The sequence below is a fragment of the Apium graveolens genome, chromosome 1 (assembly GCF_009905375.1).
Source record: "Apium graveolens cultivar Ventura chromosome 1, ASM990537v1, whole genome shotgun sequence".
Lineage (NCBI taxonomy): Eukaryota > Viridiplantae > Streptophyta > Magnoliopsida > Apiales > Apiaceae > Apium > Apium graveolens.
Window position 1 is genome coordinate 187073305 of NC_133647.1, and position 144179 is coordinate 187217483.

At 35.4% G+C, this 144179-nt stretch overlaps 7 protein-coding genes, 1 non-coding gene and 1 pseudogene across 9 annotated transcripts; 7 read left to right on the top strand and 2 right to left on the bottom strand.

Annotated features, from left to right (window-relative positions):
- Positions 1–49340: 49340 nt before the first annotated feature.
- LOC141673396 (primase homolog protein) lies at positions 49341–56499 on the top strand. Of its 2 annotated transcripts, XM_074480140.1 has the most exons (13): positions 49341–49602; positions 50469–50590; positions 51245–51300; positions 51384–51435; positions 51520–51609; positions 52681–52761; positions 52965–53048; positions 53293–53358; positions 53448–53564; positions 53956–54003; positions 54135–54220; positions 54972–55032; positions 56191–56499. In XM_074480140.1, exons 1-13 carry the CDS (start codon positions 49482–49484, stop codon positions 56284–56286), a joined length of 1080 nt encoding a protein of 359 aa, XP_074336241.1. In that variant the 5' UTR covers positions 49341–49481; the 3' UTR covers positions 56287–56499. The 2 variants fall into 2 exon arrangements, with proteins under 2 accessions (XP_074336241.1, XP_074336243.1); XM_074480142.1 differs by lacking the exon at positions 53293–53358.
- Positions 56500–57271: 772 nt separating this feature from the next.
- LOC141673389 (twinkle homolog protein, chloroplastic/mitochondrial-like) lies at positions 57272–73567 on the top strand. Its single transcript, XM_074480137.1, has 21 exons — positions 57272–57601; positions 57730–57863; positions 59240–59295; positions 59379–59436; positions 59521–59631; positions 60367–60450; positions 62367–62447; positions 63221–63286; positions 63405–63521; positions 65765–65812; positions 65930–66015; positions 66112–66175; positions 68054–68236; positions 68330–68461; positions 70348–70409; positions 70827–70910; positions 71127–71258; positions 72294–72390; positions 72463–72597; positions 72682–72749; positions 73039–73567. The coding sequence occupies exons 1-21, from the start codon at positions 57376–57378 to the stop codon at positions 73073–73075; spliced, it is 2061 nt and encodes a 686-aa protein (XP_074336238.1). The 5' UTR covers positions 57272–57375; the 3' UTR covers positions 73076–73567.
- Positions 73568–81105: 7538 nt separating this feature from the next.
- On the top strand, positions 81106–82985 carry LOC141673402 (berberine bridge enzyme-like 8). The gene has a single exon (XM_074480148.1). It carries the CDS (start codon positions 81131–81133, stop codon positions 82718–82720), a length of 1590 nt encoding a protein of 529 aa, XP_074336249.1. The 5' UTR covers positions 81106–81130; the 3' UTR covers positions 82721–82985.
- Positions 82986–83302: 317 nt separating this feature from the next.
- Positions 83303–84797, bottom strand: LOC141713346 (tyrosine decarboxylase 1-like; annotated as a pseudogene).
- A 2427-nt stretch (positions 84798–87224) lies between these two features.
- LOC141713355 (protein FAR1-RELATED SEQUENCE 5-like) lies at positions 87225–87764 on the top strand. The gene has a single exon (XM_074516727.1). The coding sequence runs from the start codon at positions 87225–87227 to the stop codon at positions 87762–87764; it is 540 nt and encodes a 179-aa protein (XP_074372828.1).
- An 8-nt stretch (positions 87765–87772) lies between these two features.
- Positions 87773–88363, top strand: LOC141713363 (protein FAR1-RELATED SEQUENCE 5-like). The gene has a single exon (XM_074516740.1). It carries the CDS (start codon positions 87773–87775, stop codon positions 88361–88363), a length of 591 nt encoding a protein of 196 aa, XP_074372841.1.
- Positions 88364–88387: 24 nt separating this feature from the next.
- On the top strand, positions 88388–89068 carry LOC141713367 (protein FAR1-RELATED SEQUENCE 5-like). Its single transcript, XM_074516753.1, has one exon. The coding sequence runs from the start codon at positions 88388–88390 to the stop codon at positions 89066–89068; it is 681 nt and encodes a 226-aa protein (XP_074372854.1).
- Positions 89069–122999: 33931 nt separating this feature from the next.
- Positions 123000–123106, top strand: LOC141682487 (small nucleolar RNA R71). Its single transcript, XR_012559795.1, has one exon. It is a non-coding gene; the product is annotated as a small nucleolar RNA R71 (small nucleolar RNA).
- Positions 123107–134558: 11452 nt separating this feature from the next.
- Positions 134559–135218, bottom strand: LOC141713384 (uncharacterized). The gene has a single exon (XM_074516776.1). The coding sequence runs from the start codon at positions 135216–135218 to the stop codon at positions 134559–134561; it is 660 nt and encodes a 219-aa protein (XP_074372877.1).
- Between the last annotated feature and the right edge of the window lie 8961 nt (positions 135219–144179).

Sequence of the window (144179 nt, forward strand, 5' to 3'; positions counted from 1 at the left end):
ATCCTCATACTTATAACCAATGAGATGTGGTTATCTTGTCAAACAACATACTAGTCTATCTATTTATTATTATTGTCCTATATAATAATACTCGACTAGGGACCTTTAAGAATATGATATATTATATAATCTCAAGTTCAAGTCATGTACTTAAACTATACAATGTGTATCATGATTCTAAGGACATTTATTATGCTAACAAAATATCGCAGTAATTAAGGTCATAATAAATACATTTATTGAATGATCAACTGACATAAAGATTTAAAAGAATAATATATTGCCTCTAGGGCACCTACACTAACAGGTTGATCGGAGCACCATTCGATGCTTTAACTGCAATGAGTTGGGACACTTTGCCACAGAATGCAGGAAGCCAAAGCAAGTAAGGAAGAACTCTTATGATTCAAATCAGAAGAGTAAATTTGAAAGGGATTACCTGGAAAAGGGAAGAAGCTGGGATGATACTGATAGTGAAGATGAAGAAGTTGGGAATCTTGCTCTTATGGCTATTGATGGAAATACTTCATCGTCAAGAAAAGAGGTAAAATTTACTGATGCTGAATTAGTTTATCATCTAGAAGGTTCCTTAGATTGTGCTCGTCGTGATAATGAAATGTTAATTGAACAGATCAAAGACCTTGAGAAAGAGGTCAATGAATTAAAACTTGTGCACATTAATCAAGACAATTTAAAAGAACAAGTATCTTTTCTAGAGAATAGAGTTAACTGTTATAGACAACTCGAAACTATTCTCAAAGACAAGATCACCGGCCTTGAGACTAAGGTTAAAGCTTACTTTAATTCTTGTTCGAAGGTTAAAGAGTTCTACAATAAGTAAGCTATTAATCAAATATCTGGAATAGGCTTTGATTACAATGTTGCTATTGGAGAATTAGGCATAAACTCCCCTCCTCATGTATGTGCTAAAGGTAGGGAAGTACCACATGTGCTTAAGGGTGTTGATAAACCCCTCTATAAAGAATCAATTGCTGAGCCATTTGATGAGACCTCCTTTATTATTCAAGAAGAAATACGTGCTGAAGATCTTGCTAATGAGAAGGTTGTTTCCAAGCCAAGTGTGTCAAAAGTTCCAGTCAAAGTTGTGAAAGCAACTGAGACTAACTCAGACACACATGAGTTGGATAACAAAAATGCCATGTCTACCATGCATAATTTGCCTATTGTCAATCCCTCTCATAAAGTATGCGGTGTTCCTAATTGTATGTCTTGTGCTTTTAGTTTGATGTATGTTTATTTTAATGGTAAGCATGTTTCTAGTGATAAGACTACTCCTCGTCAGCATATGAATAATAGGAAGCATGATAGGTCTAAGACTGCTAGTCCTCCTAAGGCTAGGAAGGAGACATTTGTGCCTAAGCCTAAACAGAAATTTGTTAAGGCTGTTTACAAGGTCAAATGTCCAGTTGTTGAGAAAGTTAAGAACATAAAAGTTAAGAATGTTGTTTTGCCTGATAAAGGCCAATTCTACAAGTATGTCGGACCCAACCAAGTTTGGGTTCCGAAGAATGTCTAATCCATTTGTATTGCAGGGCATTAAACAGGTGGAACCGGTAGTGTGGATTCTTGACAGCGGATCGTCAAGACATATGACCGGAGATAGAGCCCTGCTATCAAATGTGGTTGAGAAAGCTGGCTCAGTGGTTACCTTTAGAGATAACAGCAAAGGTTTAACTGAGGGATATGGCTGTTTGCAAGTTGGAAATGTATTCATTGATAATATGTATATTGTGCAAGGACTTGAACATAATCTGCTTAGTATCGGTCAGTTCTGTGATAAGGGCTACTATGTTTTATTCGACAAGCTGAAGTGTCAAATCCTGCATAAGAAAAGTGAACAACCCTCCTTGATGGGAATTCGGAAAGGAAATTTGTTCATAGCTGACATGAACTCTGGAAGCAATCCTGAAGTCAATTGTTTCTATGCAAAGGCATCATCAAACGAGAGTTGGCTATGACACAAGAGACTTTCCCATCTCAATTTCAAAACAATGAATTCTCTTGTCAAGAGAGAATTGGTCAGAGGTCTGCCTCAATTGGAATTCTCCCCAGAAGGATTATGTGAGGCATGCCATAAAGGAAAGTCAAAGAAAGCAAGTCACAAAGGCACTGACACATCCTCCATAACTGGTGTTCTTCAGTTATTGCACATGGATTTATTTGGACCAGTTAATGTTCTTTCGATGTCAAAGAAGTGTTACTGTCTTGTGATAGTTGATGACTATTCCAAGTATACGTGGGTTTTATTCCTTCACTCTAAGGATGAGACTCCACAAGCTGTGATTGATCATATCAAGTTGATCGAGGTAGATTTTAATGTCCCTGTTAGAGCGATAAGGTCAGATAATGGAACATAATTCAAGAATTCACTTCTCAATGGATTCTGTACAGACAAAGGGATTACCAGACAATATTCAGCTCCTAGAACCCTCAGCAGAATGGAGTGGTAGAAAGGAAGAATCGTACATTGATTGAAGCTGCAAGAACTATGTTAAGTGAATCAGGTCTTCCAATGTACTTTTGGGCTGAAGCTGTCAATACTGCATATTATTCTCAGAATTGAACTCTAATCAACAAGGACTTCATGAAGACTCATTATGAGATTATGAATGAACAGAAACCTTCTATCAAATACTTTCATGTATTTGGTGCCAGATGTTTCGTGCTCACGGATGGAGATGATCGTCGTGGCAAGTTCGAGGCAAAGGCATATGAGGGTATTTTTGTTGGTTATGGAAGAAGATCATACAAGGTGTATATCATTGATCAACACAGAGTAACTGAAAGTATCAATGTTTCATTTGATGACACTAAACTCCCAAGTATCCAAACTGAAGATCCTTCTAAGAAACTGAAGTTTGATGATATGTCAGATTCAGAATCAGATAATGATCAAGAACCTGAGTTTGTTGCTGGTGAAGAACCTGTTAAGTATGATGATACCCAAGGTAATGGCGATGGAAACACTGGCAACAATGGAGATACCACTGCTACTGACGGAGAATCATCAAGTCAACCTGGCAACAACTCAGGGGGAGATGTTGAAGGATCAACTAGTAGGACACAATAGCCCAATGTATTTCAAGGTGAATCATCAAGATCAAATCTTCCAAGACAGACTGTTTGGAATAAAGCTCATCATTTTGAGTTGATTATTGGTGATCCAGATGTTGGAGTCAAAACTAGACGTGCTACTCAAAATGAATGTCTGTTCTCAGGATTTCTTTCTGAGATGGAACCTAAAAAGATTGAGGAAGCACTGACTGATCCAGATTGGGTGATTGCTATGCAAGATGAACTCAATCAGTTTAAACATCAACAAGTCTGGAAACTGGTACCTAGACCTACACACAAGAAAGATGTTGGTACTTGGTGGGTATTCAGGAATAAACTAGATGAAGATGGTGTGGTTATAAGGAACAAAGCAAGACTGGTAGCTAAAGGGTATTCTCAAGCTGAAGGCATTGATTATGATGAAACCTATGCTCCAGTGGCTAGACTTGAGGCCATCAGGATATTTCCGGCATTCGCAACATTCTCGAACTTTAAAGTTTATTAAATGGATGTCAAGAGTGCCTTTCTGAATGAAAAAGTTGGATGAAGAGTTATATGTAGAGCAACCTCCCGGTTTTGAAGATCCAGATCATTTGGATTTTGTCTACTTTCTTTTCAAGGCTATCTATGGTCTCAAATAGTCTCTGAGAAAATGGTATGACACTCTTTCTGAATTTCTTATTAAAAATGACTTTATTAGAGGTGTCATAGACAAAACTCTATTTTCTAAAAAGCATAAGAATGAGACTATATTAGTCCAAGTCTATGTGGATGATATAATATTTGGGTCTACTAATGATAGTCTCTGTAAGAGATTTGCTAAGTTAATGCACAACAAATTTGAAATGAGCATGATGGGAGAGCTGAAGTTCTTTCTCGGATTACAAGTAAATCAAAGGTTAGATGGAATATTTATTTATCAATCCAAGTATCTCAAGGAACTCCTCAAAAAGTGCAATCTAGAGGATTCTGCATCAGCAAGGACTCCATCATCTACAGCTGTCAAGCTTGGACCATGTGAAAACTCCATTAAGGTAGATGTCACAAGCTACAGAGGTATGATTGGCTCATTACTCTATCTTACTGCAAGTAGACCAGATATTATGTATGCTACATGCTTATGTGCAAGGTTCTAAGTGGATCCTAGAGATATTCATCTCGTTGCTGTAAAACGAATCTTGAGATATTTTAAGGGAACACCAAATCTAGGTATTTGGTACCCTAAAGAATCTGGTTTTAACCTTGTTGGATTTACAGATTCAGATTACGCAGGAAGTGTTGTTGATAGGAAAAGCACCTCAAGGAGTTGTCAATTCCTAGGTAGCAGGCTAGTCTCATGGTACAGCAAAAAATAACAAACAGTTTCCAACTCAACGGTCGGGGCTGAATATATTACTGCTGGAAGCTGCTGTGCTCAGATCTTGTGGATTAGGAACCAGCTACGGGACTATGGCTCTGTTTTGAACAAAATTCCTATTCTATGTGATAATACAAGTGCAATAGCCATCACCAACAACCTTGTGCAGCACATGAGGACCAAGCACATCGACATCAGGTATCATTTTATTAGAGAGCACGTCATGAATGGTACTATTGAACTATTTTTTGTTCCAACAGAAGAACAAATAGCAGATATTTTTAATAAACCTCTTGATGAATCCACATTTACCAGATTAGTTGGTAAATTGGGTATGTTGAATAGTTTTAGTGATTAATCTAGTTAAAATCTGAGATCTATTCTTGAATAAATTTACAAATGAATTTTTTTCATGATTGAAAAATTCATTCACAAATTTATTTTATCATTTATACCATATTCCTTGCTTATTCTATGTAATTTTGTTATCTTATTTTTTATTTTATTTTATTTTATTTTTTCAACTTGTCAATTTTAATATCTCAAAATATTTTATTTTCTCTAAATATATTTTTCTATGAGTTTTATTTGCTAAAATTCAAAAGAAATCTATTTTTGGACTAAAATATAGTTATTTCTGAATATTTTTATTTGTAAATATTTTCTGTATTTTTGCTATATTAATATAAGTCTTTATTTGTATATTCTGTACTTGTAAATATTGTTTAAGTTTTTTTTACATTTCTATTTTTTTCTCTAGTGTTTTCTTTGTTTTTTTATATATATATAACTGCAATGAGAATCGGCAAGACTATTGAAATTGTCTTGCTGAAAGTCATTCCAGTTTAACTTTATTTATTATAATTCTCAGTATAGTTTTATACTGGCAAGACAATCGGTATGACAATCAATTGTCTTGCCAGTTATAAAACTTATATAATATATATTAACTATTTTCTATTTTTATTTTGTACTGGAATGACTATCGGTATGACTATCGGATTGTCATTCCAGCTTATTTTCTTTTTCGTTTTAAATTCCCGCTTTTTGCCAGGTATGACAATCGGTATGACAATTCAGGATTGTCATACCAGTTATAGTACTTAGACGTTTTTTTTTTGTTCTATCTCTTCTCTCTCCTTTTTCTTCCAAACCGACATCTGCTTCTTTTTATCAAAACCAACAAATCGCCATTTTTTTGCTGCTTTGCTCGAGTTCTTACTCAGCACACTTAATCTTTACTTCTGGGTATATACATACACGTGTATACATACAAGAGTGCTGCTAATTTTGTTTTAAAAAATATAAAATAGTTCTTTCATTTGAAATTGGGTGTGTTCTTCATTTTGTTCTTTTCTTCAAAAACCCCAATTCATTTTTGAACTTCCAACTGGTATTGTGTCGTGTGTTTGCAAAATCTGTTACTTCTTCTGAGTTTATGGGTTAAAAATCAACAAGATACATTTTTTTTCTAAATTTTTTGAATATAATTGAATTAATTCAAATTATTAATTATTTTTTAATTCGAATTTTCTTAATTTAATTCTTAAAATTCTGAAAGTGTGTGTCTTATTGAATTTTTTAAAATGGCTCTCAATTTCCATATTGTCTCGCATAATCATGTTGGGTTTTTTAATCCAGAAAATTGTAATGTTGAGAAATTTAAACCATGGATTCGATTTTTAAACGATCATTTGATTGTTAGCTCCGCTATTAAATCAAATGTTCTATTAAATGTCGACTTGCTTAGACTGATTTGCACAACCTCTACTGTGGCCGCTGATTCTAACTCTTTTTCATTCACTGTAGTAAAGACACAGTATGTAGTTGATGAAACAGTTATCAATAGAGCTTTAAATTTTCTAATGGACAATTTTGTTAATTTACCCACTGATAATGAGATTTCAAACTTTTTCAATGCTATTCACTATCAGGGGTGATTAATTTGACTAAGCTATCTTAGTCCAATTTGGTCTCTGAATGGGATATTTTCTTCGATACACTTTCAAAAGTGTTTGCCAACTGCACTAAATCCAATTTTCACAACATCACTTCCACTTTGCAGTATATTGGTCTTGCGGTTGTTTTCAATCAAAGGATCAATTTTGGCAAATTACTTTTACCCATTATTCTAAGACGTCTCACTGCAGCCAAACGCGATCATTCTACGAATCGTAGGGTTTCTTGCTACTACGCTCGATTTCTTATGCTTATAGCAAAACATCTTCTGACCCCTGCATAAGGCTCTTTTTGCAAACTCATCAGTAGCTGAACCACCTCCTGTAAATAAAAAGATCTACACACGACAAGACACAACCTTTAAATTCATGCAAGTTCCAGTACTTGTATCTGCTTTCATGGCCGACTTCATTCCTTTACCAGTTTTTGCTCTTCCCGGTCATGAACAACAACCTCAACCTCTAATGGTACAAGCCACACAGACACAGACTTCAGATGCTCTTCCACTGCAGGTAATACTTCCTGAATCTCAAACTATTCCTACTTCTGATGTAAGACCCCCAGTGGTTGATAGGGCTGACCATGAAGTTGTAGAATCACAGCTTCAATCCTAGGTCATAGAGCCAAACACAGAGTCACAACCTATCTCAAACTCTCCCCCACTGTCAAAAATGTTACCGAGAAGGTTAGTTGGAAGTAGTGTGTTTTTAGATGTGGATGAACCCTCAGCTCTGCCTCCTCCCAAGAAGAGAAAAACATATACTGAGGCATCTAAAAGCCCATCCTTGTCCTCCCAACAGGACATGGATTTTGAAATGGCCACTAAACAGTTACTAGAGACATCCTCTCAACATGATGAATCTATTGAAATTCATCATCGGGCCATGGCATCTTGTACTGAGTCAAGCACCCTTCCATTACTCACAATGAAAGTAAACATACCAATAGATGACACTCAGGACACAGAGAGAGGAGTGCACATTGAGTCTGTTACAGTGTCTGCCATAGTTGCGGCAGAAGAGCAGTCACATGCTTCAGAGGGAAAATCTGACTCTCAGCCACCTTTAATAGAGTCATTTTCTCCCCTCCCAGATCCAACACCTCTGCTCCCTCACGGGATTCTCCACTCACAGATTTATCTGGAGAAAGTGCAGGGCAACTCGGTTAGTTAATCCCTGAAGCAATTCAGACATCTATTTCCCATGAAAAGATATATTTGGCTGAGGATCGGGACTCGCGAATTTCCATTGCACCACCACTGACCTCTCTTGAAGAGGCTAGGGTGATTTCAATTGCAGGTACATAAGACCAGCAACAGGATGGCTCCTCACGAGAAATTATACTGAGAGAAACACAAGCACGTGAGTTGAGCGAACCAGAAATGAGAGATATTCAGGTGAGCGCACACACAGACACAAACACTGAAAACCTGTTAGCTCAGATTGCTACTCTGAAAGAACAACTTGCTAAAAGTCAGGCTGAGGCTCAGACATTCAAAGCACAAGTGGTTCAATGGTCTTCTTCTTCCACCTCTGTCAACAATCAACTGGCATTCATCAGGAATGATATCTCAGATTTGAAGACCACTGTGATACCAAAGCTTAACTCCTGTTCTATCCATACTAGAATGAATTCTCTTGAAGACCTGATTGAAATGAACCATTCACTGGACTCTTCCAGATTCTTGAAGATAGAAAAGGGCATGGAACATCTCAATGAAGGGATGAAGCACTTGTATTTCATGATAAAAAATTCTCATTGTCCTACTGAAGAGCAAATGACCTTCTTTGAAGGGCCGTCTGGTGGAGGCTCGGGCTCTGGAGGTAATGGAGGTGATGAAGGGTCTAAAGGGAAATCTGTAAAGGATTCCTCAACTAAGGGGGAGAAGCAAGGGAGAAGTGGAAAAGGAAAAGAAAAAGATTCTTCTGCTGGAGAGATAAGGAAGGCTGATGATATCTACTATAGTGGAGAGCAAGATGACTTCGATATTCTTGATGTTCCCACTAAACCAGTCTTGGAAGATAAAGCTGGTATCTTTGAAGCTGAAGAGGAAAGTAATTTTGAAGACTGGGAAGAGGAAGCTCCAGTGGATCCTGTTTTTGAGAAAGAGTTCCAGAAGTAGCAGTCAGAGTTGATGAGAAAAGAAGCTGAACTTAAAAAGATATCTCAGATCATTGACATGAAGAAAGAAATCCAAAGAACAGAAACTCTTGAAAAGCAACATCTTAATGACATTAAAGCTGAAGAAAGAAGAAGAGATGTCAATATGAAGATTGGTGTAAAATGGGATGAAGCAAGAAGAGTATTTGATATACCTCAGCTGAGCACAAACAATGATAGGGAGTTTCTACATCTTCTTGACAGGCTGGAAATTTCTAATCCAAACAATGACGTGTACATTAAAGCTATCAAGACTGAAATCTCAAGGATCTCAGCTGCTTTTGACAGAACATTAAATGAAATGAGCATCTTTGTATATTGTCAGAGTGAAGGATCTTTTAAGGTATCACTCTACCTATTTGAGAATCGTTCTTTATCTGAGATTTGGGTTCTTCTCAACAAAGTCAAAAGAAGCTCAGAATTAAATGAAGTCCTTCATGAAAGGCTAAAAGAGTTTGCTAATAGGGCTAGTCCTCAAGTGGTCAACTTCCCCTTTCAAGTAAGATTCTTTAAGTCTGACTGTCTTCAAATCTGCCATCTCGATTCACAATCTCTTAAAGACTACTCTGCTAAGCATCTTGTCTGGATGGAACATCATTTAAGAACTGCTGGATACTCATCTGAGTTGAAAACTCAAGCTGCTGATGTGATTCAAGCTTACTGTGAAAAGAACATCAAAAGGTACAATCAGTTTAAGAATAAGCTAAAGTCAGTTAGGGTTCAACAAGTTAGACCAGTCAGTTTCTCTTCAGAAAGGGATCGTGTCTATGACAAGGAGCTGCTGCAAGATTTGGAAGAAGGTGAATTCGGAAGTGAAGACAGCTGAATTCAAATAGCTCAAAACTTAATGTAATATGCTTAGAGCTTAATGAATAAAGATAGACAAATGTATCCATATGTTCAGTCTAGAGGATCATCTATCTTGTATTCACTTGTAAATTTCTTTTAGAATCTGGAAAATGTTAAATATAATCCAGAACTTTTCTGCTATTTACTTTGCATTTCTGTTTACATCTTTCTCTTATTTGTTAGTTGAGTTATCCTCTAGGTATTTGTTGTTATTGTCTAACAAACAAATAGGGGGAGATTGAAAGGCATATGTCATAACCTATTTGTTTATTCAAGTATTTAACTCAACTCAAATAAGAATGTAACAAGTAAATAGAGGATCTACCGTCAAAGAGATCTCACAAAGTAACATATGTCAAAGTTATCAAAGTCAAGACATGAAGAAATGTCACGAAAGTTAGTCACTCATGAACCAGACAGTACATCGAGTGTCAACATTGAAGTGGTGGAATTGATTCATAATTTTCAGAAGATTTTTAGAAGAATGGTTGTTGTTCAAGAGTAGTAATAATTCTCTATTAATTAATTAAGTCATATAATTTAATTAAAAAAATAAATTATATCTGCAAAGATTAATTTATTGATTAATTGAATTAATTGATTAATTAATTCTGAATTAATATTATGAATTTTCAGAATTGATTTTGAATTTATATTCAATATTAATTCAGCAAGACAATCATTTGAACTGGTATGACAATCAATTGTCATACCGAAATCATGCCAGTTCAATCAATTGTAATGCCGATTGTCTTGCCAGTTCAATCGATTGTCATGCCGATTGTCTTGCTAGTTCAACAGATTGTCATGCCGATTGTCTTGCTAGTTCAACAGATTGTCTCACCGAAAGTCATGCCAATTCTCAGATTGTCTTGTCAGTTCAATTAAGTTCTGTTGAATGAATTATAAAATACATGGAGCAGCAGACATTCAATTATTGATCAGAGAATTGAATACAACTAAAGAACATAGAAACAAAAGCAGCCGCAGAAGCATTTCATCTCTCAACTGCATTTCAAGTTCATTAATTTCTAGTAATTAAAGTTAAATCCAAACCACTAGAAATCATTCTCTTGTTCTTGTGTAACTATCTAGCATATCAAAATCCCTAGAACTTAATCTCAAATTGCTTCTAGCATTTAATCTTTTTATTGCAAAAATAGAAAAAGTTCATGTCGAATTTATTCTAGATTTGTTATAATTTATTTAAGATTAATCCCTTGTAAACGATACCGTTGTTGTAACATCTTTCAAGTTTAATAATAGTTTTATTTAACTTGAATTTTGTTTCACTCTTTTATTCCGCATTAAATTCGATTAAACGGTAAAGTTTGTATTCAACCCCCCTTCTACAAACATATTGGGACCTAACAATTATACAAATGATTTTAAAGATATTAAATTTTTATTTGTAAAAAATGAGAAAAATGATCATATAAATGATTTTAAAGACATGGACGAAAACTAAAATGATTTTAAAACATAATGAATTGGAGTACTCTCGTATTCCTCTACTGCATGAGTCTTTTTTGGGTTGTTGGCTCAACCACCTGTAGTTATGACCCTATATATATAACTAGTCTTATGACGCCCTCCAAACCCGGGTCAGAAGTTTGGGGTCCACAACACATACACAATATATAAACCCGTACATGAAATATTATTTACAATGACCCTTCTTTACACAACCATGGATCGCAACAGGTTAAAGTATGAAAATAAGCCACAACCTTAACTTATATTACAATGTACCAAATCCCAACTAATTTAACTTACAACCGATAAGGAAATTATTCTTACAACCTTACTATCTCACTACCATATAAAGCTCCTGCTAGCTCGATCCAACTCAATCTGGAATCCTAGCTCGTACTTTGGACTGAGGAACCTCGCTACCAACCATATCCTTTTTAACTGTAAAATAAATAAAAAGATTCGCAATAATGAGCTAACTAGCTCAGCAAGTCATAATAACAATAACTGAGGTTAAACAATGTTCAAATGGGATGATTCAGAGGAATCAAGTTTCTTGTTAAACAATCATTAGAATTGGATATTCATTTTAAATTTTCAAACCAAGGTTAGGCTGCTGATTGATAAGTGGCATTTTATACCACTTAGAGCGTCTCATAACGGCTTGAACTGGTGTCTTGAACTCGAGTATTTTGTGTATTTGACGCGTTTTCGAGTGTTTTTGCATTTCGGGGTATAACTTGCTTAGATAGGTGGATTTCATTAAAAAATAAGCTTAAGGAAGTGCTTGGGATCAGTCTAGGGATGATGAGCGAAGAAATCAGCAAAAACAGAAGCAAATCGAGGTTTTTTCCAGAAAGGTTGCAGGCGCCCGCCTGATGGGAGCAGGCGACCGTCTACTAGCAGGCGCCCGCTTGGAGGGAGCAGGCGGCCGCCTGTGTGTGGAAAATTAGAATCTGAATTTTATAATTCGAGTATGATTGGGCTTCTGTTGACGCTGGTTTATTTGGGTTATTATATAAACCTTATGGGAAGACGTTTTCTTTATCGAGAGCGAAGGCAAGAAGATCGAGAAGACCGTTTTAGCACGCAATAACGAAGAAGAGGAAGCATACGTTTACCTTGTGATTCTTTTAATTCATTATAACAGTGGATGCTAGTTTTCTTTATACTTTGAACCTTAATACTCTTGTGACGTGCTTCATTATTTATTAGGTATTTTTATTAGTTTATATCGTTGTGTTATTATCATGCTTTCATATGAACCCATGGTGACGATGAGTTCTATTATGGGTTAATCGTGATCATGGGATCCTAGCGGATTTACTATGGATTTCTTTAATTAATGTTTTAATACCTTGGTATGTGGTGATTGTATGATATCTAGCATAGGTTGTGCTTATTCATCTTATGTGCGTCGCGAACATGTAAGATAGCCTGTTAATCTCTTGTGAAGCGACAATAAATCTTGAGATTTAGAACTTGCCATGCTAGCATAGGTTCGTGTATTGTAAGCATGATTAGTGGGTAACTCTAACCGTTTTACTTGTCCTGTGTAATCATAATGAAAAACTTGCGCTTAAATCACTATGTTGTCAAATTATATAGACATATAGGGTCTCAACATAATTGATGCCTATTCAACTTCTATCTTAATTGTGGATGCTTGGTAGAATGATATTCGTACAACGAAAGTTGGCGTTTATCAGTTTCGTGTTATTCGATTAATATCATCACCATTACATGTTAAGGGTAATAATAATGACTATTGAATGAAGTAGTAATGAAGTCAGGATCTCATGTATGTTTAATATTATTAATTTAAGTGTTTAATTCTCGTAGTAATTATTAGTTAATCAATCTTAATTGTTATTGTCTTGACATTGAAGAATAATCATACATTGGTGAGTAAGTGTTAATTAGATATAATTAATCAGAGTCTCTGTGGGAACGAACTAGAAATCATTCTATATTAATTGCGAATGCGTATACTTGCGTGATTTATTTAGCGCACGCTTTCTGCCTAACAAGTTTTTGGCGCCACTGTCGGGGACTCGATGTTAATTTGTTTAGTTTATGTACTTGTCATCAGTGGTCATTAGGATTCATTGATTAAGACTTGTTACTTACTGCTTCCGGTTGTGTTTCAGGTACTCTAGAGAGCGTTTATGCAAACACGTTCTCGCACTCGCAAGAGAAATCTGGATAAAGCTGAGGACACAGATACAGCTCTTGACTTTCCGGAGAAGATAGTTTTTGAAGATTCGGATAAAGAGAGTGAAAAGAAAGAACCTAAAATAATGGGTGATCATGTAGTTCAAGCTGATCCAGCTCTTATGGACTTTTCTCGGCCTAAAATTGATGACATTCCGTCAAGCATCATTCATCTGGCTATTCAGGCCAATACTTTTGAAATCAAGCCGGGCACTATTCAGATGGTGCATAATTCTGTTTCTTTCGGAGGTGCTGCGACTGAAGATCCCAACATGCATATCAGGAATTTTGTCGAGATCTATAGTACTTTCAAATATAATGGTGTTACTGATGAGGCTATCAAGCTGAGGCTTTTCCATTCTCTCTGAGGGACAAAGCTACAGACTGGTTACATCTTTACCAGCTGGGTCCATCACTATTTGGCAAGATCTTGCATAAAAAATTCTGGTGAAGTTCTATCCAATGGCCAGAACTGCAGCTATGAGGAGTGCTCTTACTCAGTTTGCGCAGCAACAAGGAGAATCTATGTACGAGGCTTGGGAGCGCTACAAGGAGATGTTGAGAAAGTGTTCACATCATGGTATGCCTAACTGGATGGTGATCACTGGTTTCTACAATGGTTTGGGGGCCCAATCTCGGCCCATGCTCGATGCAGCTTCTGGAGACGTCTTGTGGGCCAAAAGCTATACTGAGGCCTATAATCTCATTGAAACTATGGCTACAAACGAGTATCAAAACCCAACTCAAAGGATGATGCCTGGGAAGGTAGCAGTTATTCTGGAAGTTGATGCAGCTACAGCTATTGCAGCGCAGCTACAGACGTTGTCTACGACGGTCGATTCTTTAGCCAACTATGGAGTAAATCAAATAACTAGTGTCTGTGAGCTTTGTGTAGGCTCTCATGCTACGGATCAGTGTTCTCTTGTTAATGAATCTGTTCAGTATATGAACAATTTTTAGCGACCGCAGCAGCCTGTGCCCGCTACTTATTCCTAATAACAGAAATCATCCCAATTTTAGCTGGAGCAATAATCAGAATGCTGTTCAGCAACCATATCAGCAAGCTGCAAGTAAACAGTTTAATCCACCTGGATTCCAGCAACCTCAGCAATTTGCTCAAAGGCAATCATATCCTCAACAAGGAGGTGCTGCTCCACCTTCTAGTGCTGATTTTGAGGAGTTAAAGCTGTTGTGCAAAAGTCAGGTTATTTCTATCAAGACCTTGGAAAATCAAATTGGACAAATAGCCAATGCCTTGCTCAATCGTCAACCTGGCACACTTCCCAGCAATACTGAAGTGCCAGGCAGGAAGGAAGCTAAAGAGCAAGTCAAAGTTGTCACCTTAAGGTCTGGAAAAGTTGTCGATGCTGAAAAAGTAAAAGATAGAGAAGTTGAAGTTGTAGATGAAGAAGGAATGCAAAAGGAGAAAGAGGGGGAATCAAGGAAGACTATTATTGAACACACTCTGTCTGAGGGTAATACAGGGGAGAAACAGCTCTATCATCCACCGCCTTTTCCTAAGCGATTGTAAAAACAAAAGCTGGACAAGCAATTTGGTAAGTTTCTGGAGGTGTTCAAGAAACTTCACATTAACATACCTTTCGCTGAGGCTCTAGAGCAAATGCCTAGTTATGCAAAATTCATGAAAGGTATTCGTTCAAGGAAGGTAAAACTGGATGATCTTGATACCGTTGCTATGACGGAAGAGTACAGTGCCGTGCTGCAATAAAAGCTACCTCCAAAGCTTAAGGATCCAGGTAGCTTCACCATTCCTTTCACCATTGGCAAGTTGTCATTTGACAAGTGCCTTTGCAATTTGGGAGCAAACATCAATCTGATGACGTTGTCTATCTTCAAAAAGCTGAATTTGCCTGATTCGAAGCCCACCTACATGTCTCTACAATTGGTTGATCGTTCGATTACATACCCACGAGGCATCGTGGAGGACGTGCTAGTAAAAGTGGACAAGCTCATCTTTCCTGCAGATTTTGTCATTCTAGATTTCGAGGAAGATAAGAAGATTCCCATAATCATGGGAAGACCTTTCTTGGCTACAGGCCGTACCTTGATAGATGTGCAAAAAGGTGAACTCACTATGAGTGTGCAAGATCAAGATGTGACATTCAATGTGTTCAATGCGATGAAATTTCCTACGGAAGATGAAGAGTGCTTTAAGGTGGATTTGATCGATTCTGCAGTTACTTCAGAACTTGATCATGTGCTAAGGTCTGATGCCTTAGAAAAAGCCTTATTGGGGGGATTTTGACAGTGAAGATGACGAAGGCAATGAGCAACTACAATACCTAAATGCTTCTCCTTGGAAAAGAAAGCTAGACATGCCATTTGAATCTCTGGGAAATACTGATCTCAAGAATGCTGAGGGAAAGCTCAAACCATCTATTGAGGAAGCACCTACTTTAGAGCTTAAACCATTTCCTGAACACTTGAGGTATGTTTTTTTAGGTGACACATCTACTTTGCCTGTTATTATTGCATCTGACCTTTCAGGTAGTGATGAGGACAAGCTCTTGAGGATTTTGAGAGAATTCAAATCGGCCATCGGATGGACTATAGCAGATATAAAAGGGATCAGCCCTTCGTACTGCATGCATAAAATTCTGCTAGAGGAAGGTAGCAAGCCAACTGTTGAGCAACAGCGAAGGCTTAATCCTATCATGAAAGAAGTGGTGAAGAAAGAAATTCTAAACTGGCTGGATGCAGGAATCATATATCCTATTTCTGACAGTTCTTGGGTGAGCCCCGTACAATATGTACCTAAGAAATAAGGTATTACTGTGGTAGCAAATGAGAAGGACGAGCTCATCCCCACTCAAACAGTCACAGGATGGAGGGTATGCATGGACTACAGAAAGTTGAATAAAGCCACAAGGAAGGATCACTTCCCTCTTCCAGTCATTGATCAGATGCTTGACAGGTTGGCTAGTTATGAGTATTATTGTCTTCTGGATGGCTATTCGGGCTACAATCAGATTTACATTCCACCAGAAGATCAAGAGAAGACCACCTTCACTTGTCCATTTGGCACATTTACTTTTCTCAGAGTTTCTTTTGGCTTATGTGGTGCACCTGCCACTTTTCAGAGATGCATGATGGCCATTTTCTCTGATATGATTGGAAATAATGTCGAAGTGTTCATGGACGACTTCTCTGTCTTTGGACATTCGCATGATGAATGCTTGAATAATCTCTGTTTGGTACTCAAAAGGTGTGTTGAAACCAATCTGGTGCTCAATTGGGAAAAGTGTCACTTCATGGTGCAACAAGGCATCATTCTTGGGCATAAGGTCTCCGGTAAAGGTCTTGAGGTGGATAAAGCCAAGGTGGGCGTCATTGAAAATCTTCCGCCACCTATTTTTGTGAAAGGAATCCGTAGCTTTCTTGGTCATGTGGGTTTTTATCGGCGTTTCATCAAGGACTTCTCTAAGATATCTAAGCCGTTGTGCAACTTGCTCGAGAAAGATGTGCCTTTCAAATTTGATGATGAATGTTTGGCAGCATTCGAGACTCTCAAGAAGAGTTTAATCACTGTACCAGTGATTACGGCGCCGGATTGGAGAGAACCTTTTGAGATGATGTGTGATGCAAGTGATTATGCAGTGGGAGCAGTTCTTGGGCAGTGAAAGACTAATATCTTTCATGTGGTCTACTATGCTAGTAAGACGCTAAATGGAGCCCAACTGAACTACACCACTACTGAGAAGGAGCTCTTGGCTATAGTTTTTGGTTTCGAAAAATTTCAATCTTATCTTCTTGGGACAAAGGTGACAGTGTTCACTGATCACGCTGCCATCCGCTATTTGGTCTCAAAGAAGGATTCGAAGCCTAGACTTATTCATTGGGTTCTCTTGCTACAGGAATTCGAGTTAGAGATCAAGGATCGAAAAGTTACTGAAAATCAAGTAGCTGACCATCTCTCTAGATTGGAGAATCCCGAGTCTACTTCACATGATAAGACATTGATCAACGAATCTTTTCCGGATGAGCAGTTGTTCGCAATTCAAGAGGAAGAGCCATGGTTCGCAGATATTATGAACTATCTTGTTAGCAATATAATGCCTCCTAATATGAATGCGGCTCAAAAGAAGAAGTTTTTGTATGAGGTGAAGTGGTACATGTGGGATGAACCATATTTGTTTAGACAAGGAGAGGACCAGATCATCAGGAGATGTATCCCATTCTGTGAGACGGAGGGGATATTACGAGACTGTCGTTCCACAGTTTATGGTGGATATTATGGTGATGAAAAGACAGCAGCTCGTATTCTTCAAGCAGGTTTTTTCTGGCCTACGTTGTTTAAGGATGCACATCAGTTCCTTTTAAGGTGTGATCGTTTCCAAAGAGTTGGGAATCTTACCAGAGAGGACGAGATGCCTTTAAATGTGATGCTTGAAGTTGAGGTCTTCGATGTATGGGGAATCGATTTCAATGGACCATTTATCTCACCCTGCAATAATTAGTAAATCTTGCTGGCAGTCGATTATATCTCGAAATGGGAAGAAGTCAAGGCTCTACCGACTAATGATGCAAAGGTAGTGTTGAATTTTCTTTATAAGCAGATATTCACGAGGTTTGGAACGCCACGAGTTATCATAAGTGATGAAGGGTCGTATTTCTGCAATCGTAAGTTCACTTCTATGATGCAACGCTACAATGTGAATCATCACATTGCTACTGCCTATCATCCGCAAACTAATGGTCAAGCTAAAGTGTCTAATAGAGAGATCAAGCACATTCTAGAGAAAGTCATTTGTCCGTCAAGGAAAGATTGGTCTTTGAAGCTCGATGAAGCTGTTTGGGCTTATAGAACAGCATACAAGACTCCACTTGGGATGTCCCCATTTTAACTTGTCTATGGTAAGGGATGTCATTTACCTGCGGAGCTTGAGCATAAGGCTTATTGGGTATTGAAGAAGTTAAACCTTGATCTAGATGCGGCTAGGAAAAAGCGAATGCTTCAGTTAAATGAACTTGATGAATTTCGACTTCAAGCGTACAAAAACAACAAAATGTACAAGGAAAAGGTAAAAAGGTGGCATGACAGGAAGCTATCGCCTAAGTCATTCGTGCTGGGGAAACAAGTACTTCTATTCAACTCTCGTCTCCGACTTCTTCCTGGAAAGTTAAAATCAAGGTGGTCTGGACCATTTATCGTCAAAACTGTGTTTCCACATGGAGCGGTGGAGATTTTTGAGAACGATCTGGGCCAAGCATTCAAAGTAAATTGTCAGAGATTGAAGCACTATTATGGGGATACGACAAACCGTGAAGTAGTTAGTGCCGTTTTATTATCAACTTGATCGAATTACTCTATGTCAAGCTACTAACGTAAAAGAAGCGCTTCTTGGGAGGCAACCCAAGATATGAGACCATAGGACACCTTAGAATTTAGTACTTTATCCAAAAACCCAAAAAAAATCAGAAAAATGTTGGCAGAAAAATATTTTTCCAGAAGCCTTGCAGGCGCCCGCCTGCTAGAATCAGGTGGTCGCGCGCTAGCAGGAGCCCGCCTGCTGGTGCCAGGCAACCGCCTGCACCCCTGAATTTTGAAAAATCATTTTCAGCCTATATAAAAAAAACAAAAACTAAAAACAAAAAACCACAGCACCCATTACCCCCATTAACCCACGATTTCTTCCCCAATATTAGCCACAATCCCCACTCCTAATCAAATTCAACCCCTAATCTTGCTATATATATACATACAACCTCTCCATACACATCCCATATACTTTCAACTCTACAAAATCTCTCCTACACACCAACACAAACTCTCCAACTCTTATTCTCAGTTTTCATGGCCCCAAAGAGATCACGAACTGTGGGTAGCAGCAGCACCAACCCGACTACTACTGATTCTTCGAGGAATATTGTTGCGAGGCCCCGATTGTTGGATGGGGCTGCTGAAGAAGAGTACACCAAGCTTCTGACTAAGCCTATTATGAGGGAGAGGGGGTTCTTGTCATCAGGGAGGGATGGTGATTTCCTACCGATGATTGTTAAGAAGGGATGGATTACTTTTTGTGAGTCACCTGAGGCGGTTATGATGAGTATCGTTCACGAGTTCTATGCGAACGCCAAGGCCGACAGGAATGGGTTTTCTGTTGTTCGTGGGCTTACTGTTGATTATCAGCCCGAGGCGATTCACCGGGTAATTAGATAGCGACAAAGGAAACCACAAGAGGAGTATTGGAATGAAAAGTCCCCTAAGGACTTTGATATAAATTTAATTATTGCTACTCTCTGTCGGCTGGGCACAGTGTGGAAGTTCAAAAGAGGAACCAACGAGTATCGTAATTTCCCTGCTGTCGCGATGAAAAGGTATGCTCGTGCTTGGAATGCATTTATGTGTGCTAATATTCTTCCTTCTCTGCATGCACATGAGGTTATAGTGGAGAGGGCGAGATTGTTATGGGGAATTCTGAATGATGAATATTATGTGGACCTTCGTGAGTACATCCACCAAGGAATTTTGAAGTTTTTGAGGGGGAAATCGCAGTACTCTATCCCGTATGCCTCTATTGTCATAAAGCTTTGCAAGGCATATGGAGTCCAGTGGCCTTCTTATGAGCAGCTGCAGATGTCGGCCACTCCTATTAATTCATCTACTTTGAATGTGATGTAGGAGTGGACGGGTGGAGAGCCTGAGTCACATGGTTTGGGATATCACCTCCCAAGAGGAGTTCCAGCAGCTGGTGCTACCATGGCTAGGTCAAGTCAGGCTCAGGGAGAGGCAGGTTCTTCGAGAGACGAGGGAGGAGATGGTTCGGGATTGGCTGATGTCCAATACAGGAGGCTTTCCAGGAGGATGGATGCGATGTATGAGTCGAAGAGTCGGTTTGCGCAGGAGCTCACCCAAGCACTTGGGACTGCATTTAGAGGCCTTGGAGCTGACATCCAGTGGCCCATTTTTGGTGAGGATTCTGTTTATCCACCCCCTGACACCCCACCCTCTGAGGGTGATGATGATGATTCGTCTGAGTAGGTATACCCTGTGTTCCTTTCTATTACCTTCACTGGGGACAGTGAAGATTTTAAGTTTGGGGGTGGTAGTTAAGGAACATATTTGTGTGTGTCATGTAGGTGCATTTTCATGATTATTTTAGCTCATTTAGTTGCATATTTTTTCCATATATATTTTTTTTAATTTTTTAGCTTTAATTATCATGTCATATAGCTCATGCATATACCATGATCCCTTTGTATTGCTTTACCAATTAATATGTGATATTGATACGAGTGTAGTGATAGCGTTAGAGTGATGTTGAATCTTGTTAGGTTAAAATGCATGCTAGAAACACTTGTAATTTCACTAAGTCTTAGAGTATGCTTAAGGACTAGATTGTTGTCATGGTTTGATGGTTTTTAAGGTTAATCTATTGCTTATGCTTAGAATGCATGATAGGCTCTTAATGATAAAAGACATAAAAAGATAAAAATTGGAAAAAATTGGAATTCATTGCTAGTTATGGCTAGGCGTCAAATGGCTAGTAGTCGGCTCGTATTGTATACGAGTAGTCTAGGGTTGAGCAAGATGGAGCGAAACGCACTTGCTTAGAAATTGAAAAAAAAAAGGAAGAAGAAGAAATATGGTTTAATGCACAATTGATCACGAGTGGGCTTTTTGGTATTCGAGTTATTAAGTTCTTAGGGGACTTTGTGCCTAGTGACCTAAGGCTTTTATAGTCTGGGATCCGCTAACCTAACGCTCGCTAAATGGTTACCATTGCATAAGTCTTTTGTGGACCTCACTCATTGCACGATCAAATAAGGATTTGTTTTATGTATTGAATAAAAGCATGATTCTTTAATAAACTCCAATAATCTTGTAGTGTTATAAGTCATTTTGTGTCTAGAATATATTCTTCGTATAAGCTTGTGATTGCCTTGAGGATAATTAAGTTATGGTGATTGATCTAGTTTCGAAGTATATCTGTTAAGCATTTGCACACACCACGTTTCTAGTTGTATGTTAGCTTGCGTGATTTAATTGATCTTTAGTCGCCTAATTGCATTTATTGATACGTCATGTGTTGGTTGGTTTAGTCATCGCGTTGGGGATCGCTGCATTCATATAGTTTGTATTCATGCATGTTTTATTCTGAGTTTAAGTCTGTGACGCTTGAGGACAAGCATCGATTTAAGTTTGGGGGTGTGATAAGTGGCATTTTGTACCACTTAGAGCGTCTCATAACGGCTTGAATTGGTGTCTTAAACTCGAGTATTTTGTGTATTTGACGTGTTTTCGAGTGTTTTTGCATTTCAGGGTATAACTTGCTTAGATAGGTGGACTTCATCAAAATAAGCTTAAAAAAAATGCTTGGGATCAGTCTAGGGATGATGAGCGAAGAAATCAGCAAAAATAGAAGCAAACCGAGGTTTTTTCCAGAAAGGTTGCAGGCGCCCGCCTGATGGGAGCAAGCGACCCCCTGCTAGCAGGCGCCCGCGTGGAGGGAGCAGGCGGCCGCCTGTGTGCGGAAAATTAGAATCTGGATTTTATAATTCGAGTACGATTGGGCTTCTGTTGATGCTGGTTCTTTTGGGTTATTATATAAACCTTATGGGAAGACGTTTTCTTTATCGAGAGCGAAGGCAAGAAGATCGAGAAGACCGTTTTAGCACGCAACAATGAAGAAGAGGAAGCATACGTTTACCTTGTGATTCTTTTAATTCGTTGCAATAGTGGATGCTAGTTTTCTTTATGCTTTGAACCTTAATACTCTTGTGACGTACTTCATTATTTATTAAGTATTTTTATTAGTTTATATCATTGTGTTATTATCATGTTTTCATATGAACCCATGGTGACGATGAGTTCTATTATGGGCTAATCGTGATCATGGGATCCTAGCGGATTTACTACGGATTTCTTTAATTAATTGTTTAATACCTTGGTATGTGGTGATTGTATTATATCTAGCATAGGTTGTGCTTATTCGTCTTATGTGTGTTGCGAATGTGTAAGATAGCCTGTTAATCTCTTGTGAAGCGGCAGTAAATCTTGAGATTTAGAACTTGCCATTCTAGCATAGGTTCGTGTATTGTAAGCATGATTAGTGGGTAACTTTAACCGTTTTACTTGCCATGTGTAATCATAGTGAATGACTTGCGCTTAAATCACTATGTTGTCAAATTCTGTAGACATATAGGGTCTCAACATAATTGATGCCTATTCAACTTCTATATTAATTGTGGATGCTTGGTAGAATGATATTCGTACAATGAAAGTTGTCGTTTATCAGTTTCGTGTTGTTCGATTAATATCATCACCATTACATGTTAAGGGTAATAATAATGACTATTGAATGAAGTAGTAATGAAGTCAGGATCTCATGTGTGTTTAATATTGTTACTTTAAGTGTTTAATTCTCATAGTAATTATTACTTATTCAATCTTAATTGTTATTGTCTTGACATTGAAGAATAATCATACATTGGTGAGTAAGTGTTAATTAGATATAATTAATCAGAGTCTTTGTGGAAACGAACTAGAAATCATTCTATATTACTTGCGAACGCGTATACTTATGTGATTCATTTAGCACATGCTTTGTGCCTAACACTGATCAGTCACGCACTAACCCCGAGCAAGGCACACATTGGCCTAATTCGACCACGAATCTGGGATGACCACGAATCTGGTCCACATAAAGAAAACTATCCAATTCTAAAGTAGTTCAGTATGATAAATAATATAAGTCAGTAAAACAGAATCATAATCAACAATGATAAACATTTGTATAAAAGCATGATGCAATTCCTGAGTATCACGAGGGTATATCAAGGTATGTATAAGAAATGGCCTCCAGCCTGTAGGAGAATCAGGTATTAGATGAGGAATGATTTTTCAAGGTTTAGTTCTTTGATGTTACAAAGAATGGTTGGGGAATAAAAGTTTATGTATGTTCAAACAATTTTGTTCCAGTATTTGGTGTTGGGTGGTTATATATTTGTGAAGTAGTATCATATTTGTGTGGTTTAGTATCTGGAAATCAACAAGGGATGGTTTACAAGAAATAAGGCATACGGCTCAAAGATCAGATGATGTGATATGGGTTCAAGGCTGAATGGTTCAAAGTACTCACAATATAAAACAGAGCTATTTTAAATATTAACAATATGTCACGAGAAAATTTAGAAATATTTACAATATATCTCGAAAAAGGTTTAGAAGTACTTGCCTTGCAGAGCTTTACAATTATTATTGATCGACTCTGAGCCGACTCGGACGCTCAGCCTTTAACGTCCAACCACTAGATCACCTTGGATTCGACTTCGACACTCAGGTTTTTCGGTTGAAACCCTACTGAGCTCGTCGACTGACCACTAGGTTATCATTAGTCCAACGTCCACTTTCGGTTACCCGACTAGAACCTACAGGGTCGAAATACTCTATGTTAGACACCCAGTTATGCTTGACATATCCTCGATACCAATCCTACCCAAACGATAATAATCCCGACTCGTACTTATATACATTACTATAATACACGTAACATACAGGATTCAAATACTCAAATCTCGATTCAATATTCATTTTCGGAAAACACATATACTCGTCATTTTAGGAAACAAATTGTCCGTTATATTTTACAAAATATTTATTTATAATTATATAACTATTTACATTCGAGTGGTAGTTCCGATATTTCACAGGATATGCTCCCGAAAATCGGGCAGCGTCTCCTCTATTTATCGGACTACCCGCCGAATACAATCGACGTCCACAATCACAATTCACAACAACAGATCATCATTCACAATCTCAACTCAACAATTAATTCCACTAATATCACAATCGAAATCCATTTCCTAAATCCCAATCACCGATCCAAACTAAATTATTATTATTCGCATTTTTTGTTTACATTTATTTATTTTAAAATATTAGGACTCAGAATAAATATCACAGTCCACCGTCGGCTCGCCGAGGCTCATCGCCGATGGCTGGAAAATTCGTCGGTACCCGACAAATTTCGGGTTTCCACACGAAATTTCACCAATTAGCATAATAATTATTTCCGTATGAATTTAGTATTTATTTCACGAAAGACATCAAAATTCGATCCCGCAGAAAATAAATAAATAAATAATTCAGCTTAGCAAAAATTACAACAGAACTACCGCACACTCAAGTGCACACACGAGCTGCGCGTGCACGCCCACGGAACCACCACCATCTCGCCGCCGGAATACGGCGAGAGGCGGCAGCAACGAGCAGAAACACCACACAAAGAACACACACAATCAGAAATACACACATACATATAATTATATGTATATACATCTTAACTCGGACGAAAATGAAATAGAAAGGCTTGCCGGCAAGAAACCCGGTAGGACTTACCGGGAACAGCGATGAAACTAGGAGGGAGAAGAAGAGATTGAAATATAAAGATGGAACACAGAGATATTAGCAAAAGAGCGAATTCCAGAAAAAAAGAATTGGGGAGGGAAAGATTACGGGGGATAAACTGATAGCCGAGAAGAGAGGGACAAAGTTGTGCTTTGTTGTTTATTTTGTTTGTTTGTTTTTTTCATAATCTATTTTATCTCTTTCTGTTAAACTAACATACATGCAACACGTGTCAAAAATCTAGCCACACTGATTTATACTCTGCCACGTAGCACTTAGAGATAAATATGAATGTTCTGTAGCCCGGTTTATATCCCGCAATTTGATTTTATCGAATAAACTTGCAGTTAACAATAATCCGAAAAATTGCCTAATAAATTTTTTAAAATTTCCGGAATAAATAAAAACTAATTAAAATAAAAATTTTATAATTTTTAAACTATTTTTGAAACGCAACTCATACTCCTATTAAACAATTAACGAACCAAGCTGCACTTAAAACAAATTCAGAAAATTACGAAAATAGTCTTAAAATATAACAAAAATAATCCGAAGTTTATAAAAATATAAATTTCAAAATTTTAAAATAATTATTGAAACGCAATTTATACCCGCTTTTTAACAATTATCGAAACCACGCGCGGGTGAAATAAATCCCAAAAATTTTCAAAATAATTATAAAATTCTCAGAATATTCCAAACTGAAATAAATATGAATTTTGTAATTTTTGAAGAGCTTTGAAATTAAATACGGATTTTAAAAATAAATAAAATCCGAAAATCATACAGGGCTAAATAATTGATTTCTAAATTTTATAAAATCCTAAAAATAATTATTGTAATTATAAAACCTTAAAAATAATTTTAGAGACAATCCACATATTTATACAAATAAATTTGTATTAAATTTACTTTTAAAAGTGGAAATAATTCAATACAATTCCATAATTAATTACGGGGACAACCCGGTACACCATAAATCACATATACATAATAATAAAATAACACCGAGCTGACAAAAAAAACTACACACATACTTTATTTATTTAATAATTCAACAATTATATATTTAAATAATTTAAAAATACACGAGTCGTTATATCCTACCCCCCTTAAAAAGATTATGTCATCAGAATCTGATCTAACTAAACAAGTGAGGATATTTGTCAAGCATATCTGACTCTAATTCCCAAGTAGACTCTTTTACTCGAGGATTTCAAACGTACTCACTATAGATATAAACTCATTTCCAAGGACTCGCCTTTAATGATCAAGAATTTGGGTCGATCACTATATGCAGAACAAACTTGGACAAGAGCCCATTGGCTCTTAATCAATCACTTGATTCGAATCAGATACTTGTCACCTTAACATTGTCAAGCAGAACACATTATATGTAAATACTGTTGTGACGGTAACATCAACTCATGAACAACTTTATATGGTTTACTAAATTTAAGACTCGACTTGTCCCCTCTATTCAGACCTATCCAATCTCTTTCAAGGTGAAACTTTTACTAACACTACTGGTCCTATTTCTATATTCATACTCTCTCGATATAAATCCGCCTTCTTTCTTTCTCTATCCCAAGCTGCTTCAATTCTTTTTCAAATCAACATTACTACGAACTCGGTGTGCTGAATTAACTCAGAACCCAACAACATCTCTATTCCTACTTCCTCTCACTAGTGTGGGGATCCACACAGACTTTCTTATTCTTTAAATAGCTGAGGATGCTATCAATAAATATAATTTGCTTATCCAAGTACTCCTTATACATTATGTTCATTCAACCTTTAAATGCGACGCATACGCTTGTCACTCCACGTGATATCACCAAACTTGCAACGCTCATAACTCGTTCGAATCGCAATCTTTGACATGTCCTCAGGCTGGATCTTAAGTCAATCCCCGAGAAATTACACATTCCTTGAATCAGGTCACATAAGTAATCAATTCTTAATAGAAGTTATTTATTCTTATTCATCATTTTGTTAAACTCCCGATAATCAGTGTACAACCTCACGATTTCATCCCTCTTCTCCAGCAACATCACTGGTACACTTTACGATTCTCTTCTTGTAAAACAACTCCTTGCCTTACTACATGACAACCAACCCGCTCCTAAAATCACATCGAACTCTTCTAGCTTGAAAGGTGTCAGATCAGCTACAACTACGTCTAAATTCTAAACGCTCGATCCCCTGGTCCTGTTGAAAGTTCTGCCTTTCGATGTGCTAGATTTTGGCCCTTGGGATAAAGTATCTTGAGTAACCATTTTACAATTCCTTGTAATATGACCAACTTTTCCACAAATGTAACACTTAACTCCTGAATTTTCTGGGTTGCATTCCAATGCATAATGACCCTTATGACCACACTTGAAGCATTGCACATTCTTTTTGCATGAACCACTGTGTCTCCTGTCACAGGACTTACAATCCACTGCTGACTTATCTGACTGAGCTGGAGTAGAAGCAACTGAGATAGTATCAGACTTAGTCTGGAAGAAACTCTGTCTCCTGAATCCTTTACTCCTGTTTTGGCTAACCCGATTTTGACATTCTTGACTGGATTCTCCTTGGTCTGCCTTGTCCACTAGGCCTCCGATACTTCGCCTTAATTCTTTGACATGTCTAACTTCCTAATCCATTTTGAGATTTCCTTCTTATACCTGGTTATCACTATTTGTCTTTAAATTTCTGTATATCTTGGCATTTATTAAATAAATTAAATACTTTATATTGTGAATTCCCTGTAGGATCTCATTTCTTAATTCTTTTACTTGTGGTACCCAAGTTCTGGAAGAATATTTGAGAATACCGTGATCATTCTTCTGGGCGCATAAATTTTCTTACTAAACCGTTAACATCCTGATCCACTATCTTCTCTTGACATCCCATTGTTTTCTCTTAATAACTCTCACTGAAAGGTCATAATGTCCTATGTCGCTTCCTTTGATTATAAATTTTGACTTCCAATTCCAACTTCCAAAATTCTATAGATAATTCTTCTGGTGCAGTCTCTATGTTTACTTTCTCCTTTTTGCTTATCGTTTGCCACTACATTTATTTTTTCCTTGTGAATACATACTTCAAACTCTTATGGTCCGTATAGATCTTACACCTTTCTTCATACATGTAATATTTTCCAAATTTTCAAAGCGAATACTATTACTGCTAGTTCCATGTTATGAGTAGGATACTTTTACTCATAAGGTTTCGGTTGTCTGGATGCATATGCAATAACTTTATTGCTACATCAACACACGTCTTATTCCCTTAAGAGAAGTATCACTATAGACTACAAAATCTCTTTGATCCTCTCAAAGTGATAAAACAGGTGTTGTGACCATTCTATCATTTAACTTCACAAAACTTTCTCCACACTTTCCCATTCCATATAAATTTCTCGCTATTCCTAGCAAGCTTCATCACAGGTGTTGTAATCTTCAAGAATGCTTGAATAAATTTCTGATAATAACCGGCCAATAATAAAACTTCTTACTTTTGTTAGTGCTTTTGGTCTTTCTTTATTCATAGTAACTTTAATTCCTGTTGGATCCCTTTTGGTCTTCTCCTCACTGACTATTTATGCTAAGAATTATACTTTCTGCCATCAAAGCTCTCACCTTGTAAGCTTTACATACAGCTTCTTTCTTCTCCGACTCCCCAGCTATCATTAAATACTTTGTATGGTCCTCCGTTGACTTTAAGTAACATAAATACAACTTATCCAGATCTTCCTTTAAGATTTTATCTATCAAGTTTAAATATTACTGGTATATCGGTTAATCCAAAGGACAATACTAGAATTTTATAACAACAGTACTTAGTTCTGAAAACTATCTTTGATATGTCCATAGGTTCAATATTCAATTGGTAAAATACCAAGTCTTACATCAATCTTATAAAAATAGTTTGCTTCTTTCATTTGATCAAACAAATCATTGGTTCGAGGTAACAGATACTTGCTCTTAATAGTAAACTTGTTGAGCTTTCGCTAGTCGACACATAATCTCATACTTTCATCCTTCTTATTAACAAATAATATCGGTGCACCTTATGGGGTACACTAGGTCTAATCGCTCCTCTTTCTAACATCTCTTGCATTTGCTTTGCTAACTCCTTCATTTTAACTGGCGCTATTCTGTACGGGGCCTTGGACACTGGCTTCATTTCAGGTGCTAAGTCAATCGCGAACTTAATTTCTCTATCTGGAGGAAATTTTGATAATTCGTCTGGAAACATATCTTGAAACTCTTTAATTACTATAAAATCTTTAAATTTTGTTTGCTCCTGACTTCCACTTATAATTGCCATAGTGCTTACATCTTGGTCACCGTAACCTTTTAGCTTAAATCATCGTTAACAAATTCTTTACCTTCCTTCGTCCTCTAAACCTCATCATATTCTCATTTGGCATCTTCAGAACTATCTTTTCATCATGACAGTCTATCTGGGCATCACGCTTAAATGGTTAGTCCCTTTCTTAGAATAATGTCAAATTCTCCTATCTTAAATAATATCAAATCCTCACAAACTTATTTCCAGAAATCTCAATTCCACTATTGGTACTCACTTACTTAACAATTATACGTTCTTGATTTGCTAGTCCTTTAGTCATAATCTTATCAATTCAACAGGGTAATTCATCTTATCAACAAAATCTTGAGAGATAAACAATCAAGCTGCTTCCACATCTTTCAATACTTTAACGCATAAGGTATTCACAATAATCATTCACGCCATCACATCTGTATTCTGAATAACATATTTCACAGACAAATCGTAAACTCTCGTTCTTGGAGACGTATTCCTTATTGAAGTAGATTCCCTTGACTCTTAGTACATCCCTGACTGGGGCTAGTGATTTGCAATCCTCGCCACATGCCCTTATTTTCTTTCCATACGTGAGAGGTAGCTGGAACTTTGTCCGCTTAATCCAGGATACGTTGATTTTTGTTTGAAAAACTTTTACAAAGAATGACAGTACAACGAGACAACTAGAAGGATTCATAATTTAATAAACTTAGAGTTGAAAAGAAAGAAAAAGTAATGATTTGAATATGAATGAGACAACCATATTGGTACTTAAGATGGCCAGTCTTTCATACCATATGGCATACAGCACATGATTAGGTGGCGTCCCACCCGACTCTTCGTCATTCTGGCAAAGTGTCTCACCATAACACTGTTTGTCCCAATCATAAAGCAAAACTTGAGGGGAACAATTTAATTTGAAAGGAATGCAATATCCTCATTTTTCTTATCACCGTAAAGAATTTATTAAGGAAAGAAGTTCATGCATATTTAGGAACCAAAAAGAATATACGTTGTAATATTGTAGGAAAGAATGATACTATTGGTCGCCATCCAAATTTCACTTATGTACATCTTCTGAGCTTGTTCGATCAATAAATCCCATTCGATTCATTTAATAACTACAGAAAGCCCGCTGAAATGTCATCGTAATTTAAGCACTGGGATAGATTCTTACTTATTTATTTCTTTAGCTTCATACTTGCACATATAATACTTTAACAATTCTATCATAATTGCGCTCTTACCGGATAACTTCAAGTTTCTTTTATGCAACTTAGAATAACCACTGATCATTCAACATATCGATTCTTTTGCTAACAATGTTCTCCTTTGAGAATGGTCTAAAAATCTTCCCAATCTTCTTCGATCATACTCATGCTTCTTTTAAATCAATGAATTCCTTAATCTTTAATGGTCTTGGAAATTGGCCAAATAGTTTCTCCGTAAACTGGTTCCGTTGTTCACCAAACAAGATTTACACTCTTCTGTTAGGACTAATCAAAACTTCTTCGTAATAGCGGGTCCACTTGGCCCTCGAAATCAACCGTACTAATTCCTGGAACACGTATTTTCTAAGTAATCTGGTCTTATAACAAACAAGAAACTCAAGTAGTAACTTAACAACCAATGTCTAAAATTTATTTTATTAAAAAGAGCCTTTGGAAATTTGTTAAGAAAATCTCTTTCGAGAGTTTATTTAAAAATTTTGAAAATCGCACATCTGGTTGTCCTTACTATATGAGTTAGCGGTTGTCCTTCCTACCTATAACAAGGTACCAAATTAAAGAAACGATCACATAAAGGTCCATTCCCTTCAATCTACCTTCTTTTCTTTATTGGGTCCATTTGCCTTCCTTAATCGACGAAAACTTCAGTTGTCATTGCATGTTATCTTATTCGTAGCTTCACATCAAAACTTCCATACTGGTAATACTCTCGTCATCGACTTTGCAGTCGTTAAGTATAACAGACTATCCAATAGTCAACAAGTCGGCTAATATCACATCACATTGTTACTATAAATATATCACATCATCATAACACCATTATCTAACTTCAAGAAAGCTCGAGATCCATAATCTTCTCTAACTCTCTTTCAAAACTCATCTAATCCATTCCACAAGCTAGCCATGGGTGGCCTAGTCACTAATAGCTTCTTTTAACCTGGTAGCAGCTATCCTACGGAACACTTGAATCTTCTTTCTAAACTTATTATCACCTTTATTTATATCTCAAGTACTCACCATTTACTGTAACTCCCGAATCCATCCTCGTAGGTACTGTTGCTTCATACGACAAGTTTTAAACTGGGGGTATAGAACAGGGTGTAGGGTAAACTGAAGAGATATACTCACAGCCAAATGTCCAGTAAAATAAGAATAAATAGATGGAGGTTCTTAAATAGGTAGTCTCATATCAAGAGGTGGTAAAATAGCGTAGAATAGCTTGAAGAGGTGCAACTGTTATAACAGAAGGTAATACCAATAATACTGATGGAAGAACAAGGTGCAAATTAAATCTGAGAGAAGATGACGATCCTCGAACAGAAGGCTCCAAAGGATCAGATGATACAGGGAAATCAGGATCTGTCATTGCCGTTGTCTGGAAATCACATCGCAAGCTAAGAATCTCGAATCACAACACGAATCGTACCGAAAACCTACTATACAGCTGAACTCAACCTTACGACGTCTTATCTTTCTATTTCCTATTCATAATCCTAACCCTCTACCCAATCCCGACAATCTAGGCTTGTTTCAGTGACTTATAACTTGTAGCTCTAATACCAACCTGTGACGCCCTCCAAACCCGGGTCAGAAGTTTGGGGTCCACAACACATACACAATATATAAACCTATATATGAAATATTATTTGCAATGACCCTACTTTACACAACCATGGATCGCAACAGGTTAAAGTATGAAAACAAGCCACAACCTTAACTTATATTACAGCGTACCAAATCCCAACTAATTTAACTTACAACTGATAAGGAAATTATTCTTACAACCTTACTATTTCACTACCATATAAAGCTCCTGCTAGCTCGATCCAACTCAATCTGGAATCCTAGCTCGTACTTTGGACTGAGGAACCTCGCTACCAACCATATCATTTTTAACTGTAATATACATAAAAAGATTCGCAAGAATGAGCTAACTAGCTCAGCAAGTCATAATAACAATAACTGAGGTTAAACAATGTTCAAATGGGATAATTCAGAGGAATCAAGTTTCTTGTTAAACAATTATTAGAATTGGATATTCATTTTAAATTTAAAACCAAGGTTAGGTTGCTGATCAGTCACGCACTAACCCCGAGCAAGGCACACGGCTCCGCTCTATAAACTGGATCCAAGGCACACATTGGCCTAATTCGACCACGAATTTGGTCTGACCTCGAATCTGGTCCATATAAAGAAAACTATCCAATTCTAAAGCAGTTCAATATGATAAACAATATAACTCAGTAAAACAGAATCATAATCAATAATGATAAATATTTGTATAAAAGCATGATGCAATTCCTGAGTATCACGAGGGTATATCAAGGTATGTATAAGAAATGGCCTCCAGCCTGTAGGAGAATCAGGTATTAGATGAGTAATGATTTTTCAAGGCTTAGTTCTTTGATGTTACAAAGAATGGTTGGGGTATAAAAGTTTCTGTATGTTCAAACAATTCTGTTCCAGTATTTGGTGTTTTGTGGTTATATATTTGTGGAGTAGTATCATATTTGTGTGGTTTAGTATCTGGAAATCAACAAGGGATGGTTTACAAGAAATAAGGCGCATAGCTCAAAGATTAGATGATGTGATCTGGGTTCAAGGCTGAATGATTCAAAGTACTCACAATATAAAACAGAGCTATTTTAAATATTAACAATATGTCACGAGAGAATTTAGAAATATTTGCAATATATCTCGAAAAAGGTTTAGAAGTACTTGCCTTGCAGAGCTTTACAATTATTATTGATCGACTATGAGCCGACTCGGACGCTCAGGCTTTAATGTCCAACCACTAGATCACCTTGGATTCGACTTCGACGCTCAGGTTTTTCGGTTGAAACCTTACTGAGCTCGTCCACTGACCACTAGGTTATCTTTAGTCCAACATCCACTTTCGGTTTCCCGACTAAAACCTACAGGGTCGAAATACTCTATGTTAGACACCCAGTTATGCTTGACATATCCTCCATACCAATCCTACCCAAACGATAATAATCCCGACTTGTACTTATATATATTACTATAGTACACGTAACATACATGATTCATATACTCAAATCTCGATTCAATATTCGTTTTTCAGAAAACACATATACTCATCATTTTAGGAAACAAATTTTCCGTTATATTTTACAAAATATTTATTTATAACTATTTACATTCGAGTGGTAGTTCTGATATTTCACAGGATATGCTCCCGAAAATTGGACAGTGTCTCCTTTATTTATCGGACTACCCATCGAATACAATCGATGTCCACAATCACAATTCACAACAACAGATCATCATTCGCAATCTCAACTCAACAATTAATTCCACTAATATCACAACCGAAATCCATTTCCTAAATCCCATCCACCGATCCAAATTAAATTATTATTATTCGCGTTTTTTTACATTTATTTATTTTAAAATATTAGGACTCAGAATAAACATCACAGTCCACCATCGGCTCGCCGAGGCTCATCGCCGACGGCGGTAAAATTCGTCGGTACCCGACAAATTTCAGGTTTCCACACGAAATTTCACCAATTAGCATAATAATTATTTCCGTATGAATTTAGCATTTATTTCACGAAAGCCATCAAAATTCGATCCTGCAGAAAATAAATAAATAAATAATTCAGCTTAGCAAAAATTACAACAGAACTACCGCACACTCAAGTGCACACACGAGCTGCGCATGCACGCCCACTGAACCACCACCATCTCGCCGCCGGAATTCGGCGAGAGGCGGCAGCAACGAGCAGAAACACCACACAAAGAACACACACAATCTGACATACACACATACATATAATTATATGTATATACATCTTAACTCGGACGGAAATGAAACAGAAAGGCTCGCCGGCAAGAAACCCGGCCGGACTTACCGGGAACAGCGATGAAACCGGGAGGAAGAAGAAGAGATTGAAATATAAAGAGGGAACACAGAGATATTAGCAAAAGAGCAAATTCCAAAGAGAAAGAATTGGGGAGGGGAAGATTACGGGGGATAAACTGATAGCCGAGAAGAGATGGACAAAGTTGTGCTTTGTTGTTTATTTTGTTTGTTTATTTTTTTTATAATATATTTTATCTCTTTCTGTTAAACTAACATACAGGAAACACGTGTCAAAAATCTTTCCACACTGATTTATACTCTGCCACATAGCACTTAGAGATAAATATGAATGTTCAGCAGCCTGGTTTATATCCCGCAATTTGATTTTATCGAATAAACTTGCAGTTAACAATAATCCGTAAAATTTCCAAATAATTTTTTAAAATTTCCGGAATAAATAAAAACTAATAAAATAAAATTTTCATAATTTTTAAACTATTTTTGAAACGCAACTCATACTCGCATTAAACAATTAACGAACCGAGCTGCACTTAAAACAAATTCAGAAAATTATGAAAACAGTCTTAAAATGTTACAAATATCCCGAAGTTTATAAAAACATAAATTTTGAAATTTTAAAATAATTTTTGAATCGCAATTTATCCCCTCTTTTTAACAATTAACGAAACAACGCGCGGGTGAAATAAATCCCAAAAAATTTCAAAATAATTTTAAAATTCTCAGAATATTTCAAACTTAAATAAATATGAATTTCGTAATTTTTGAAGAGCTTTGGAATTAAATATGTATTTTACAAATAAATGAAATCAGAAAATCATAGAGAGTTAAATAATTGATTTCTAAATTTTATAAAATTCTAAAAATAATTATTGTAATTATAAAACCTTAAAAACAATTTTAGAGACAATCCACATATTTATAAAAATAAATATGCATTAAATTTACTTTTAAAAGTGGAAATAATGCAATATAATTCCATAATTAATTACGGGGACAATCTGGTACACCATAAATCACACATACATAATAATAAAATAACACCGAGCTGACAAAAAAAACTACACACATACTTTATTTATTTAATAATTCCACAATTACATATTTAAATAATTCAAAAATACACGAGTCATTATAAGTCTTGGTTGTGTTGTCGCCATTATAGGCTCCGGAGTTTTGGAGGCGACTGTGCTTTGGTTGATCGACCGTCGCCGTCTTGGTGTCGTTCCCCCTATCGAAGACACTGTCCCCCATGTCGGAGACGCCGTCATTCCCCCTTTCGGAGGCGCCGTCGTCCCCCCTGTCGGCGTCGTCGTCATTCTCCTTGTCGGTGACACCGTCATTTCCTATGTTGGCTACGTCGTCGTTCCACCTATCGGCGTCGGCGTCGTTCTCCCTGTTGGCGATGCCGTTGTTCTTTATGTTGGCGACGCCTTCATTCCCCATGTCGGCGATGCCCTCGTTCCTCCTATCTCCAACGCCTTTGTTCCTCCCGTTCCCCTCCCCCTTCATTCCAGCCTCCCGTATTCCTCTCTTAAATTTGATTTGAAAAAATCAATGATCGTAAATGAAATTTTAACAAAAATGAGGTATGAACCAGCTTACAAAACATATTTAATTTTGCAATTTATAGTTTGATATAATTATAGATATGCAATTCCATAATATTTAATTATATATTTTTTTGGAAAAAAATAGTTTTCATTAAATAAAACATAGCAGAGCAGGGACAAACCCCCAACTGATATTCGGTTATTCGCTCAATAGAAAAAAATACCATTTGAATAATATAAAGTAAAATCGTGTTAAATTAGTATTCGATAAATTAATCATCTTGATTTATTAATAATATTTTGTAGTCCCGACTCGGGCTCTTTAACATAAATTAATAATTTGCTAAATTTATAAGATTATAAATTTTTAATAATATATATATATATGTCCCATATAATATATAAATTAATAATTTCTTCTTACATCAAAATTGCACATTTATTCTAAAATTTATTTCAAAATAAAACTCTAATGTAAGTGATTTTTTCTTAAAATTGATTTGTTTATGTATTTCTTTTTGTATCCTTGTTAGTGTATATCGAGTTCTAGTGTACTAATATCTACGTATTGCAAGAGAAAATTACTCAATATCATTGTTACTTTAAAAACATTCTTCCCTGAGACCAGCAGCTAATTATTTGTTTATCATTTAACAATTTTGTCATTACTTCATTTCACACATATACTTAATAAATTTTTTGGCATCCATTACATCACGATAATCAATAACATTTTTGACATATACATTTTTAAGTATACTAGCTTATAGCACGTACTATGCACGTTTTTTTTAAAATTTGTTTATAATTCTTTAATATACATAAATATTGTTACTTAAAATATTGTTACCATATTGTTTTTATTTTTAATAATTTGTTATAATATTACTGTAACAAATATGTAAATATTGAGAATTACACGAATGTGGAATTAAATTATTACACCTATATATAATAGACTATCTAATCATATTCTATCTAATTTTATATTATTGTAAGTTTGAATAGTAGTAGAACAATGTAATACTTTTATATTTATGATTTGGCAAATTTATATTCTATTTGTATTCTATCTGGGATTGTATTATAATAGAACAATATAATTATTTTTTTATTTGTGATTGTTTTAAGATTATATTTATTCTAATAAGATATAATCTTAATCGTCTATTTTTTAATTATATCAAATCAACAGTTGAGATTGTTTTTGCGGTACATGATCAAAATTTTGGATAATAAGTATCTACGCGTATCTATTACTATTAGATAAAAGACTAAACATTAAAAGTTTTGGTAAGATACCTATTTTTTGGTACACGTTGAATTTACCTAATTACCCTTGTATATCATATTATAATTCCAATATATATAACAAAAATAATAGACTTAATATAATTACCCTTACTTATACATTATAGTAATATTATTTTATTGAAGTCAATTACCCATCTTTAATTCAGTCTATAATTTCAATTGTATGACACTGGGGATAAAGTTCTATCAAGTTTGTTTATTTGGATAAACTGCATACTCCCTCTCCAAATTAGGTGCACCCTTTTGTACTCATGTCTTCACGCATTCAACTCAAATTCGTTTACCCGCTTTTTGTATTGACGCTCCCATTAAGTTATTTTGTGAATTGAAGTTTGTATAATTATAATAATTATTAATTGTTATAATTACTAATAATCAATCAATTATTCTTTTTAACTAAAAGAAAATACACTCTATTTAATTCAAATAATAATATTATTTGTAAAAAATTCAATGCGCGTAAATTAAAAAATCAAATACATGTAAAGTTTGGTTGTCGGTCATTCGAATGCTAACTGATATTAAATTGAAATTCATTTACACGTTCAAATTTCAATTCATATCCAACTTTATATTATTCTAACAAATATTAAAGTCAACCTTTCCCGGCAATTTAAATTTTAATTCATATTAAGGTCACTTTCTCTATCAATTTAAAATATGATTAACAATAAACACTATATTTTTATTGTTATGGGTAAAAACTATGGGGTATTTAATACTAGGGTTCGTGAGTTTCGAGGCTCTATGACTGCTCTCGTATTTCGTGACTCAATCTGCTTTCACAAGATGCCTACGTACCTTGTTGAATGCTAGGGATCAAGTCAAAAACATAGTCCTAATTTGCGGGGTGAGGCCCCTTATATAGGCATGGGATTCCTTGAGTTGGATTAGGGTTATGAGACTTGGTGGACATGTCTCAGATTTAGAGTGGACTTTGGAGTCCTAGAATACAAGAAATTGTTTCCTTGTCCTATGAGGTTTCTTGAAGGCCAATCTCCATGAAATTATATCCTTATTTGGACTTTACTAATCAGCTGATTTTACCCATGTTAATTAATTACGAAATTAATTAATCTTCAGGGTTTTGGGTCTCTTTAAAATGGGCTTCATTGGTAGCCCAAACCGAGTATAATTAATGCGATATTAATTACACAATCAGGGTTTATTTCGATCCATATCAATTCTAATCAATATTAAAGTCAACCTCTTATACCCATTTAAATTCTAATTCATAATGAGGTCTATATTATTCAAATTGATATTGAAATCAATTTATTCTACTAATTTAATTGTTATTCAATGAAATTCTAAAATTGATCTTTAATATATCAACAAAATTTAAATATTATTTATTTCAAAATAATTTACACTTTTCATCCGAGTTAAAATAAAATTAGACGAACTAAAATAAAAAATTAAAAAAAAATAGATATAAATAGTTGGATTTGATTGGTATAATGTGTATCAGGTTAAAATAAAATAATAAATATTATTGATCTGGTTAATAAAATTATAATATTAAACTGGACTAAAATAAAATAATTATACTATTCATTCAGACTAAAAACACATTATGCAATTGATCCTATTAATCCGGGTTAAAAAAATTATAACACAACGAAACTAATTAGTTAGATTTGGTCGGTGTAATGAATCTCGGGTTATTCAAAATAATATAAACTATTAATACGAAGATGAAGAGAAGTTAATATCAGAATAAACATAATTCGTACACTATTCATGTAAATTAACTTAACTTTTAATTAAAAAAATAGTGACCACACGTAGATATATCAATAAAAATATATAACTGAATGGGTAACAATATTTTTTCCAGATAACTTTCTTAAAAATGTCGTGAACATTGATTAATATATTTATCATTAAATCATGTCATTTAAAAATATTAAATGAACAAATTAAGAAATTAAATTTATATTTAAATTTTAAAAACTAGATATAGTTAGTTGGATTTGGTTGGTATAATGTGTCTCTAGTTAAAACAAAACAATAAATATTATTAATCTGGCTAATAAAATTATACTATTAAACTGGGCAAATTATAAAATAATTATATTATTCATTCAGACTAAAAACACATTATACAATTGATCCTATTAATCCAGGTTAAAAAATTATAATAAAACTAAACCAATTAGTTGGATTTGGTCGGTGTAATGAATCTCGGCTTAATTCAAAATAATATAAACTATTAATTCAAAGATGAAGAGAAGTTAATATTAGGTCCAACAGGTACATATAGGGGGGTGAATGTATGTTATTCGTTTTTATCAACTTAATGCAGCGAAAATCAAAACTAAAAATGAAACAAACAAACAGAAGGAGATTCACATAATAATTCTTGTTATTAAGAAATTAAAACCGCAAAAGGTTGCTTACAACTCCGAATACAAATGATTCGAGCAACAAGTATAAATATAACCAAATACAATAGCTATCAATCTATGGTTCTTTTTATCACCCTAAAAATCTATAGCTTCTTTATCAAATGATAATCAATACACACAAAGAGGCTACAAATAATGAGTGTAACAAAATGTAAGACTTTAATGAGGTGTGGATCAGATTGGGCAGCACTTCTCTCCTTAATTTCAATAAATGAAATCGAACAATTCTTTGAGAAGTAAATTCTGCAGAGCTTCGCTTTGAATATTCTTGAGAGAGTTTGTTATGTGTTGTGTTTTTCAACCTGCTGCTCTCTTTGATTATATATGTTGATAGGTTGTAGGAGAGAAGAAGGTTACATGACTTGTTTGTGTCCATGCATTTTTAGTTGACAGCTTGTGTAAATCAATTTACTTGCGTCCCTTGAGATTCATGTTGATTTAATAGCGACCAAAAACACATTGTAGTACTTGGAATAATTTCCACAAGCTAACTTGCGACTCAATTGGCTTAGAAACAAGTTACCGACGACTAGATAACATAGTAGGGACTCTGCCTTAGAAGATTTGATAGTTTCCATATTTCTTGCGACCAAGAACCATGTATAATCAATCTTGCGACCATAAAAGGCTAGAACCAACTCTCTTGGCCTTGAAAACCTTAGTGGTGACTGCTATCTAGCAAGGGGGAGTTAGTTGTGATACCAAGGCTGCATAGACATGTTACTTGCGACTTGGTACCTCCTTGAAATCGCTTTCAATCTAACTTGCGACCTGAATTGCTCTAATTAACCTTACTTGTGATTGGACAAGCTAGAGAGTATTTACCTTATCCAAATTCCATTACTTTCGACCTAGAAGGCAAGTAGAAGGGAGATTTTATTTAGATTCTATTCATGACCTCCTTAATGGCGACCATGGTACCTTGGATGCATAGAATTGATTCTCTGTGGGCCATGATAGCACATGCAAGTCTTTTCCTCTCTCCTTCTCATTTCTAAGTTGCGACATAAGCTTCCTTGTATAGCTAAAGAAACATTTTGACTTAAAAAATAATTGAACAATTCTCATTGTATACTTACTTGCGACCAAGGGTAATAAAACTACACTTCTGATTTTCTTTTTTCTCTCATTTATTCCCTGAGGGTGGTACCAAGTCATGATCAGTTCCTGTACTTTACCCAATCACCCAATCAGGATCCCCAAGAGCTTCATATAATTTCTTTGGCTCCATTTTAGATAGAAACCCATAATATAAACATTCATTTGCTATAGCTTTTCAAATCTTGACTCCACTGTCTGGATCACTAAGTATCAAATTTCGAGGATTTTCTTTACTCCATACTCTATGTGTTAGTAGACTATCCCTTGACGACTCAGCATTGCCAGAATTATGTTGAGTCTGACTACCGGATCCTTATTCTTCTCCCTGTTCTGCTTCCCCTGAGTTGTTGCCAGCTTGATCTCCAGAATCTGAAGCTTGAGGACTAGTCCCTGAGATAGTGTGACTATCAGTACTTGTCTCATGACCATTACCTTCAGAGTCTGCATCAGAACTATGATCATCAGGATCATTGCCATTGTTGTTTGGAACAACTTCAGGTTCATATTCTCCATCAGAAAGATATTCAACATCAAGATTATCACTATCATCTTCCTTCTGAATACTTGGGAGCTTGGTATCATCAAATATTACATTAAGGCTTTCCATAACTTTTTTATCACTAATCACATACACCCTATAAGCCTTTCAATCCAGAGAATAGTCCAGAAAGATACATTCTTCAACTTTAGCATCAAACTTGCCAAGATGCTCATCGTCCTTAAGCACAAAGCACTTTCCTCCAAACATGTGAAAGTATTTCACTGATGGTTTCTTGTTGGCCATTAACTCATAAAGGGTCTTCTCATACAGCTTGTTGATCAGGATTATGTTTTGAGTATAGCACGCAGTGTTAACTGCTTCAGCCCAAAAGTAGGTAGGAAGATTGGCTTCATTAAGTATAGTCCTTGCAGCTTCAACCAATGTTTGATTCTTCCTCTCAACCACTCCATTTTGTTGTGGAGTCCTTGGTGTTGAAAACTGTCTTGAGATGCATTTCTCGACACATAAATCATTCAGCTTTGCATTTCTGAATTATGTTCCATTATCTAATCTGATTGTTCGCACAGGCACTCCAGCTTCTAACTCAATCTTGTTGATGTGATCAATAATCATATCAGCTGCTTCATCCTTTGAATATAAGAATAACACCCACGTGTATATGGAATAGTCATCAATAATCACTAATCCATATTTCTTTCTAGATATAGACATGATATTGATAGGGCCAAACAAATCCATATAAAGGAGTTGTTGTGGTTCAGTGATGTCAGTCATTGTCTTCTTCTTGTGTGATGCCCTCTTTGACTTTCTCTTCTCACATGCTTCACAAAGTCCATCCGAACTGAATTTCATCTCGGGCAATACTCTCACCAATTCCCCCTTAACCAAAAAATCCATGGTCTTGAAGTTCAAGTGGGAGACCTTCTTATGCCATAACCAACTTTCATCTGGAGAGGCTTTACCATTGAAGCACATCAGAATTCCAGTCAGCTACGGACAAATCACCCTTTCTAAATCCATTGAGAGTTAGCTTCTCATTCTTCTGATTAAAGATCAAACATTTCTCCTTCTTGAACAATACTTTGCATCCTTTGTCACATAATTGACTGATACTGAGGAGATTATGCATAAGACCTTCTACCAGAGATATTTCTTCAATGATGACATTGCCAATTTCCAAATAGCCATATCCCGTAGTGTAATCTTTGTTGTCATCTCCAAAAGTAACTACTGGGCCAGATTTCTCAACCACCTTTGATAGCAGGACTCTATCTTTAGTCATATGCCTTGAACATCCACTGTCCAAAATCTACATGACCTTCTTCTGCTTAATGCCCTGAAAACAAAGATGATTAAGTTTTATTTGGTACCCAAACTAAGTTGGGTCCAGAAGACTTCGAAGCATTTGAATATATAACATTTATCTTAACAACATTGATAGTTTTAACAATTTTGTTTTATTATTGATTGTTTCCTTGTCACTTTCAGAAGCACCAACAGACTTGCTCTTGGGCTTGGTGATAGGTGCCACTGTCATAGCTTTAGGAGGGCTTACATTCTTTGATCTACCACTATTCTTCCTAGCATGCTTATCATGATCATGAGATGTATTATGTGAGTGTGGGAATCAAGATAAGTGTACATGAAAGATACTACACATGGCATGTAAACAGATTTATCACACTTTGAAACTTTAGGCATGTTAGGCATGTTATGCACATAAGCATTCTTAACATTGTCTACTTTAACCTTTCTACAAGCATGAGTAAGGTGTCCAATAGAACCACAATTATTACATAACTTCCTAGGGCCATTAGTTCATGTCCTGCCATTTTTACTTCTATTCCTTTTATTCTTGGAAGTAAACTTAGTCCGACAAAAGATAAGTCAGAGTCACTAGCAACAGACATAGGTTTCTTTGTCTTTAGTCTCCTTGAGAGCTCCAGATCCTCAACAAGCATCTCATGATGAATATAAAGATTATCTTCATCAAAGAGCTCATCAATAATTGTCTTAAACAAAGACTTCTTAGCTTCCTTAAGAACATGAGGTGTACTAGGATGATTCACAAATTTCTCTACAGGATCATTTTCAACTACTCGTTTCTTAGAAGCTTTTTTAAGTTCATCATAGTCTAGTCATATCCTAACCTTTCCGCCTACTACTTGATCAGCAATGAGCTTCTTAGCAAAATTTGCAGAATCAGTAAAAGCATGCAATTTAGTTTCTAATTCTGCATTCTTGTTCCTTAGCTCTTCCTCTGTCTCAAGGTGCTTAGTAATCTTAAGCTCTAAATATTTATTGGGTTGCTTAAGATTCTCAACACTGACCCTATCTAGAATTAACTTATCATTTTCATCTTTAACTTTCTTAAGTTCTACTTTAAGGTCTTCGACATCAAGTAGAGTACATCTTAGTATAGTACTAACATTTCTGTACACTTCTTTTACGACATTATGTTATTCAATGCATTCCTTTGTATTGCATCGAGCCTTAAGATAGTGATGAAAAACAACATTTTCATACACTAGGACAGTCTTCCTGAAGGCGACAAAGTGTTCATTCTAACACAAGTTATCTGGAGGTAAAACACGAATAGTTGGAAATTTTACCTGAGATGAAGATTCTGCCATTAATGCAAGATTCCCAAATTGTTCTTCTTCATCGTCAGTGTCATCCCGGCTCTTCCCCTCAGCTATGTAAGACTTCATTGGGTATTTCCTTGAGCTACATAAATCCTTCTTCTGATAAGCTTTGCCTTTATCCTTTGCTTGTTGAGACTTTCTGCACTCAGTGGCAAAGTGCATGACCTCATCACAATTGTAGCATCTAAATCTGCTTCGATCAACCATCCCTATCTTGTAACCTGATCCAGAAGATGAACTTGACCTCTTACCACGATTGCTGCTTCCAGAACCCCTAAAGCCTTGATTCCTTCTAAACCTCATGTTACTGAACATCCCAGCTAAGTTGGCCATAGTAGGATCTTTCATTCCTTGCAGCTCCTCGATGGTATAGTAGCCACTAGGATTACCAGAGAGGCTTCCATCATCCATATCAGCTTCAAAGAGCGCTTCAGTTTCAGACATAGGATTTTCAGCAGTAATGTCAAACTCTTTGATTTCACTGGCTATAGGAGCAGTTGTCTTGAGTAGTTAAAAATTCTTGCTATCAACTGTTCCACCACCATAGATGATCTTCCTTTGTTCCTGCTCCATTTCATGAGTCTTCAGCTTACAATACAACTTTTCAAGTGTCATGGTTTTAAAGTCAACACGCTCACGAAAGATGAAGCGTTGTTCTTTAGATGGTGAGGTAGGACCAACATAAAATTCCTGTTGACTTCTCTCTGAGGATAAGTCTTGCCATAAATACTTAACTCATTCAACAATTTATTAAGTCTTTCAAAGACTTGTGTTATGTTTTCTCTAGGCAAGGATTTAAACACCTCATGTTGCGAAGTCAAGATATCCAGTCGATTCTGCCTAACATCTTCAGTTCCTTCCATAAGCAATTCTATGGTCTCCCACATGTGCTTGACACTCTCACAGACCATAATTTGGTGGCTCATATCATCATCCATTGAATTCACCAAAATAAGCCGCAGGCCTTCATCTAGAGCTATCAGTTCTTTGTCACGAGCACTCAATTCTGCTTCAGTACATGAAAGCCTCATATTAGGCAACTCCGGATGATCCTTCATCGACACATGTCTTCCTTCTTTTAATACCCTCATATACTCTGGATTTGACGCCCGAATATATAAAAGCATTTTCTTCTTCCATAGATTGTATCTCAATTTATCGAACTGAGGAACTTTAATACTACTGACCTTCTGAGAACTCATATTTTTAGATCTAAGAAAAATTCGCAATAACTCGTCTCAAAATAGGATAACCCAGTCAGCCAACAATACCAAACCAGTCAAGTCAAAACCAACAAAACCCAAAATCAAATCTACAAACCCGAAGCACTCCCAGTGTAATATACATGAATTTTATATATTTTAGATAAAGTAGTAGTAGTAGTAGTACTAATAATAATAATAATAATAAAATCTATTTAAAAAAAATAGTTGGATATAAACTTAAATTTCTAATTAGAATAGAAATCGGTTTGTTATAACCAAGTCGTGTATATAAATATTGTATAAACCCTAATACAAAAATATTCTGAGAGAGCAACCCGGCGAAGAGTAGGTGAGTACATAAGGTGCAAACGATTCTTTTCTCCCTACCGCATCTGGTACACTTCTTTACTATTCATTAATTGTCCATTATTAGATGCTACTTTTGATTCTATAAAATGTCTTTAATATTGACATGGTCCTGTCAAATCGTTTTGAACTAATTTGATAACTTAATTATAGTGTTTGTTTTACAGTGTTCAATTTATGCATTATATAACCGTACATGTTAAGATCTTTTATTTATACTTAGGGCGGGGTTTGTAATTCCTTTTATTAATATATAAGTTATGTTACAGTCATTATTGGGATAATTGCTTTACATTTAAAATATAACTATTATATCAAATTTAACATGTCTAACAACATGTTTGCTGCCACTGCATTTATATGCTAGTTTGTTTTTATAATTCTTTGTATTTAAATTGTGCTCTTAAGTTTATTAAACCAATTTTTCTTGGAACTTTTGATTAATTTATTAAGGTCATTGAGATTATATATTTCATCTACTATATCATGTAACTTTAAGTCGGGAGATTTATAAAGATGAGGGTATTTGTTTCAATTATTTATTATTTAATATTAACTTTATTAAGTTATCATTTATACTGATGTTATAAACTAGATCCTGATTTTATAATAATGTTAAAGTTTATTGCGGCCTAGATAGATGTATCTTATAAAATCTTCATTTTATTTGGTATTATTATATAATAATTGATATATGTTACCAAATAAAGTTATGTGTGTTCAAATTATGGTAAGAAATTTGTTAAAGTTTAGATGGTTTGATGTGACTTGGAAACGTTCCGCACGAAGTGAAATAATCTATATAATAACATGAGTTGATAATAAATAATTTAAAATATCAAATATGGAGGTTAGGTTTGATAATTAGTTATAGTGAAAAAAGGGAAATAAATAATTATACATGCCTAACATTAGATTATAATTTTGTCACTAGATTGAGAGTCTAAAATTAGCTAAGCGGTTGCAGATTTCTTTAGGGGTTTTGGTTGCTACGTTCAAGGTACAGATTCTGTCCCCCCCTTTTATTCAGCGCCGCTCCTCTTAGCATTTAGAAATATTTTATTCGTTCAGTTCTTCTGTATCTTGCTCATTCAATATTTGATTTGACTTTTTCTGGCTTCCGAAATTATTTTAAAAATGATTTGGAAAATCGTAAATATCTGTTTATGCGATTTTCAAAAATTAGTTATGACACCCTCTGTTTTGGAAATTTGAATTACTTGTCTCGGGTGATTTTAATTTTTGCAAGGATATTTTATTTTGAACCCTTAATGTGATTTAGGGTATACCGAGGTAACCAGATGTAAGGGTACTACAACCATGTCATTGCGGCACCAGTGACATGACACTTCCGTGACAGTGTGATTGGTCACGGCGTATCCTTCTGTTAGCTCTTGGGAGGAGCTTTTGCGCATTTGATATTTGTTCAGGATACGTGGGTGCACCCAGAGTTTGATTTTTGATTTGATTTATGGTGACGTTGTATATGCCGTACACATTATACATTATGTTGCACACATTAGGTACCCTATGATGTGTGTATTTGTATCTGTTCTGATCTCGGTATGAAATATCCTAACCCCTCATTGCTTCAGCCTTACTTATTTTTAAAATTGTTCTTTTATTATAAATTGTTGATTATTTATTTCTGATTTCTTTATTTTATAAATTGTATTCCAAATCAGTACTGGGCGTTTGGCTCATGCCGTATTCTTTTTCTGGCAGGTGCTTAGGGGAATCCGGGACTGTGTGATGGAGAGTTACCCCATTTATCGATTAGGATTTCTGATTTTATTATTATTTAGACTTAATTATTTATTTAGAGAATTTGGCATTTATATTATTGGTTTAGACAGTTTGGAGATCTAATATTATTGATGGAGATTTTTAGAATATTTAATTATTGTTTAGAAATATATTAGTGCTCTGTTTGCAGGTTTATGGATTTTAAGTAATATCTCCTTTTATTATTAAAAAGGGGGTGTTACACCCAGACTCCGTACAACCAACAACGACCAAAATCAACACAAAGAGGCTACAAATAATGAGTATAACAAAATGTAAGACTTTAATGAGGTGTGAATCAGATTGGGCAGCACTACAAAATGTAAGACTTTAACAAGGTGTGAATCAGATTGGGCAGCACTTCTCTCCTTAATTTCAATAAATGAAATCGAACAATTCTCCGAGAAGTAAATTCTGCAGAGCTTCGCTTTGAATATTCTTGAGAGAGTTTACTGTGTATTGTGTTTTTCATTCCGCTGCTTTCTTTGATTATATATGCTGATAGGTTATAGGAGAGAAGAAGGATACGTGGCTTGTTTGTGTCCATGCATTTTTAGTTGACAGCTTGTGTATATCAATTTACTTGCGTCCCTTGAGATCCATGTTGATTTACTGGCGACCAAAAACACATTGTAGTACTTGGAACAATTCCCACAAGCTAAGTGCGACTCTGTTGGCTTAAAAACAAGTTACCGGCGACTAGATAGCACAAAAGGGACTTTGTCTTAGAAGATTTGATAGTTTCCATGTTTCTTGCGACCAAGAATCATGTATAGTATTACTTGCGACCATAAAAGGCTAGAACCAACTCCCTTGACCTTGAAAACAATAATGGCGACTACTAGCTAGCAATGAGGAGTTAGTTGATATACCAAGGATGCATAGACATTTTACTTGTGACTTGGTACGTCCTTGAAATCCCTTTCAATCTAACTTGCGACCTGAATTGCCCTAATTAACCTTACCTGTGACTGGAAAAGCTAGAGAATATTTGCCTTAGCCAAATTCCATTACTTACGACCTAGAAGGCAAGTAGATGGGGGGTTTTACTTAGATTCTATGCATGACCTCCTCACTGGCGACCATGGTACCTTGGATGCATATAATTGATTCTCTGTTCGCCATGATAGCACATGCAAGGCTTTTCCTCTCTCCTCCGCATTTCTAAGTTGCGACCTAAGCTTCCTTATATAGCTAAAGAAGCATTTTGGTTGGGAAAATAATTGAACAATGCGCATTGTATACTTACTTGCGATCAAGGGTAATAAAACTACACTTCAGATTTTCTTTTTGCTATTATTTATTCCCTGAGACTTGTACCAAGTCAAGATCAGTTCCTGTACTTCAATTTTGAACTGTATTTCTAGGATATTGCTTCTGACCTCCAATATACTGATCAGGGTGACTCCTACTAAAAGGTAGTGATCACTTTGACTTAGTTTTCGTAGAGTACTGCAATCCCAAAGCTGTCCTGTCTTCAAGTCTTCTTTCTTGAGTCTTCGTCTGAAACATGAAACATGTATTCCCGAACACGAATCCTCACTCGAGAATCTTCCGAATGATAATACTCATTTTCCTTTCACGAATCACCGACACATAGTACAATGGTCTGGTTCACAGGTGACTAGTTTCGCTCTCAGGCCTCTGTACTATATCTTCTCAAATCATTGTCAAATCTTCTATCAGATATAACCAACTTCACTAGTAATCCTTGAGATCTTTACACTGATTCTGATAACTTTTTCGAATGACTCCAATCTTATTCCTCCGATGTCTAAACATGTTAATGAATTTCATACGAATCATTATTGACGTCTTCTTCACTGTAACTACCAAAACCTTTGTGTATATACTCAATAAACAACCTGTACTGATTCTAGTAAAATATAGATAATTTCAAAGTCCTTATTCTATATGAATTATCCAAACCAGTATTGTTGAGTTATATATACAACTTCAATTTTGTTCAACAGTTAATATCAGAATCAACATAATTCGTATACTATTCATCTAAATTAACTTAATTTTTAATTAAAAAAATAGTGAATATCGATAAAAATATATATATATATCTGAATGGGTAACAATATTTCTTTTAGATACCTTTTCTTAAAAATGTTATGAACAATGCTTAATATATTTATCATTAAATCATGTCATTTAAAAAATATTAAATGAACAATTTAGAAATTAAATTTATATTTAAATTTTAAATAAAATATGTAAGATTATAAAAAGTCTGTACATCGCATATATAAAATATATAATGTTTAAAAAATTAATAAGCGACATATATTTACAAATTAATATATTAATAAATTATTAATTTATCATTTAATTAATTTTTTTGGGTTTACCTGTAAATAATATTCTCTCAGTCCCCGTCAATTGTTATTGTTTCTGAGAGAGTGTCTTACACGCATTTTAAGATTGTTATTGTTTCTAAGAGAGTGTTTTACACGCATTCTAAGATTAATATAAAGTATAGTTCTATTTTTTTTTAAAAAAAATTCTATTTCTAAATAAAAATAAAATATTTAAACTTTATTCAGAGAAAAATATAAAAAAGATTATATCTTGTAACAATGGGGACGCATGGAGTATATGAAAATAAAATCCAAACTGCTCAACTCCATGGTCCTGGGATAAGCTTGTGTGATGAGTACTTTTAACAAGTTTTAACAAAGTTCAAACCAGTACTAGGAACAGCAACAAAGCTGGGTGAAACAAAGTTAAGGAATGCAGTTGTTTGTGCGATATCAAGCACACCCATTACCATTTTTCACCCGTTCAACAAAACCCTTCTCTCTTTTTCACTCTTTTCGATTCTTCACTCATGCCAGATTCTCCCGGGAACCAGGTACTTGTGGCACTCTTGTAATTTCACCAACGTGTATATATATATATATGTATATATATGTTTCTTGTAACATCTTACATGAATTAGATTAGATGTTAAAATGGGTTCATAAGCATGAGCTTACAAGTTCTAATTGTCTGTTATAAATTGTTGAATGGCTTGATATATGTTAAGTCGTTGACTTGGAACTCGGGTGTTTCATTTGTGAATATTGTTTGTATTGTTTTGTATATTTTTTTTTAAAGTGTAGATTGTTCCCTGTGCGAAAAAATTATCGAAATATGTTAAGAAATCTGCATTTGTTCTTTTTTAGGAGTGCACAATGATTGTTCTTTAAGTTCTCACCGTAAAATGGGTTATCCAAAGAACACGACCTATATTTATATGAGATTAAAAACTACGTTAAATGCCTGTGAAAGTAGGTATACTTCGTTCAATAGTCGCCTTATTTTATAGATTTCATTTCACCCAGAGGGTAAGTGTTGTTGTATATTGTACATGATCAAGTTAGTTTTGTTTCTCATAGCGTCAGGGATCACATTAGAGTGGATATTTATTTGCCTTTACACTCATTTAGAACTTTTAAGTAGACTTCATTTAGAAGTTAGTGAGATATCTCATATAGGCTCAACCATATGGACATCAGGGATGATTTTCAGTAACCATAATTTACTGAATAAGGGGTTTGGTGCAAAATAGGCAATATTCCTGAGTTCTTGGACTTTTTTTCTTGTCGGAAGTCATTGATTTATTTCATATTTCATTCAAAGTAATAAGGCCATACATATAGTTTTTTGAATTCTTTATATTTCAGCAAGGATCCTTTTTAATGTAACTGTTGGATACACTTTGTAATTTTGAACTAGATTTGGAAAAACCTGTAAAAGAGGCAGATAAATTGAGTGAAATGAAGCAGAAGATTGTGGATGTTGGGATCAACTTCGATTTTACTTCTGCTGGCCAATACATTATCCTTACCTGTCCAAAGGTTTTATTTCTTAAACTTTTTTCTTAATTGTTCTCTTTTTTTTGTTAGAATCCTTGTTTTTTTGCACCATTCCATATATATTAGATAGAACCTAGAAGTAAATTTCACTGCCGGCCCGATATTTCTAGTACTCTGTAGTTGCTTTAACAGTGTGATCACAAGTATTCGTACGAGTAAATTTTTATGGACAATTACGTCCCACAAGCTTAAACTTTGCACTGAATTTTTATTGAACTTAATTTAAGTAGATGCCATGGCACTCTGCTTAGATAGTTTTTACAAGTTCTGTAGTTGACTTCAAGTGATATGTCATTTTGGATATAAACAACAATGAAAAGCTATCAGATTCCAGGCATGCATGTATATAGAGAGAGTTAAAGTAAAAAAGAAAAAAAATGGAATCGTTAATAAAGGTTCAACTGAGGGTAAATATACCACTATTAATCTGGGCGAAATCGTCAATTTTAAGTAGTTCAGGTACATGTATTCAAGAGTATAGACACAAAAAATACACCTTAAGATTGAGTCAGGTTTGTTCCTCCGAACAATGAATTTCCTCTACTGGTTCCAAATGTAGAAAATCTATTTGCCCTTTCAGATTGTGGCATTGTTACGTTGGTTCACTTATAATCATTTTTTTTTCTGTTGAGACAGTGTAAAGGTGGACGATCTTTGGAGAGGACTTTATCTTTTCATATTAATCAAAACAAGTATGTAAGCATTTAAGCAACGTATTCATGCATGTGAGCAAGTTATAAAACTCTTTCACACCTTATTCTATTTGGTGCTTTAGGGAATTTGCAATGTGGAGGTGTTTCCGTATGGAATGTGGATGGGCAGATCGGGTAAAGTAATACATGCTTAACTATTGTAATTTGATCTGATATTTGGAAGTCATAGTTTCGACCTGGTAATAACTTCAATTGCAGGTCTTTGCAGATTCTGTAAACCAAGATAACAAATTAAACTTATCCAGGAAAACAGAAGAGAGTCTGGGATTGGAGCCACTTAGCCATGAGGTACTTATTACCCTTTTCACTTGCACTCTTAGAGTATTAGTAAGGAATTCCTTCCATAAAATTGGGCATATTTGAACTGGTTTTGCATGATGCTACTTTCTCTTGCATTGATTTCTAGGGGGCTCTAAAGTTGTTGTGGTAAGTACTCTTGCACGTGGTACATTCAATACCAATTATGCTGAGACTGCAGTTAATATATATAACAAGTAAACTATATGCAATGGGAAGAGATAGATTACCTATTAAACTATAGTAAACGATAGGATTATATTTCACCACATATTTAGGACTTAATTTCTCCTGCTATATTGAGTGATTGCTGACAAAATAAGTATTGTAGGCTGCCTGACTTCATTTATTTATGAGATCAGTTAATAATATGAGTTGTCATGTATAAGATAGTTTTTTGGCAATCTCCCGTGAAGAACAATTTTGAGCCTCTTCGAAAAATTGTAAGCTTTCTTGGTCCAAGTGTGTTTTAATTTAATTATAAATTCATATTTTTTATCAAATAAGTCTAGTGGAGAGATAACCCTCATGATTGGTCAGAAATTCCATCCTCACTTTTGCTTCAATAATTGGCCCAAGTGGATTTTTTACGGGAAATTGTCCCTATATTTTTTCCAATATTTATATCGCACCAATTAAACTATTTTGCTTCTAGCCCTCTACTTTAAATTTGCGTATTATACAGTACTTTTTTTCTTTGAATAATAATATTAGTTCGCATAGTCTGAATAATTATTAGCTGTGTTGGAGTTATTATTTTATTTATATCAACAAAACAGGTATATCAGGACTTTCAGTAATTATGAATAATTTTAGTGCATTAAATAGACTTGAGAAGTATGTTAAAAATCAATTTGCACGAGGATGACTAAATTTTTCTAAAGCCTTGCAGCGTGCAGTATTTTCTTTTGTTTCGTGGAACTTATATGTGACCTTTACAGTGACAGCATGTGGTTTACTTTTTCAGCAATCTACCGATGTTTTAGTTTCTGCAGATATCATCAGTTATCTTCCATAAAATTTATATAAAATGATTATATTTATTTTTGAATAATGTTTCAGCTGACTGCATATTTTGCTGATAGAATGATATCCGAAGAAGTTTTGCAGAAAAACTCTGTTATGCAACTATCAACTGACCAGGTTAGACAGTTGAAAAGCATAATTATGATTTTTAGAGGGTCATAATTGCAATGAACAACTCTTACCTTAGCTTGTTGCCAATTTGAATTTTAGAACTAAGGAGCCATCTCATTGATTACATTTTCTATTAGATATATAATTGGGCGATACTCAAATTTCAGATCATTTTAATCATTCCATATCCACGTCTGTTCATTTTACAGGATATCATTGCTTTTACTTACAAAAGAAACGGAGTGATTATAAATTGCAAATACAGGAACATTATCAACAAAAAATTTTGGCAGGTACCTATATCAATTATTGTCTTTGAATTATGTATAAAATAAGTAGTGAATTCTGAACATGGTGGAGTTCACTAGGAATAAGCATTTCCGTATTATCGTGTACTAAGGCTTACCACAAAACGGTGACCCTAATTAAAACTATAACAGTATCCACTGCATCTGTTTCTTATTCCGTCTTCAACTATTATGATTACTTGCATGGATGTGCTGTACAAAATCTTATCTTTCTGTTCCTAATCCGTAGGAGAAGGGCACAGAAAAAATATTGTATGGACTTGATGACATAAAAGAAGCAGATGTGATAATCATTGTAAAGTACTTGATCACACTGCTTTTTTTAGTAACTATTTTCTGTCTCTGTGTGATTAATAATACTGAAGACTCTAATGTTACCTATAGGTTGAAGGTGAAATTGATAAGCTCTCAATGGAGCAGGCTGGACTTGCAAATTGTGTTAGTGTTCCTGATGGTGCACCACAGAAAGTTTCATCCAAAGAGTTGCCGTCTCCAGACAAGGTTTATATCTTTTACTAATAACTTAAGAATATCTTTATTATTAATAACATAATAAAAGGACAAAATCTAAGACAGATATCTTTAGGGATTGGAACTGCATATGAAGCATATTCTTATCCTAAACATTTCAACTAATATTGTATGAAATTTGAAGACCAATATAAATATGTATATATCAAAAAATGTGAATACAAGTCTTGCATTTTGCTTCAGCAGCCAATGTCAAAACCAGTTCGGATGATTTAACCACAGTCATGATTAATTGATTAAATGTAAATCTTATCTTATCTTTGGCTCCAGTTACGCATCTTATCTCATCTTATTCAGGATCTTCAATTCATTTATCCTGATACTGATACATCCATATGTACATCCTTTTGTGTAAATCCAGGACTCCAGATTTATGTATCTTTGGAATTGTAAAGACTATCTAGACAAGGTTGGTAGTTTTCTGTCAAATGTGTGCTTACTACCAGAGATGCTCGCAGTGTTCATTAGCTTCGTTTTATTATATTTTCAGGTTATATCTCCATGTATATAATGCGTATTATTTTCCTTAATATCATCTAGGCTTCAAAACTTATCCTAGCAACTGATGGTGACTGGCCTGGTCAAGTCTTGGCTGAAGAACTTGCACGACGACTTGGGAAAGAAAGGTCACAACTTACAAACAAGCTTGTTTATTTTGAGAGTCCCGTTTGAATCCTCACCCTTGGTTAATATGTTTTTAAGATTCGTGCTTAGCCTATTGAGATGAACATTAGACATATCAGATTAGGTTATCATCAAACTTCAGGAGGCTTGAGAGGTTTTAAGTCATCAATGGGCTGACAAGTCTTGTTATTCAAAAGCAAGACGATACAGATTTTCTGTTCTTTTGACTTATTAGTTGCCTAGTAATACCTTTAATTAATAACTTTCCGGTTCTAACTTTTGAAGCTTGCTAAGACAAACTTCGAATGGATCCTTATTTGTTGTCTACATACTTACATATAATAGGTTAACACTTGAGGAAGGGAATGACTGGAGGAAAATATATATCTTGTCAAAAAGTCCTATCTTCTAGGGATATTGTGGGAGAATAGCAAAATATTACGAGATATGCCAAAGCTTCTTTGATTAATAATATGTTTGAGCACGATGTAGTAGATATTATTTTTGACCCGAATCAATTTATCATCCCTTCATTTGACCAAAGGCCAATTTATATGCGAGCTGCAACTTTTTTAGCTCCTAACCGTGTCATTTGAACAAGAAATTCTTAATTTGCTGTTAAACTTGTTATAACAATTAAACATTCCTTAGCTTTTGACTTTATTAGTCTTTCCGATCAATTTGACTTTTAAAGAAAGCATCTGATTTGAAATTTAATATATGTGATCATATCTGTCTCTTTTTTTCTATCAGATGTTGGCTCGTGCAATGGCCTAAAAAAGATGAGTTGTGTTGTTTTAAAGATGCAAATGAGGTATTCATCTTTTTATATTCCCCCCCTCTTTTTACAATTTCCTTTGTTATTGCAGATAACCCTTGGGGTTATTTGCAATATTAAGATTACCTTGTACAAAAAAGAAACCCATAGATTAAAATTTCGGTAAATATTAAAACAGATTATACTTGTGGACACTAACCTTGTGTTTAAAGGGTCCGACATTCATTATATTTCCTCATATATGTATGGATTAGGCACAAATTGGGCACTTCTCTTTTTCTTTCCATGACTTCCAAATCAATGTAGTCCCTTTTGCCTTCACCAAATCAACATGACCAAAATAGTACCTCTGTTGCAATTCGTACTTGCTTGCCTATTTGGCTTACTTCACTATCACAGGTCAAGTAGATAATCATTAGTCGATTTTGACTTATTAGTCAATATGACATATGACCAGTTAGACAAACGACCCTATACATTTATCTTAATCAAGCTAGAAACTTTTTCTTACCTCATACTGTGGGCTGAAATATACGCAAAGTTAATATAAAGAGATAATAAAACTTAATCGTAGTTATTGATATGTAGTTATTTATAATTTTATTAATCGCAGAATGTCAATTGTTATATAGCAGATCAACCAAGGATAAATGCAGTATTGCTCCCTTGTATCTACTTAAGCACCTCATAAATCTTATTATTTCTAAATGGCAATCGGGTTGATGACGAGGACCGCCGACCGTATTTTATATTAAAAAAGTTCAATACACTTTACACGTGGCATCCTGAAAGAGGATTTTTATAACTTCTGAAAAAGTAATCAGATATAATTGTCTATTACTTTTCGTTTTTTTAAGGTTTATAAATAAGCAAACGGAGCAACATAGCATAAAAAGACATGTGCATGAAAAATCAATAATTTAAAATGTGTTTGATATATCTTATTGTCTAAGAAGTAAGAACCAAGTCCAGTATAAATTAAAACATAATTGTCCAAACATAATTAGTAAGAATCAATTAATATTTATTCTTTCACCTATTGTTGAAACCAAATCAATTAATATCGAAGCATTACTCCAACAGTTACGGATACTATTAGCAGCACTTAAAGCAGCTTCCAATCTACTATTAGCTTCTAACTATAAAAAGGTAAAGTATGATATTCAGTGCTGACAAAGTTTATGAGTACTACAGGTTCTGAAGAATTTGGGGGCAGGTGCTCTGAGGGACGTAATTGGTAATGCGGTATTATATCAAACTCCAAATTTTAGTACAAGGCAACTGAAGTGAACGAGTCGTGTCCATTTATTAACGTCAGTGTAAGAATATATAATGAGGACTTCAGCAGCAGAATCTTTGTATGAAGGCTGTATGTAATGTTGATCAAGTACAAGGCTTTCCCACATTTTAATACATTGCGGCTGCAAACTTTGTTTCTCATGAAATATATGATTGATTGTACTAATTAACTTTAAGTTAATAATTTATAATTCTATCGAACAATGTATATTATTCTCTCCGCCCTTTTATTAGGCAAGTTAAGGCAACACTCTGCTTCACAAAATTTTTCTACTTTCTTTTGAATGTTATAGGTTAATCATTTGTGAAAAACATAACCAATAGATAACCCAAAATTACCCAGCTACAAAAAAATAAAATTAAATATACCAAGCATCAGTGTCCCATTTCGGAAATTTAACAATTTTCTTATTATTATATTACTTGCATTACATTATTAATTTATTATTTTTATTATTGTTATCAACTCTTAACTACTTTTAATATATTAAATCTAATCTGTAAAACTTACTCTTTGAATCTGTAGAACAACTGAAGAGAAGTTTACTCAAATCTAATCTGCTACTATTTTTTATTATCAGATTTGTAGTGTGTTCTTGTTCATTTTAGGCATTAGATTTTAGCTGGGAGTCGATCAATCAAATATAAAACATGTTTTTTGCGTAACACATTTTCTATATTAATACAACATGATTTCAAGTTAACATAATATTAGTCATACTCCAATCATTTTTACTTTAATTTTATAATATCCAAAATATGAGCTTAAATATGATCTACTTAACTATCAAAACGATAAGTCCATAATATCTCCAAAACTATATTGTACAATACATTTATTCTATTTTTGTATTTTTTTGAGTTTTGAGCAAGAAATTTGATATATATTTAAAATCAGTCACTCGGACATGTAATACCGGGTCGGATCGGGTCAAAATCTTAACACCAAATTAAATAGAAGGGGATATATTGGCGCCCCAATTCCCTGCCTTGCACAAAAACAGGGACAATAAAATCTTTCAACTTTAAACCCTAAAAACACTTAAACCCACAACAATAAAAACATAATTTTTCTTAGCCATGCTTCTCAATTATCGCAAGTTCTTGTGCTTAAACATACTAATGGCTTCAAAAAACTTGTTTTTTAAAGCCACCCCTTTACCAAGAACTTCACTTTTAAATTCAAGAACTTACTCAAAACTCATGTTTTTTAAAAACCCTTTAAAACCCACTTCAAATTTGAGTCCTTTTTTGTTGAGAACTTGTGGGGTTGCTTATATTCCTCATGCAAGAACCTACAATCCAGGTAATTTGTTAGAGAAACCCATGAAGTTGTGATTTTTATGGTTTTATATGTGTTTATTTGTAAATTTGTTTGTTTGGTGGTGGTGTTTTAGTGGTTGTTGATGTTTGTTTTTCTTGGTTTTTTTGTAGTGGAAGTAGAGAATGAAGAGGTTGATGAGGAAAGTAATTTCAGGTTGAAGATATTGAATAAAAAATTGGAGAATGTTGGGATTGGTTGCGGTGATTGGAGTCCGGGGCAGTATCATGGCTTGATGTGTCCGATGGTATGAGCTCTTTAGTTTCGTTTTTCCCCTCACTCGAAAGCCCATTTATGGGTCGAAGAGTGGAACACCGACGCCCATCTTTGGGGTATCAATTGCCTTTAGTGTCCACATTAAATTGTGAGAATGTTGGGGGTGGCTGGGAATCAAACCTTAGTCCTCCCGCCAGCCTAAACTCTACCATGTTGAGTAACCAGCTCATCTAAAACCTTAAGGTGTTAGAGGAAGGCCCCAATAGGATCATATATTTAACAATTATCCCTGAAACGTTATGGCATTATTAGAATCCGTTATATGCACCATATATTAATTAGCACTTTAGCTCTGTTGCACGAATTGACCATCATAACAATCCTACTATGAGGCTTGGGGCTCCGTATGCCCACAATTTTGGAATTAGTAGGGAAAGAAGGGTTCGATTTAGGGATCTCAACAATCCCAGTATATGTGTCCCCAATTCAAACCCATTCCCGAACCTACACTGTGATACACGTTTAGATGACGCAACTTGCACAAGAAGACAATATAATTGCATGAAGGATGTGCAGTCCCGTTAATTGGCACAATATGACCATAGAGCAACACACAAAAAAGTGTTGAAGGTTTGAGAATAATCCGGGTTTAGAGAGTTCCGAGCTAAAGACCTCTCCCAAAGTTGAGCAATAGTACATGTTAGATGGCCATCTTCCCCAAGACCTTAAGATGGAAGTAAAGTCATAGTAAAATAAACTAGATAAATCATAGATCATGCAATATATGATATAATTAGCTGTATATGTACCATAATTTAATTTCTATATCTAAATGTAGCTTTTATTGGCGTTCATTATTCAGCATTATACCATTCAAGCACACATTCACTTGTAAATATATTAAAGCTTGTATTATTTGTATAAGTTGTTTGGCATTGCACTACAATTAGTAACAGAGGTATTATGATTGATTGCCAAGTTATGCAAAAAGTAATTTTCTGATTTTGAAAAGTTAAGAAATAAGAAGCATGTGAGGATGTTGACAGAGATCATTTGGAATGTATCTGGATAAAGTTGTTTTTTTTTAATAATTTCAAAGTACCATGACAATATATATAGTGCCATAAATCCACTTCCTCCCAACATTTGACTCCTTGTCATGTCAAATGTGTCATATTTCAATCAGTTATGACAGCCTCTTGTTTTACTTTTCCTCAATGGTTTTCTAATATCTTTCATCTTATAAGTTAATCTTAATCTATGATATACATCATTCTTCCCCTTGGAATTTGATTACCCAAAAAGAGAATCAGCCATGTTTTTTTCTGTCTAATTCTCTTTGTGGTTTCTTCCTAAAGATATTTTCTATTTTATATTTGACATCCTTATTATTTTTTCTTTTTGTAGTGCAAAGGTGGAAATTCAGGAGAGAAGGCATTAGCTCTTCTCATTGAGCATGACGGGTAACTCTAAATTTCTTTCTCTAGTTTGGTGTTTTATTTTATCCTAGTGGTATTTGGAAGTAGTATCATTTGATGTTCTGTAGGAATACGGCTACATGGACCTGCCATCGAGCTAAATGTGGGTGGAAAGGGGGTTTGAAGGTGAAATATCCGATCTTTGTTTTCTTAGTTGTCTTTTGATATATGCAACTTCTTCAGATGCGATATTTACACAACGGGCTGTAGGCTTTGGCTGGTTTGAAGTCAAGTTATAAAAAGATGAGTGGGACTACTGCGGTAAAGAAAATAAGGAAGATTACGGAGCAGGAACTGAAATTAGAACCTTTGTCTGATTCGGTAGCTTCTTTTTTACTTTCCCTTTTAACTTCTCCTATTAGGAAATTGATTGTAGTGTTGTATGGTAGTGACTAGTGACATCCTATTCTTTTTATTTAATTTCAGTTCACATAATCATAAGTGAGATGCTCCTCTTATGCAATGAAAGATTTTGAGAAGCTCAGTAAAGATTCATCAGCACTAATTCTAATAAAAAAATTTGAGAAGAGAGAAAAAGGAGTAGAAATTGAGGTGGAAATTTATGGCGTTCTGCTATAAAGTAAATGGTAAATGACAAATAAGAAATATTTTTTTTTCCTTTTTTGAAACTGGAAGATGAATATAAAACAAACTCAATGATCATAGCCTAGTTTAGTATTGATCTCAATATATAAATATTTGCTGGTACATCTTAAGTAAGTGAATGCCTCTTTTAATAAATTTTAACCCTTTTCTCTTATTATTAAACTATAAAAGGCAATCTGTTAGCCCCTAACCGTCGTCACTAATGGGAAAGAAGCTCATCCTATATTAAAATGCATAATTTATGGAATAGACCGCAACACTAGTTCTAGCAGATTCAATAGGCTTAAACCGTTATCAGTGCTTTGCCATATTCATGAATTATATGGTGAATTTACTGGCAAATTTAGATCGCATACTCTTAGTTTTGCTACGTTATCAAGAATTTGTGGCATCTTTATGAATATGATGTCATACAAGCAGCTTAATTCTTTCTTTTTAATATCAATTCAGATACGTGAATTCTTTTCTATGCGGATGATATCAGGGGAGACATTAAGGAGAAATAATGTGTTGCAGTGTACACATGATGATAAGGTGAACATACTTTGATCCTTTAAAAATATGGTCTTCATATTTTACACTGTTTTCAATAAAAATAATTTATTATATTGCCACAATGATTTATTAGAACCAATATATAGGCAGATCAGTTTCTTTCTAAAAAAATTCAACTCCTTTGCAATCGTCTTATAAGTCAGTACTTTGGTCCATGTCTACATTATCCTACTTACAAGCAACAATATTTTGTCTTTATAATATTGATTCTAGATAGGTGCCCGCAGTACATACGTACATGTGATTGACTGATTGTTTATCTGACCATGTTATGCTAGGTGTTTAGTAACTGTAGCTATGCTTATTCAGATGAGAATATTACATATGAAGACTTATCTCAGAAGAGGAATAACCATCAAGAAACATATTGCACAATAGAAAAAACACCCTGATCATATGTGACGATGGCTGAAGCAGTCAGATTATAGGATGCTTTTAGGTGTAGATAAGGACTTCAAAAGAAACATATCTTCGGATGCACTGATCACCTAAATTTCATTGATTCAAAGTGACTGTGTCAGGAACCGGGGTCGCGAACTCGCGATAGTTATTGTTTGAAGAATATAGAGAACATTAATCAGTTTTGAAAAATACTGGATAGTGCAGATGAGAGAGAGAGAGAGTGAGGGAGGGAGTTCTCATATATCCATTTTTTATTCCCAACCTTATTTTGGTTGTGTTAAAGATTCACCAATGAGTCACTCCCTTTGCTAAATAACTTACTCGTGGTCAGTCCAACTAAATTTAATATTGTTAAATAACTCTCAGGACTGGATATACTTTTTCTCCCGAGTCCAGACATCTTTGTAAGACCAGCACAGACTGCCATAAAAAAATTTCATGGGCCCTACCAAGTCACTTTGATAATTTCCTACTATGGTACCGCCACTCATTATTTTATCTTGGGATAACTCTGTCCAACATCCGGCACTCGGACATGTAGGGATGGCAACGGGTCGGGTTCGGATTGGGTTTTGTAAAATCCAAATATTTTCGGGTTATCCAAATCCAAATCCGTCGGGTTTCGGATCGGATCGGGTATCCAAAATTACGAATAATGTAGTAAAATTTAATATTATTTATACATACAAAGTACAAACAGATTACTGCGGATATTACTGCGGAATCGAATTTCCCCCCTAATTACATTTATATGATATCTAAAAATAAAATACATTAACTAATAAGTTAAACAGATTATATTGCGGGTTGACATGGTGATTAATATCTAAGATATGTTGATAACATAATATTTAGTATTTCATCACAAATTAGTTTTTTTATAAATATATACAAAGTACATCTTACATAATAAAAGCTGATTTTGAAATAAAAAGTCATAATTCACTTAATAAGTGTCAACAATCTTCATAATAATCTACTATTACTCAAATAATACAATAACAATATGTAAATTATATGTATTACATCTAAAATATTACATATAATCTATAATACATGTGTTGGGTTTTAATCGGGTTTTGGGTTTGGATCGGGTTTGGATTGGATTTCGGATTTCGGATCGGATAGTTGAAATCCAAATCCAAATCCAAAACTTAGGGTTCGGTTTCGGTATATCCAAAACTTCGGATTTCGGATCGGATATCTGTCGGATTGGATTAATTTTCCATCCCTACGGACATGGTCATGGACACTCAACACTTGATTTGTGCCAAAAACATGCGAAATTATTTAAAAAATTTGAGTCTGCCATTTGGACATGTATCCACGTTGGACACTTTCAGGAGAGTTTGAGGAACATTCTCAAAATTGAATGGTTTAAATTAGTCATAAAAAGTAAATTTGCCTATTAATGTCCAGAACTTCAGTTAGTTTTTAGAAGAGTTATTTTAGTTGGACCTGCTAATTCTGGAAACTGGGTTGACACCTGGCAGGATGTTATTGCGTTCACTTATCGGAGAAATGGGGAGCTCGTTGGCTGCAAATATCGAGACGAGAACAAAAAGTTTTGGCAGGTAATAATTAAAAAAATCTCTCTTTCTGTATAAATCTTTATCTTCGTATTGCGTTGTCATTATAAATTACTATCTATACTGAAACAGCAATTGTTACAGTCTACTAATTTTATTTAATAAAAATAGTTTTTAACATATTTGTTGAATCTAATTAGGCGGATATGCGGAATATGACAATAGACTACTTTGTTGAAACTCAAGATATTCTTGCATGAAATCTGGGTGTATTACTCTCGCATAGATAAACATTCAGCTGCACAGATTTAGTGATTAGCGGAGGATCTAATTTGTTGCTATATAAATATAATTTTACTGTCTCCATTATCGTTTGTTGATGTAATGATATCACGCTCTTCATTTTGCAAGTCCAGATTTAGTACTCGAGTATGATTCTACGTTTTTTGTTTTGGAATTTGAGATATACAACATTACGGAATTGTGAACAGTGACATAACACTTCAACCTTTCAACTAAAGAGAAGAATATGAATAAACAAGTCCTCTTTGGAACTATTATTTCCTTTATTTGTTGAATAGGTGCGCCTACTGATTTTAAGATCTAATTTTATTTTCTTTTTTATATGTGAATGCTATAGTCTTAGACCTCCATAACTTAGACATTAAGCAGGCGCCCTCCAGTTAAAAAAAAATGTAAAAGGGTGGCTTTGTACTTGCATTGAAAGATTCAGATGTGATTTATCTTCTCCAATTACAGTAGAACTATAAGTTTGAAATTGTTTGACCTTTTACAACCGTTGTTCCATTTATCTGCAGGAAAGTAATACGGAAAAGATATTGTACGGATTGGATGATATTAATGGAGCAACTGAAATAATCATAGTAATATATTTTGCTCTGTGAACTTCTTAGTCCTTACTGAATTCAGTTTTTCAATCTTCTGGTCTTTGTGCAATACATTGAAACTTTATTCAATGTAACTATTTGCATTCTATTGTAGGTTGAGGGTGAAATAGACAAGCTTTCAATGGAAGAAGCTGGCTTTCGTAACTGTGTTAGCGTCCCCGATGGTGCTCCGCCATCAGTCTCCAAGAAGGAAGTGCCATCGAAAGAACAGGTCTATGTCAACCCATAACTATATAAATCATAATTAAGTATTGATAATCTTTTTGATATATTCTGGTTATATATGTCAGCGACTGTTCACATCAGAGATTTTATTTATTGGAGAACCTTTTTTTAATAATATTTTGTTTGGAGTTATCTTTTATTTTCTCCACAAAGGGTTATTCTTAAAGGCCTTCATTTATTTTCACTGTACACGATAATTATTTTAGCAGGACAACATATGTCTTTCAAGTTCTCCATTTAAAGTGGTTCTTCTGAGAATCTTTCTCAATATACATATATTTTTTTATTTTACAATTATGAAGCAAGAGTTTGGATGGTGGGTATGGATAGAGACTGTGACGGTACAAGATTAATATCTCAAAACAGACAGTTCTCACAAAGAGAACACAAATATTTTATTTAATTCACTCTTCAGATCCTTTTGATATTGAGTATTACAGGAGTTTATATTGCAATCCAAGTAAAATACTAATGAAATGAAATGAAAATTAGTCCCATCTATATCTATTTTTCTATATTGATAGACTACAACAATATGTATAAAACAACTCTTTTCATCTTCCTATTACCATAAATCTAGAAAATACCAAGTAGTCTAATTACCTAGATAATTAGGATCTATTTTATCATTCTTTTTGCTAAGCAATTCTAAAGCAAATGCAACCAAAGGATATTGAACCTAGATGTGCGAGTTGCAAGGCAAGATTACCACTGGCTGCATTTGAATAGGTGACTAATTTTATCTATGAATAATTTATGATATTTTCAAATTAAATTTTACATTTCTTTGTTGACTCCATCGTCCCCTAATGAAAAAAGCTCGACTGCGAGTTTTAGTATGAAGATCTATAATTCCCGAGAGGGGCTTCATAAGAGGTGGAAATATAGCATATCACATGTATATCTGACTTTGTGAAAGCATTCAAGAACAATAAAATCAAAGTAGCGCACTGAAATGAAGTCAAAGTAGCACACTCTGATTTCAGGAACAATTTGATTGAAAACAAGGTCCCCGTTAATAGTAGTTTTATCAAATATAATAATTTGCCAAATTTGTATATTTCTTTGAAGCTAAATCTTGCATAGTGCACATTTTTGTTTAGCCCAATCACAATGTTAATATTTCTTGTTTAGAATCTAATTCCGCAGTCATTATAGAAGCTGTTCTTGATGGGTGAATGGAAGTGATCATTATGGAGTAATTTTTTTACCTGTTATTAGTTAGTTTAAATATACATGGTGTAAAGGGAAATAGTGTATATTTTTGTGTTCTATATGCGGGGCTAGTAGTTTTTTTTTAATCTGGTTATATATTATAAGCCTAATTGTTTATGGGTCTTAGTTCGTCAAGTTTTGTGGGTTGTAGGCTTTGTAAATAGTATTCACACTGAGAAACATTGTTGTATGAATAAAATGATTGCCAAAATAAATAACTAGATTAATGACAAGGCAATCACGCTTGCTATCTCTCTTTTGTCTCATTTGAGTCATGAGTGCCGATTTCTCTACATCTCTCGATGAATGGGTATGTTGGAATATTAATAAAAAAGAAAACAGGTTATTAAAAATTATCTGAACTCGGCTCGTCTAGAAATTTTTTATTTTGCGAAGTATGTTCTATAAATATCATTATTTCATTGAAAATGTCGAGAATCATTTATGTTCAACTAGCAGAACATGTATGTTGAAATATCACTATTTCATTGAACATGTATGTTCTGCAATCTGAACATATCTCCTGCACATTAAACATATTTTGTAAAATAATATGTTTTGCAATGTTCTGCTTGCAGAAAGAATATATAGGATTTCAATAAAAATAATGATCTTTGTAGAACATGGTTCGAAAATAAAACCCTTATGCAATATTTTACTTGTAGAACTATGTGGTTTCCAAGGTGTCGAATAAAATAATGGTCTCCATAGAACTTGACTACCGTTCTTTTACGATTCTATGACCACACATGATTTACTTGTCCATTATAACTAACTGTTCTATCAATAAGAAATAATTTTATATTTAATTATGAAGTGTATAATAATAATTTATTAATTCCTTTGTCCACATCAATATCTTATTTGGACCAATTTTCTTTGACTCCTTTTTTTGTTGCTCATTCTCCGCTATAAATGACAATTGCTATTGTATTATGTTTGTGGATGGTCTTGGATGTGGTGCTCAATCGTTTGTTGAATCTAATACTTCTCCTATGTTTTTTGTAAAGCTAGGACACAAAGTATCAATATATCTGGAACTGTAAAGAGTATCTGGATAAGGTTTGTTCGAAACCTTGTCACGGTTTAATTTGTTTTCACTCCCTCCTTTAAATTTTATATTTATTAGATTCGGTAAATATTCAAATCAAAGTATTAATTATTTTGCTGCTTCGATAGGCAACTCGCGTAATACTTGCTACTGATGGGGATCAGCCTGGTCAAGCCTTGGCAGAAGAGCTTGCACGACGTCTTGGAAGGGAAAGGTATACTGTTATCGGTTATCATTAGGTCTTGTTTTTATCAACATATTATTAAAGTATATTTATACGTATCTTCCTCATTAGTTCTCTATGAAACAGATGTTGGAGGATCAGATGGCCCAAAAAGAAAGATGATGATGAGCACTACAAAGATGCTAATGAGGTTCTTATCTAGTATAGTAGTTTTCCCGACTTCTTTCACGTTTTCCGATTTCTAAGAAACTTCACTAGAGAAATGCGAGTCATCCAAACTTTAAATTCTGACAGACAAGCCGCCTAAATTTTTTAGAGTTTATATATCATTCGCATAAATGATGCAACTTAAGAGACCTTAGGTTTTTTCTTGTTACCTAAAAATGAGAAAATGATGACGAGTTTAATCTATCATCTGTATTGTAATCCATTCTATTTAGGCACAATTGAATTAAACACTCTCGATGTTCCCAATGAAAATTTATCTATTCGTTGAGTTATAAATCACCTGATGTACCTATCTGCTACTTCTGGGATGCAAAATATAAACATTTTAACATTAAAAATAATGAAGTATTGAAAGGTTTCCAATTTCCGTGAATACACAAGTACTATTACTATACATACATTTTGTAGGATCTAAGTTACCCCGACTCGGTTACGGGTGTCGGACACGGGTGCAGATCCACGGATCCAAGTGTCGGACTCTTAGTTTTAAAAAATTAGATTTCGTGGATGTGGATCCAGAATCGGACACGGGTGCGAGGATTCGACACATAACCTTCACATAAGTGAAATTACACCTACTTTTTATACATTACATATGTAAATTCGTGTCTTAAACCACATAAAATAAACTTATACATAATTGTTTGTCATATTTTTAACATAAATTAAAAGGATAACATAAAATAGTAATTTATAGACATCCCTCCCTAGAAGTAAGAGGATTAAGTTGTTGTGAGGCCTTTTAAATCACTTTGAACTAGATTTCTTAAGGTCAGAGTGTCCGGTTTCCATATAAAGGATTCAACTGAGATCCCATACCCGCACCCATGTCATGGCCGGTGGATACAGGCATGAGGGCAAAAATTGAAGAGTCCGGCTAACTTAGTCTAGGATTACCGCTATATTTTATCTTTGTCCACTGGTTATGATCCTGTAGGTTTTCTCCGTATATATAATTACATCTCTCTGTTAAGTGATAGGCTCAAGTATTTAGGCTCTGTTTGGGATTGCTGTTAAAAATTGTTGTGCTGTTAGAAAAAGTGTTGTTGAAAAAAGTGTTGTCAAAATCAGATGACTGTTTGGTAATTTTTTTGATACGTATATGTTTTGATGCAAAAAAATAAAAATAATGATGCTTTTGGTAAGGTTTGATGGTGAAATCACCCGCAACAGCTGAAAAGCAGCTTTTTCTAAAAGCATGGGGGACTTGCTTTCTCTAACAGCAGCTTTTAGGCCAAAAACACTTTTCCGAAAAATAGCTTTTAAATTTTACCAAACAGTTTTTTAACTGCTTTTCATCGAAAAGCTGCTGTCAATACCAAACACACCCTTAGTCTAGATTTGTGGGTATATTTATACGTTGGGTTGCACTTCATGGAGAACACATTTAGTGTGAGAACTGAGAACATTAACTCTGCATTTTTAAAAGAGTGCAATGTTTTGTATATTTCGTCATTGTATACACACACACACACATATATATAAATTCTTCTGCAGTTCTTAAGAACCATTGTTCCCCTAGTTCTCAGCCAAATCACTCCCTAGTACCTATATATATGTTGATATTGAACTTGAATTAGAATAGGGAGAGTGAGATGTCTAACTTCGTAGACCCCCCGAGTACTAAATGTTGCACATTGAAGTGAACAGTGGATAAGTGATTCATAGTTTACTTAAACGAAACCTGCATATATGGGTAAAGAAGCACCCTGTTGAATAAACAACTGTACTATTTCTGTTCAAGTAATAAAATGTTTCTAGAAGTTTTAGTCATTATTATTTATTTATTTATTTTGTATTTTTTCAAAATTCTTTAATTGGAATTATTAACGTAACATAGGTACTTGCCAATTTGGGACCTGAAGCATTGAGGGAAGTCATTGAAAATGCTGAATTATATCCTATACAAGGATTATACAACTTCAAGGATTTCATGGGCGAAATTGATGCATACTATCACCAGACCCTCGATTTTCAGCTTGGTGTTTCAACTGGATGGAGGTCTCTGGATGAATTTTACAATGTAAGTATCACTTTCGTTCCAAATTACTCAATTTATCTATTAATGTAGTTCAGAAATACTGTAATAGTATTCTGCTGACATTATATATCTTAGGTTGTGCCAGGAGAGCTGACAATAGTTACTGGAGTTCCCAATTCGGGAAAGAGCGAGTGGATTGATGCTCTTTTATGCAACCTTGATGAAACTGTTGGTTGGAAGTTTGCTCTTTGCTCTATGGAGAACAAGGTACGTTACTCCATTATAGTCATGGATGTATTTAGAAATCATAAATATCGGTAGCTCCTGATTTGTTTTCTTTAAAGTTATTTACTAATTAAACAGTACATATGTTTCTATCATCTCTAGGTTCATGCGAAGGGCAGTGCTTAGTCTAACTGTGCACAAGTGTGAGATATTAAGTTAGGAGTAAAAACTACAAGTTATTTAAAAGTTGTTTTGAACATTAAATTGTACACCCCTAACTATTTAAAGAGGACCGACTTTGTGCGGTGACTAGGTTTATTCTACTCGTAAATTTGGCCTAGGCCAAGCAGTTATTTCACTGCAACCCGGAAGAGTTTCCTATTTGAAAAGATTTCACATTGATCTTTATGTAACATTTGTTCTTGCGTAGGGGCTAATTGGTTAAATAAACAAGCTACTTGTGTCATGTTGTAAATGTAAGACACCTAAACATGGGCCTGGCTGCATGGTTTTATTGTATCATCCACCATCTCTTTTTGGTATAAATTTCAACAATTTTGCTGTTGAAAAAGCATATTGTCAAATCCATAACCTTTTTCTTGCAACTCCATTTTATATTGAATCAACTACTCAGTTTCCCTGCCCCTTTTGACATGAGAAAGGCTCCAAAGTCCAAATGTTTTCATAATAGTTGACCTGCTTATTCGAGTCCATTTGCTTTAGGCAGTCAGTGCTTGGTCAAGTAGTACGATGTATTGTTGCCCGAGTTTGAGAAGATTATATGTCTGATATAAGCGCCACGTTAAATTTTTAAATGTTTGATATCTAGTTTAAGCATAAGTTGCATTATATGTAAATTTACCGAGACAATGTATTATTAAGATTGCACTTATCTGTTTGTAGGTCTATATTTTATATGTATCTTATAATGGCTCTGTAGATGTTCTGCTTATTATACATATTTATGTTAGACAAATTATAAAAAGAAAGATCTGTGGACAATGCGATACATTAAAAAAATTGATCAAGTTAATTAAACACAGATAACCGACTATTCCCTGGCTTCTTATATGTAGAAAAGTGGAAAAATATCAATCTTCTCAATATCGGGTTTACAACATTAATTAGATAATAGATTTTTTTTTGCGGGGGGGATAAGAAAACACCCGTGGAACCACTATTCCACTATATAATAAAGCCAATGTTATTATCCTACTTTGTTGGTGAGTTTTTCATGCTGTTTCCTAAGAAATTAACATCTAGAAGATTTGTTAATATGTCAACTAATTTTGTTTTTCTGTCTTCTGTTTCCTTTAAGCAGCGTCTTTTGTAATAACTCCCGACAATAGGAGGATCTCTGAATGATGTCTACTTGTCTATATTTAGGATTTTTCTATTGATGCGTTGACTAACAAAATAATTTTCTTCTTGAGTTTATATCCAGTTTTCTCATAATAATATTACATATATGAAATGCGGGTTATTTATAGAATTTAATAATGAGTTTTACTAATAGTAATTGGCACCATTAGCTAATTGATTTTTGACCTGTGGTTGGCGAAGTAGCTAAAGGGTTATTGCACACCCCATCCCACTGGTCTTGTACTGTAATGTTAAGGGCACTGTATGAAACATAGAGTATCTTTCATTGAATAAAAAACTTTGTGCTATTAAATTTATTAGGTCATATACATTCACCACAATTGTCTTATCTATGGTATCTGCATGACCTATATATTTAATAGGCCAAAATTATCATTGGTCATTTCAGGTCTGCCTTACAATTCAGTATAGAATTTTCTTGAAAAGATTTTTTGTTAAGATACAATGCACAAGTCGATATTATGTGGTTCATGCCACAAGATGTTAGCAATTCTTAAAATACATAGCTGTCTAACATTTCTCATTATATACATGTTTGGCTATAGGTTCGGGAGCATGCTAGGAAACTCATGGAGAAACATGTGAAGAAGCCTTTTTTTGTTGCAAGGTGCTGTAGTATACTGATCTTAAATTTGCTGATTATGATGTAATATTTCGACATTATAATCGCCTGCTGTATTGTGTATCCATATCAGCATTTTCAGTAAACTTTTTTATTTAATTCTAGTTTTTGATTTCTTTTGACTTTTTTTTTGTTTCAATTGAATTTTTTTGTTGCTAATTTAGTTGAGAACCTTGAGACTTGTTAGTTTGACTTTTTTTGTTTTAATTGAGAACTTTTTTGTGTTGCTAATTTAGTTTAGAACCACGAGACTTGTTAGTAGAGATGGCTGGGTTTTTCTGTGTATACTTTCATATAAGTCTCTTCAATTGAAAAAAAATTTCATTGCAAAAGAATAAAAAGTAGGAATTATTTAATTTCTAGTATTTGTGTTTAGGTTACCGCATTGCATTTATGTTGCAGGTATGGGGAATCTTCAGAAAGAATGAGTGATGAGGAATTTGAGCAAGGAAAGCAATGGTTGAGTGATACATTTTCTCTTATACGGTGAGTTAGGTGTTATATGTGTTTATCCTAGATACCTGGAGTCTAATTTGTTTTTATTATTTTTCTAGCAGCTTAATATATATGATTAAGTGTATAAAAGTTTCTACATTTCTGATATCGAGGCTTCCTAACAATTAGATAAAACTATTGCATCCCTGATGTGCTTTTAAGTGTTTTCTTGTTTACATTATGTGATGAAAAAGTGTGATGAAACAGATGTGAGAATGATTCCCTTCCAAGTATAGATTGGGTTCTTAAAAAAGCAAAAGCAGCAGTTCAACGATATGGGGTGAATGGACTTGTCATTGATCCATACAATGAACTTGATCATCAGCGTCCTCAATACATGTGAGTTGCATCATGCATCCTATTCACTGAAAATTTTACTTATAGTTGTGTTGAATTATACTGGACAGTTCGTATGGAGGGATTTAAAAGAACTGATAATTGTACTTTGGACTTACTTCCGGAGGATCTAGCTCTATTATATTTGCAATTGTGATGTATTATCTAGAAATTTTGTAGTGAGACGGGAAAGAAAGCTATAGAGCATTGACTTGTATGCCACACAAGACAAATTCAAATACAGGCACAAATTCACAAAGGCACCCTTTCTTAGCAAGAGAGCACACCAAGTGCTAATATTTTCTGTCATTTTCTGCAGAACTTTGGATATTTTGCTTCTAAAGTTGTGTAGCATATCGATTCTTTTTATCTGTTAAGTTAAACTGTGTAGTATGTTGTGTGGCATATTGATGCTGTTAAGACAAATTCAAATACAGGCACAAATTCACAAAGGCACCCTTTCTTAGCAAGAGAGCACACCAAGTGCTAATATTTTCTGTCATTTCTGCAGAACTTTGGATATTTTGCTTCTAAAGTTGTGTAGCATATCGATTCTTTTTATCTGTTAAGTTAAACTGTGTAGTATGTTGTGTGGCATATTGATGCTGTTAATCTATTAACTTGAATTATGTAATTAAGCAAAAATTTGTTATAAACAAAGAGAGAAAGAAACCAATCATCCTTCCTCAATATTCTGGCAATCACTTTCCTTTTATATACTGCAAGTAATATTCTTGTTCCCTTGCTGATGTGGTCCTTTGTACGAATATTCATGAACAACTTCGTTGACAACTCAGGATTTTCAGAAAACCACTCTTGCTTTTTAATCCGAAAGGTTAGCCATTTGCTGGCAATGTTCACAAATGACGGGTCATGTACTGTAACTCTTTCAATTATATTTCTGGTAGAAATTGTCATCTCCAAACAAAATATCCTGATTCAGGCAGTTATCTCGAGAGTCCATACTCCTTTTCCTCAGTTCCCTTTATTTTTGATTACCCCAAAAAAGTTAATGCTCTCAGTATGCATCTGTAACAGGACTGAAACAGAGTACGTGAGTGTGATGCTAACAAAGGTCAAACGATTCGCTCAATTTCATTCTTGTCATGTCTGGTTTGTAGCACATCCAAGACAGGTTGGCAGCTGCAAATTTTGGTAATGCCCCAATATATTTTAGTTGTCATGTAAACTTTGGATTTTCTGACAGATGCACAACTGGGTAGGGGGTCCTCCAAGTTTATATGACATCAGTGGAAGTGCACACTTTATAAATAAATGTGACAATGGAATTGTTATTCATCGTAATAGGGATCTGAAGAATGGTCCTATTGATAGAGTACAGGTTGGCCTCATTTGGGATGTATGTAATTTAATTGTTCGTCATTCGACATTCAAAATTAGCTTATATTTAATTGTTTACTTCAAGGTTTGTGTGCGGAAGGTCCGTAATAAAGTTGCTGGAACTATAGGTGAAGCTTTCTTGTCATATGATAGGTATGTTTGTATGAAATCTTATTCTGCCTAAAATTACGGTTTTTGTTAGGATTTTTTTTTATGACACAATTGCCTATAGTTTCGGCATAGCAGATGAAGCCTTTGATCTATTTAAGTCCAATCCCCATCCCGAAACATCACAATGCTTCCCTAAATATTTTTGCAAACTTGGCTAGTTTCAACGTGGAAATGAGATTTGGGATCATGCTCCCTTCTATTATCTCACCTGTCCCATTCATTTACCATGATCAGTATAGTAGGTTCACCAGAATGCTCTATGTACTTGCAGGGTAACTGGTCAATATGTGGATGTTGACAATTCATGACCCTGCATAGGAAGCTTACATAATTATATGATTCCTCTCTGTAATTGCTGGTTCTCTCCAATTTTGGCGCTACAAATGAAGTCATTTATTTTAATGGAGAGGGAGCTCTGTTGTTTATACCAGTCTAAACTAGTACATTTCTGGCCGGAACCGGATGCAAGGCTATAATGTGAATGATGATAGTACATCCGGCAGTACATAATTGAAGAGGTTTTTAACAGGTATGTTGTTGTAGCAGAGGAAACATGTATTCTTAGTCGTGTAGCCTAGTAATTTTCAAGTTTATAGTTCTGTTACTAATAGTCTTTCAGAATACTCCGGGGTAAACTTGTAGATTTGGAAATAGAAGTGTGTATAATGTATATGCATTAATGATTCATGGATGAGGTCACTATTCTAAAACTTTGATTTTGAAGTCCAATGAATTGTGATGATATTTTGATCCTGAAATATGAAAAGAAGAATATTTAGCGGCAATGCAATATTTGAACTTTGGCCTCTGAGATTGTTTAATATATTTATTGTTGATTCTATAGTTGCCCCCTCCCCCAACATTGTGACCTCTAAAATATGGTCTAGGACGTACTTTAAACGATGATCATGTATATATATTAAACTTTGACAGGGTCCGTATATTATTTTGACTGACAAACAAGATATCACAAGGTCAGGATGAATTAAGGGTTGGATACAAATTATATTATTTGCTTTGTCAAGATTACGCAAGTCTGACCAAGAAATGATTATGTAGTTGAAAACAATTCGAGGTTAGATTGATTAATTTTGTACTTGCCAGTTATTAGCCTAACATGATTCTGTTTTGATTAATTAACTAAAGATGACTTGAGCAAATCTTGAATTCATCATTTTATATTGAATTAAACAATGATCATCTTAGATTTGAACTATTGTACAAGTCATACGTCGTGTATTTTATTCGTAGCCTGCAAAGGAACTAAGATAAGTAATTAACAATCAAGATTGGATGATATGACAACAGAGATTATCAACAAGTATAAACGTTATAAGAAGTACAATTATCATATACATTTTCTTCAATGCCTCGATGACCACTTATATCATGTAATCAATGAAGAAAATTGTACTAAACGTGTTAATATAACAAATATTTATGTACTACCAACACATTTTGTTTTTGTATTATTCTTGAATTATAAATCAGTTCTAAACCTTACGTGGACATTAAATAATAGTATTAATAACTTAAAATAACTTAACGTGTGGGAATATCTTTCTATAATCCTTTTTTATAAGCTTATCTTAGTGTAATACTTTTTTCTGTCGGTCCTTATACCCCCTTTGTTGTAGCAAAGTTATCTGTTGAGTGAACGGAAACTATAAATTAAAACCTTTAATAAAATTCAAAGATGTTACGACTGTACAAAATATTGATTTTCGAAAAAAAAATTAAATCAAGATTATAAACAGTAGTTCTTGGTTAATAAGCTTGTAATTTAAGTTATGCCATATCACTCTATATATCGTCGTAATCACGTATCTGGACTCCTTTTCCTGTCCATCCCAAATTTTGGAATCATTGTATCCAGGCCGCTACAATAGTGGTCAAACTCCTATAATAATCAGTGTTCTAAAGATCGGTCTAGGTTAGGCGGCCGCCTAGGCGCTAGGCTAGACGGTGGTAAAACGCCCCGACTCGGACCTAGGCGGTGATTTAGGCGTTTTTTTAAAAAATCGGGTAAAAATCGGGATTAGGCGGGCTAGACGGTCACAAATCGGTCGTAGGCGTGTTAGGCGGTCAAAAATCGGTCCTAGACGGCCTAGACGGAAAATAATTAAAAAAATATTTTTTTTACGTTTTTATAATTTTAAATCATTAATTTCATAATTTCACACAATATCATGTCAATTTCAAGTATAAAGTATTGATAAGAAGTAACAAGTAATCTAATATATTTATTTTATCACTTAAAATATAAAAATAACATATTATAATTAATTTAAAAGTGTGAATTAAAATATAGTTCATATTGTAAACACAATAATTAGTACATAACGCATCTCAAATGCGTAGATATTGTTTAATATCATTCTAATTTCATTTTTCAAAAAAATATTTGACATATTGATCATTATATAATTATAAAAATTAAAAATAATATTTATATTCTTCCAATTAATATTCCGATTAATCGGTCCGATTAATCTCCGACTTGCCGATTAATCTCTCGAAGGTACCCTCACCACCCTGGCACGCCTAGAAGACTGATAATGATAATAATAGAGTAGGTTAGACAACCATCTCAAGATATAAAAAAGAAAAAAATAAAGAGAAATATACTCGATCACTCCCCAAATTTCAGATACATGCGACCATATAACATTGTTCGGTCACGCTTCTGTAATAGAATAGGTTAGACAACTGTCTCAGAAAATAAAATAAAAAAATATTAGATGCAGATATAAAACACTCTCTAAAACACAAAATCTTTCGATAATGGAACTGGGGCTATTTTAGTCCCAACGTTGTTGTTATAATGAAATTAAAAGGCCCAGACGATATAAACAATTATGTAAGTAATATGACAAATGAGACAGTCTCTTATATAAATGAGACAGTCCCTTTACGAATGAGACAGGTAATGAGACGGTCTCAATTAATTGCAGAATGTAAAATACTGAAATATAAATACAGTAATATGAGTAATATGAGAATTGCACAATGTAAAAACACCGGGAGTTTTCACTTGGTTCGGCCCTTAATCCTAATCTATAACCTACATCAAAGTCCTTATACCAATTAATATAGAAAATGTATTATATCAACTTCAATAGAAGTTACAATCTTTTCCTTATTATAAAAAGATAGCCCCGAAATAAACTCTTTCCCTAACAAACCTTGCTACCTAGCATATTTGCTATACCCTAGTCCCTGACTACCTTTGCTATCCTCCTGGAATCAAGTCTTGTCACAACCCGACACAAGTTGATATAAATATACGATTACAAGTAATAAGGGTATGAATTACAACTCAAACTAGATCTTGTTCGACTAGATATCAGAATGAATAAATAGAGAACAAGAGTGATGTTTCAGATGAAGGATATATCGTGAAAGCATTAGGCGTAAATCTGAAAACATGAGTGGTATTTATAGGCCAATATGTTAGTTTGTTTGAAATATATAAATCAAGTAAATGATAAGTCTTGAATGTTTCAAATAAGATTTATAGAATATGGTTTGTTTGGGATAAGAAAGATATATATCGAGTCAAAACATGATTTACATAATAAATCTATTCTGATGCAAACTACCTTTGGAAAATATCTTGATTCAAACTGCATAACTAATATCTCGGTTGGAAAATATCTTGATTCAAACTGCATAATTAAGATCTCGGATAAGAAATCTGTTGCTTGAATAAATCATCATAAACTCGTACAACAACAGTTAATATCATTGATTATTAAATTTATTTAAAATATACAGTATGCCTGCAGCCAGGTACGGCTCTCAGGTTTCCTTGAAGTAAACATATGGGATTGCAATGATCAAAATATACCAATAAATCGGCTTACTTTGACTAATAAAAACCTAAGGATAGATTGCGTAGCTCAAATTATTTTGGGGAAGTGAGAAAATCAAAATAAAATCTGATAGTAGATAAACACATACCTACTTGCATGTGTGTTTACATGTCTGTATAGTTCCATTCCTACAAGTTTCATATTTAACCCAAATTCAACCATGTAGAATAAAGATAATCTTAGTTCCTTAGATAAATATTATGAGAATAGCGACACGAGTTTTTAAAAATAATAATCACTGCACCAATAATATTGACCTAATACTAAATTTGGAAAGAGTCATAATTTACATCATAGCTTCAATTTGTCCTCAATCTTTCTATGTTTCTCTATCCATACAGACCTAAAGCTAGCAAAAACATGGGGGCATATATCCTAGTGGGGCATTTTAAATAATTATATATATATATATATATATATATATATATATATATATATATATATATATATATAAAAGAGTATCTCCAATCATGTTCACATGTCAGGTAAAAAGTGTAGGTGGCAGTATGAACTCCAACCATTAGAGCTGTTAACAATAATTTTAGATATCCCCCATCCCGTCTTCTATATATGTTAATCCTCTAACCATTAGTTAAGACATCCATGTCCTTTGGTGCCTTATTTAAAACTTAACATACTCTGCACATTAATATATACATATATTTATATTACACTTAATATATATATATATATATAAATCAAAATATATTAAAATTCTTATTTTACATTTAATATTTTAAACTTTATTATATTTATTTTAATATACAATGCATATTTTTATGAATACAAATAGAAATAATATAATATAATTATATATTTTATAATAGATATTAAGTAATGTTTATTAATTATGTTTGATTATATTTAAATATGTTATTATAGTTCAATTGAGATAATATTAAATTGCTATTATATTTAATATATTTTCATTGAATATATTATTTATATTTTCACGTGTATTTAACTAAATATATACTAAAATTATTTTAACATATAAAATTTTCATATATATATATATAGTAAAAAAATAATTTTATTGAAAATAGCTAACCATTATACCTAGTAGCACTGGAGTCTTACAGATTCAACAAATTTTTAGATAATGATCATTTAACTAACCATTTTAGCTATTAGCTTGGAGATGTTCTAAGTTCGTAAAAGAGAAAATATTAACAAAATTATTTGCAAAAATGGAATCAACTCATTTTCTTAAAAATAATAATCATATGATAGACACACAAACACAGCAGGGAAAAAAGAAATATTGAAAACTGAATATTAATTTCGATATGCATATTCCTTTAATATTTATTTCAATATCAGTTAAACCGAAGATGGCATCACTCAGTCACTTTTAGTGATATATATAATCAATACATGTAAACTGGGTCCCATCTTGGCCAGGTTTAAGTTTTAACAGACATATAATGTGCCACAATTTTCTTAAAAATATATGTAAGTTTTCTTTAAGATATATAAAAGTTCACTAAATATATCTTCTATATATAATAGAAATCGAACTTGAAATATTTTATTCACCTACCACTATACCATATTTTCCCATGTGTTTTTTATCATACATGTAAGTGTGATAAATGAATATTTTATTTAATTTTAAAGATAGTTAAATGAATTCCGCAAAAAAGAAGATAATTACTTGAATATTTGTACAGTTAATTTTAAAGAATTAAATTTCAGATATAAAGTTATGCATAGTACATAAATGAATTATTATCTTATTTATTAATCATTTTTACTGAGAAAATATATCTCATATACTTTTAACAATTTTTTATTATAAAAAGTAATTAAAATGTACATATATAATTTTAAAAAAACATTGAAAATAGAATCGCTTATATATAAATAATCTATATTGATATTATATATTTAGATAAGTTCGAATTATAATAAGTCAATGCATTTTAGTTTATTTCGAATTTGAAATCTGAACTTGGCCTATTTAAAAAATATATTCGAAATTTGACTACATGACCCGACCCAAAAACATTGTCACATTCTACGTTTAGTAAATTTAAATTACAAGTTCGGCGAGAATATCTTACCGGTAATGTGAATTTTTTTAATATCTCAGGTTAATATATATTAAAGTGTTTGAGGACTTTATAGTATCAAGTCAATTGATTATTTGTATTAAAATTACCAACTTCACTTCACTGATAGCGCATTATTGTTTTTGGGATTTGTCATGATTTAAGAATATTTGAAATTTGATATGAGATCTCACGAGATTTGTTAAAACTACGATGATATATTAAATCGATTTATTTTTCATTTTTTACTTAAAAAAACTAGATTTTTAAAAAGAATTTTTTTAGAGCAATATTCATTGATCAAGATAATATTATACAAATATTTTAATTTATTTTAATATTTTGAATTATTCAAATAAAAGTTATATCGATACTATATTGTAGCATTTGATTCAATGCATTTTATATTATTTAAAAATATATATATATATTTTTCAATAATTGAAGGAATTCTCCAGTTCAATTGATATTTATAAAACTTTACCGAATTGAAAATATTTAATTTCAGGAGAATATTATACAATATTATCAAATTATTATATGAACAAATATTAGAATCGTAATGAAAGAAACTTAAAAACGGTTTAAATAACGATATAATTACAATTTTTCCTTCAAATTCTTGAAAAAATCATGAATATCAATAATAAGTCTTAAAAATATATAATTTACTTTTATGTTACAACCATGATTGATACTCGTTTGCGTAAAAAATAGACATGGATTGTTTGTTAGTGGTAACGTGAATACCATATATAAATTATAGCAATTTATTTATTACATAATTTTAATTTTTAAATAATTATAAATGCATGTTATTTAAGTAATCATTTGCCTCACTAAATGTTAATAATGCTAATATATGTACATAAATCGTATATTTAGCATATAAATAATTGAAACCGTCATAATTTACTAAGAAATATAACATACGATAATTTACATGCTAACACACACACAACATAATCTGACTTTGTTAACAGTAATGTAAATAAAAAATTAACATTTTCCCATATATACATCCGTTGTATTTCAAAAACTAATATTTTTCATTAAAATCAACTTCTATATTAAGAGTAATGTAAATTTTACATTATTATATATTATGATTATAAGTCATTCTGACTTCAGTTATGCATTTTTTATCTTTTCAAATTGAGTAAGTTAATTGTAAGTTAGTATTGAACTCGGTAATAATGTAGACCGGTACATATAGTTTATTTACATAAAATTATAAAATTTTGGTCAACTCTGTATTCAACATATATGTTAATTTTTAGTTTTTTCCTTGTAAACATACTAACGGCATTATACAGATTAAATTTAATCGTTTCGTTTTAAACGTACAATAACTATCATGTTTATATTCATTCATTAAATATAAATTATATAACACAAACAAAAATATATATATATATATATATATTTCTTAATGAGCTATATTAGAAACGTTGTGTAATTTGGTGATATCTTGTATGAAAATAAGAAAACAACTAAGAGCAAATAAGAAAACAACTAAGAGCAACTCCAACAACCACCTTGCATTTTCACTATAATAATATAAATAAATGAGCTCCTAATTATTTAAAAACCAAAATCAAACAATTTCTCCAACAATTCTCCTTAAACTCACTCTCTATCTATCTTTTTACTCATTAAAGTCATTTATGCTAAATAGACTAATAAGAAAAATATATATAATAATAGTTGAGGAGGGGGTATTCACTTGTAAAAGTGAGGAATCATTCGAAACTTCTGAGGATGGGGTATTCACCTGTAAAAGTGAGGAATCATTCGAAACTTCTAATGTTACAGAGAGGGATAATGAGTTTGTTGAAGAGAAATTTTTTCTTCATTTCTTTAAAATTTAACTTAAAAATCTATATAAGGATAGTGTTGGAATTGTTCTAAAAATAATATAATTGCATGATTGCATAAAAAAATTTAAAAAATAATCTGTGCCTGTTATTATGCTAGTTATTATTAAATTAAGAAAGTACAGTTGTGTACACCTTTTTTAAGAACACCTATATATCAGGGATCGGAATATATTCAGAAAAACAATTTCATTCGACCTGCATTTGCATATATTAACTTCCCATCAAATGTGCGAACTTTTCGATTAACTGTTCACAGTTTGATTATTTGCATATGAGATGATATTATTTTACTTATGCAACAATAATAGTTGACAATTTAGATATATGTTTGCTAGAAACGTCAATGATTATTTTAATTACGTTTCTTGATCGCCTTTGATTTTTTTTTTATGGTCAAATCACAGAAGGCAACCTGTTAACTATTTCTTCATCAGCTGATCAGGTTGGTATGCTAATCTTCTTTTCTATATTTTATTATTATTTAATTGTAAATTTATCTATAAAATGGGGGATTACTTCAACCAAATTATCAAACTTAAAAACTACTTTCGAAAATGTATACATTAAGATTTATGATATTAGCCATTGTTTCAGCCTTCCTAGTGTTGTTACCTGGTGCATTGTCAACTGATGAAACATTTGTACAATGCCTCAATTCCCATTCTTTACCATCTCAACCAATCTCTTCTTCAATCTACACTCCAAACAATGCTTCATATGCTTCCGTTTTACAGAATTACATCCGTAATCTTCGATTTAATGAGTCCACCACTCCCAAACCAGTTCTCGTTCTCACTGCATTGCATGTGTCTCATATTCAAGCTGCAATTATTTGTGGCCAACAACACGACTTGGTGATGAAAACTAGAAGTGGAGGCCATGATTACGAGGGTTTATCGTATGTCTACGATAAACCTTTCTTTATTCTTGACCTGTTCAATCTTCGATCAATCGACGTAAATATTGACGAAGAGACTGCATGGGTTCAAGTTGGGGCAACTCTCGGTGAAGTTTATTATCGAATTTATGAGAAAAGTAAAGTTCATGGCTTTCCTGCTGGAGTTTGTCCTACTGTTGGTGTTGGTGGCCATTTCTCTGGTGCGGGATACGGAAACATGATGAGAAAATACGGGCTTACAGTCGATAATATTATTGATGCAGAGATCATTGATGTTCATGGTCGACTTTTGAACCGAACCACCATGGGAGAGGACTTGTTTTGGGCCATTACTGGAGGTGGTGGTGTTAGTTTCGGAGTTGTTCTTTCTTATAAGATTAACTTAGTTCGTGTCCCATCCACTGTTACTGTATTTCGGGTGGCAAGAACATCAGAACAAAACGCCATTGATGTCGTATATAAATGGCAAGAAATAGCAAGTAAATTGCATGAAGACATCTTCATAAGACTGACTATTGATGTTGTTAACAGTACTCAAACCGGAAAGAAGATCAATAGGGCATCATTTATAACCCTATTTCTCGGAGATGCTAATCGACTTATGAAGCTCATGAATGAAAGCTTTCCTGAATTAGGATTACAAAGGTCAGATTGCAAGGAAATGAGTTGGGTCGATTCGGTAGTTTGGTACACAAGTTTCCCTGACGGAACACCACCTAATGTTCTTCTTAGCCGCGTACCACAATCGCTCACTCATCTCAAAAGAAAATCAGATTACGTAAAAAAACCAATTCCTAAAAGCGGCCTAGAGTTCATATTCGAGAAAATGATCGAGCTTGTGACGCCTTCTCTAACGTTCAACCCATACGGAGGCAGAATGGCTGAAATTTCCCCATCCGCAAAGCCATTTCCACATCGAGCTGGAAACATTTACAAGATTCAGTACGCAACAAACTGGGCCGAAGATGGCGTTGAAGCCGCGAATCGATATATAAAACTGACGAGGCAGCTGCATCGTTACATGACCCCGTTCGTGTCGAAGAATCCAAGAGAGGCATTTCTCAACTACAGAGATCTTGATATAGGAGTTAACCATAATGGGAAGAATAGTTACATTGAAGGAGCTGTTTACGGGGTTAAGTACTTCAAGGGTAATTATGATAGGTTGGTTAAAGTTAAGACTGCTGTTGATCCTCGCAATTTCTTCAGGAATGAACAAAGCATCCCAGTTTATCCATCATGGTGAAGTACTCAAAAGGAACGCCATACAATAAAACCTTTTGATTCGGTGTGGTGTAAATAATACACAAGATTAATAAGTGATGATGTTCCGAAACAGCAAACAGCATAAATGTGTTATATATGTACATAAATAGATGTACAAACTTTGTTTCTTTTAGTTTTATATATGCTTTAATTATGTGTTTTTTTTATGTGCGTTGTATATGATTCCAGTTCTGTTCTCTGTTTTGTCGAATATGTGCTGTTCGAAGTTGCTGTAATAGCTTTCTGTAATTCAAGTAAAGATTCAATTTTAACTATGTAAATGCCAAACATGAAAGCTATTATCCAAATTCGAAATGACAAACACTCAACATACCAGACATTTTTCATTTAAAGTAAATGCGTACGACATCGTAAAATACAAATTTAACTTTTGAATTCTCAACTATCATCTGATAATAGTTGCAGTATATTATTTGTGTATGAAAACATAACATAATAAAAATATTTAAATAACTTCTTAGCATAGACGGAGGGAGTATATATAGTATATATGATGGTTATTAAATAATAGTCGTCCAACAGATGTCCATATAATTAAGGCTTATTCATCCACCTCCATGTTAGGATCAACAAGCAAGGCGTCTGCATGGTTTATATCTGTTAGGGTTCCTCCTATGGCAAACCTGATCACGTAAATCCCTCCTAACACTGTGTGACTCACACATATCCGACCCGAATCATTCACCGACTCCAACAACTTCCGGTTTATTTCATTTACTTCCTCTTCATCATTCTTTCCGATCATGGCAGATGGCTTAATCCTAAAACAGACCATTGAAAACAGTCTAGGCGCCACAACTTCGAACCTGTTGTCCATGCCCACTAGCCCTTCAAAATACTTGGCCATGCTTACATGCCCTCTTATAAACTCCCTCAGCTGACCTACTCCATAGCTTCTCAATACAAACCATAATTTCAGTGCTCGAAATCGCCTGCTTAACATTATTTGCCAGTCTTTATAATCCACCACCTTGTTTGTTTCACTAGCATCATTCCTCAAGTACTCGGGATATGTGGAAAGAGATTTTATAAGAGCACTCGGATTCTTCACCCAGAGACAACAACAATCCAATGTTGTCAAAAACCACTTAATGTGCATTCAAGCTAAAAAAATCTGCATTTTCCACAGCATCAAGATACTGTCGAAACTCGGGGCAAATACAAGCACTCCCAGCAAATGCAGCATCAACATGAACCCATAATTCATATTTGTTAGCCACCTCTGTAAGGGATGCCAATGGATCAACTGCGGTTGATGATGTTGTCCTAACAGTGGCACACAAGTATAATGGAATGAGTCCATTTTGCAAATTATTCAAAATAGCCGATTCCAGTCGCTTAGGACAGAGCTGGAAATTTGAGGTTTTGCTAGTTTCGATTGTATAATAATTCTTGGGATCGATCCCAGCAATTTTGGCAGCCTTTTGCAGGGCAGAATGAGTTTGGTCAGAAAAATAAACAACTAGTAACTTGCCAATATTATCCATGCCATACTTCCTCACGTTTTTGTCTCTTGCTGCCACAAGTGTACACAGTTTGGCCTCGCATGTAGTCCCTTGCAAAACACCGCCTCCACCACCAGAGAAAAGAAAGGATGGGGGAAGTTGAAGCATTTTCCCAAACCAATCGGGAACAACATTTTCGAGCTCCGTAGTAGCTGGTGAAGCCATCCAATTAAAGCCAACAACATTAAAACCAGTACTATCACCGAGAAAACCGGCAAGGGAAATAAGCAAAGAAGTTTGGACTTTGCCAATGTGTGATTCTAGGGAGTATTTTGGTTTGAACATCTTGAAGAATTGTTTCAAGAGATTCGGGGTTGTATGGGGCATATTCTGGTAAAATTTCACTAAGATAACCAGGTGAGACCTGGCTTCTAACTGGGCGTAATTTTCAACTTTACTATAGTAATCAGCAAGAAAATCTATCATCATGTGGCCTTGCCTTCGGGATTCTTCGGGCTCAAATGTATTCATCGGAAATTTGGAATTTAATTTTTGAGCTGTAAGATTATCAATGGAGCCCATTTTATCTTGCTTTTGCTTTGTATAATCAATTTACAATGCAAGTGCGTAGGCTTATCAACAAGGTATATGCAGAATCTCCTTGTATTTATAGGGTTTTCTTTTTTGGTTGTTTACATTTTCTGCATTCTATACTAACTAGTAGTTGGTAACCCTGCCAAGCACGGACCCGAAATTAAAAATAATAATATTATATTATTATTCGCATAAAACTGTAGTTAAAAAATTTGAAATTAAGTGTAACTCTAAAATTTCACCGTATAGTTGTAATTATGTATGCACCTAATTATTTACTTATACAAATCTGACATTTTAACTTACTAATACGATTATTTTAAAATAAACCGACGCTTAGATGTTCAGTTAAAAATAAAAATTGAAGGAAAATAAAATTTACAGAGAGTAGAAGTTAATTTTTGTCAGTTGAGATCTTATTACCTAAAATTTTAAAAATAGTTATATAATCTTTTAGTGAGTACCAAGATTTGGGACCTAAACATGGTTTCGCTTATTAGTATAAATAGTTGATACTTCCTACGTCCCAAAAAACATCTCATGTTTTGACTTTTTACATTATTCATGTGAAGTGATTGACTACTAGTTTACGTCTAATCTATAAGATCAAATATAGTCATGAGTGATCTTGTTGGATCCGTATTTATGAGTACTTTAATACAATAAAATTTTTATATTTAATACTAATACGAAACTAAAGATATTAACAATCAAAAGTGTGCATTAACAAACGTGTCCAACACAAAAAAGAAAAATATTTAGGGACATAGGGAGTAGTTGATAACCTGTGCGAAATACGGGCCCGAGCCTAAAAATATCGAATTAATATTTGTAGAGAATTATTCATAATATGTGCGAAACACGAATTAAAATTAATATATTAATTTTTTAATATTAAATTGGTATTTGCAAAAATAGTTACGTGGTTAAAAAGAATCGAATCAATTATGAAATTTTCCACTATAATTCTAGTTTTGCATTGTTTTACTTGATATAAAAATCTAACATATTAGTTTTATTTTTGTGAAACGAATTGTATCTCTATCTTACGAACCAAATATTTGTTCTTTAGATAATTTAATATTAATTAATATTATTTGATAATTATCATAATTAGCCATTTCAATATAGTATATTTAATATTGCAGTTAGTAGTTTTTCAAAATAAAAGTAAATGTATATTATTTTACTTAATTTAACGTAACTTAATAAATTTTTAATATAATTTATAAATAAATAAAGTTTACAGAGAATATAAGTCAATTCATGTTAGTACATATTTAATTCACTGTCACTGTGCATTGATTCACGTGATTTATTTATTCTCCCTTTCATCTGCTTAGGTGATTCTGCCAACTGCAGAAGCATTTGACAATCATCTTAATCTACTTAATGTATTCATAACAATAGGTAATTAATCCTGAATTACCAACTAACACAGCTGGTAACAATAAGTAACAATCGTTTGTTTGTTGTAGACCGGTTGATAACAAATACATTATGAGCTATTGGATGGGGATTGGGTGGCTGGGATTAGGGACGGATCGCGGAAAATTTCTGCGGTTGGATGGGATGGGCCGCTAAAATTTTCCGCGGTTGGGGGTGTTGCTCCCTTATCCCCAGCAACCCAACACCCTCCCCCACCACACAAACCAACAAAAAATCCCCAACAAAATTCTACTCGGAGAGTGATCAATTTAGGCGAATTTTGGGCATTTTCATCAAGAAAATCAAGTAGTTTTGTCAACTCAAGGTATATTTCTTATCTTAAATTTTACATTTTCATGACGGATAAATTATTTGCTCGTATGTTTCGTCATAAACGTCAAAATGAAAAAGAGAGGCTATTGATGATAATTTACATCTTGATGATTTAAATACTAGTGAAGAACCTAAAACCCCTGTATATGTTGAAGATGATGATTTCGTAGATAGAAATGAAGAATTTATTAATTTAGATGACGATTTGGTTGATGTTGAAGATGAAAATGAGGTTGAAAACGAGGTTGAAAATGATAGTGATAATGTTGAGGGTGAGGATGAAGATGAAGATGATAATGTAGAGGATGCAAATTTGTATGAAAATGTTGATGGGGGGGAGTTCCATATTTGAATCAAAATTTTCAAAGTGTGGATGAGGCCGGTCATTTTTTTAGGGCTTATGCTTTACGAAATGGATTTGCTATTAAAATTCAAGCTAGCCATCGTAATAAAGACAACGAGATATATGGTCGTTTATATGTTTGTAGGCTTTATGGAAAAAGTGTCGTCGCCGAGAGTAGTTAAAATAAACGGCGTAGAGAGGTTCTTCCTAAAAGCGAGTGCAAGGTGAGGATGTATGTCAATTATCAAAAGAAAAAACGTCACTGGGAGGTAACTAGCCTTGAATTGGTACACAACCACGGTCTTGTTTCCCTTAGTAAGATGAATTTGGTACAACGAGAAAGACATGTCAACACCGCGACCCGTAGTTTGATTAAAACGCTTTATGGTTCGGGGGTTCGTAATTGTCAAGTGATGAATGTGATTGGTAACATTCATGGAGGTAATGACAAAGTTGGTTTCAATGTTCAACATGTTAGGAATGTGTTAAGAGACGAGAGGAAGAAAATGTTTGAGATTAGTGACGCCCAAGCGGGGTTGGACTTGTTGCATAGGTTGAATGAAGAAAGTGATTCTAAATATTTTATTAGGACCGAAGTCGATGAAGAGAATCACTTGAAGTGTCTAGTATGGATTGATCCGAGATGTATAATGGCTTACCAAAATTTTGGCGATGTTATGGCTTTTGATACCACTTATCGGACAAATAGGTATGCAATGCCATTTGTCTCATTTACCGGAGTCAATCATCATTATCAATCGGTAATTTTCGGGTTTGCATTGATGCGGGATGAACACGCGTCGACTTTTGAGTGGATTCTTCGTACTTGGCTTGAAGGTGTGGGGAATATCCTCCATTGACTATAATCATGGATCAAGATCAAGCCATGACAAGCGCTATTACGGTTGTACTCCCGAATACTACCCATTTATTGTGTTCTTGGCACATTAGTCAAAAATTCCCCGAGAAATTAGCTCATTATTATTCGGCTTTTCCGGAATTCAAGACGGACTTCAACCATTGCATTTATAAATCTCTCACCGAATGTGTTTTTGAGGCTAGATGGGCGTCGTTTGTGGAAAAGTATCACTTGCAAGATCATAAATGGTTAAATGGGTTATATGAGTTGAAGCACAAGTGGATTTCTGCATATACTAGAAATAAATTTTCGGCGTTTCAAAATAGTACATCGAGGAGTGAGGGGATGAATTCTTTCTTTGATAAGTATGTGAGTTCAGCAACGGGTTTGAAGGAATTCATTGAAAATGCCCAAAAAGCATTGGCAAGGCAATTCATGAGGGAGAAGGAAGAAGATTATATCACCATTAATCTAAAACGTCCCACGAAATTGCATACCACATTGGAGTATCATGCTTCTTGTATCTACACTAAGGAAATGTTTAGAAGATTTCAAGATGAATTGGCTGAATCTTCAAAATACTTTGTTGAAAAAGACTGACGAGCTAGTGAAGAAGGAGAGGGAATGGGGGATGTTTATACGTACTATAGTTGTTATAGGCCCATGTCCGAGCCTACGAGAAGAAATGTTTATTTTGTGGCATTCGAGAAAGCAAGCTCTTTGGGAATATGTACGTGTAGAATGCTTGAACATTCGGAGCTACCTTGTAGACACCTATTGGCGGTCTTCACTAAGAAACGGGTTTTGGAAATTCCCCCGTATTACATAAACCGGAGGTGGACAATGCATGCCAATAGAGTTGATGGTGTGTTGCCTTACAATTTGGATGTTGGAAAAAGTCATGAGATGACCTCAACCGATCGATTTAATAGCATGACAATGTTAACCATGAGTTATTGTCAAAGTAGCATTGCATCCAAGGAACGGTGTGATTATGCCGTTGAAGTGATGAATCGAGAAATACCAATTCTCGAAAGAATGAGCGTTGATGGAATTAAATCTTACGAAAGCAATTCGCATGCTCCAAATGCAAGTGCTCATGAAGAACCAATTCTTGACCCTATAATGTCCCAAACTAAAGGGAGGAAGAAGGACGTTCGTTTCAAAAGTCCCATAGAATCGATTTGTAAAAAGGAGAAGCCGCCAAGAAAGTGCACCTATTGTCAAATGGAAGGCCATGATAAAAGAAAGTGTGCTAATAGACTAGAAGATCTTAAAAATGATCAAGAATCGCAATATAATTAGTAGTGTTGCATTTGTAACCGAATGTTGTAATCTTTTAATGGATTTGAATTTTTAGTGTTTAACATTACTTTTTTTTAATGTTTTATTGTCATATAATTGCCAATTATTGTCATATAATTGTGTTTTATTGTGATAGGTAACATGACTAGCGAGTATAGTGGTGACAACAACTCCGATCATAGTTGTGATTCGGTTTCCCATGTTAGCAACACATTCTCGGACTCCCTACCAAGCGACTCGTGGTATGAGGACAATGACGAGAAAGATGTGGTCTCACCAACCTTTAGTGAGATGAAAGATGCATGCGCCGAGTTGATGCCCCTTGTGGACAATGACGAGCCGCCCCATGTGGAGGAAGAGGAAACAGACTTGTACCCACCCGATGAGGAGGCTTATAGGGCCAAAAATTGGATCGAGGCATGCAATTGGATGGAGGGTACTGAACCGTGGAGATTGGTGAACTCTCATCCGGATCCGTACTTCCTTCCGATCTTGAATTTTGGCAACAACACGCCCGATGGAAAATGGAAAAAATCCGGATGGAATGGCGGTAAGCTTGTTAAATATGATCGGATTGCCGATATTGTAAACTTGAGGCCTCGTGAGGGTTGTAATATGGACCAAATACGTATCGAATATGTGAAGGGTTGGGTTTCACACCTAATGGGAGGGACAGAGAGGGAACGCGGGACATGTTTTGCAAGATTTCATCTCTACGACGGGTCGAATACGATTCCTGTTACCATTTGGAACGACTCCAACCCTTACCCATGGAAACTTACGGAAGGGCATATCCGTGAAGGTTGTGTACTTATTCTCTACCATATTGCATGCTTCGTGGATACTACGCAAGGACTTGCTCGACACCGGTTATCCGGTGGTCTTTCTAATATATTAGGTATTTTTGGTTAGGATCAATAAATTTCGTAAAATTCAGTGGATTGTATTGATCGTGTAATTTTTATTCGAACCTATGTATTTTATAATTTTCATTGAATTTGAGCGGCAATTATGTATTTTCTATGAATTAAAGTATGAAATTTGAGATTGAAAGTGTACCTATAAATTTGAGATTGAAAATTAAAATTTACAAGTCGATCTATACATTAGAAGTTGTTATGAAATGTATTGAAAAGTTTTTTTTAACATTTGGACAAACGTTGACTTTTGTTGACTTTTTTAAGGAATTTTCAATTTAATGTAAAAAATGATTTTTTTTTTGAAAATCACTCATTACCATATTTTAAGACTTTTGAGAGTGGTTTGTAAGTTTGGAAGTTAGTTTAGGACTAACTTCCAAAAAGTAAAAAATTTCAATAGAAGCTTATTTAGCATACTTTGTTTTCCCCTGTGTTCTGCTCTGTTTTTGGGGGCAGAAAACTAAACTCATGGACCGCGGAAATTTTCCGCGGTTGGGCTGGAGAGGGACTGCGGAAAATTTCCGCGGTTGGGGTCTGGAATTTTTTTTCAGCCTAAAAACAGAGCATAATCTAGCCTGCAAATTCAAACCAAAAAACACCAAAATCAGATTCCAACCTGCATGCAACCCAACCAAATCCAAAATCCACAACAATCCAAAAATAGCCACCAAATTCCAAAAAATCCACCAAATAAAATCCAACCACATACGAAATAAAATCCAACGACATACGAAATAAATTCCAACTACATATGAAATAAAATCCACTACATACGAAATGAAATCCAACTATATACGAAATAAAATCCAACTACATACGAAATGAAATCTAACTACATACAAAATGAAATCCAACTACATACGAAATCCAATCCAACCACAGAAGTACTACGAAGCTTCGTGACGCCTACGCATACGAATCCCGGAAATCCCCCTTGTCTTCCCTAGCTGAAGCTCCCTGGCTATCCGATACCTAAAGGTATTGACCTCCTCCTGCGACCAATTCGGTACCTCGGCGAAGTCATATCCTTGTGTGAAGTAGTCCATATACTTCATCACATAAACACCGCAATCATTAGAGTTTCGTTGCTTTGGCCTGGATATTAGAGCTAGGACCTCGGCTGAAGTAGGGTCACGCCCCTCGACTGGGTGTATCATATGCAATAGCCTCGGCAACAACCATGACTGCAATAAAATTATGATCCAAGAATGAATATAATATACAATTGGTAAGGACTATATAGAATACAGTAATAGTAGAGGAACATAGCATCACTCGTATATCCTCACAATAATTCGGCTCATCATTCATTGAATCTATGATATGACCTTCAAATCGTCTAGTACCGAACATGAACAAAACCCAATGCACATCTCCGACACAACATGAGATGAATATGTAGTCCGCCTCGAGAACAGAAGGACCAACAATAGCACTGGAAAAACCAATAAAAGTATGTAATGCTTTATTCCATGCCCTCTGCAATGTATCTCCACCGACCCTCGATGTTTTTCTAATTTTCTTCACATGTCTTTTCCCAAGAACCATGAAGTAGGGATCCATGAAATAATAGACAGGTTTCCTCTCTCATATACCTCCAGTGTGAATCTCCTCCTCCCGATTCCTTAGCAATCCCTGAAAATATATATGAATGCAACAAGTAAAATAAATGCAACAAGTAAAATGAATGCAACAACTAAAATGAATGCAACAACTAAAATGTATTAGACAACTAAAATTTATTAGCAATGAGTAACGAACAATACCATATAATTGTATATGATCCTGTCATCAACCCATGTTCCTGGAGCCAGACTCTGCATAGCTGATGCATGGACGTGATAGTCCTGAACACTAAGACCACCGAGAATACTCGGCGCCATCCCAAAGCCCCATCCCCAATCTGAATATATAGCATTCTTCTTTGTCATGCTGAGACTCTTAGTGATATTCCACTTCTCCTCTTTCATCATGCGGGATGCAAGCTTCACGGGCCTACTATATGAGGCAATAGCCTGAGGTGGCTGAGACACATGCTGGGATGGCTGTGTCATGTCAACGACATCCTGGGCAGGAATGGATGGAATGTCAAAGTCGTCAGCCAAAGGTGCAATGAAATCTGGTTTTATGTTCTGAAATGTGGGAGGTCTGTAGGCGGGTCCTTTGATCTTCTTCATCAATCGAGAGAATGGTGTGAGGAAGGTACCGGAAATCCTCCCAAACTCCTCCACAAACTCAGGAGGAACCCTAGCATACAGCTGTGTTAACATATTAAGCCCGACAACCATCTAAAAACAAAAACAAGCAAACATTTTTTCATTAATTCCACAAGGATATCATATCATCAAGATGAAATACGTGTGAATGCAAATTCTGTAGTGTGTGGTGGTGTAATGTGAAATATGCATATTTGTAAAACACTTACAACTTCATATCCCTCGAGGCTATCATATAACTCCCTCGTCTTGTACTGCTGATAAGGCTGTGGATCGGGCTTCCCTATGGCATACGAGATATATCAGCATACCACACCATGTAATCAGCCTCCGAAGCTATGTCTACCGAGTCATCAACAAGTCCATCCAAATCTGAACAGAACCTGGCCCATTTGCCAATATCAATAAACCACCACACCAGTCAATCCTCCCCTACAAACGTGGCATCCTTAGCCCCCCTGTAACCAACCATGTTCACCGGTGCCCGTGGAATCTGGGGACTAGAATCAAACTGTCTCGACACCCTGTCCGGATGCTGCCACTCGACCACGTCATAACATACAAGGGGAACTCGACCGCACCCAGCTAATTGTGCCTGTATTATATCACTGTGCATTACATCCTCGAACCTAGCATACGGCCTTCAGACCACCTCATCACCAGCAACACCATCAAATTCACCCCTATAGAACGGTAAGCTGTGGTGAGAACCTGACATCCTGTGCTTCTTCGAAACCCCGACATGAGTATCACTATAATAGGCCCATCCCTCAGCAACCGGATAATCCTCCTGACCGAGAGATCGTAAAGGCACGCCAATACGAGGAAATCTCTCGTAAGACCAAACCTGTAACACCCAGACACAACAAGCAATGCTCTTGCTTCCCTTATCTCCAAACCTCGGTATATATGAGCTAACACAGCTGCATCCCAAGCATGATAAGGAATCTCCGGCATATTAATCAATGGGTGCATATACCGAACATGAACAAAAGACCGGTTGATGCTGGGTAAGAGGATACAACCCATAAGGAATAGTAGATACACCTTAGTATGTACAACCATGGCCCTCATATTGTTCTTCTCAGGCTTCTGTGCACCATATCTCTCAAACAACCATCCTAGCTTGATGTTATTCCGATACAAAGCCTCCTTCACCTCCTCCTCGGTCAAAGGCTCAAACCAGTTATTAGCAAAATACGCAGCCTTGTTCTCTATCACCCCACAAGTCAGTGCATCCCCCTGAACTGGCAACCTTAGAATAAACCCTACAACCTCCAGTTTAACAGTCATCTCCCCCTGCCTCGTGAAGAAAGTGTTGGTCTCAGGTCTCCAATGCTCTACCAAAGCAGATATCAACCGAGTGTCAGTAGCCAAGACAACAACAGGGTCTACAAAAATCCCAAACCCAAGCATGTGAAGCAATTCCCGCTGTGGTCTCCTTAACTTCCACAAGTGCAATGACTTGTTCCCTGAATAACTCTGCAACTCATCTCTCCTTGCACCATCCCAAACATCCTCACTAACATGATACCGATTATCCCAAATAACATTATGCGCGTTTGGACCCGGCAACATATTCCCGAAATCACCAAAATTATCCATACTTGAAAATATTGTCAACATAATTCATCAATCACCACAATAAAAACACCACATGCACAATTAAACAATTACCACATATATAATCACCTAAATTAACCCTAATTTCATAAATTATAAATTCTTAATATAATTAGAATGTAACACTAATTTTATCAATAAATTCTATTTTTACACTAAATAATTCGAAATTAACACTAATTTGGTAAAATCGAATTTCACACTATTTTTTCATTAAATTCGAATTTCACACTATTTTTTCATTAAATTCGAAATTAACTAAATTAATTCAAAAATATTTCGATTTTACCAAATTATGTAAATTCAATTTTACCAAATTTATACACCAAGTTAATTCACTAATTAAATTCGATTTTAACCAGTTATTTATCCTAAATATAATTCGAATTTAAATTTTCATTAAATATATCCTAAAAAATGAATTAAACAAATCGAAATTAAATTTTAATTAAAAAATCCTAAAAAATGAATTAAACTAATCGAGATCAACACTAATTTATCCTAAAAATCTATTAAATCAATCAAGAAAAATGATTTAAATTAAACTAATCGAATTAAACTAATCAAAATCAACACTAATTTAAACTAAAACTAAATATTTTCCTAAAAAATTTTAAAAATCAAATTTAATCATACTATATTTCATATGAAAATTCATTACAAGGATGCATACATTAACTAATCCTAAAAATTTGAATTGAATACATAAAATCAGATCTACACTAAGAAAAAAACATAAATTTATATCAATAAAACTGTAAATAACATAAAGGAATTGATTATATACCTTAATTACGAAAAAAGAGAATGATTTTGCTGATTGTTGTGGGTGTTTTGCTTCTGTTGGAGGTGTTGCTGCTGCTGTGTGGCTGTGTTTTGTGTTTGTATTTTGTTGAGAGTCTGTGTTTGCTAGGGAGTAGGTATACAAAAAACGAGCCCAACCGCGGAAATTTTCCGCGGTCCGTGTCTAAGGATATTTCCGTAACTACACACGACCGCTGAAATTTTCCGCGGTCCCTCTTATGCAGATTTAATTTCCACTCGTTAGATCCACCATCCAACGGTGGAAAGAGTGTTTGTTGTATACCGGTATACAACAAACGTTTGTTGTAGACCGGCCCCCTTTTAACTTTTATACTATAAAAAGGTAATGCTGCTATTGTTTCAAACTGCACTCACAGGAATACAATAGTACCAACATATATTCCCCCTCTCTTTTAGTATACTATATTAATACATATTAATTTTAGGATAAGATTTTATAACAATTTTATAAAACGTTATCAGCACGAGTCTTTGTTGGAACTTTTACAAAAATACAGTCCATTTTAATCGACGAGGAAGGAGCCCGAAGGAGCCATAATCCCTGTACGAAGTTAAAACTTGAAAAAGAAGATACGGTCTATTTCACTCGACAAAAAAGGTACGATTTAATTTACCAATTTTTAAGTTTATTAATATTATTGTTATCATGCCACTTATTTAAAAAAATTATTATTGTTTAAATTAAAGTTAAATATGTTAATACAATTTTTACATCATGCCGTAAATTTTTACTATATGCTACATGATTAAGTATTCTCGCTTTATGTGTTATGTTATTGTATCATGCTTTTAAATATGTGTTTTACATTCAGAATGACAAATCTTACAAAATTAGAGTTTGTTGCATTGGATGTGTCTGGGGATAATTATGTGTCTTGGGTGCTCGATGCGGAATTACACCTTAGTGCTAACGGGTTAAAAGACACCATAAAATCAAGAAAGACCCCAAATGTTGAACAAAATGCCAAAACTATCAATTTTCTAAGGCACCACATCCATGAAAATTAGAAATCTTAATACTTGACTGTCAAAAACCCATTTACCCTTTGGACCAATCTCAAAGATAGGTTTTATCACCAAAAACTTGTTAATTTGCCTAATGACCGTTATGACTGGATAAATATAAGGTTGTAAGATTTTAAATTTGTCGCTGAATATAATTCTGGCTTGTTCAAAAGAAGCTCAAAACTGATCTTATGTGGTGAAAATATTACTGATGCTGACATGATAGAAAAGACTATTTTCAACCTTCCACCCTAACACTATGATTCTGGCACAACAGTATAATGAGCGTAATTTTCGGAAGTATAGCGAGCTGATATTTCTTTTTCTTGTCGCTGAAAAGAATAATGAGTTGTTACTAAAAAATCATCAGATACGTCCCACATGCTCTGCCCAATTACCTGAAGTACATAGCACGTCATTCTAGAAGAATGAGCGTGGGAAAGGGCATAGAGGAGGACGGGATTACGGACGAAACTGTGGGCATGGAAACTTTCGAGGCCGGTTTTGAAATCATTATAACTCTAGCCACCTGAAGTGGCAGCTTGATGGTTATAAAAAATCTGGCCACCAGAAGTGGTAACATGGAGTGTCAAATAAAAGAAAGGCACCACATGAAGAAGATACTAAGGACATTTGTCTCAAATGTGGGGCACATGGGCACTGGCGACGTACTTGTTGCATACCTAAACATCTAGTTGACCTTTACAAAGAAAATAAAAAGAAAAATGGAAAAGCGATGAAAATCAACTTCGCTAGTCATAATCTAGATAAAGAACCAGACAACAAGATCTCAAATGAGATAGACACTGGTGCTAATTTTTATTATGATTTGGAGGACTAGATTTTATATGTATTTCTTTGAAGATATGTTTTAGATGTACTTGTTTTTAATATTCTGTTTCCATGTACTTGTTTTATGTTCGCATGTTGTGTACTTTGTTTGCATTAATAAAGTTGTTGTTTACTTACATTTACACAGTATAAATATGAGAGACATATGCATTGCTGACTGCGCAACCACTCACACAATTTTATAAAATTAGAAATCTTTCTCACAGTTGACTAAAACTAACTCACACGTTTGGACGATTTCAGGAACATCAAATATCATAGAAGGTTTTGGAAAAGCCAGTTTTATACTACCAAATGAGACTCAAATTCATATACATGATGCTCTATATTCCAGCAAATCCACTAATCTTCCGAGTTTTAAAGATATTTGTCTTAATGGTTTACACGTAAAAACCACTATTGAAAATGAAAAAGAATATCTCCTTATCACTTCAACTATCTCAGGCCATAAGAATATCTTAGAAAAAGTACAATCAATCTCCTCTGGATTATATGCTACCAAAATTAAAGTAATCGATCTCACAGTATCACCACTCCCAAAGTCATAGACCCAAAATCAATCACCCTTTGGCATGAACGACTTGGTCATCCAGGAGTATCCATAATGCATCGTATTATAGAAAATTCTATAGGACATCCCCTTAAGAATCAGAAAGTCATACCACGTGATGAACTTCCTTGTTCAACATGTTCTTTGAGAAAATTAATTGTTCGACCATTTCCAGTTAAATTTTAAAACGAGTCTCCAAATTTCTTAGAAAGAATTCAAGGTGACATGTGTGGTCCTATCCATCCATCTTCTGGACTATTTAGATATTTCATGGTTATAATCGATGCTTCAACTAGATGGTCTCATGTCTGTCTACTCTCAACCAGAAATACAGCCTTTGCCAAGCTTCTTGCTCAAATAATCAAATTACGAGCCCAATTTCCTGATAATCCTATCAAATCAATTCGACTAGATAATGGCGCTGAATTTACATCCGCTACTTTTAATGATTATTGTGTCAGTAATCTCTGTCAAACACCCCGTAGCTCACGTGCATACACAAAATGGTTTAGCAGAATCGTCAATTAAAAGACTTCAACTTATTGCACGACCCTTACTTCTAAGAGCTAAATTACCTATTTCTATTTGGGATCACACAATACTTCATGCCGTATATATAATTAGGATAAGACCATCTGCTTACCACAAACAATCTCCTCATGAGTTAGCTCTTGGTCAAACCCCTAACATTTCATATTTTAAGATTTGTGGTAGTGCTATATATGTTCCCATTGCACCTCCACAAACATCTGAAATGGGACCACAAATAATAGTAGGTATATATATTGATTTTGATTCACCATCTATTATAAGATATCTTGAACCATTTACTGGTGATGTCTTTACTACTCGATATGCTGATTGTCATTTTGATGAGTCTGTATTCCCTCAATTAGGGGGAGATAACATTTTGCGTAAGTTGAATAACTCTGAACTATCATGAAATGCATCAAGATTAAGTGATATGGATCCACATACTAAACAATATGAATCCGAGATTATAAGAATCATTCATATGCAAAATATTTCTAATCAAATGCCAAATATTTTTAATGATTCTAGACATGTCATAAAATCACATATACATATTGTTAATGCACCGAAAAGGGTTGAAATCCCTATTCATAAAGCAATTCCTGAAGAATTGGTTGGTAATTCAAAACCACGTCAGAAGCGTGGTAGACCTGTTGATGCAAAATATGTTGTACTACGAAAATGAAAAATTGATTGAACATGCCCCTGAATTGGAAGGTGTTCCAGAAAATACCCCAGAAGCGGTATTACCTCCTGAAGAGGTTCGAGCCCCTGAAGTGGCTTATATCAAATACCCCAGAAGCGGTATCACCTTCCGAAGAGGTTAAAGCCCCTAAAGTGGCTGTGACAAAACCACCAAAAGTGGTATCACCTCCATAAGAGGATATTTCCCCTGAAGTGGCACATGCTTCAATAGAAGTAAAGGTACCTAAAAATTATGAGATCTTACTGAGTTATGTACATAACGGGAAATTATTGGATCGTGGGAGTATTGAGGTTGATGATATATATGCTTTTTCCGTGGAATGTGATATTATTATGAACTCCGATGCTGAACCACAAAGTGTGGAAGAATGTCGACAAAGAGACGATTGGCCGAAATGGAAAATTGCAATACAAGAAGAATTACAATCCCTGCGCAAGAGAAATGTATTTGTAACTTAGTCCAAACACCAGCTGGTGTGATCTCCATCAAGAATAGATGGATGTTTGTATGAAAACGAAATGAAAAAAATGAAATTGTGAGATAAAAGGCCCGAATGGTAACCCAAGGATTCTCTCAAAGGCCTGGATTTGATTATTAGGAAACTTACTCTCCTATTATAGATGGAGTCACTTTTCATTTTCTGATGGGTATAACTTGTATGGAAAGATTGAAAAACACATCCAATGGACATTGTTATAGCCTACCTTTATGGATCACATGGTAGTGATATTTATATGAAAATCCCTGAAAAATTAAAGATAGATGAAACTAATCCTAGACATTTATACTCAATTAAATTACAACGATCATTATATGGCTTAAAACAGTCTAGTCATATGTGGTACAATAGGCTTAGTGAATATTTATTAAATGATGGGTATGTTAATAATCAAGTGTGTCCCTGTGTGTTAATCAAACGATCATCACTGGGTTTTGTTATTATTGTTGTATATGTGGATGATTTGAATATTATAGGTACTTCCGAAGATATTACTAACGCTGCTGCTTATTTGAAAACTGAGTTTGAAATGAAATATCTTGGAAAGACAAGATTTTGTTTAGGCATACAGGTGGAACACTTATCTTCAAGAATATTTGTTCATCAATCAACTTATACTGAAAAGATTCTTGATAGATTCTGTGACAGCCTCAATCTCGGGGTTAGGAAATGAGGACCCATACACCATTAACTAATATAATAACAGCGGATATAATAAACCCCGATTAAACACTAACAGGATCTAAACAGGATTAAGTGAGACAAGATTTCAACTACCAACCAGAATAAATATATTACAACCCAAAATAATAATAAATCCAAATTTATTTGATTCCGACATGGAACCGACAGATAACCCATTGTATCTGATCCAACTTATACAATCCTTCCAACTCATACGCTTGCTCACACACACGCTGCTACCTGCTCTGGCATCTGGAAACCTATGACATGGTAGGGACCGCCAAGGACGCTCTAGTGAGCGGTGCGCCTAAGTCTGACCATCTTCTTTCTTAATAGCCATGGATAGCAAAATATATGAGCAAAGAAGCTCAGGAAGTAACTATATAAACAATTCTAAAATGCAGTAACAATATCAATATCAACGTACGAGGTATTCTACTTTAAATATCTAGGTGGCAAATTTCTATCTCTAGCTATGAAAGGATTATGAAGAAGGATTTGGGCTTTCAAGAATCAAGGCTCAGATAGGGTGAAAGACAACATTCATCTCAAATCATTTGCAGGACTTCAAAGTGTTTTTCAACAGAAGGAAACCATCAATCAGACTTTAAAACTTATCATCAATGTAACGTGACAGGGTTCACAACATTACAATCAAAACGAAGACTCGAGTTGTTTCATTTCATTTTATATTTTAAAGAATAAGGAGCAACTGCTCCAAGTATATAAACATTTTCATCTTTATAGAGTATAAGAGAACCCTTGATTGGAATATCCATCTTTAAATTATAACATGAGTGATCATCCCGTACCGACCTCCATCTGGTCGTTATGGTACCTATATAATTATAGCCTTATATTGGACTAGCCCCTCTAGCATCTTATGTGACTGGACTAGTCCCACTAGCCTCTTACGTCTATATCTAATCCATCAGGAATTTGTTTGGAAAACCTTGTATTGGAAAATGGAAAAGAGTTGACTAAATTCATTTTAACATTACCAAGAATGTGAAATCATTTGGACTCAATCAAGTCAAAAATTATTCTTAAGTTCAATTTAATATTTCAAGGAAAATGAACGGATCAAGCGTAAACAGGGATCAATAGAAAGGAACTGCATCAAATGATAAATAGGGTTAACTAGTTCTAATTCAAGAGAGTTTCAACAATTAACTCATGACAGGGTTCACGGGTCAACGAAGAATTTGGATTGATCAAGACATTAAGTAAGGAAGAATGTAAAAGTTCTTGTAGGGTTTATGGTATCAGAAATAAGAAAGAAAATAATACGATATTCAGGGTACGAATCAACAGGGTTACTACAAAGGATCGAACATGGTTTGATATCAAATTTTCAAAAGAACAATATCAGGGTTTCTCAGAATTAATAACAGGTATATCATAAGTGTAATAAAAGCCTCTAGTTAATCATGGCATCAATAATTTCCTCTCTATAAACAATTCACAAGAGAAGGCAGAGTTACTTGCCTTAAATCGCTTTCCTGCTTTACTAAAACTGAACTACTGCTACCTTGGATTCCTTTCCCTTTTCTAGCCTGAATTCCTCTGCTAACCGAATCTACAATCCAAAATAGAATCCCTAATCAGCAGCTTACTCGACACTCGACGTTTCTCAGAATGCCTAACTATTACCCCATATCACGATAACACTTAACTCGTATACTCATGCATAATCATAGTATACTCACATAACACATAACAAGTATATACTTGACTATATTCACATAACATGCATTACGATATACTCTTATACTCCAAATTTATAATTAATAATTGAATCACATAGTACGACTCAACGATATCATATAACATACTATACCTTAATACTCCAAACCTTACTTATATAACCTTATATCGAAACGACTCATCCTTTTCTTTTTAATCCTAAAAATCGAATCAAAAACACATAGTAAACCAAACAAATAACTCGACAACCAAACAACTTATTCCTTTCTTTTTAACTCAAAAAATCGAACCAAAATAATGGAACCAAGCCAAGAAATCAACATGCAACCACTTATTGTCATCATGCATAATCTAGATTTTTATCCTAGCTTTATTAGGACTTAACTAATACCATCCATTCATACCACAAAATTTGAATCAAAACAAGGTCACAAGCAACAAGTTATCAAACCACAAATCTCATCAACCAATTAAGTAGTTTAAAACTTATTTCTTTTTTACAAATCCAAGCCTTATTCGGCCCTAGTCAAACAAATAACATGCAACTCTTAAATTAACATGCAAAGTCAATTTTTACCTTTAGAGCCTATCTTCACTCAATTCTTAACAAGAAAATCCTTTAAACTCTTTTTCTTTAAAATTTTCTTTAAAAACAAATCGAACCAAAACTTCTTTAAATCCAATCATCAACATGCAAGCCCAAAAATTATCTATTAACTAGCAATGATCAACATGCATGCCCATTAATCAACTATTAACTAACAATGATCAACATGCAAGTTCAAGAATCAAGCATAAACTTAAGTTCAAGCCACAACTCATCCATTCAAATCATTTAAAAGAAAAACCGAACCAAAAATTGGATTTTTAAATCAAAACCCTTTGTAAAACTCGAATCAAAATCAAACCCTATTTTTTACTATCAAAATTCGAACCAACATTAAAACAAAACCAAAGAATAACACATAATTTTAGTGCACTATACTCTCTTAAGATCATACACTAAGAAATTATATTTTCTTAGATATGACCATGAGATGTTGATGCAAAAACCTTCTTAAACACTTACATGCAAAGAGTATATAGATAGAGGATTGAAAATGATGAAGATCAATGGCAGGATCTTTAAATTCCAAGTAGAATTTGATGTTGCATGTAGGTGAGAGAGAGAGAAAACTCGGGAGAGAGAGAGAGAGATAATTCGGGAGAGAGAGAGAGAGAGAAAAGAAAAGAGAAAGAAAGAGTGATCCAAGAGGAAGAAGAGAGTGAGGAGGAATGAAGGAAGAGTGGGTGTATTTATAAGTGAGCAGAGGGGCAAAATGGTCTTTTGCCAACTAATTCTAGAAACTTCTTTTCTTTTATTCAAAAACTAAAAAAAACGAATTTGGATAATACATAGCTCTCTCAGAAAAGGTGAAAATGATAGGAATAATAATTTTAAAATATAGATCTTGAAATTATCTTTCTAGCCATATTTTTAAAATATTTTTTGAGCGTACGGTTTATTTTATATGAATTTTACAAGGTTACGCTTAAAATAGAAATATAACCCAATAAAATCATTTTAAAATACGCCAATGTTAGGTCCCAATATGTTTGTAGAAGGGGGGATTGAATACAAACTATACCGTTTAATCGAATTTAATACGGAATAAAAAAGTGAAACAAAATTCAAGTTAAATAAAACTATTATTAAACTTGAAAGGTGTTCCAACAACGATATCGATTACAAGGGATTAATCTGAAATAGATTATCACAAATCTAGAATAAATTCGACATGAACTTTTTCTATTTTTGTAATAAAAAGATCAAATGCTAGAAACAATTTGAGATTAAGTTCTAGGGATTTTGATCCGCTAGATAGTTACACAAGAACAAGAGAATGATTTTTAATGGTTTGGATTTAACTTTAAAACTAGAAATTGATAATCTTGAAGTGAAGTTGAGAGATAAAATATTTCTTCTGAGAGATAAAATATTTCTTCTGCGGCTGCTGTGTTTTTGGTTGGTTGAATGTTTTTAATGTCTTCAGCTGCTTGTCTTTTAATAATTCAATCAACAGAAACAATTGAACTAGCATGACTATTTGAGAATTGGCATGACTTTCAGTGAGACAATCTTTTGAACTAGCATGACAATCGGTGAGAAAATCACTTGAGCTAGCAAGACAATTCCATAGCTAGTAGAACTTTCGGTATGACAATCTCCTGAACTAGCAAGACAATCCCACAACTAGTAGAACTTTCGGTGAGACAATTAGAAATGACCTGGCATGACAATCGGTATGACAATCTGGATTGTCATGCCAGTTCAAGTTTAATTGTCTTATTGAATTAAAACTGATTTTAATTCAATTACACTTCTGAAAATTAATAATATTAATTCGAAATTAATTAATCAATTAATTCAATTAATCAATAAATTAATCTTTGCAGATATAATTTATTTTCTTAATTAAATTATATGACTTAATTAATTAATAGATAATTAATACTACTCTTGAACAACAACCACTCTTCTGAAGATCTTCAGAAAATCAATGAAAATTATGAATCAATTCCACCACTTCAATGGTGACACTCGATGTTCTGTTTGGTTCATGAGTGACTAACTTCCGTGATGTTTCTTCATGTCTTGACTTTGATAACTTGATTTTCTTCAGATTAAATCCCTGTAACTATTTGATACCCTGACAAGATCTCTGTCACTTGATTAAATCCACAAGCTTGATTTATATCACTGAGGCTTGATCAATTTCTTGAACTTCTTCCAGTGAAGTAATTCCTCAAGACTGTAGATGAACCTTGTTTCTGAATCCTTTGACAGACGTTACTTTGTGAGATCTCTTTGACGGTAGATCCACTATTTACTTGTTACATTCTTATTTGAGTTGAGTTAAATCCTCGAATAAACAAATAGGCTATGACATATGCCTTTCAACGCCGATCATGAAAAAAATTTATCTATCATTTTTATCAAGTCTCCAGGACTATTTCGAAGATAATAAAGCAAATTTCACGCCTTTTTCCATACTCAGATAATTTTATAAAAATATATAAAGTTTCAATAAACCTTATTTAAATCAAATAAATCCCTTAAAATCAATTAAAAATTTCCAGATCACATAATCATGCACATTAACAGGCACCGACATAAACTCACATATCATGACTCATTTTGAAATATGCTCAAGTATAAAAATTCGCTCTTTTTATTAATATTCACTTTTCGCGTAACGGGTCGCGTCCTGACTGACAGGCCGACGCTGAGCGTTTTCAACTACGCTTCATAATCATACTCTCTATACTAGCTGACACGTCAAACTGGAATATAATATTCATTTAAACATTTCTATTTAACATATAATTCGTATTCATATGCTTTAAACACCTTAATCCCTTTTTAAGATGTGTTCCGTTCAACTTGACGGTCCGATAACACAGCTTAACCTTTTAGCTGACTCATCAAACTGGAACGAGTTACTTTACGTTCCCAGTTACTATTATACAACGATAACAGTTAATCCACATAATCATTTAACCTTTTATTTTATTCACATAAATTCACAATTACGACACAAAATTATACTTTATTCACTTAATCACGTCGCGAAATTCCCAATCGCTACAGATTCTACATGAACAAAGCTCATCCATTAACGACCCCATTGTTCGATCACGCGATGTTGAAAAAGATACATTCCGACCTACAAAAGAAGATGAAGATGCACTTGGGCCTGAAGTTCCATATCTTAGTGCCATTGGAGCTCTCATGTATCTTGCAAATAACACAAGGCCCGATAATGCTTTTCAGTGAACCTGTTGTCAAGATTCAGTTCTAATCCAACTAAAAGGATTTGGATGGGATCAGACATATATTTAGATATCTTCGTGGGATAATTGATATTGGACTATTCTTTTTAAATAGTTCAACATCACAGCTGGTTAGATATGCAGATGCTGGGTATATGTTAGATTCTCATTTTGGACGATCACAAACATGTTATCTATTCACATATTGTGGAACTGCTATCTCTTGGAAATCTACAAAATAGACTATGGAGGAAACTTCATCAAACCATGTAGAGGTATTGGAAATTCATGAAGCAAGCATGAAATGTATTTGGCTAAGGGCTATTATCCAACACATTCGAGAAGCATGTGGATTATCAAGCATTTCGATAATCCTACAGTTTTTTTGAAGATAATACAGCTTGTATCAGACAACTAAAGGAAGGATATATTAAAGGGGACCGAACCAATCACATCTTTTCAAAATTATTCTACACACATTAATTACAATAGAATGGTGACATTGATGTACAACAAGTGCGCTCATGTGATAATCTGGCTGATTTGCTTACAAAATCACTACCCACCTCAAATTTTGAAAAGCTACGAAACAATATTGGAATGTAAATACTGAAATCATTTTTACTACAAGATATCAAATTGTGAGATGTTTTTTTCAAGGGAGGCTATACTTTTTTTCCTTCGTCAAGGTTTTTATCCCACTGGGTTTTTCCTTGCAAGGTTTTAATGAGGCAGACAAGCTTTGTAATAACTCATAATTAACAATCAAAGGGGAGTATTATGAATACATTAAATACATTAAGATGATTGTCAAATGCTTCTAGAGTTGGCACAAGCAGCTAAGCATATGAAAAGAAAATAAGCAAATCACGTAAACCAAGACAAGATGAATTGAATATGTACATTGGATAAAAGTCTAGCATTCATACTGAAGTGTTTTAACTTCTGTACTATAAATAGGTAATGCTTCTATTACTTTAAACTCCACTTCACAGGAATAAAAGTATGTTGTGCAAGACATGCATGTACAATAACAAGACTAAGTCACATTGACAACCCTGAGATTTTGTTGTTTGATAATCAATTTTGTATTTTGTACTGTATTTCTTGAGTCTGTAAAAAGGATAGAAGATTAGAGTGGAGGATTTTTCCATGAACAGATTCAAGCTAAGAAATAAATTATGGAAGAAGATCAAGCCATGATCATGTCTCAGAGAAAAATGTAGAAGCTTGGAGTTGAATAAAATTGTTCTATGAAAAATGTTCTAAGTCAAGATATCAACAAGTCACAGATCAAGTTATATCGAGAAGTCATTAGAGACGTCCAAAATGGCTTATCGAGAAGTCCAAAATGGCTTATAAGTGTCAGAGATATCGATAAGTCATTTCTATATGTAGAGATCTCAGACATATCGAAAAGTCATTTTTGTATGTAGAGATCTCAGAGATATCGACAAGTCATTTCTACATGTAGAGATCTCAGACATATCGACAAGTCATTTCATATGCAAGAATCTAGAGACCTCAACAAGTCAAGTATACCTATAGAGAACTCAGAGATCTCGATAAGTCATTATACTTATCGAGAAGTCACTTCCCTATCGAACAAATTGGAGATCTCGACATGCCTCTCAAGTACAGAATGCAGACAAGTTAAAGATTCAAGATTATCAGTCAACAAATGATTTATCAACTAGATTGAAAAGTCTACAAAGCAGCTGGGAGAATACAAGATCAAGGGCCAAGATTAACTTGACAAGGGATGGTCACAGACCTGCAAGATTATGCACATATTTGTTAAGCTAGAAATGGAAATAGAAAAAGGTTGCTTTAGAAAGTAGTTTAGTATATTTTAGTGCAAGTCTTGTAAACCCGTGCTGCTAGTCTATAAAGCATGCACTGGTCCTCAGTTCATAAGTAACAAAAAATAGATTAAATTTTCTTGTATTCTCTCAAGATTGAAGTCGTGTTCTTATTGTCTTAAGAACCCAGAATTTGTAGCAAGAAAAACTTAATTAATACAAATTAATTAGGTTTTGAAATACCGTGCTTGTTGATTTATTTCTGTAAACACAATATCTTTGCAAATAAAAAATGCTTTGTTAACCTAATAGCTAAACAAGTTTAAAAAGGCTAAAAATCCAAGAAACACATTCACCCCCTCTGTGTTGCATTCAATATCTAACAAAGTAGTACCAATATATATTCCCTCTCTCTTTTAGTATACTATATTAATACATACTAATTTTAGGGTAATATTTTATAATAATTTTATAACACCTTTATCATAAAATGAACTATCGCGCCTACAACTCATATTAATAGCCGATTGACTTATATCATGTGTGACCATGATTAGGACAATGTGTCTTAAATCGACTTCCAGAACAAGAAGGGAGTGCAAGCCGCCTAAAGGAATTTGCATTACTGTATAAGAGAAACTTCTGAAAGAATGATGGTAGTGTTATACTTTATTCTAAAGTTTGTTCCCAGAAGAAAGGCTTATATAAACTATGCTTAAACACACATGATTGAATTGAAACCATATAACATAGGTGATTAACCCATAAAAGCAACATGCCAAGGATATCAACCAATATTGCAAATTATACTAGATTATGCCAAATGAAGTGATAAAGCCCGATCAAAGTGTCTGTGAAAATAGTGATTCATCAACACTTAATCTCATAGTTACACAACCTACCCAATATTAATGTCGTAGAATCCCCTTAATTAATATTAAAACGTATAAGTTATTCTCCAAATCTATAAATAAACATTAACTATACATATAATAAAAACTAAAGGGTGCAAAAGCTACTTTTGAATATTTAGATTAAGTTTATAAAGATTGAGCAAAAACAGTATATTGATATGAATCACTTCACAAAATATCACAAAAATAGCCACTACAACAAATTAAAAAAACATATAATAATAACCTAAAACATGTCTACCTACTGAATATGCCAGTTCATTTTATCTATCATTGTTACGCCCAAATCTCCCTCATACTGCAAGAACGTCCTTCGACCTCTTATGAATTGCCTTCGGCTTCTACTTGAAAAGGAAGAGAATGCGAGGGATTGTCCCCCCGATTCACCTCCGGTGTGAGAATAAGAATCTGGATGTAGAGTGGGTTTCAGGAATATAAGAAAGTAGATAGTAAGTGAGAAAATGAGTGTGTGTTTTTGTCTTACTTTCCCAGGGGTTTTATACCCAAAATTGACATAAATTCCCGTCCGTTACACCTTAGTAATGAGGAGCAGTGAAAAGTCGGAGGAGAAAAGGGCCTCAGCCTGCCGAGCTCATCGGGATTCGATCTGTGGTTACGTTAGGCCTTTGGCCCAATAATGTGGTCGTCTTATGGGTCTTCGTTCGTTGGGCCTTATTTGGCCCATAGCTAACATGTACCCGTCCTTCGGCTAGTCCTTCGGTTGGGCCGATTGACACTGATTTCAGCCCATCTTGGGGTGAAGAAACTCTAGGATGATCACTTCATTCTCTCCTTAATCTTGTTCATACACGTGGCAATGTTGTGGGTGCATTAATGGGACAACTTTCTATCACGTCGTTCCATGACTCAATCCCAGTTGTTGAATTCCAACCATTTTTATAAGGGCCGTCCATTTTAATAGAGCCCAGAAGTCGCCTTTTTTGGCACCCAAACATTTTTAGTCTCCTATATAAGTAGCTACAGTATGTCATTTCATTTTTCATCTTCCTTTTGCAACCAAACACAAACAGCAGCAAACTCTTCAAGTCTTTCAATCACGGGCAGTAACAACTCCACCTTTCCCAGCCATCCTATCTCGGTTAGGCAACATCTTCAAATCATTAAGTGTTTCTCGTATTTCTTTACGTTTTACATGTAAGTTCTTTTGTGATCTTTTTGCATGCAAGTTTGTCTTTTTAGAAAATGCTTTTTGGGTTTCTTCTTTTGGGGCTTCTGTTGTTTTTGTATAGGGTGTGTTTCCTGGGTAGGTTGTAGGCCCTTTTACTGGGTTATTTGCTTTTTTAGGGGCTCCCACTGGGTTTAAAGAGGGCATGCGAGGTGTTCTCAATCAAGAACTCTCATCATTTTTTTGTTGTAGAACGACCTTCGGGAGCCGATCCAGGGTGCTTAGTTCTTCCTTTTTCCTCGCCTCTTGAGTTTAAAGATGACATACGAAGGGTTCTGGGGCAAGAACTTCTTTCGGGAGCCGACTCTGGGCATTTTCTTGTTCGCTCGATTCCAGGACATGTAGTCGGTCCCTTGTCTTTTTATTTTTTCTTTTTCGTTTATCCGAGTACATGGACTAACTTATCTCTTTATTTTCGAATATAGGGACATGGACCGAACGAATCCTCCTACCGAGACATCTACTCCCATAGTGAACACTCTCGCAAGGACTTCTTCTTCCCAACCCGAAAGAACGGGAAGGGCTTTCTTTGGCTCGCTGGCGACGTACCCTGTGGCTAACAACCGTTCGGAGCTGTCGAAGGAACGAGTAAGACAGATGTATTTCGATTACTCTGTCCCACGAGGCTACTTCTATATATATGCCGCCAAAGGAGACGAGCGGATGTACGACACCCCGGGTGTGCCGAAGGGCTATGGGGACTATGTTGTTGGCATCTCCGAGGCGGCCTTTAAATACGACTTCAAGGTATCGTTGCTGAAGATTATCAGGTGGCTCTTTAGTCAAATGGGAATTGCTTTAAAGAAGATGGATCCAAACGGATTCATTCACATCAACTACTTCCACGACCAGTTCCATCAAGTCAGGGTTCAGCCGCTCACCCGGCTCTTCTACAACATCGCCCTTCGGGCTGGCTGAGCGGACTGGATGGCCATAAATTCCAGCAACAAGTTCACCCACACACACTGGTGTTTCATCTGTGGGCCAAAGCTGGCCAAGCTTTCGGTGTGGCAGGAGGTCAATATTTCGGCACTCCTGATGCCAAACTTGACGGAGGAGGAGAATGGCCTGTACGCGGCCCTGGTGGATGCGAAGGTAGATAAGCTTGGTCCCGAGGAGTTCCGGGACAAGGATTGACTTCTTAGCTTGTGGGGTGGGGGTAACAACCTTTTCCTTCGTCTTTGTTTTGTAGTTTGTCATATAACTGTTCTCTTTCCATCATTCGTTCTGCCTGTTTTATGCATTATACACTTAGCGTTTTATCATGTTTACTTTGACTGACCTTCCCTTCCGTCTTCACCTTTTTAGTATGTTCCAGGAAAGCCCTCATCGAGAGGAAGAAGTCCAAAATGGTCGAGAAGAGAGCTGCAGAGGAGGCAAAGAGGGCCAAGGTGGTCGGTAAGAAGATTATCCCGGATCCTTTTGCAGAGGAGACGGAAAAGGGGACCAAAGCCGAGAAGGAGGTCCCGCTACAACAGGCCCCTCCGACTTCTGAATATGGTCAGGGGATGATCTGGAGTTCATGGGCGAAGGGGCCCCTTCCAAGCGGCTCCGAAGCCGGGACGGGGTCATTCAGATATATGGGACATTTTGACACCGACCACAGTGTCTACCCGGCTAGACAGTCTACAAAGGATGTGGCTTCAGTTCTCTGCCACAGTCTTTAGCTCCCGGCGGACCAGGCTTCCTTTGCGGTGGCCTCGGTGACTGAAGCTTGCACTGAGCTGATGTCCTTCTTATCTATGGTAAGTTTTTTCTTTTCTTATATTTGTTTTAGTCCTTCTTCATTTTTATGCTTCATTTATCTGATTTTGTTCCTTATGTATTTTTGCAGGCCACTTCTTGGGCCGCTGCCGTGGAGGATAAGGTCCGAGACATGGAGGCCAGGATAGCTGAAGTCAAGGAACTAGAATGAAGGGCCACGGTGGCCGAGGAGGAGCTTGGGAGGGTGCAAACCCATAATGAGGTTTTGGTCGATCAGGTTAAGGTGTTGCAGGATGATAAGCAACGGCTGGAGGGGGATCTCGCCCGAGAAAACAGGAGAATCGTTCACAGGAATGGTCAGCTGAACAAGTCTCGCAAGGAGCTTCTCAAAACCAAAAAGCAGCTGGATCAGACCGAAGAGTGGTGCTTCCAGTTTGGTGCTGATTATGTCCTAGAAAAGGCCCACGGTCTCAGATGGGATTATAAACAGCTGCTAGACGAAAGCTTGGAGGACCCCATAGGTCAGGCAGCCGTGGAAGCTCTTGTGGTCTCCTCGGGAGAGGATGAAGAACTCTCGGATGAAGACCCCCAACCTTAGCTATTTTTTTTTTAAATTATAATATTTGTTTGATACTCTTACTTTTGGGCCCTTGTAACTTAACTCGTCTTCGGGATTTTTTTATTTATTTTCAATGCATCTTTCTTTCGTCAGCATTTTATTATTTTCGTTCGTACTACATCTTCGGCCAAATTTTGACTTGGCAAATTTTGCCTTACAATTTTTGCCTTAGCAGTTCCTGTGTAGTGTCTCTGCTGCATCTTTGGACAAAATTTTTAATTAACAAATATTTCCTTAGCAGTTTTTGCATAATATTCATCTTCGGCCTCGCGTGTTAAGGGGGCAAGTTGGTAGTCCGAACGAAAAACTTGGGCCATTAATACTGCTAAAGAAATTGTCATTTTTGTAGTCCAAAAGATCGAAGAGGGTCTCCTTCTTTGGGGTTATCCCTAGGCGAGTCTTTCTTCATTCCTTCATTCAATAATCATGCTTACAAAAATTTAGTCAAGACTTTTTTTTAAACTTCTTAAGCATAACTTATCCTAGAAGGGGAAAATGCTCATCTTCTTCGGGATCGCCCCTAGATTAGACCTTCCTCGCTTTCAAGGCTTACTTGTAAAAAAAATGTGTGAAATTTTAGATTAAGGACAAAGGGCTTGTCTCCTTCGGGATCACCCCTAGACAAGACTTCCTTCATTCCTTCGTGAACAATGTGTCTTTATAATGGATATAAATTATAGGGGACAAACATTCTTCTTTCATCCTCGCGGTGTTCATCCAAGTTATTAATTCATATTAGTTGTAGGGTAAATGATAATATTCTGTTAAAGATTGCCCCTAGATAATATTTATTCGCCCATCCGTTTAAGGAAATTAAACGTGGCGGGTGAAGGGTGTATTTTCTTCGCGATCACCCCTAGATAACAGTCGTTCACTCACTCAATTTATCGTAATTTCAAGTAATAAATTTGTGCGAAAGAAGTGTATTTTATTGATCATTAAGTCTTTACACTTTTCACATAGAATTCAAAATGAAGTACAAATGAGGAATACAAGAAATTTTTCTTAAAGGTAAAAAAACCGAAGGTGACTAGCATGCCAAGTATTCTTGATGGCTTCATGAGCTAATGTTTCCAGCTTGTAAGTCCCAGGATGAATGATCTCGATCACTTTGTAAGGCCGTTCCAGTTTGGCTAAAATTTCCCTTGTCTCACCGACATGGATACGGCTAGTTCCCGTAGGACCAAATTTCTAACGCCGAATGACCTCTTTTTTATTCCTGAATCATAATGTTGGGCTCCCTATAGCCTTAATCCGAAGTTGTTGATTTCCATATTGTAGACTTCAGTTCTGTAAGATTCTAGGCCCACTTCGACCGGAACCATGGCGTACATTCCGGTGCAAGACCTAGGCTTTGTTCAGTAAGCCCACAAGACCCAGGGTAACTCCTCAACCCATCTTCCCTTGGCCTCACCTAACCTTTTATTGATTCCTTGGAAGATTATTTTATTAGCTGCTTCGATCTCCCCGTTTCCTTGGAGATGCGCAACTGAGCTGAACTTCTGTGGAACCCCGAAGTGATGCAGAAACTTTCGGAACTTGTTCCCAAAAAACTATGTTCCGTTGTCCGAGACACAAACTTTTGGGATCCCGAAACTGAGAATAATATGCTCTAGAAAGAACGTTTTGGCCGCTTCTTCAGTTATGATGGATAACGGCCTGTCTTCGACACACTTGGTCATGTAGTCGATGGCGATTATGCAGTGCTTTACCTGTCTGGTGCTGGTGGGAAGAATGCCGACGATATCTACGGACCACATGGCGAACGGAATGGGGATAAGAACATAAATCATTTCTTCAGGGGCTACTTTGGGACGGTGGCGAATAGCTAACACTGCTTGCACTTCTTTGCATATTTGCTCGCATCAGCACACAACATTGGCCAAAAGAACCCTTGTCGAAGGATCTTAAAGGCAAGGGACCGTCCGGCCAGATGTTCTCTGCATATCTCTTCGTGCACTGTTTCTAAGGCCTGTTGTTGTTTTGCTATTTAAACATCTTAAGAGGGGTTGACTAACCGATCAACAATACATCCTTCCATTGATGATGGTGTAGCTTGATGCCCTGTACTTTACTTTTAGGGCTTCCCTTCGGTCCAAAGGCAGGATTCCTTTTTCCAGAAAATTCCGAATAGGAGTCATCCAATCGGCGCCTTGGTAAACCTCGAGGCATTCTTTCTTTTCGATTGAAGGCGCCTTGGCTTCGGTGAGATAGATAGAATTAGTCAAGCTCTGCGTCTTGGCTGAAGCTAGCCTGGATAGGGCATCCGTTCTACTATTGTTTTCCCTTCCTATCTGGATTAACTCAAAAGTTTCAAATGACAAAGAAATTTTTTTTACCTTAGTGGCATAAGCCTTTATCCGGGGATCCCTTTGTTCATACTCCCCTGAAAAGTGCTTGACCGCCAACATGGAATCACTAAACGCTCTCAAGTGCTTCGCCTCGAGCCTTCGAGCTATCTAACCCTGCCAGGAGGGCCTCTTATTTGACTTCATTATTAGTGAGGGGGAAGTCGAACCATATGGCTTGACATATTTCAAATCCATTGGGGCTGGAGAGGATTAAGTCGACCCCATACTTTTTCCCGGTGACCGATCCGTCTACAAAGAGCTTCCATTTACTCGGGGTCTGAATGAGTTGTACCTCCAGTGTAAGATCCTTCGGTCCGGATAACGAGCAGTTGACCGTAAAGTTTGCCAAATCTTGGGCTTTGATCGCCCTTCGGGGGACGAACTCGAGGTCATATTCTCCCAGCTCGATGGACCAAGCTACAACTCTTCATAAAGCTTCCGGCTTTGTCAGAATTTTTTTTAATAGCTGATCAGTGACGATCTGAACTATTCGTCCTTGAAAATAATGTCGCAATTTTTGGGAGGCATGACCAACCCATATGCAAATTTCTCGGTATTGGGGTACCTTGTTTCTACATCCTTAAGCGCATGGAATACGTAGAAGATAAGATGTTAGTTCCCCTCATGATTTTTTACAAGTACCGCCCCCACTGTTCGGTTGGACACAACCAAGTAGAGCTAAAGGGTTTCCTTCAATTTAGGTCATTAAGAGTAGTGCCTTAGTGAGATATTATTTTACTTTCTCAAATACCTTTTGACATTCGGGCCCCAACTCAAAAAATTTCGATCCTTTAAGCACGGCAAATAAAGGGAGTGCTTTCTCTCCTGACCTTGAGATGAATCTCCGAAGGGCTGCCAGTCGGCCGATTAGCTTTTGGATATCCCTGATGCATTTGGGAGCCTCTATGTTGATAACTGCCTCAATTTTCTCCAAATTCGCCTCTATACCACGGGCACTAACCATGTAGCCCAGGAATTTTCCACTTGCCACTCCGAACGTGCCTTTGTTCAGATTTATCCTCATGTTATTCTTTCAGATAGTCTCAAATCATTCTCTTAGATCTTTGACATGGTCTTAGAATAGGGACTTCAAGATCATGTCATCTACGTAAGCCTCTATATTTCGACCAATATGTTTCTTGAACACTTTGTTCACTATTCGCTAAAACGTGGCTCCGACATTCTTAAGTCTGAAGGGCATTTTAATATAAGCATAAGTCTCCTTCGGAGTTATGAATGCTGTCTTGGGCACATCCTTGTCGTTCGTGGTAATTTGATGATAACCAGAAAAGCATCAAGAAAACTAAGTATATGGTATCCGGCTGTGGCGTCTATCAGTTGGTCGATGCTGGGTAGGGGGTAGTAGTCCTTCAGACAAGCCTTGTTGAGATCCATGTAGTTCACGTACATCCACCACTTCCCATTGGATTTTTTAACGACCACCACGTTAGCCAACCAGTCAGGACACTCAATTTCTTCTATGAACTTAGCTTCCAACAGTTTCTCCTCTTCGGCCTCGATGACCTTTTGTCATTCCGCTATAAAGGTCCTCTTCTTCTGCTTTACTTGTTTAGCCTCAAGCTGCACATTAAGGCAATGCTTAACCGTCTTGGGATCCAAACCAGGCATGTCTTCCGGCCCCTAGGCGAACACATCATGGTACTGCAGAATCACTGCAATAACCTTTTACTTCAAATCCTTTTCCATATTCCTCCCAATTTGAACCATTTTTCCTGAATGCCCTGCATACAGTTTGACTTCTTCTACTTCGGAGGCTGGTTCAGCAATCGAACTTAAAAGATCCGCCCCGAATTTCTCCAACTCGATGTTCAGGGTCTCTCTGCTTCCACTAAGTTTGGCCTCGGCTCTTTTTATTTTTCCACTTTCATCTGGCTTTTCGTAGGCCTGATATTTTTCCAAGTCTTCTAGTATAATTATTCATGTGGTTTTCTGATCGCCCCTCATCTCTCCTACCCCCTTCTCAGTTGGGAATTTGAGTTTGAGGTGGGGTATGGACTCTACCACCTCAAAGTTTGACAGGAACGGCCTTCCCATAATGGCATTATACGGACTCTCAATCCAAACCACGTAGAACTTTACTGGATTTTTAACAATATACGACAGTTTTTCCAAAAGGAAGAGAAGAGTGATCGTCCTTCGAACGGTATTAGTATACGGTAGTTTTCCCACGTAGTTCTCCGTAGCCGTCTTGTGCTCCCTAGGTCTTCTCAATATTCTCCCTTGGCTCCTCCTTGTTAAAAACATCTTTTTATTGGTTTATATAGGCCCCAAATGGATCTGGACTCTTAAAATCATCAATTTCTACTAAAATTAGGATTTTGGGGCAAAAAGGGTTGCGCCGGCACGCGGTTTTTGGCAGAAACATGGCGCGGGCACTCAGGTTTGGGTGCGGGCGCACAAGGTTTCTAGATTTTTTTGTTGTTTCTTTTTTTGGCCGTATCTTGAGTTCTGCTCATCAGAATTGAGCGATTCAACTGCCCATGCGAAGTTAACAAGATTCTATTTAACTTGAGAATGGCCTAGACTTCCAATTAAGATCTCGTTTCAGCATAATTCCTTGAAAAGCTTCTTTCTTCCTCCAACTAATGCCTGCAATGTAAAAACACAAAAACACATCAAACATACCAGATACTTGATTCCAAAACACCAATTTAAACCTGAAATGAAGTGTTCCAAGTAGATATAAAATCCACTTATAACACCCCCAAACTTGAATCGATGCTTGTCCTCAAGCATAAACAGACTCGAAACTACAAAACAAACCTAATGCATGAATGCAACTACATGAAAATGCAACTAGATGACAATGCAATCGATCCCCTCAGAATAACCATAACCAAATGAATAAGCCAATGCCTCTAAGAATGCAACTACTTTTAACAGAGTTCGAATAAATCCCACAAACCAACTCACAAACCAGAAACATGTGTGTGTGCGATGCTTAACAGATATACTCTCGATACTAGACCAATAACCATATCCTATCTTTCATCAAAACAATCACAAGTTTATAAATAGAATAGACATTAAACACATAATGACTCACGATACCTTCATTTTACTAGAGTTATACAAAGATTCACACTATATTATTGAACACATAACAATAACAAATGCTTATTTGACTGTGTAATGAATGAGGTCCCACAAAACTTATACAATAACACCCATGTAGCGAGCGTTAGGTTAACGGATCCCAGACTATCAAAACCTCAGGTCACTAGGCACAAACTCCCCTAGAACTTAATTGTTCGAGTATTAAAGAGCTCACCCTTGGTCAATTATGCATAACACATATTTTTTTTCTTTTTTTTTTCTTTTCCTCTTTTTTTTTCAATTTCTGAATGAGTGTGTTTCGCTTCATCTCATTCAACCCTAGACTACTCATAAAATTTGAGCTGGCGACTAGCCATTTGACGCCTAACCTTATTCACAACTAGCAATGAAATCCCAGTTTTTCTCCAGTTTAAAAATCCGTGTTTTTATGTCATTACGAGAATAACAAAAATTCTACATATAACCAAGTGATTAAATCTCAACAAATAAACAAGTGATTTTTTTTTTATCTCAACGAATAGAGGGATGTTTAAATCTTAATGAATTAATTTGCATGCCCAGAAAAAAAAATCACAAGTCTTATAGGTTGCTTTTGATCTAGATCATGATCATACTCACATCAACATCAACCAAGCAAGGAAAAGCTCTCCCCCATTTCTTTCTTCTTTCATTCGGCCTTTTCAAGAAATTAAGAAATAGATTTTCAAAACTCAAGTTCTAGGCCATGGAAAATTACAAGGTTTGTTTCCTTGGATCCTATATTTCATAACTTAGTTATACCATGAGTTTAAGATCAAGATTCCATGGTTTGCTTAGCTAATCCACTCATCAAAGATGATGATGAATAGTAGTGAATAGTAACTTACTTTGATTTTCTTGATTTTCATGAAAGCTTAAGGTTGATTAAGCATAGATCAAGGTTCCTAGAGGCTTGTTAGTGACTACACACTCTCCAAAGAAGGTATAAACTCTTGAACCCTTAGTTTTAAGTTTGGTTTGTTTGGATAATAATGGTGCTTAGATGAATGGGTTTAGTTTGATGTTGATGGATGTTGGATTGTTGTTGAATTGGTGATGATTTGGTGTAATTTAAACTTTGGAAATCGTTAGGTTATAGCCGTCGTAATGCCCGATTTTCTATAAACTGTTTTGTGATTAACTGTTGGACCCGAACACCCACTTCTATAAACTAACCACTTCCATTCTTAGATAGTTTATGTTTCAAGCTTCGTTTTGATATGTGTTCGCTTGAATCCGATGTACGGTTTAGGAGAAACGACCGTTTTAAGTAACGACGTTTCGCGAACGAACCTTTACCCATCGCCTTACTTTGAAACCTTGGTTAAGGTCCTTAAATGAATAATTGGAGTATGAAACAATTATGTTAAGTGGATTAGGCAGTTGGAAGAGTACTCGCGAAAGAATCGCTTTAAAATTCTTAATGGTTAATTCATTAAAAATGGTGGAGTCGAGGGTACTCGGGCGACTTAAGTGAATCGTTAAGCGCAAAAGCGAACGTTAGAGTCTAATTGGTTAAAGTATAGATTCTTAACCGACTTTGGTTTAATTCCAACTTATATGTTGTTTATAGGTTACCAGACTCGTCCCAGACCTTTTACCACCCCCAGTCGCTCAGGCAAGTTTTCTACCCGTTATACTATTGTTGTGATGTATATATGTATATACATTATCTTGTGATAAGTGCATGAATGTTATTAGAAAATCTTGCGATATATTGGACCATGCTGATATGGTATATATGCATGTCTGTTTCATAATCTTGATATCTAATTGTTGATTCAATTGCTTATAAGTTGCATAATACATATGCTAGAGATAAGCAGTAGTTGCGTATACCCTTAGTATAGGGGACCCAAAGGTGAACATATTTCTAAACCGGGAGTCGATGTTCCCGAATATAATATATATATATATATTTATATATATATATATAGATATAGTTTTCAAAACTATTAATCGAATAAGGTTTATTCGATAACTTTATTTTATTTAATGAATATTATTTTGAATATTCATTCGAGGACTTAAGACTCCGTTTATTTTATTTAATGAATATTATTTTGAATATTCATTTGAGGACTTATGACTCCGCTTATTTATTAAATAATATTCTTTATTTTATTAAAGAATAATGTTTCGATAATCAAACTTATTTTCGATTATTCAAATAAAGATCGTACTTTCGTATAAGTATATCTTTGGTTATTTATTATTCATTTCAAGTATGAGTTTTAAAACTTCTACTACGATTATTTTTATAAGGATTATCCTTATGAGAATATTATTTAAATAATAATATTCAGATATTTTCTAATATATCGGGACTGATTTATTTTATTAAATCAGCATTACTCCAAACATTCTTAAAAATGGTTTCGAGTCTTCAAAATGATTTTAAAAGTTAGAGCGGATCCCGAAACTCGTTTTCAAATTTAAGATCTTCCTTTCGAAGGGGATTTAAATACTCGCTCAAAAATCTGAGGGATCCGGCTCCGTGATGTATTTTTTTATATTCGCAACAAGGTTACTGTTTTGATAAAAGAGTTTTTGATTACTTACCCAACACTCGGGAAGTAAAATTCTTGGAATAACTTAATCCATTAACAGGCATCGCCTGGGAAATATCGGTGAGTTTTTCTTTCCAACTAGATGCGACTTCTTGGTGGAGTCGTATCAACAAGTTCCTACTTGGGGAAATGGGAGACGAGCTTTACGTTTCAGAGTCATGGATTTCATCTGAACTAGGAGTGGCGTAAGTGGTCGAGTGGCGCCGGCCCGGCCTTATTTATTGGCCCAAATGGCCCGGAAGTTCCGCTAAGACGGTTCATTCCTTAGGAGTCCAGTGTTCGGTTGACAAGTAAATCCGACTGTTCTCCTCTACATGTATAAAATGGTGGGGTTGTACTACTGCGACTGATCATCGTGAGTGGTCTTCCTGGCGCGACAAACTCCCATAATGAGTTCATCATCCAATTGGATATTTCTGCAACACTACCCAGAGCACTTCGATAGAAAGACTACGGCTGGGCGAGTGTTGAGTGTTGGCAGGGTCGAGTTTTCAAAATGATGTTTCCATCAAATGAAGTATCTCGTAACTTCATTTCATTTTGATGATATTTCAAAGATTGATTCTATACAAGTTATGTCTTCTAGCTTTATCTTTGTGATGAACTATTTATACCTTGAACAGTAGTAGTTCAAGTTGTATTCGGAAAAAGATATAAGTATATTGGAGTATCTTGTAACTTCATCTTTTCAACTTATATCTAGTTAATGATTATCTTATGAATGACAAAGGTTTTCCGAAAAAAGTTGAGGCAAGGTTAGATATATGAGATCACCTTGCAACGATATTTTTATACAGTTATAAACTGGAACTCTGTGTATATTATACATGTCAGAGGATTTCAAAGATTGTGAAAAGTATATATGTATATATATACTGAATATTTTGCGACTTGGTCGCGTTAAGATATCAACTTGGTTCAATTCTTCTTGAACAAGACTTTCATAAGTACTATGAGAATGCTCATATATTGTTAATTATTATACATATTATTTCGGTGGGCTTGTTGCTCACCCTTGCTTTCTTCTTTCATCACACAACAACAGATAGACAAGATGAACAGGACCAAGCTCCCAATTCGTGAGCGGATAGGAAACGTTCCGCAGTTTCCTGTAGGCGTTGATGCCGTTGTAGCTGAGGTAGGAACTAGCAATAAGCTAGGCTTTCAAATTTTGTTGTACCAGACTTATGTATATTTTTGAATTGTAATAATGGCAAGGAAATATAAATTTATTCAGAAACCCTTTTGAGGTATAATGACTTATAATTGTGGAATAAAATGACTTGTGTTATTTTTGGTATTCATCTCTGGGACTATAACTTGTGGTGTGTGTGTGTATATTGTGGGGTCACAGTACGCAGTAGTTGGTTGACTGTTAAGATTAAGTATTGATAAGGGAAATGGAACTCGTGACAACCCGAATCCCCGACCCCGGATCTGGGGGTGTTACACAAGGCATACTTAGTTAGCGGGAGGATCACCCTCTTCGGGTGAAGGATCAGGTGGCCAATCAACCTCGACACCGGTGTCTCGAAAAATAGTACCGAGAGCGTGTGTCAAATATTCAGCAAAACTTCAGTAGATGTCATGCATGGCCTCAATACGCCGAATCAACCTTCTATACTGCGCATCACCAAGACCAAACCTATCAACTATCTGTGGTGCATGAGAGGCACCCTTTGTAAGCACGAGAGGAACCGACCGATCACCCTTTAGATTATCATAGATATATTCCAACCCCTTGTCGGGGGGGCACCTAAAAATACATAACTCAAATAATCTGGCAACGGTTTGAGCCCAAATGTGGGAGCTTCTTCAATAGACGGCTCGAGACTCTCCTGTGAAATTTTTAGCTCTGCTAACCCAAAAGAATCGAAAGACATATCCAACATCCTCTTCCACGGAGGTGCATTCAAAACCTGCAGTTGCACTGCCCCTTCTTCGTCTTCACTATCAGATTCCCCGTCAAGGCTCTCTCTAAAATATCTGACCTTAGCACTTGCTCAAGTTCCGAATTCACTACATATTTGACCATCTCTAATTTAAAGCATTCCTCTTCATTAGTTGGGAATTTTGTTACTTTGAACACATTAAAGGTGACCTCTTGATCTAGAATCCTCATTGTAAGCTCTCCCTTCTGCACATCGATCAGAGTTCGGCCAGTAGCTAAGAATAGTCTCCCCAAGATAATGCGAATCTTCTTATCTTCCTCAAAGTCCAGAATTACAAAATCAGCAGGGAAGATGAGTTTGTCCACCTTAACCAAGACATCCTCCACTATTCATCGCGGACAAGTGATGGAACGATCACCTAGTTGCAATGACATGTATGTCGGTTTTCGATCAGGTAGACCAAGTTTCTTGAAGATAGACAAGGGCATCAGATTGATGATATCTCCCAAATTACACAAGCATTTGTCAAAAGACAAGTTCCCAAAAGTGCAAGGAATAGTGAAATTTCTAGGGTCTTTAAGCTTCAGAGGCAATTTCTGTTGCAGAATTGCACTACACTCCTCCGTTAGAGCAACGGTTTCCAACTTCTCAAGCTTCACCTTCCGCGAGAGAATACCTTTCATGAACTTCGCATAGCTCGGCATTTGTTCTAGAGCTTCTGCAAAAGGTATGTTCATGTGCAACTTCTTGAAAACTTCCAGAAACTTGGCAAACTGCTTGTCGAACTTCTACTTCTGAAGTCTTTTAGGATATGGCGGAGGTGGATAGACTTGTTTCTCCCCTGTATTACCCTCAGGAGGAGTGTTTTCAACATTTTTCTTCTTTGATTCCACCTCGGCATCCTTCTGCATAACCTTTTCAGCAACAATCTCATTTGTTGGAATTGGCAAGGATGTGGGCACGCTCTGTATAGGCTCAGATGTGCCTTCATTCTATAAAAGAGTTTCAGAATCTTCATCTTGCTGAATTTGGAGGCTCGCGACTTTTCCAGATCTCAAAGTGATTGCTTTTACCAGTTCCTTGACTTCCCTCTCACCTGGATTGGCTTCTGTATCGCTAGGAAGTGTTCCTGGTTGTTGATTTAATAAGAAGTTAGAAATTTGCCCTATTTGGTTCTCCAGAGTTTTAATAGAAACAACCTGGCTTTTGCATATAAGAGCCCGATTTTTGCACATAAGCCTCAACTCCCTCAATTCAGATTTTTCATTCGAAGATTGACCTGCACCTCTATGAGTTTGGTGTTGCATTCTCATTGGCTGAAACTGTTGCCTTGGTGCAAATTGTTTCTAAAAACCAGGAGGATTAAATTGCTTGTTTCCAAACTACTGGAACGTCTGTTGCATCGCATTCTGATTATTTCTCCAGCTGAAGTTAGGATGATTCCAGTTGTCAGGATGATAAGTGTCTGGAACTGGTTGCTTTGATCTCTGGAAGTTGCTCACAAACTGAGTTGATTCACTAGATATATCACATTTCTCTGTCGCATGCGAACCCGCACACAGCTCACAAACACTGGTTATCTGATTAACACCACAGTTAGTCAGAGAAGTGATCTTCATAGACAACGCCTTTCATTGAGCAGTGATAGCCGTAGCTGTATCCACTTCAAGAACTCCTGCTACCTTGCCCTGTGGTAATATCTGGGTTGGATACTGATATTCATTAGAAAACATCAGTTTAATTAGATCATAAGCTTCCTCATAGCTCTTTGCCCATAATGTTCCAACTGATGCTGCATCGAGCATGGGTCTTGACTATGCTCCCAAACCGTTATAGAAGAAATTGATGATCATCCAATCAGGCATTCCATGATGAGGACACTTCTTAAGCATCTCCTTGTAGCGGTCCCAAGCTTCATATAGAGATTCTCCCGATTGCTTCACAAATTGAGTAAGAGCATTCCTGATTGTAGCTGTCTTCGCCATAGGGAAGAATTTAGTGAGAAACTTTTGAGCAATATCTTCCCAAGTAACAATCGAACCAGCTGGTAGAGAGTGTAACCAGCTCTTAGCTTGGTCCCTCAGAGAGAATAGGAACAGTCTCAGTTACACTGCATCCTCAAACACACCATTGAACCTGAAGGTGTCACAGATCTCTATGAAATCCCTAATGTGCGTATTGGGATCTTCCGTTGGAGAACCCCCAAACTGGACTAAATTCTGTACCCACTGAATCGTGCTAGACTTGATTTCAAAGATATTAACAGCATTGGATGGTCTGACAATGCTAGACTAAATGTCATTGATTTTTGGTTGAGAATAATCCATCAGAGCTTTCGTATCTGCTGCCGGTTCTCCCATTGCAATAAAAACTAGAGTACCTAAAACACAAGACTAAAGTAAACCTTGTAAGAAAATAATCTGAGTCAGTGAACTTTAACGACCACTGATGACAAGCACATAAACTAAATTTAACACTGAGTCCCCGGCAGCGGCGCCAAAAACTTGTGCGCTGTAATTCTAACGCGAAAATACCCACAAGCGTACGTGATCACAAGTAGTATAAGATTTAAGTCGAGTTCGTTCCCACAAAGACTGATTTAGATTAAGTTCATATTATGCACTTATGCAATAATGTATGATTATCGTTCAATGCTAAGATAAATAACAAATTGAGTTTTGATTTAACTAAGAGATTATACCAAATAACAATAACTAAGAGAATTACGATTGAATTACTTATATGAGAATAAACATGGGATTCTAATTTTATTAAATACTTTATTCAAAGTTATGTTCCTTAACCCTAGAATGTGATGGTGATGACAACTAATCAGATAACATGAAAGTAGTATACGCTAACTTTTGTTATACGCATACCCTACTATCAAACATCCACAATTAAGATAGAATTTGAATAGACACCAATTATGCTTAGTCCCTATATGTCTATAAGGATTGAAAATATAATGGTTTAAGAACAAGTTATCTATCTTGATTACATAGGGTGAATAAGATGGTTAAAATTACTCACGAATTATGCATGTCAATTCATACATAAACCTATACTAGCATGGCAAGTTCTAAACCTCTATATTCACTATCGCTTTAATAGAGATTAACAAAAAATCTTAGATGTTAGCTATGCATCAAAGACGAATAAGCACAACCAAACTAGGAAATCATATATCACCACACACTAAAGATTATAAAATAATTAACTATTGAAATACATAGATAAATTCGTTATAACCCCATCACAATGATTAGTTCATAATCAAACTCATCGTCAGCATGAGTTCCAATGAAAATATGATAATAAACAATATAAGAGTACTAGGGTTTAAGACAAATCGAAAACAAGCATCCAAAGTATCAACTATATTGAAGAATACAAAAGTCTTCTTCTTCGTAGCCGTCTTGTGCTATCTAGGTCTTCTCAATATTCTCCCTTGGCTCCTCCTTGTTAAAACGTCTTTTTATTGGTTTATATAGGCCCCAAGTGGATATGGACTCTTAAAATTATCAATTTCTACTAAAATCAGGATTCTGGGGCAAAAAGGGCGCGCGGATTTGGGAGCGGGCGCGCGGATTTGGGCGCAGGCGCGCAGGATTTTTGGATTTTTCTGCCGTTTCTTCTTTTGGCCGTATCTTGAGTTCTGCTCGTCAGAATTGAGTGATTCAACTGCCCATGCGAAGCTAACGAGATTCTCTTTAACTTGTGAATGGCCTAGACTTCCAATTATGATTTATTTTCAGCATAATTCCTTAAAAAGCTTCTTTCTTCCTCCAACTAATGCCTGCAATGTAAAAATACAAAAACACATCAAACATACCAGATACTTGAGTCAAAACACCAATTTTAGCCTGAAATGAAGCGTTCCAAGTAGATATAAAATCTACATATAAATGGCCTCCGAAGGCGTAGAGAGGTGTTTTGTTGCAAGGCTCCAGTTGTTCACCCACCAGGTTCATCTTACAATAAGTTTTGGGTAATAGGATGTTGGCCGAGCTTCCGATATCCACAAGCACCTTCCAGATTTTGTTTTGCCTAATGAGAGGGTTGATGATAAGGGGGTCTTCATGTGGACGAATGACATTCTCATAATCTTCTATACTGAAAGTCATGAGCATGTGGGGCTTCGCCTGGCCGAACTGATAGAGGTTGTACACTTGTTGGACATACTTCTTCTTCGTCGTCTTACTATCTCTTTCCAGCACACTGCCTCCAGATATTGTCTTCACCTCACCCCTTATCCTGTCTCTTCGTTCGGGCTCCTCAACTTCGGGTTCTTCCTCATTATCCTTCAGCCGCAGTCTGTCCCTCAGATCTCGGATGAACTGATTGAGTTTTCCTTCTTTCATCATCCATTTAATAAGCTTCTTGAGATGGTAGCATTCATCAGTATTATGCCCCTTATCTCTATGATAATCACAGTACTTGTCGGGGGTTCTTCTTGTAGTTTGGGAATTTCATCTTGGCTGGCCGAATGAATCCAGTCTTTCCCTTATTTTCATGGAGAATCTTGCAGATTGGTGCATTTAGAGGGGTGAATACAGCCGAATCCCTATCTCGGTGCCGTTCGGCCCCACGGTCGGTTTCCTTTCTTCCTTCTTTCCTACTATCCCTTCGGTCATTCCCAGATCTTGAGTTATCGTATCTTTCTGCTCACTTCGATCGGTAATCCCTTCGGGAATCTTTGTAACCCCTAATACTTTCCATCTTTCTTTAAATTTTCTCACCCTCACATATATATCATTTACGGATTTAGGGGGAAAATCGTAAAGAGAGGAATAAAGCTTTTTAACTTTTGTAGGGGTCCAACCCCTCCTTAAGGAAACCCATCGCCTTGACTTTGTCCAGATTTGTGACCATTCCAGCTTCCTCCTTGAACCGAACCAAGTAATCCCCAAGTTCCTCATTCGGCCTCTGTCTACAGTGGACAAGGGCATCAGTATCCTTCGCATTTTGGCATAGGTGTGAATAGTACTTCAGGAACTTTCTCTTCAACTGCTCATATGACCCGATAGACCTAGGTTTGAGGGACTTGTACCATATCCAAATCGATCCCTTCAAGTAGGTCTTGAATATTTTACAGAGCATGATGTCATTATGACCCATCCCAATCATCAACAATTCGTATTTTTCGCAGTGGTCCTCCGGATCGCCCTTTCCATTAAACTCGTTCATCTTCGGGAACTGCCTCTCTTCGCCCGGGGGGGTCGGTACTGCTCGATCTCTTCCATCACAATCGGTTCCCGGTCGACCCTTCTGTCACCGAACATGGCCTTTTCCAGGAGAGTAAGTCTGATTCGGGACCTATTAAGTTCTTCATCCGAATCAGATGTAAAGTGTGGCTTCGTTCGCTTCCTCATGGGGTGCAAATCGGAGTCATACATGTCTTCTTCGTCATACCCCCTTCGCTCTTTCCTTGGCTTGGTGGTTTTCTCTGGCTCATCAGCTTGTAGTGCCTCGCGTAGTGCTTTCTCCTGTAGCTCAATTTATTCCCTCTAGAGATGCAAGGCTTTCAGTCACAACGCATCGGCCTCTCTTCGCTTCTCCCGGACCTCCGCCTCCTTCTCGGCTTGGTCGTCTTTTGCTTTGCCCTTCTCCACAGCTAACTTTTCCGGATGAATCTTGAGAAGCAAAGCTTCCTCTTCGGGATTTAACTTGATGACTCTATTGGCATCCATGAAGGAAGACGTCTGTCCCCGTTATGATGAGTGAAACGAGGTGGTGGTGAGTGTTTATGAACCGTGTTTGACATTTTCTCGGTATCTTGTTTGCAATTCTCGTATTCCCACAGACGGCGCCAAATGTTACGCCCAGATCTCCCTCATACTGTAAGAATGTCCTCAGCCTCTTATGAACTGCCTTCGGCTTCTACCTGAAAAGAAAGAGAATGCGAGAGATTGTCCCCTCTATTCACCTCCGGTGTGAGAATAAGAATCTCGATGTAGAGTGGGTTTCGGGAATACAAGAAAGTAAAGAGTAAGTGAGAGAATGAGTGTGTGTTTTTGTCTTACTTTCCCAGGGGTTTTATACTCAAATTTGACATGAATTCCCGTCCATTACACCTTAGTATTGAGGAGGAGTGAAAATGGGGCGTTATGATTGCATAATCCCAACGGTCGGAGGAGAAAGGGGCTTCGGTCTGCCAAGCTCGTTGAGCTTCGGTCCGTAGTTACGTTGGGCCTTCAGCCCAATAATGTGGTCGTCTCCTATGGATTTTCGTTCGTTGGGCCTTATTGGGCCCATAGCTGACAATCATCTTAGAGCGTCTAAGAACTCAATGATATACACATGTACCACTAAAGAATATGGTAATTGTATATTGTCAAATTGACATAATTTCTCTTATTTCCCTACTTTTGTGTCCGTGCTATTGACCTCATTAGAATTCGTTATCTAAACAGACCTCTTGAATGGAGTTTTCCAGCATAATGTTAGTTGACTCATTTGAAGTTGTAAACTCTAATGAACCGAGAAAATTCATTTTTTCTCCTGATATCGTTCACAAGTAATAATTATTAAAGAGAAAAATAAGGTTATTTACTACCATATGTCCTGGTAATTTAAGTTTTCTCCAGTGTTCTAAAATTTGGAAATTGACATTGTTCGGTGGGGGTACCTTTCAGTGATTAATTGGATAATCGGTGATTAATCAGATTGATTAATCTGAGCATTAATTGGATTGATTAATCGGAGCATTAATCAGAAATATTTTAATAAATTAATAATAATATATAATTTTACTTAAATTTAATTAAATTTTCATAAAAATTACAAAAATAATACCAACTATAATTAGTTCATATTTGATATTTAAGTGATTTATGCATATTTTTTTATATTTAGTTCATAAATAATAATTAATACTCACAACATAGTAGTTAGAAAGTTAATAACTACTATATGAAATTAGATATAAATTCTTGATATACTAAAAAATTATATAGCGAATCAACTACAAGAGATTGTGAAATGAATGAATCGAGTAAATTTTCGGAAGAAATAATAGTAATTTATTTGAATAAACTTATTCAATTATTGAAGATTATGATTTAGGGGCATATGATAGTCAATATAAGTAAATGTTGTACTATTAAATATTAACTATTATTTTAAATCTTAATTTTTCTTTTAAAAAATAACTTTTTCATTAATTTTCATTATTTAACCGAATTGACCGATTTTTAATCCGAACTGACCGATTTTTAACCAATTTTTTAAAAAAGGCTTTTTGACCTGATTTCCGATTAATCGAGATGGGATCCGTCCGAACTCCGATTAATCGATCATTTTTTAGAACACTGGTTTTCTCTAGTAAAAATGCCACTTATTACTCGCAACCTAATAAAGTAAAAATTTGCTGAAATCTCATACGAAAATACATATGAATTGCTTCCGGCCTCATGAACGATGTCGCTGATACGAGTAATTTAAGACCTGATAAAATAAAAGGGAGCTTAAGAAAAAGACATGACTTTGTATAAACTTGGCGAGAAGTGTACATAGTTGTTGCAAAAATATACTTTCATCTGAGACTGGTCAATGAACTCATATTTTTTTTAATTCTTTGATGTTTTTATCCATTTTTATCCAATTGGTTTATAGGTATTCCTATATAGATCTGATTCAATGGCTGAACTATTTTTATGTCTCAATTAATTAACTTTGTTAAAATAATTAATATTTCAATTTTGTAAATTGCCGAGGTCAGGGATGTAGTTGATATTGTTAAATATCAAATGATAATGACTATATTACTTTTGTTGTCTATTATATATCCAATAATCAATTACTGGTTTTGTTAATGAATTAATAATTGTGGATGAAATTACATAAATAAGCCCAGACAAAATTGCCATAATATTTTCATTTTGCAGTATCAGTCCTGATATTTTATGTTGATGGAGGAATTTGGGAGCAACAAAATTTGAGGTTCGTAGCCGGAAACAAGATTTGTGACGGTGGTTCTCCGTCGGAAAACGTGAACAGTAATCATCGGATTTTATGAATAGTGTTCGTCGGGAAGTATGAACAGTATTTGGTGGTGGTGATTGTTGGTGGCCGAGATTGCTTAGAGTTAGTGGTGGCTCCTTTGCGCTCTCGCTTCTGACCCCTTGCTATTTGCCTACATATCCCTATTTATAGGGAATCAAGCCAAGGTAGTTCTTGGGGAACAAGAAACCTAATGGGCTTAGATCTCTTGATCTGAGGCCCAGTAGGAAACCCACCGGAAATCGTCTTCTACTAGCTTTAAGAATGTCCGCCGATGAGGCCCAACCACAAAGGCCCAAGGATCGTCCGCAGTTTCGAGACTTCACGGATAAGGCATCTCCCTGACCAAGGATAACCCCCCGCTACCAATTGTTTCTATAATCCATGGATGCAGGTATAGCCGTGGTTTACCCTAAATGTTGGACGCATCCTTGTCCCCCGATAAGGAGCCCCTACCAGATTACAGGACAAGTGATCCCAAGCTTTTGGGTGCAAAGTGCAAGATACTCCAAAGTCTCCCTATGGGGACACCCGTTGACTACAGAGACAGAGCTCCCAAAGCACACACCAAAATTCACCCCATATCCCCAATGAGGACACTCATTGACTACAAGAGGAGGCCTTCCGTCCATGCATACCCCTGGAGGTCTCTAACCACGGACACCGCCTTCCTGTGGTTGTATTACAAGAATGAGTTCTTCAATAGAGTACCTGCATCAAATAGGTTAGTAATAACAATCTCCATCTTCCTTGAATCCTACAGAGAACCTATCCAAATATCTATGCTGAAGTCCCATCCAAGCCATCTTTCTCACTCAGGGTACGTTCTAAGATCTGCCACAGGTGAGGAGCTAACCTAGAGAATTAGTCAGCCTTTTCTTAATAATAGGGCGTGCATTTCTCACTTAATGAGGGCACACCTTCCGTCATTGCATGTTCTTTAATTAATCTCTCATAACCATAGGGCGCACCTTCCCCTATCAATAGGGCGCGCCTTTGCCTTTTTTAGGAAGGAAACTTCCTTAATCTTCTCCTTAATTTTAGGCATTCATATCTTAATTTTATCTACTCTGTCTGACTTTCACCTGAATAATGTTTATATTAATTTTCGGTCTTAACAACTACCCCCCCAAATTCCACATGTCATTGGAAATGGGATTGGAATTTTATCTATCTTTATCAAAATTTGTATAAACTTATTTACCAATACTTTTTATATATATATAGGGCGCGCCTTTAACAAAGCGTCCCCTATGAATTTTCAATCTTTCTCTATTCAAAATTTCAAATAACTATAGCCGAAAGGGGCGCGCCTTCACGAGGGCGCGTTCGGGAATTCCAAACGGTTTAGAAACGGTTCCCCTTATTTTTCGGGAATCGTGACTGACGTGATTGAAGTGATTGACAGCTGTCTTTTTCAGCTATAAATACAAGTCAAAATCAATCTTTTATTTTTGGGTTGAATATCAAGTAGGTCACTTAATGCGTCTAAATGTATCAAGTGAGTTACTGATTACAAAACTGACTCAAATGAGTCACTTATTTGAAAATTTATATAAAAAATATCACTCGATCGTTAGTCGAAATTCTTAAAAGTATTATATATTGAGTTTCACACATTTTTTATGAATGATGTTACATCCGAATGAAAGGTTCTAAGTTTTAGTATTTTAGATAATATTTTTAAATTCTTAAAAATTTATCTACTATTTACTTTTATTTAAATCAAAAAAATAATCAAAAAATTAAAAATAAATAGTTGATAAAATTTTAAAAAGCGAATAATATTATCTAAAATAGTAGAACTCGGAACCTTTCATTTGGATGAAATATCAATTATATAAAATATATGAAACTCAATATATAATACTTTTAAAAATTTTGACTAACGACAGAGTGATAATTTTTTATACAAATTTTAAAACGAGTGACTCATGTGAGTCAGTTTTGTAATCAGTGACTCACTTGATACATTTGGACGCAGTAAGTGACTTACTTGATATTTAACCCTTTATTTTTTACCTCATTCTCCCTTTCTTACTTTACCTTTCTTCATAAAAACACCACATCGGCGAGAGATATATTTGTGTAGAACCAACCTCTTTCTTCACCATCTCTTTAATCCTTTCCGGTCAATCTTCTTCCCCGGTCAAAAAGGTACACAAATCTTTTTATATTTCTGAGTTTCATCAATTAAATCATTGTTTATGTCATATAAACTGCTCATTTTCCATTCTTGAATGTGTATATGCTTGTGTGTGTATATATGCATGTGTATATGCGTGTATATATTGTATATTCTATGCCTTAATCGGGTCTAGAACACATACATCGCGGAGTTTATCTATGATACACCAACAACTTAGGGCGCATCATCTCCCTTTATCCACCATCAGCGTACCCAAATTTTAAGTATTAAACATAACTTTCCCTGTCAAGGCGCGCCTTACTCCCCCATTTCCTTTTTGTCTTCCAGTCCGCGATAGGGCGCGCCTTCCCCTTTTAGGTAACCTTCTTACCTTATGATAGTAAACATAACTTTTTATTGGGCACGCCATCTTTGCACAGGGCGCGCCTCTGAAACTTAATAAAATAGATGCTTTTTTGGTCTAATCCAACATATACCATTTCTAAATGAGACATGCTACCTTCTCAATGCATGTCTTCTACCATTTGCTTTTCATGTTTTCATCTCCTTTTTCTAAATTAGATGTGCCCTTAAACAAATTCTTTCATTTATTTTGTACAGCTGGCAGACGAGGGCGCGTCCTCTCCTTTTCATCCCTTTAAAGTCTTTTGCACAAGGCTAGGAATCTTTTTCCTCCACCTATTTCTTTCAAGCCAGACTTCCCAGAATCTCATAGGACTCCCCACTTCCTAGGACAGGAGGCGCGTCTTATTCAAGAGTTCAAAGAAGGCGATATTATGGCAGATTCTCCAAGCGATTCCCTAGACCATATGCCTTTATCTCAAAGGAAAGTAAATAGAAACTAGTTCAGAAGGAAAGATCTCCAACTCCCGTTAGCACATAATTGGATGATGATGATTAGTTGGAAAGTTTAAACATAGATAGGTACAGGGGCGATGAAATTGGAGTCAATGTTGGGGCATGACCATCCAAGGTCTCTTACAGGGCTATTTCTCCAAGCCTTTCTTCAAAACAATCACAGGGCGCGCCCACTTCCCCTAATTCAGAGGGCGTGTCTGATGATATGTCTCTGGAGCTTAAGGAGGAAGCAAACTTCTTTGATGAAGATACCTACCAGTTTTCTAATTCCTCTGAGCCTTCCCCCATTCCTTTTGAACATTGGAAGGTTTCTGATAGTGAGCTGGACTTTGACTAGAGCAAGTATGAGGTCTGCACAGAGGCCATGAAGAATCAGAAAGGAACAAGAGAAGCTATTTTGTGCGGGGCTTTCCTTTAATTGCTCAGATGAGCAATTAGAATGGTTGATGAAGTATAATGATATGGAAGAAATATGGGCGCGCCCTCTAAGCATGATGCGCCCCCACCTCTTCAACTATGACAGAAATTTCAAAATCCCAAGGATGGTTACTAGTTCAAAGTTGGTATCCCTAGGTGTGGGTGTGCCTCTTCATCCCTACTTGAGGGATGTAATTGAACTATATGACTTAGCTCCTCTCCAACTATCCCACAATAGCTATGAGCTTGTCCTAGCTCTATACATCATGTACATGGACTTGGGATTCCCTGCACCTACTATGGAGGAAGTCAGTCACTTTTTCAGCCTTAGAAAGTCTGATCATGGCTATTACTACTTGATCATGGACAAACAGCACAACAAGAAAGGCTTTTCATCAGGGAAAGTCAGCCATGAAAAAGGATGGAAAGAAAATTTCTTCTATCTATATGATGTTCCTATAATAAGAATCCAGTTTAACACATATCCAAGTAAGGGCACGCCTTATTTATTTTTCTTTTTGTTCACTTGTTATTTTTCTCGTCTGTACCATACAAGCCCACCGTGCAGGATCTTGAGGGCGTGCCCAAAGAAATGGCGGAGACCATTCTTAAAATTGCTATAGAGAAGTGGAATTTAAAGATACTTATCACTGAATTGTATTTAATGCGAGTTGGTATTCTATCTGATCGTGTTGGGATCAAACGCAGATACATAGAGTTCAGGAAAGGCGTTCCTCTTACTCGTGTTAGAGAAATTGATAGTCACGAGGAAGAAGACGAAGAGGAACATGAAGACAGCGTCACCCAAAGTGAAACTCCCTTAGGTTTGACTAATGATAATGCTTATGGAGGCGCACCTTCTTTCCAAGGCGCGTCCTATAGATATTTTTATCTTATTGTCACCTTTAATTTCTATCCATATATAACATATTATACTTTAGAATGCTTCGTACTTGCATGCATTTTTTCCCGCTGCTTCTTCCTCTGTATATCATAAACACATGTATCATGCCTTTAATAGCAGCTTTAATCTTGCTTGGGCGCGCCTTAACTTATAGGCGCGCCTTCTTGCTATTGTTTACTAATATTGATTTACATGTCTTATGCAGAAATGGCTCCTCCCAGGATTCCCAAATCTTTCGGGGCGCGTCCTAATGAAAAACCCAAGTCTAAACCACCAAGGAAAGATGCATCCAAAACCCAGACTCTAATTCCTACTCCTCCTATTTCTCAACCTATTCCTGTAAAAAAGGTTGTGGTATATTTAACCGAAGAACAGGGTACGTCCAAGAAGCTTCGGATACAGGGCGCGCCTTCTCACCCTTCTACGCTCAACACCCCTGACATCTGCTCTGGCCAATCTCCCTTCTTTTCTTCTAGTTTGGCCTTCAGAGTATGTTTAATGATCTTATTGATGGCCTCTATCTGGCCATTACTTTGTGGGTGTTAGACTGCGGCAAAATCCTTCTTGATATTCAACTCCTCGCAAAGCTTTCTCAATTCTTTGATGTCAAACTGCTTCCCGTTGTCAGATATGAGCTTGTATGGAATGCCAAATCTGTAAACTATAGAATTGAAGACAAAATCTTTGATTTTCTTTGTCTTGATCATGGCCAATGGCATAGCTTCTGCCCACTTCGTAAATCAATCAACAGCTACAACGGCATATTTCACACCCCCTGGCCTTGGGAAGTTCTTCGATGAGGTCAATCCCCCACATAGAAAAAGGTCAAGGACTTGCTAATGAGGTTATGGACGTTGCTGGGGTGTTTGAATAGTTAGTGAATCGTTGGCAGCGATCACATGCCCTAATAAAATTGAAGGCATCTTCCTTCATGGTTGGCCAATAATATCCTTGTCTAAGGATTTTCAATGCCAATGAGCTACCCCCGTATGATTACCGCAAATACCTTAGTGTACTTCTCTAAGAATATAATTTCCTTCTTCCAGATCTACATATCGTAACAACAGTTGATTAAACCCTCTCTTGTACATCACCCCATCATACTCAACATATTTTGCAGCCTGATAATGAAGGCGTCGAGCCTACAGTTTATCTTCCGGAAGAGTCCCTTGTCCATCTGGAAGCCCATTTTTGCCAAGGCATCTGCATCACCATTTTCTTCCCTTGGCACACCTTCCAGTTTGGCACTTCCAAACCTTTGAAGCAAGCGCTGCACGCACCTCATATATAATTTAGTTCGAGGACCTCGGGCTTGGAACCCTCCATTGACTTGATTCACTACTAGCTCTGAGTCACTCCGAGCTATCAAATTCACAACTCCCACTTCCAAAGCTATCTTCAGGCCGCTAATCAATGCTTCATACTCAGAGTCATTGTTCGTGACATAAAAATTGAAGTGAATGGTACTCATCAGACGGTGTCCTTCTAGGGTAACTAAAATAATCCCGGCTCCTGCTCTATTGTTATTCACAGCTCCATCAACATGCAAGACCCACCAAGGGTGTGGGAACTCTTCTCTCACTTCGACAGGGGCATTTCCCTGCGATGAAGGTTCTGCCAACACCATGGCCTTATCATCTACCTCAGAATCGAACTCAAGTAGGAAATCGGTCAATGTCCGCCCCTTGATTATTGTGCGAGGACAATATCCCAGATCGAATTGTCCCAACTCTACCGCCCACTTTAGCATCCTTCATGATGACTCTGGCTTATGTAAAATATGCCTGAGAGGATAAGTGGTGTGAACATCTATTCGATATGCCTTAGCTTCCGTGTTGCAAGGACAAGGGCGTATACTAACTTCTCCATACTGGTGTATCTGGTTTCTGCATCTAAAAACCTCTTGCTTATGTAGTACACCGGTGACTGATGACTTTAACGACCACTGATGTCAAGCACATAAACAAAATTTAACACCGAAGTCCCGGTAGCGGCGCCAAAAATATGGTCGCTGTAATTCTAACGTGAAAAATACACACAAGCGTACGCGATCACAAGTAGTATAAGATATAAGTCAAGTTCGTTCCCACAGGGACTGGGTTAGGTTAAGTTCAGATTATGCACTTATGCAACAATGTATGGTTATCGGTCAATGCTAAGACAAATAACAAATTGAGTTTGATTTAACTAAGAGATTATACTAAATAGCATTAACTAAGAGAATTAAGATTGAATTACTTATATGAGAATAAATATGGGATTCTAACTTCATTAAATACTCATTCAAAGTCTATGTCATTAACACTAACATGTGATGATGATGACAACTAATCAGATAACACGAAATTAGTATGCGCCAACTTTCATTGTACGTATACCCTACTATCAAACATCCACAATTAAGATAGAATTTGAACAGACACCAATTATTCTTAGTCCCTATATGTCTATAAGATTTGAAAATATAACGGTTTAAGAACAAGTTATCTATCTTGATTACATAGGGTGAATAAGATGGTTAAAATTACCCATGAATTATGCATGTCAATTCTTACATAAACCTATGCTAGCATGGCAAGTTCTAAACCTCTATATTTACTGTCGCTTCAATAGAGATTAACAAACAATCTTAGATGTTAGCTACGCATCAAAGATAAATAAGCACAACCAAACTAGGAAATCACAAATCACCATACATAAAGGATTATAAAATAATTAACTATTGAAATCCATAAATAAATCCGTTAGAACCCCATGACAATGATTAGTTCATAATCGAACTCATCGTCACCATGGGTTCCAATGAAAACATGATAATAAAAAATATAAGAGTACTAGGGTTTAAAGACAAATCGAAAACAAGCATCCAAAGTATCAACTATATTGAAGAATATAAAAGTCTTCTTCTCCGTAGCCATCTTGTGCTCTTTAGGTCTTCTCAATGCTCTCCTTTTTCTTCTTCTTATTAAAAATGACTTTTTAAAGATATATATAGGTTTTTGGTGGACCAGGGCTCTCAAAATCTCACAATCGTACTCAAAACAGGATTCTGGACCAGGAACCCCGTACGGCCGCCCCGCTTCCCGCGCGGGCGTGCGCAAAATCTGACAACCTGGCACGGCCGCCCCACTTCCCACGTGGGCGCGTCGTGCCTTTGTACTTTGAATACATTTTCTTGTTTTTGTTGTAATTTGAGTTCCGTTTGTCAGAATTTGACGATTCAATAGTCCACGCGAAGCTATCGAGATGATATTTAACATGAACATGGACTAGGCTTCCAATTCTGATCTTTTTTCAGCATATTTCCTTAAAATCTCATTTATTCATCCAACTAATGTCTGTAATACAAAAACACAAAAACACATCAAACATACCAGATACTTGAGTCCAAAACACCAATTTAAGCCTGAATTAAAGTGTTCCGGGTAGATATAAAATCCACTTATCACCAACGGTCACTTCCGTATCCTCTTCCTTATCGATCCGTCGATCCGCGAGGAGGAGCTCTCTCATGATCGCTATGCCGCTCCTGATTCTCAAGAGAATTTAGGGGCACACGCGTAGTACCAAGAGGCGTCACATCTCCGCGTTTGGCCTCTTTTTTCCATTCCAACAGTAACATCCTTAGATCATCGTCAGCCAAGCGGATCCCCAAACAATCCTTCAAAGCAGCGAAGCCTCGTTGCTCATTCCCTGGCATGAATTCTTGTTGTCGACGTTATTCAAGACTATGCCCAAATCGGTGAGGGTGAGTAATTACTCGGTTATCTGTCCACGGTACCTCCCGACCATCGGTGTCTTCATCAACAAGTTCAACGATCGGGGTCACATCGTTGGAGTAATTCAGACATCGTGGGGTTATTGGTATATGCCCGCCTTCAGTCCGACCGTGACCGTCCGAGGAATCTCTCTCAGTCATGAGAGATTTCCCGGGTGCGTGGGTAGCACGATTATGACGAAGGCCCCTTCTGGTTTTGCGTCACTCCACGATGCTTAGCCTTAAGTCGAACCCGTTTAGATATCTCCCATGCGATATAGTTGTTCCAGCAAGTTAGCGTTACTGATCAGTACAGGCGGTTGACCCCCAACATCTGGAGTGGGGCGATCAGTCATAGGCAGAACATAAGGCTCGTGGAGATCAGACTCCTCTTCAGAACTTTTATCATAAAAACTTCCATCACTTTATTGAGACATCTCTCCTCCTAGATGCAGATCTTAATTAGCCCCTCCTTCTAGCACCAATGAGGAATTTGGGAGCAATAAAGTTTGAGGTTCGTAGCCGGAAACAAGATCTGTGACGGTGGTTCTTCATCAGAAAACGTGAATAGTAATCATCAGATTTTTTATGAACAGTGTTCATCGGGAAGCATGAACAGTGTTTGGTGGTGGTGATTATTGGTGGCCGAGATTGTTTAGGGTTAGTGGTGGCTCCTTTGTGCTCTCGTTTCTGACCCCTTGCAATTTGCCTATGTATCCCTATTTATAGGGAATCAAGCCAACGTAGTTCTTGGGGAACAAGAAACCTAATGGGCTTAGAACTCTTGTCCCGAGGCCTAGTAGGAAACCCACCAGAAACCGCCTTCTACTAGATTTAGGAATGTCCGTCGATGAGGCCCAACCACAAAGGCCCAAGGCTCATCCCAGCTTCGAGACTTCACGGATAAGGCATCTCCCTGGCCAACGATAACCCCCCGCTACCAGCTGTTTCTCTAATCCGTGGATGCAAGTATAGCCGTGGTTCACCCCAAATGTTGGATGCATCCTTGTCCCCCGATAAGGAGCCCCTACTAGATTACAAGATAAGTGATCCCAAGCTTTTTGGTGAAAAGTGCAAGATACTCCGAAGTCTCCCAACGAGGACACCTGTTGACTACAGAGACAGAGCTCCCAAAGCACACACCAAAATTTACCCCACATCCCCAATGAGGACACACATTGACTACAAGAGGAGATATTTCGTCTAGGCATACCCCTGGAGGTCTCTGACCACAGACACCACCTTCCTGTGGTTGCATTATAGAAAGAAGTTCTTCAATAGAGTACCTGCATCAAATAGGTTAGTAATAACAATCTCCATCTTCCTTGAATCCTCCAAAGAACCCGTCCAAATATCTATGCTAAAGTCCCATCCAAGCCATCTTTCTCACTTAGGGCACGTCCTAAGATCTGCCACAGGTGAGGAGCTAACCTAGAGAATTAGTCAGCCTTTTCTTAATAATAGGGTGCGCCTTCCTCACTTAATGAGGGCGCGCCTTCCGTCATTGCATGTTCTTTAATCAATCTCTCATAACCATAAGGCGCGCCTTCCCCTATCAATAGGGCGCGCCTTTGCCTTTTTTCAGGAAGGAAACTTCCTTCATCTTCTACTTGATTTTAGGCATTCGTATCTCAATTTTGTCTACTCTGTCTGACTTTCACCTGAATAATGCTTATACTAATTTATGGGCATAACATTTTATATGAGTCATCATATAATCCGTTTAATTTAAGAAAAAAATAATTTCCACACCTGAAAGAAAATAATGTACATAATATACGATCGATATACCTTTTTCAGAAGCATGCATTAACAATTATATTTTCATGTCAGATAAAACGATGCCATGGATCCTTCACTAATAGTGAGACCTGACAACATTCGTGTCATTTACAAATATTATGTGTATTTTTGTATTTTCGTGTAACAAAATTTAAACTCGAACCCGACCCCAATTTATATTTGATTACCAATTTAATGACACTAACCCGGAACTAATATATTCGTGTTTACCCGCTTTAGTACACTAGTGTATACGAATTATATATGAAAAAAATTAATTGTTAGAAAATATAATAGACAATTAAATATTTAAGTAAACAACAAAGTTCCGAATACAAATGCATGAAACAAGTAAAAAGGTTCTTGTATATAACAGACTACAAATTGTTTAACATTAAAATGAAATTGAAAAAATAAAGTTAACGACCCGATCTTGCTTATTTCTTTTTGCATCCACGATCATAAATATGAAAATAAATAGCATATATTTAATTTAACTTTAAATGTCTTAAAAATAAATAAACAAGTTTCAGGAGGAGGATAACAGATTAGCAGTTGTGTCTTGAGTTGACACCTTCAATATTATCACCTTGAATATTTTCGTATTTATATATATATATATATATTATTTAGAAAAAGGTAAAATTTATATTTGGTATTTAGTATATATGTATATTATATATTTTTAAAAATTTAATTATTTATTTATTTAGTGTACTTTAGTTTCGTGTCGTGTACCTATATATTAAATCCAAACCCAACACTAATTATATTCGTATTTTTTCGTATTCATGTATTTTCGTGTCTGTGTCACAAATTTTCGAATCCAAACACTTATTATTCGTATCATTTCATATCGTATTCACGTGTCGTATAATAGTATTGTCAGGTCTACTAACAGTACCCATTACCCTCCAAGTTCCAATCTATATATCCAAAAAATCTATATATCCAAAAAGTAAAGAAGCAACAACACTTTACGTCTCTAATATAATAAGAATTTTTTTACCATATAGGTCATAAATTTAATTAAAAACTTACTTTCGTCTTTAATGTGTAAACTTAATAACCTATGAAATGAAATAAACCTCATAGTTAATACTCGTATTCCTCTGATTGCTTATTGGCTCCCTGCAACAGACACGAAGGCGTTAACTGCCATTTAGGAATCATAGCTAGTAGAAAAGCGACATAAGTCTCTAAAAATAATTTATATTTTATGCAACCCAAGGAAATATCTTTTATGTTATATGATTAATGTAAAATAATATTAGTATATGTGATTCCTGGTATAGGCAATGAAAAGAAATAATTAGGCCGCATATATAATGTTACTTTCACGTGGTGTTACAAAATTTACCCGCAAAACCATTTACAGAGAGAACGAAAATAGGATTTACCTAATGAAGAGGAGAAAAACTTATTGGGAAGATATTACTTTAAACTTAATACTTATATTAGGGTGAAGTGGACGGGAATCAAGTTTACTCTATAATCAGACTTGTATGTGTTAAGGTATATATACAATAGATAAAAGTAGGGTTTTATTATAATACGCCTTGTTCTTTATTACAATATAAGAGAGGCTTATATAGCCAACAATCAAGTAATAATAAAGAAAAACATCCTAAGAAGAAACTATTATAATAATGAAACTATCCAATTATAAGAATATTATATATGTTAACATCCCCCCCAAACTGACGATGGTGAATTGAGAGTTTTCCAAGCAAGAAACGGAGTCACATAATCAAACGATTCAAAACTACAACTGAGAAAACAAGAGTATCCAAACGATTCCCTAACATAGTCACAAATCCAAAATAACCGAAAAATTCCAACAGAATCCATAGCACATCAATGTAAGAGAAATCTTACAAACACGCATCAACATAAGAGAAAACAGAGAAATCCAATAAGAGAAATCGTCCAAACACGTAGCAACACAAGAAAAAACAAAGCAAACCAAGTGTATCCAACCCAAAATCAGAGTTAACAAGAAATTCAATCATCAAGAGAAGAACCGTCCAAGTTTTCTTATCACAGAAATAACTTTATAACTAAAACAAATCTGTAACCATCGAAATTAAATCTAAATAACAAATCTATAACCATCGAAATAAAATCCAAATATAAAATCCAAACCAATAACTAATCAACAAACTTTAAATAACCGAATCCAAGTCAACAACCTGTATTAAATTCTCAACCAAATAAATTTTATATCCCAATTTAAACTGTATCCAAATCTAATCAAATCCCGTGAAGGACCAGTGTGCCTAGAGCATCAGATAAACTAAAACAATATGCCTAGAGCACCAAATAAACTAAATCAATCCTTTGAAGGGCCAATGTGCGTAAAGCACCAAATAAACTAAATTAGTCCCTCAAAGAGCCAATGTTCCTAGACCACCAAATAAACTAAAAAATTCACCGAAGGCTCAATGTGACTAGAGCACCAAATAAACTAAAACAATACCTCGAAGGGCCAATGTACCTAAAACACGAAATAAACTGAATCAATCCTACAAAGGGTCAATTGTATCTATAACACCAAATAAACTAAATCAATTCCACGAAGGGCCAATGTGCCTAGAGCATAAAATAAAGTAAACCAATCCCACGAAAGGCCAATTGTGCCTAGATTACCAAATAAATTAAAAAAGCGAAGAAGTATATAAATGTGCCTAGGGCTACTCTCATCATAGATCGCGCGGGAAAGAGAAAAGAAGATGAGATGGAAAATATGGAAAAATAAATCAATATAATAATGAAACTATCCAATACTAAGAATATTATATATGTTAACAATATGGAATGTCAAGATGTTAATTAAGCATCTTTATTAAGAGAAACAGGGTAGTACTTTAGCAACATGCCTACTATAGAGAGGGTAATAAGAAACAATTAAACCAAAACTACATAAATATATAATGAACTATTATATGTTCACTAAGGATAGGGAACATTGCATCAAAATTCAATTATCCACCGCTTATAATTAGTCATTATAGCTGTGTAGGCCATGGCTAATAAATCGATTCAATCAGGGAGGCAAAAGCTTGCATACCTTTCTTGTATCTTTTTATATTGATTTCGTTATGCACTTCAACCATAAAGTTACGAATTAGTCAATATCTAAAGCTATTCCTTGGGAGAAAAAGTTCTTTACTATTTCATATAAATATTTGTTTATTATTAAATTAGATATTTTAGAAAATCTTCTCATTTTCTATAATGAATTGTTTATTTCTGCTTCTCATAGTCTCACACATTTCACTAAATATTGTATTTGTAGGAGAGCTGAGCTTGTTTCCTGTATCATCCAGGAGCCATCAAAGCTTATGATATATATGAATCGAGGTTCACTTGATGATAATTCATATTCAGTTCTTAGAATTGGAGCAACTGTTATTAAAAGGATCAAATTTATAGCTAGAGCTTCCCTGTAAGTAAAAGAAGAAGAACACATGACAAAATATATACTTCTATGTTACAACTCACACGATCAGTGTAGGGATGGCAAAATAATCCGATCCGACGGATATCGAAACCCGAAATTTTGGATATACCGAACCCGATTTTTTGGATTTGGATTTGGATATGGATTTAATTTTTAAACCCCAAAATTTTTGGATTTGGATTTGGATATTAGGTATACCGATCCGAAACCCGATCCGAAACCCGATCCGAAATCCGAAACGCTATCTGAACCCGATCCGAACCCGAAATCCGAAAAAACCCGAATTATTAAATATATATATATATATATTATATAATAATAGAATTTTATATATTACACATTATAATATTATATAATATATATATATATATTCTATAATTTACTTTATACATATTATCATATAATTTTTAGAACATATATTTTTATATTTATGTTAAAAATTAACTAATTATAAAGTTTAATGAAATATAATTATTCAATCATTTAAATAGGTGATAAGATTTATAAGGTTAGCGAAACATGTTTTAGTAATAAATCTAAAAAACTAGGTATCAATTGAGTTGATTTTTTAAATATTAACTATGCATATAATAACACAATTAATGATGTGGTGGAGTGGTGGAGTGGTTGGAGATAACACATTAAAACTCTTTCTCTACAAGTTGCGTGTTCGATCCCAAGCACTTGTAATATCAATAATTATACAAATTTTCAGATTTCAGATTCGGATTCGGGTTTCGGGTTCGGGTATGAATATCCAATTCAAAAAAAATCGGATTTCGGGTATACCCGAATCCGATCCGAAATCCGATGGATCGGGTTCGGGTATTCATTTTTGAGTATTTTTCGGGTTCGGGTTTGGATATGGATTCTGCAATACCCGACCCGATCCGACCCGACTGCCATCCCTGGATCAGTGTCATGTATAAAATGTAGAAATCTTCATTGCAAACATCATCACAAGAGTCTGAATACATATAATATATTAGGTAGAAGTTCGATAATAAAATGTGATCGAGTCGCAAAGCTCATACAGTTTCTATCCAAAGAAATATTTTGAAACGAGGAAATATAAATTTCTTTGTACTCTTTCATGAGTTGCATCTCACAATTCAAATAATAAAGTGGCCCACAAAATTCTTGCTTACTCAAGCAAATTCGGTGATATCGTGCCATCAATTTTATACGATTCAGTGTCAGACTTGAAAATATGGACCCTTATATTAGTTTTTGGATTATTTCGAGGGGCAAAAACATGCGTTCATAATCCATATATATACTATCAGTAGACCTTTCTGTAAATAAATTTTTACCGTCCAACTCCAGTTTGTACAATGGTCAATTATATGTTAACGATTAGTCTAGTTCATCTATATCGCTGACCTTATCTTTTTTATATAGTTGAACTACTTAATTTGTTCATTTGTATTTATCCTTTGTTACATTGTATTCTTATCTCTTGTACCCAATGTACCTACAGGATGTACTATAAATACTCTCTACAATTGATGCATATAATTAACCTTTTATGTATACAAACCTTTACATGGTATTAGAGCTTGACCCATTTACTCAAAACAAAACAGAACTTTTAATTTTTTTAACTACTCATTCACCATATCCCATGATTCAAGCACCATCCCTAACAATGTTGATCCCACGAAACCCCTTGTAATGGTTAATGTGCACTATGCCATTAAACTCATATC

Bases quoted from the DNA above. Each gene is read 5' to 3' on its own strand.
- LOC141673396 (XM_074480140.1), top strand. From the start codon at position 49,482: ATGCAGTTGTTTGTGCGATATCAAGCACACCCATTACCATTTTTCACC. The intron at 52,762-52,964 runs GTTAGACAGTTG...TTCATTTTACAG, and splicing joins TGCAACTATCAACTGACCAG to GATATCATTGCTTTTACTTA. The intron at 54,221-54,971 runs GTCACAACTTAC...TTTTTCTATCAG, and splicing joins CGACGACTTGGGAAAGAAAG to ATGTTGGCTCGTGCAATGGC.
- LOC141713367 (XM_074516753.1), top strand. From the start codon at position 88,388: ATGGGGGATGTTTATACGTACTATAGTTGTTATAGGCCCATGTCCGAG.
- LOC141713363 (XM_074516740.1), top strand. From the start codon at position 87,773: ATGGATCAAGATCAAGCCATGACAAGCGCTATTACGGTTGTACTCCCG.
- LOC141673402 (XM_074480148.1), top strand. From the start codon at position 81,131: ATGTATACATTAAGATTTATGATATTAGCCATTGTTTCAGCCTTCCTA.
- LOC141673389 (XM_074480137.1), top strand. From the start codon at position 57,376: ATGCTTCTCAATTATCGCAAGTTCTTGTGCTTAAACATACTAATGGCT. The intron at 57,864-59,239 runs GTATGAGCTCTT...TTCTTTTTGTAG, and splicing joins ATGGCTTGATGTGTCCGATG to TGCAAAGGTGGAAATTCAGG. The intron at 59,296-59,378 runs GTAACTCTAAAT...GATGTTCTGTAG, and splicing joins CTTCTCATTGAGCATGACGG to GAATACGGCTACATGGACCT.
- LOC141713355 (XM_074516727.1), top strand. From the start codon at position 87,225: ATGAATTTGGTACAACGAGAAAGACATGTCAACACCGCGACCCGTAGT.
- LOC141713384 (XM_074516776.1), bottom strand. From the start codon at position 135,218: ATGCTAAAGTGGGCGGTAGAGTTGGGACAATTCGATCTGGGATATTGT.